A 144,179-nucleotide genomic window follows, 5' to 3' on the forward strand; every position below is an offset into this window, starting at 1 on the left:
TCTCATCCCCCATATAATGCCCCATGCAGGATGTCACCTCTCCCCCCCTTATAATGCCCCATGCAGGATGTCACCTCCCCCATATAATGCCTCATTCAGGATGTTACCTCTCCCCCATATAATGCCCTATGCAGGATGTCACCTCTCCCCCCCCATATAATGCCCCATCCAGGATGTCACCTCTCCCCCCGCCCTATATAATGCCCCATGCAGGATGTCACCTCTCTCCCTCATATAATGCCCCATGCAGGATGTAACTTCCCCCCATATAATGCCCCATGCAGGATGTCACCTCTCTCCCCGATATAATGCCCCATGCCGGATGTCACATCTCCCCCCATATAATGCCCCATGCAGGATGTCACCTCTCCCCCATATAATGCCCCATGCAGGATGTCACCTCTTCCCTCCATATAATGCCCCATGCAGGATGTCACCCCCCCATATAATGCCCCATGCAGGATGTCACTTGTTCCCCCCCACCATATAATGCCCCATGCAGGATGTCACTTGTTCCCGCCCATATAATGCCCCATGCCTCCATACATATTAAAAAAAAAAAAAAAAAAAATCAAATACTCACTTCTCACCTGCTGCCGCTGCACCGGACTCCTCAGTGTCACTGCCGTCTTTCCGCTCTGCGCTGTGACGGCTCAGGAGGGAGCGCGGTGTACAGACGTCACCGCGCCCTCTGACCTGAGACGTCACAGTGCAGCAGCCACGGAAGACACCGGAGCTCATGCGGAGGCACGGGGAGAGGTAAGTATTGTACCGGCTGGGGCCCTGAGCAAGTGGGGGGGACGGGCGCTGGCACCGCACCACTCACGGGTCCCATAGCGCGCAGGGGTGCCGGACAGCGACCCCCCACCCTGCTCTGGGCCCCGACACTTGCCCGGGTGCTGACGCTGGGCCTGTGTGCAATACATCGTTACAAAGGAACTGTACTTTCAACAAATATTGCATAAATCAATAGTACTAGTGATTATAAGAAACTTTGTAATGCATCTTATCAGAGAAATCTGCTTCCTTCCCCACTCAGTACTGGTAATGTCCTGTTTTATCTGAATTCTTCAAAAAAGTGTTTGTATATTTTTTTATCCGAAAAACGTCTGGATTCTCCCTATTTTTCACTTTATATTCATGGCCTCACCTTTGATGAATCTGCCCAAAGGGTCAGTAACTTTTTTTACACATGGGTAAAGACGAGTGAATATAGTAGAGTGGAATTAAATTCTTCTTGAATATTACAAAAATTTGCATAATAAGAGACATTCAATATGCAGAAAATAACTTATCTGCTAATTGATACATACTTTGTTGGCAGAGTTAGCGCGCGATGCGCTCTTGTTCCACAAGAGGAGACAGCATCGGTAGCCCCATGTCTCCAGTGACATTTACAGTGCAGGCCCATGTCTCCTGTGATGTCTATACTGCAACCCCAGCGTTTCCTCCTGTGATGTCTATACTGCAGCCCCAGCATTTCCTTTGATGTCTGTACTGCAACCCCAGCGTTTCCTCCTGTGATGTCTATTCTGCAGCCCCAGCGTTTCCTGTGATTTTTATGCCGCAGCCCCATGTCTCCTGTGATGTCTATGCCGCTACACCATGTCTCCTATGATGTCTATACAGCAGCCTTGTGTCTCCTGTGATGTCTGTACCTCAGCCTCCTGTCTACTGTGAGGACTGTACCTCAGCCTCCTGTGATGTCTGTACCTGACGTCTATATCTCGCAGCCCCATCTCTCCACTGACATCTATTCTGCAGCCCCATGTCTCTGGTGACGTCTATACCGCAGCACCATGTCTCCGTTGACGTTTACATTGCAGCTTCATATCTCCTGTGATGTATATTCTGCAGCCCAATGTCTCCTGTGATGTATATACTCCAGTCCAATTTTATCCTATGTGATGTATATACTCCAGCCCCAGTGTACCCTATGTAATTTATATTCTCCAGCCCCGGTGTCTCCTATATGATGTATATACAACAGGCTTGGTGTCTCCTATGTGATGTATACAACAGTCTTAGTGTCTACTGTGTGATGTATATACAGCAGTCTCAGTATCTCCTATGTGATGTAAACAGCTCTCTCTGTGTCTCCTATGTGATGTGTACATGGCAGTCTCGGTGTATCCTATGTGATGTATATTGCTGATCTCCAACTGCTTGAGTTCTAAAAATGTAACATGAGCAGTGATGAATTTCCCACTATGACGAGACCTACAGTGTAATATACATCGGTTTTCGGTATGACTTATTTCTGCGAGTTCTTTACAAAACTTATCACAAAGAGTCACCTGCGCCCAATGCTGAAGCAAATCTGGAAAACAATTACGAGAAGCAATATCATCTATACCACCTGACATCACAGCCGCACCATAGAGAAGCAGTTCCAGCCATCACATGAGGGGTGAGTTAATTAAATGTTTGACCAAATATAGCAGGGGACTTTGCAACTTGACAATTTTTTACAGTGTGATGGTCTAAATATCCGAATGGCCCTTGGCAGAAAAAAGGTTCTCTACACCTGATCCAGAGGCTGAAATTTTTGCCCATTCTTCTTTGCAAACTAGCTCTAGCTCATTGAAATTGGATGGAGAATGACTGTAAGCAGCAATTTTAAAGTCTTGCCACAGATTCTCAATGGGATTTAGGTTTGGACTATGACTGAGCCATTCACACGAATATGCTTTGATCTAAACCATTCCATTATACCTCTGGCATTATGTTTAGGGTTGTGTTCCTGCTGGAAGAAGAACTTATGCCCCAGTCTCAAGTGTTGCAGCCGGTAACAGGTTTTCCTCTAGAATTACCCTACATTTAGCTCCATCCATGAAAAAAAGCAACACCACCTCATGATGCTGCCACCACGTTTGACAATGGGGATGGTGTTTTCAGGGTGACGTGCAGTGTTAGTTTTCCGCCACTCATAGCATTTTGCATTTAGCCCAAAAAGTTCTACTCTGGCTTCATCTGACCAGAGCACTTTCTTCCACATGCTAGCTGTGTCCCCTACATGGCTTTTTGCAAACTGCAAATGAGACTTCTTATGGTTTGCTTTCAAAAATGGCTTTCTACTTGCCACTCTTCCATAAAAGCCAGATTTCCGGAGTTGTCCTGTGGACAGATTCTCCCACCTGAGCTGTGGATCTCTGCAGGTCCTCCAGAATGACCATGGACCTCTTGGCTGCTTCTCTAATTAGTGCTCTACTTGCTTGGCATGTCAGTTTAGGTGGCCAGCCATGTATTGGTAGGTTTGCAGTTGTGTCATACTGCAGACCTATGTAGCGTCGGCGTCCCTGCCCTCTGCTAGGCAGGGACGGTGTTCCCCTCACCTCTCCGCTCCGAGCCCGGCGTCCTCCTCCCGCTCTGCTGGCAGCGCGCGCTCCTTCCCGGCCACGGTGCTTAGGGCGCGCGCGCGCTCCCCCCCTCTTAAAGGGGCCGCGCGCGCCGTCCTAAGGAGTCCCCGGCCAATGGCCGGAGGACTTCACCATATATAAGGCACCTCCTCCAAAATGGAGGTGCCCGAGCAATGTTGTTGCACTGTTCACTACTCTGCTTCAGCCCTCAGGTCCCGTTTCCAGTTACCTGCCAGTTACCTGCCAGTTTCCTGCCAGATTGCTGTCTGATTCCTGCCTGTTATCCGCTTACCTGCTTGCTAGCCTGAGGTCCGACGGTCTGCCTTCCGACACCTGTCAGTCTGTCTATGGACCAGCTTGCCCGCTCACCTGGGAGCGCCCACCTGCTACCTGCCTGCTAGCCTACCAGGAGGTTCCGCCGTCACGTGCTCTGACCACCTGCCAGTCCAGAGACTCTTGCCCGCTCACCTGGGAGCGCTCATCTGCTACCTGCCTGCTAGCCTACCTGGAGGCTCCGCCGTCACGTGCTGTGACCACCTGCCAGTCCAGAGACTCTTGCCCGCTCACCTGGGAGCGCTCATCTGCTACCTGTCTGCTAGCCTACCTGGAGGCTCCGCCGTCACGTGCTGTGACCACCTGCCAGTCCAGAGACTCTTGCCCGCTCACCTGGGAGCGCTCATCTGCTACCTGCCTGTTAGCCTACCTGGAGGCTCCGCCGTCACATGCTGTGACCACCTGCTTATCCAGAGACTCTCGCCTGCTCACCTGGGAGCACACATCTGCCATCTGCCTGCTAGCCTACCTGGAGGCTCAGCCGTCACAGGTCGTACCTACCCTTTACCCAGAGACTGTCCCGGTCACTTGCCGTGATCTCCTGCCCGTTCACCCAGAGACTGTCCCGGTCACTTGCCGTGACCTCCTGCCCGTTCACCCAGAGACTGCCCCGGTTACTTGCTGTGACCTCCTGCCCGTTTACCCAGAGACTGTCCCGGTCACCTGCTGTGACTACCTGCCTGTCTTCCCTGGTCGCCACCCGCTTCCTTACAAGGACCGCCCCCTTGTATAAGTTGCTCAGAGGTTCCGCCTCCCAGACCCGTTACAACCTACAGTGGATTTAACAGTGCTCCGTGAGATGTTCAAAGCTTGGGATATTTTTTCATAACCTAACCCTGCTTCACTCTTCTCCACAACTTTATCCCTGACCTGTCTGACACGTTCCTTGGTTTTAATGATGCTGTTTGAACCTTAAAGTTTTCAAACAAACCTCTGAGGCCTTCACAGAACAGCTGTAGTTATACTGAGAATAAATTACAATCAGGTGGACTCAATTTACTAAATTATATAACTTCTGGAGGATACTGGTTACTCTGGATTTTATTTAGGGGCATCAGACTATAGGGGGCTGAATACAAATGCACGTCACAATTTTCAGATTTATATTTTTAAAATATTTAGAAAAACCTGTATAATTTTCTTTACACTTCGCAAATATCTGTTGCTTTGTGTTGGTGTATCACATAAAATGCCAATAAGTTTGTGGGTGTAACATGAAAAAATGTGGAAAAGTTCACGGGGTATGAGTACTTTTTAAAAGCACTGTATCATTGGTGCAACCTGTGCAGCCACACAGGGACCCACAACCACCTCCAAAGCAGCAAGCAGATTCTCGCATAGACAGAACTATTGTACTGCAAAGGGCCCATATACTGTTCTTGCACAGGGGCTCTTATCTGTCTGCACTGCCTTGGAAGTCCAGGGGAGGTAACCGACACATACATCCAAATAATGAAAGAATGGAAAATCATGCACTGAACGCTACATTGGCTGTGATGAGAGAAAGCAAGTTGAAAAGTTATAGAATTTTATACTTTTCTTTTTCCAAGGGGTAACGTTTCTCCTTGCGGAGAGTGACATGTTAAGCATGCCAAGGTGAGGAGACTTTTTAAGCCGCAATGCTCCTCTGGGAAATATGCTAATTGTCTCTTCAGAGAGGAAGAGAAATAGAACTCTAGTACCACCTATAAGAAGTAGCAATCCTAAAAGTCAATATAGACCCTTTAACGAGTCTTGTCACATGACTTAGGATAAAAGCCAGAACCGGAAACTCAATTTGCAGACACTGTGTTTCAGGGTACTGTCCCTCTTCGAAGAGAAACATTACCTCTTGGATACCTGTCTAACGCTTCTCACCCAGCCAAACCAGAACTCACACTTTGCACTGACGAGAGGCAGTACCCTGATACACAGTGTCTGCAAATGGAGTTTCTGGTTCTGGCTTTTATCCTAAGTCATATGACACGGCTCATTAAAGGGTCAATATTGACTTTTAGGATTGCTACTTCCTATAGGTGGCACTAGAGTTCTAGTTCTCTTCCTCTCTGAAGAGACAATTTACATATACTTTTCTTTGAGATTCTATTCTTTATTTTCTCGGATACATGGCTGTAGACATGTGACACATCATCCTTCCTATCTAACCTTCTTTTTAATATATCTTACTGTTTTAAAATCAGACAGTAGAATTATTATTATTATAGTTTCATAGTTATGGTATATAGGTTCAAAAAAGACACCGGTCCATCAAGTTCAACCTTTCTCCATCATCCAATTATAGTGCCTGCCATTACTACCTCTTGTAGTCAGGCATTCCACTGCCTCACTGCTCTAACTGTAAAGAACCCTTTCCTATTTATGTCAGAATTGGTTTTCCTCCATACATCATGAATATCCCCTGGTGCTTTGTAAAGAAAAAAAAAATATCATGTGCCCGTCTTTTGCACAGACCACACATATAAATGATATCCCTCCTGAGGCATCTTTCTTCTAAGCTAAACAAGTCCAACTTTTCCAACCTCTCATCATATGAGATGCTTTCCATCCCTTGTAATAATCTAGTTGCCCTCCTTTGAACTGACTCTAACTTCCAAATATCATTTTTAAAATGTGAAGCCCAAAACTGGATCCCATATTCTAGATGTGGTCTTATAGAGGGGTAAGACACTAAGACATGTGATGGACTTTGTAGCGTCGGCGTCCCTGCCTCCTGCTAGGCAGGGACGTCATTCCCCTCACCTCTCCGCTCCGTGCCCGGCGGCTTCCTCCCGCTCTGCTGGCGGCGCGCGCTGCTTCCCGGCCTCTGTGCTTAGGGCGCGCGCGCGCTCCCCCTCTCTTAAAGAGGCCGCGCGCGCCGTCCTAAGGAGTCCCCGGCCAATGGCCGGAGGACCTCACCATATATAAGGCACCTCCTCCAAAATGGAGGTGCCCGAGCAATGTTGTTGCAAAGCCTATCAACTCTGCTTCAGCCCTCAGGTCCCTTTACCAGATACCTGCCAGTTACCTGCCAGATTCCTGCTTGATACCTGCCTGATACCTGTCTATCTGCTTGCATTCCTGCGGTCCGACAGTCTGTCTACCAACACCTGCCTGTCCAGAGACTCTTGTCCGCTCACCTGGGAGCGCCCACCTGCTACCTGCCTGCTAGCCTACCTGGAGGCTTTGCCGTCACTTGCCGTGACCTCCTGCCCTTCTACCCAGAGACTGTTCCTGTCACTTGCCGTGACTACCTGCCTGCCTTCCCTGGGAGCCACCCGCTTCCTTACAAGGACTGCCCCTTTGTATAGTTGCTCTGAGGTTCCACCTCCCAGACCCGTTACAGTTTGCTCGGGCCATGGAACCCGGTGGCACCCAAGCTCCCTCGCTCTCGGACCTATGTCATGAACTTTCCCGTCAGAGGTCCCAACAGGAGTCCATCCTGAGTCACCTGCGTAGTGTAAACTCCCGCCTGGACACATTGACTACCTTATCGGGAGCTGCCTCCACTCGCACACTTACTACTCCGGCACCGCCGCTGCCCATCAATACCATGGCATCTCTTCCCGGTCCCCGCCTCTCCGCCCCGCCTTGTTTTGGCGGAGATCCCAGCCAGGCACGGGGTTTCATTAACCAGTACACTCTGCACTTCGAACTGTTGGCACACCAGTTTTCCACCGACCGAGCCAAAGTAGCCTTCATCATGTCCCATCTCACGGGGGAGGCGCTGGCTTGGCTAAATCCTTTATGGGAGAGAGGAGACCCCCTGGTGTCCAACCTGCCAGCCTTTCTCACGGCTTTCCGGAAAGTCTTCGACGAACCAGGACGGAAGACCTCATCCGCCTCATCTCTGCTACGCCTCCGCCAAGGAAGTCTCACCGTGGGCCAATATGCCATACGGTTCCGTACCCTTGCTTCGGAGCTTGCCTGGGATAACGACGCCCTGGTGTCCGTCTTCTGGGAGGGTCTGTCCGGCCATATTAAAGATGAACTCGCCGGTCGGGACATTCCTACCCCTCTCGACGACTTAATTACACTTGCCACCCGGATTGACATCCGGTTCCAGGAGCGCACCAAAGAGGCCACCCGTGAGAGGAGGTTTCCACGCCTTGCCCCTACCTTCCAGAGACCCGTCTCTTCCTCCGTTACTCCCCCGGCGCACTTACCCGAGCCTATGCAGGTCGACCAGACCAAGATGGTCAAGACCCGTCAAGAATTACGCCGTGCCGAGGGGAGCTGCTTCTACTGTGGCAGTAAGGAGCACCGGATCCATTCCTGTCCGGAGAGGTCGGGAAACGCCTGTGTCTAGGATCGCTCAGAGAGGTCGCCCTAGACAGAAATAAACCCTCTCCATCTCTAATGCTGTCGATCTCTATCATCTGCGGGGAGAACCGTTATTTTGAACTGGCTCAACTTGACTCTGGAGCTGCCGGAAATCTCATTTCTCAGTCCCTGGTAGAGAAATACCGCATTCCCACCAAACCTCTGGCTGTACCCTTATCTGTCGCCGCCGTGGATGGGGGCCTCTTACCTCATCCCATCCAACTCATCACCGAATCCATAACTATGCAGGTGGGAATGCTGCACTCTGAGAGCATCTACTTCCATGTTCTGCCTGGACTCTCTCACGCCCTCTTGCTAGGCCTACCTTGGCTCCAGAGACACGCACCCGTGCTTGATTGGCAGACCGGAGAAGTTCTTCGCTGGGGACAGGACTGCCATAAGACTTGTTTAGTTCCCATTCATCCTGCTCGTCCTTCTCCTACCCCAGCCAATCTACCCGGCCTACTGGGTCCCTATTGGTCTTTTGCGGACGTCTTTAATAAAAGAGAAGCAGAGACATTACCCCCTCATAGACTATACGACTGCCCAATTGACCTGATGCCCGGCGCTACTCCTCCCCATGGGCGTATTTACCCTTTGTCCGTTGCTGAGACCCGGTCCATGTCTGAATATATTGAGGAGAATCTGGCCCGGGGATTTATCCGGAAATCTACCTCCCCGGCGGGAGCAGGCTTCTTCTTCGTCAAAAAGAAGGACGGCTCACTCCGTCCCTGTATAGACTATAGAGGCCTTAACCAGTAGACACAGTGAAGAATAAATACCCCCTTCCGCTCATTCCTGAATTATTTGACCGTCTGAGGGGGGCTAGAATCTTCACCAAGCTGGACCTCCGTGGGGCGTATAATTTGGTCCGTATCCGTCAGGGGGATGAATGGAAGACGGCATTCAACACCCGGGACAGCCACTATGAATACCTTGTAATGCCCTTCGGTCTCTGTAACGCTCCCGCCGTCTTTGAAGAGTTGGTCAATGACATCTTCCGTGACCTTCTCTACTCCTGCGTGGTGGTGTACCTGGACGACATCTTGGTCTTCTCTCCGGATCTTCTCAATCACCGGAGGGACGTTCGTCAGGTCCTGCTCAGGCTCAGGCAGAACCACATCTAAGCTAAATATGAGAAGTGCCTCTTTGAGCAGACCTCGCTTCCGTTTCTGGGCTACATAATCTCTCAGACCGGCCTACAAATGGACCCTGAGAAACTGTCTGCCATCCAGAAGTGGCCTCGACCTGAGGGGTTGAAGGCTATTCAGCGGTTCCTGGGCTTCGCCAACTACTACCGCCTCTTCATTCTGCACTTCTCTTCCCGGACTGCCCCTATCTCGGCGCTCACCCGTAAGGGCGCTAATCCCAGAGAATGGCCGCCCGAAGCAGAGGAAGCCTTCCTTTCCTTAAAACAGGCTTTTTCCTCCGCCCCTGTGCTGCATCGTCCGGACGGCAACAAACAATTCTTCCTAGAAGTCGACGCTTCCTCCTCCGGAGCCGGAGCGGTACTCACCCAAAAATCGTCTTCCGGAAGAATGGTAACCTGCGGCTTCTTCTCCAAACTCTTCTCCTCTTCTGAGCGCAATTATTCTATAGGAGACCGAGAATTGTTGGCCATTAAGCTGGCACTGGAGGAGTGGCGTTACCTGCTCGAGGGGGCTCTTCACCCGGTAATAATTTACACGGACCACAAGAACTTGGCTTACCTCCAGAGTGCCCAGAGACTTAACCCGCGCCAAGCCCGGTGGTCCTTGTTCTTCGCCCGCTTTAATTTCATTCTTCATTTTCACCCGGCTGACAAAAACATCAAAGCTGATGCCTTATCACAATCCTTTTTGGTCTCTGATCTTGAGGAGGAGCCTAAACACATCATCGACCCTGCCAAAGTGATGCAGGTGGCCCCCGTGAATCTGGATCGTCTTCCACCCGGTAAGACGTTCGCAACTGTACCTGATCGTGAGAAGGTTCTACACTGGGGACACTCGTCCAAGCTAGCTGGCCACGCTGGTCAGAAAAAGACCCTCCAGCTTATTACCCGGCATTACTGGTGGCCTACCCTGCACAAGGACGTAATAGACTTTGTTTCAGCCTGTGTGTCCTGCGCCCGCAACCAGGTTCCGAGACATCTGCCAGCCGGCCGTCTCCTTCCTCTTCCTGTACCTGCTGCCCCGTGGCAGCATATAGCTATGGACTTTATAACGGACCTCCCTGTCTCTGCCGGTTGTACAGTCATATGGGTGGTCGCTGACCGCTTTTCCAAAATGGCTCACTTTATTCCCCTGCCGGGTCTCCCGTCTGCATCAGAGTTAGCCAAAGACTTTATCCATCATGTCTTCCGTCTTCATGGTCTTCCTCTCCACATCGTATCCGACCGAGGGGTTCAGTTCACCTCTCGTTTTTGGCGAGCCATGTGTAAACTGCTGGGGGTCACCTTGGACTTTTCTTCCGCTTATCACTCACAGTCCAATGGCCAAGTAGAACGGATCAACCAAATTTTAACCAGTTACCTCCGGCACTTTGTTAATGCTCACCATTCCGACTGGGTGGATCTTTTGCCGTGGGCCGAATTTTCTTACAATAATCACGAGAGCGAATCTTCCTCCAAATCCCCGTTTTTTGTAGTCTTCGGTCAGCATCCTCGGATCCCGTTTCCCGTCTCCACCTCGGTGGACAATCCGGCTGCGGAATCTCTCGTTAACGAATTTTCCTCCATTTGGGAAAGTACCAGATCCGCACTTCTTCAGTCATCCGAGCGGATGAAAAAACAGACTGACAAAAGACGTCTGGATCCACCACGATTCCGTCCTGGAGATAAGGTCTGGCTCTCGTCCAAATATGTCCGGCTCAAGATTCCTTCCTACAAGTTAAGGCCTCAGTTCATCGGCCCACTGGAAGTTATCAAACAAATCAACCCAGTGGCCTATAAATTGAAACTCCCGGCCAATTTGCGGATTCCTAACTCCTTCCATGTATCTCTACTCAAACCTGTGGTACTTAACTCTTTTTCCAAGTCTACAGGTACGCCTCCTGCTCCGGTTTCCACTGAAAACGAGTTTGAGGTAGAGAACATTTTGGCCACCAAAAGGGTAAGAGGAAAGTCCTTTTTTCTAGTGGATTGGAAGGGGTTTGGTCCTGAGGAGAGAACATGGGAGCCCCGGGAGAACATCCATGCCCCTCTCATCCTTGATAAATTTCTCTCTGGCCTAAAAAAGGGGGGGCCTAAAGGGGGGGGTACTGTAGCGTCGGCATCCCTGCCTCCTGCTAGGCAGGGACGTCGTTCCCCTCACCTCTCCGCTCCGTGCCCGGCGGCTTCCTCCCGCTCTGCTGGCGGCGCGCGCGGCCTAAGCACAGAGGCCGGGAAGCAGCGCGCGCCGCCAGCAGAGCCGTCCTAAGGAGTCCCCGGCAAATGGCCGGAGGACCTCACCATATATAAGGCACCTCCTCCAAAATGGAAGTGCCTGAGCAATGTTGTTGCAAAGCCTATCAACTCTGCTTCAGCCCTCAGGTCCCTTTACCAGATACCTGCCAGTTACCTGCCAGATTCCTGCTTGATACCTGTCTATCTGCTTGCATTCCTGCGGTCCGACAGTCTGTCTACCAACACCTGCCTGTCCAGAGACTCTTGCCCGCTCACCTGGGAGCGTCCACCTGCTACCTGCCTGCTAGCCTACCTGGAGGCTCTGCCGTCACTTGCCGTGACCACCTGCCTGTCCAGAGACTCTTGTCCGCTCACCTGGGAGCGCCCACCTGCTACCTGCCTGCTAGCCTACCTGGAGGCTCTGCCGTCACTTGCCGTGACCTCCTGCCCTTCTACCCAGAGACTGTTCCTGTCCCTTGCCGTGACTACCTGCCCGCCTTCCCTGGGAGCCACCCGCTTCCTTACAAGGACTGCCCCTTTGTATAGTTGCTCTGAGGTTCCACCTCCCAGACCCGTTACAGACTTCATCACCATGGGGTACAAATCTTGTTAATTTAACAGTCATTAGATGGATATACTCATACTCTTATGTTTTCTCTTATCCCTATGTCTTTATACATATATTACATGCCCTTATAAATTAAAAAAATATATACTATCATCAATATAGTGAAGATATTGTGTTATGTCACTCAAAAAGGAATTGCTATCTGGACAAAAATATATACTTATTTTCCCAGCACCCATAATTGGTCAATCTGATAATCAAAAAAGGGTTCACGATGTCAGTATTAATTATGTAGTGTAATTTATTTCTTTATGAGTACTCATGTTTTTATACACTGCGGGTATTAAAATAAGAGAATATTTAAACGCTGATCACGCCCTAGAGGAAGCCTGTACTATGGACGAAACCCTGGGTTGTGCTCAGGGGTGGATTAAGAGTAGCAAGGGCCCCGGGCAGTTTAGAAGGTGCGGGGCCCCCCCCCCACCTGATGTATCACGTGACATGTCACATGACCCCTGTGATAGATCATGTGATAGTTCACGTGAAATTAATTTGGCACAATATTAATTATAATAATTTTTTTAGGCTGTGTGCCCACTATGCGTTTTTTAAGCGTTTCCGCAGCGGCAATTCCGCTGCAGAAACGCTTAAAAACGCATGGTAGAAGGTCTGCCATGTTCCCCAATGATAATCCGCATGTGCTGTGCACATGCTGCGGAAATTTCCACTGCGGAATATCATTGCGGAAAAATCCACAGCACTACCAATTATTTTGCGGAAGTGCGGCGCTTTTGCCGCCATTGACTTGCATTGGAACACATGGAATCCGCATCACTGGATCTGTACATGCAGAATCCATGCGTTTCAATGTGCGGATGGTACCCGGGTTTGGAGAAGAGGAGACTCTCCTCCGGACCCGGGTACCATAGAACCTGTAAAAAAAGAATAAAATAAAAAATAAATATTATATTTACCTTCTGATGGCCCCCGGTGTCTTTATCCGATGCGTCCTGGCTTGCCGGCAGCTCGCGATAGTCTGAAAAGGACCTGCCGTGACGTCATTTAGTCATGTGACGGGTCACGCGACCGCTGATGTCGGCAGGCCATCAGAAGGTAATTATATATTTATTTTTTACCATTCTTTTACGGCTGCATGGATTTACACTGTGTTCCAAATTATTATGCAAATAATATTTTCTCAGATTTTCCCAAATTACCTATATGAATTGCAGTCATTGTAATTTTCCAGTCAAATAACTATTAGAGTACAATTGAAAGGTTTTTGTACAAACTGCCTATGATAACAGTATATTTTTTAAAAAATAAAAAGCTCAAACTGCACTCAAAATGCATGTTCCAAATTATTATGCACAGCAGAGTTTTCAACCTTTTCATTTTAATAAAGAACAAAAAAATGGTCATTTTTGAAATTATAAGTATTAGCAGGTTATTACAAACTGAAATCAAACAGTTTTCAACTCAAAACTTTATTCTAGGTGATGTTACATTTGCACATAGGACCCCTTGTTCGAAAGGAGCTTCTGAACTCTCTCGTCCATTGAATTTGTCAGGTTTTGGATGGTTTCTGCTTCAATTGTTTTGCATGAGGACAGAATACCCTCCCAGAGCTGTTGCTTAGATGTGAACTGCCTCCCGCCATCATAGACACTCCTTTTGATGATGCTCCAGAGGTTCTCAATGGGGTTGAGGTCAGGGGAGCATGGGTGCCACACCATAAGTTTGTCCCCTTTTATGCCCATAGCAGCCAGAGATGCAGATGTGTTATGTGCAACATGAGACGGGGCATTATCATGCATGAAAATGATCTTGCTGCGGAATGCACGGTTCTTCTTCTTTAACCATGGAAGGAAGTGCTGTTTGAGAAACTCAACATACATTATGGAGTTCATCTTTACCCCTTCAGGGATCCTAAAAGGGCCGACAATCTCTCTCCCCATGATTCCAGCCCAAAACATTACTCCACCTCCTCATTGTTAGCGCCATAGCCGTGTTTGCATGGGGTGTCCATCAACCAGCCATCCTCCACTCCATCCATCTGGACCATCGAGATCATTTCATGCATGATAATGCCCCTTCTCATGCTGCACATAACACATCTGCATCTCTGGCTGCTGTGGGCATAAAAGGGGACAAACTTATGGTGTGGCACCCATGCTCCCCTGACCTCAACCCCATTGAGAACCTCTGGAGCATCATCAAAAGGAGTGTCTATGATGGCGGGAGGCAGTTCACATCTAAGCAACAGATCTGGGAGGGTATTCTGTCCTCATGCAAAACAATTAAAGCAGAAACCATCCAAAACCTGACAAATTCAATGGACGAGAGAGTTCAGAAGCTCCTTTCGAACAAGGGGTCCTATGTGCAAATGTAACATCACCTAGAATAAAGTTTTGAGTTGAAAACTGTTTGATTTCAGTTTGTAATAACCTGCTAATGCTTATAATTTCAAAAATTACCATTTTTTTGTTCTTTATTAAAATGAAAAGGTTGAAAACTCTGCTGTGCATAATAATTTGGAACATGCATTTTGAGTGCAGTTTGAGCTTTTTATTTTTTAAAAAATATACTGTTATCATAGGCAGTTTGTACAAAAACCTTTCAATTGTACTCTAATAGTTATTTGACTGGAAAATTACAATGACTGCAATTCATATAGGTAATTTGGGAAAATCTGAGAAAATATTATTTGCATAATAATTTGGAACACAGTGTATATAGTGTGACCAAGTTGTCAAGCACTTTCCAAGTGATGCTAAAATAGCTTGGAAAGCGCTTGTCAACCCGCATGCGGAAATGCAAGTGAAGAACGCTTCACATCAGCAAGTCCCTGGCAGGAAAAACGCATGTACAATCCGCATGTACAATCCGCATGTACAATCCACATGCGTTTTTTTCTGCCAGGGAGATGCAGAAACGCTCAAAAAAAAGTATTTCTGCATCGTGGGCACATAGCCTTACATTAATTGTACACACAGCGGGAGGCCGCACGGCGCCATCTATACACAGCGGGAGGCCGCACGGCCCCACCTATACACAGCGGGAGGCCGCACGATGCCATCTATACACAGCGGGAGGCCGCACGTAGCCATCTATACACAGCGGAAGGCCGCACGGCGCCACCTATACACAGCGGGAGGCCGCACGGCGCCATCTATACACAGCGGGAGGCTGCACGGCGCCACCTATACACAGCGGGAGGCCGCACGGCGCCACCTATACACAGCGGGAGGCCGTGCGGTGCCACCTATACACAGCGGGAGGCCGCACGGCGCCATCTATACACAGCGGGAGGCTGCATGGCGCCATCTATACACAGCGGGAGGCCGCACGATGCCATCTATGCACAGCAGGAGGCCGCACGGCGCCATCTATACACAGCGGGAGGCTGCACGGTGCCACCTATACACAGCGGGAGGCCGCACGGCGCCATCTATACACAGCAGGAGGCCACACGACGCCATCTATACACAGCGGGAGGCTGCACGGCGCCATCTATACACAGCGGTAGGCCGCACGGCGCCCCCCCAGAGACAGCAGGAGGCCGCACAGCGCCATCTATACACAGCGGGAGGCCGCACGGCGCCCCCCCCCAGAAACAGCAGGAGGCCGCACGGTGCCATCTATACACAGCGGGAGGCCACACGGCGCCATCTATACACAGCAGGGGGCCGCACGGTGCCATCTATACACAGCGGGAGGCCGTACGATGCCATCTATACACAGCGGGAGGCTGCACGATGCCATCTAGACACAGCAGGGGGCCGCACGATGCCATCTATACACAGCGGGAGGCCGCACGGCGTCATCTATACACAGCGGGAGGCCGCACAGCGCCATCTATACACAGCGGGAAGCTGCACGGCGCCATCTATACACAGCGGGAGGCCGCACGGCGCCCCCCCCCCAGAGACAGCAGGAGGCCGCATGGCGCCATCTATACTCAGCGGGAGGCCGGACGCAGTCACGCACGCACACAAACATATACAGACATATACATACACGCATAAACACATTTGAAGCACAAAAATACATATAAACAGACATCACACAATGATATCTGTCTGCACACACACATATACACACACACACACAGACACACACTCACCATCCCCCGGCTCGGCTCCAGTGGTCCTGCTCTTTTCCGGTGCAGCACTGCAGGCCGGGTGCGCACTGCGTGACGTCACAGCTAGGAGACACGGCCGCGCACAGGGCCGTGTCTCCTAGCAGTGACGCGACAGGGAAGTTAACTGCTGCAGTGCTGGCCCAGCCGAAGAAGAAGCAGCGGCCGTGCACCGCTGCTGGGGGAGCGGTCCGGGCCCCCCCCCCCCGCCACTGTCTGCCGGTATGTGCCGCGGCGCCGCACATATAATGAGGACGATCTGGCCATGGGCCCCCCGGAGCCCCGGGCCCCCTGGAGGTTCGGGGACCCGGGCGGTAGCCCAGATCGTCCTCATTATAATCCGCCTATGGTTGTGCTTACTAAGGGGATTAGCGATTGATCTTGGAATTCAGCGTTTTTAATAAAAGCACTTTTTATAATTTGCTTGTGCTGATATCTGATTAATTACTCAACTTTTACTCCATAACCTGGAGGACCTGCTCTATTTATCACTGCTTTCTGGAGTAAATTACTCTTTATTAGTGGCTTGAGAACTTACACTTATATTTTATATGTATGTATATATATATATATATATATATATATATATATATATATATATACTAGCTATTGAGCCCGTTCTACGCCCGGGTGGCGAGAATTTTTATCGGTATATGTTTTCCCATGCTGGTATGTGCTGCCCCCATCCTGGTATTTGTGCTGCCCAATCCTGTTCCGCCATCCTGTTATGTGCTGCCCTCATCCCTGTTCTGGTATGCATGGCACGCCTCATCCCTATCCTGGTTTGCATGCCACCCCTCACCACCAATCCTGGTATGCATGGCACCCCTCACACCCAATCCTGGTATGCATGGTACCCCTCATCCCCAATCCTGGTATGCATGGCACCCCTCATCCCCAATCCTAGTATGCATGGCACCCCTCATCCTGGTATGCATGGTACCCCTCATCCCTATCCTTGTATGCATGGCACCCCATCCCTCATCCTGATATACATAGTACCCCTCATCCCTATCCTGGTATACATGGCCCCTCATCTGAATCCTGGTATGCATGGCCCCCCCAGATCCCTATCCTGGTATGCATGGTACCCCTCATCCCTCTCCTGGCATGCATGGTACCCCTCATCCCTATCCTGGTATGCATGGCACCCCTCATCCCGCTCCTGGTATGCATGGTAACTCTCATCCCTATCCTGGTATGCATGGCACCCCTCACCCCCAATCCTGGTATGCATGGCACCCCTCATCCCCAATCCTGGTATGCATGGCACCCCTCATCCCCAATCCCCTGGTATGCATGGCACCCCTCATCCCCAATCCTGGAATGCATGGCACCCCTCATCCCCAATCCTGGTATGGATGGCACCCCTCATCCCTAATCCTGGCATGCATGGTGCCCCTCATCCTGGTATGCATGGCACCCCTCATTCCCAATCCTGGTATGCATGGCACCCCTCATCCCCAATCCTGGAATGCATGGCCCCGTCGTCCCAAATTTGATATACATGGCACCCCTCATCCCAATCCTGGTATGTATGGCACCCCTCATCCCCCAATCCTAGTATGTATGGTACCCAATCCCTCATCCTGGTATGCATGGTACTCCTCATGCCCAATCCTGGTATTCATGGCACTCCTCATCCCTATCCTGGTATGTATGGTACCCCTCATCCTGGTATGCATGGTACCCTGCATCCCTCTCCTGGTATGTATGGCACCCCTCATCCTGGTATGCATGGCAGTCCACATCCCAATTCTGGTATGTATGCCCTCCTCATCCCTCAATCCCAGTATGCATGGTACCCCGCATTCCTATCCTGATATGCATGGTACCCCTCATCCCTATTCTGGAGTGCATGGCACCCCATCCCTCATCCTGGTATGCATGGTACCCCACATCCCTATTCTGGTATGTATGGTACCCTTCATCCTGGTATACATGGCACCCCTTATCCCAATTCTGGTATGTATGGCACCCCTCATCTTCCAATCCTGGTATGTATGGCCTCTTAATCCCTCAATCCTGATATGCATGGCTCCCTCATCCCCAATCCTGGTATGTATGGCCCCCTCATCCCTATCCTGGTATGCATTCCACTCCTCATCCCCCAATCCCGGTATGCATGGCACCACATATTCCTATTCTGGTATGCATGGCACCCCTCATCCCTATTCTGGTATGCATGGTACCCCTCTTCCTGGTATGCATGGCATCCCATCCATCATCCTGGTATGCATGGTACCCCACATTCCTATCCTGGTATGCATGTTACTCCTCATCCGCAATGCTGGTATGCATGGCACCCCTCACCCCCCAATCCTGGTATGCATGGCATCCCTAATCCCCAATCCTGGTATGCATGGTACCCTTCATCACCCAATCCTGGTATGCATGGTACCCCTCATCTCTATTCTGGTATGCATGGTACCACTCATCCTTGTATGCATGGTACCCCACATTCCTATACTGGTATGCATGGCACCCCATCCATCATCCTGGTATGCATGGTACCCCGCATTCCTATACTGGTATGCCTGGTACTCTTCATCCTCAATGCTGGTATGCATGGCACCCCTCACCCCCCAATCCTGGTATGCATGGCACCCCTCATCCCCCAATCCTGGTATGCCTGGTACCCCTCATCCCCCAATCCTGGTATGCATGGTACCCTTCATCCCCCAATCCTGGTATGCATGGTACCCCTCATCCCCCAATCCTGGTATGCATGGTACCCCTCATCCCCCAATCCTGGTATGCATGGTACCCCTCATCTCTATTCTGGTATGCATGGTGCCCCTCATCCTGGTATGCATGGTACCCCGCATTTCTATACTGGTATGTACGGCACCCCATCCATCATCCTGGTATGCATGGTACCCCGCATTCCTATACTGGTATGCCTGGTACTCCTCATCCCTAATGCTGGTATGCATGGCACCCCTCACCCCCCAATCCTGGTATGCATGGCACCCCTCATCCCCAATCCTAGTATGCATGGTACCCCTCATCCCCCAAACCTGGTATGCATGGTACCCCTCATCCCCCAATCCTGCTATGCATGGTACCCCTCATCCTCCAATCCTGGTATGCATGGTCCCCTCACCCCCAAATCCTGGTATGCATGGTCCCCTCACCCCCCAATCCTGGTATGCATGGTCCACTCACCCCCCGATACTGGTATGCATGGTCCCCTCACCCCCCAATCCTGGTATGCATGGTCCCCTCACCCCTCAATCCTGATATGCATGGTCCCCTCATCCCCCAATCCTGGTATGTATGGTACCCCTCATCCCCCAATCCTGGTATGTGTGGCCCCCTCATCTCCCAATCCTGGTATGTGTGGCCCCCTCATCTCCCAATCCTGGTATGTGTGGTCCCCTCATCCCCCAATCCTGGTATGTGTGGCACCCTCATCCCTTTCACGCTGCACACATACAAAAAAACCGAACACTTATACTCACCTTTCTTCCCTGTGCTCCAGCACTGCGGTGTCCTGTTCTGCCGGCGGCCAGGGGAGGAGTGTGGCACCGGAGTACGTGCGTGCCCATACTGCGCTGTCCGGCACCATTTTGCTGAAGACACACTGCAAATGTGTCTTCAGTAAAATGGTGCCGGATAGCGCTATGCGCATGCGCCGACTCCTTCACTCCTGCCCCGGCCTCCGGCGAGAAGAGAGGTGCCGTGGCAACGCTCCTCCAGGTCAGGCAAGTATGTGAGTATGGCGCCGGAGATCGCAGTATGCGTTCAGCATCTACGCATACAGCGATCTCCGGCGCCATACACTCCTCTTACCTGTATCGGCTCCATGCGTTCTTCTGTCTGGAGCCAGACTGCATGTCGTGCATACGCAGTCTATAGAGGCTTCAGACAGAGGGACACTTGCAGCGTTATATTATATATATATATATATATTATATATATATATATATATATATATGTGCATAAAAATGTAAGTTAGCTCACCGCCTTATGTGGACTCCTGGATGTAATCCTCACCATGGAGCGAATGAGTACGAAGTAGAGGTTGGAGCAAACCCAATCCAATGTGAAGATTTAAAAGACATTTCTCCAGCTATTCCTCCAATGGGAATTATAAGAAACGACTTTTATTCAAATTCCATGAAAATGTTTTCCATAGTCCACACAACACAAGCCTACAGCCTGCAATAGCATCTTGATGGCGTCCTCCCTACATCCTCCTCATGTGATTAAGAACTTACCCGTAGGTGAACTTATAAGAACTAAAATTAACAGTTCCAATCTTAGAATTTTCCAGGAGGAAAGTAGTAAAGTATGTACTTGCCTAGCTAACAGAGGTTATGCTAAATGGTGTCTGCATAGAGCCCAACAGATAGCTAATGATGGGGATAGATCTAAACTACTTGACAAAAACAGGATTAATGGCGACATATCCGATAAAAACATAGATAAAAGGGTCACCAACAAAAAGAAGATAACTTTCACTACAAAATATAGCCCCCAATTTACACAAGTAAAGAAGATCTTGTAGAAATACATTCCCATGCTTAATCAAGACAGTAATCTGATACAGATACTGGATGAACATGACATGCAGTATGTACCTAAAAGAGCTACCACATTGAGGGACCTATTGTCCCCCAGTATGTTTGTGGATAGGGTTAAAAATACAAAAATAACCTGGCTTAGCATCAGTGGGTTCCATAAGTGCGGAGCCGACGTATGCTACTACTGCATCTGTTATATATTTGATTCAATGTGATATTTGCAATGTGCAATACGTTGGATGCAGGATGGGCGCTTTGAAAAAACACATTAGGAAACACCTTTATAGAAAAGGTGTTTAAACCTGCCAGAGGTGGTGATATACAGAAATTGGTGTTAAAAAGAGAAAGTAAGTGGATTTTCTTGTTAGACACACGTATCCCACATGGTTTAAATAGTAGGTTAGATCTAATTACACAATACTAGTACGGGACCATAGTGTAATAAAGAACTAAGAAGAAGGGAACAGACAAGTTTTTGTTTTTTTCGGGGAGGGATTTTTTTTGTTTTTTTCCAACTACATAGCTTATGTTCCTATAAGTTTTAAATTGACCCCTATTCTAATTTACCCTAAAAAAAATTATTTGTTTATCTATATCCTGTTATTTCCTGTATAGGTACAGGTATGGCACATATCATATAATATATTGTGATCTGTTTCTATTGCTCAACTTGGCTTTTTCACTGTGTAATTTATAATCACCATTGTATACAGAAAAAAAATATTTTTTTCTTTTTATATTCACATATTCACATATTTATGTTTTTTAATTCATGTTCTATGTATACTCTGTCTATATGGAGCATCAAGGTAACTAGCAGTAATAATGTTGAGATTTTCTCGGTATGGGAAAGGCTGATACATACATACTAATTGGGGTCACACCCAGTTGGTTGTAGCCTCTCCTCCAAACAATTATATGCCTTATATATTCCTTGTCAGCACTTCTTGATGCGGCCTCTGAGGAACGGAGTCCCGGAATATGTGACGTCAATGGGGGCGTTCCCCTCTTCCGGGACGCCGCCTGAGACCGCGCCGCTGTCACCAATGTCCGGGGGCGCGCGGCGCTATGCGCCATCATTGGTTAGGGCCCACTCATTTCCTTTTGGCTCACATATATAAGAGGCCCTGTATCCACACACACCCCACCACTGCCCCCTGAGGAAGTACGGAGACACCTGTCGGGGCCTTCCCTGACGCTGTTGGTTATCCCCTCCCTATTACTAAGTATGCTCTATTCAGCTTAACCTATGTGATATTTGCATTACTGTGTGTTGGAGTGCATGACTTTTGATTTTTTACATTGAACTTACATAGGTCATATGACTAATGTCACTGTGATTGTTTCAACACACGTTACTGTTATTAATGAATTGTATTGGTTAAAGCTGTTTGACCTCATATGTTGTAGGTCTGGTTAAAATTGATACCAACTGTGTCTCTATCTACCCTCTGTTGCCTCACCTACCCATGTTATGTCTAATTTTATATGGAATTTATACAATGTGTGTCTTCTTGAATATATTTAATAAATTATGAAGTCTTTTAGTCATCACATTGTGTCTCAACTATGTTATATTCTGGGGTGGTTAAAACACGTATGGATCTTCTTTTTCTGCTTAACACACACACATATATATATATATATATATATATATATATATAATATATATATTATATATGTTAGAACCCTCCTGTTTGTTTTTGTTTCTATCTTGTGTTTTGCGGTCACGTGACCATCTTCCTATATACTCCAGCTCCGCCCTTCTGGCCTTGCTGGACTTCAGTGTTGTTTAGACTGTCTCTCTAGCCAGGTGCTTTTATGCCTATCTCTGTCAGTTCTTGGTCCTCTGGGTCTCTAGTACTTTTGTCAGCTTATCTTTTGCTCTGCAACAACTTCTGTTAGGAGGTGTCCCATTTTTTGTCCCAGTCCTTAGTTCTTTTAGGGACCCCTCCCTTTCTCTATAGGTCTCCGTTCAGACTAGCCGAGGACGAAGGCAGGTCTGTTCACAAGGAACAGGTCGCCCGCTACAACGTAGGGACTCAGCTTAGTCTTACTGTAGGGACAGCTCTCCCCTTCTTTCCCTAGTTTATGTTGCTGATCATAACAGTAAGTCCAGCCCAAACAAAAAAAAAAAAAACTTTAAGGAAAGAAATCCGGGGATCAGTATGATTTCTGTTCAAGATTTGGCTCAACGCTTGCAGGGATTGTCTCTGGAGGTGTCCGAGCTCCGGCAACACGTGAGTAGCTGTCCTGGAGCGCATTTTGTGGAACCGAAGGTAGGACTCCCTGATATTTTTGATGGTAAACAACAAGATTTTTTTTCCTTTAAAAATCCTTGTTTATTATATTTTCGTTTGAGACCAAAGTCCTCTGGGAATGAATCACAGCGCATTGGGATTATCATGGCACCTTTGCGCAAGGAACCACAGGGGAGGGCCTTTTCTCTCCAACCTAATGATCCGTGTTTTAGGTCAGTGGAGGATTTTTTTTCTGCTATGGGGCTATTGTATTACGATCCTGATCGAGTCTCATCTGCTGAGACAGAACTGAGACGTTTGAATCAGGGGTCAGGTGATGTTGAAAATTATTGTACACACTTCAGAAGGTGGTCCTCAGAAGTGAAATGGAATGATTCGGCATTAAAATGTTTTTTTTCTTGCTGGTCTAAGTGAAAGGGTTAAGGATCTGCTGATTGCATTTCCTGCACCTGAAACCTTGCAAGAAGCCATGCAATTAGCTATACGTGTGGACAGGAGACTACGTGCCAGGGTTTATGATGAAAAAATTCCTGCAATGGCAGCTCCTAGATCCCAGAGGGTCTGCTCGGACGGCGGAGAACCGATGGAGGTTGGGGCGATGTCACTCCGCTCTCAGGAAAGAGACTGCAGGTTTTCCAAGGGATTGTGTTTTTATTGTGGTAAATCTGGCCATTTGATTAAGAACTGTGAGCTTTGTTTAAGTAAAGAAAAAAAAAGGTCAGTTACGCCCATATTGCCTGTTTGAACTCTAAGGGAGTATTTCTTTCAGGGAGTACCTCATTGCAGGAAGATTTGGTTTACGTCCATGTCTGGACTTTCGTGAAATTAATAAGATTACCGTACGCAATTCCTACCCCTTGCCGTTAATTCCAGACTTGTTTAACCAGTTAGTGGGGGCCAAGTGGTTCTCTAAAATTGATCTCCGGGGGGCATACAATTTGTTACGAATGAAGGAGGGTGATGAATGGAAAACTGCTTTTAACACTCCGGTAGGTCATTTTGAGAATCTGGTGATGCCCTTCGGTCTTACCAATGCACCCGCGTTTTTTCAGAACCTTATTAATGACATCCTGAGACTTTTGATTGGCAAGAATGTGGTTGTGTATTTGGATGACATTCTGATTTATTCACCAGATCTGGAGTCCCATTGCCAGAGCGTTCGTGAGGTGTTGCAGTTATTGAGTGATAATTCACTTTTTGCTAAGCTGGAGAAATGTGAGTTCGCTGTGCAGAGAATTAGTTTTTTGGGCTACATTGTCTCCAGCGAGGGCTTTGAGATGGACCCGGTGAAGGTTCAGACTGTGCAGGAATGGCCTAGGCCTATTGGTTTGAAATCGATACAGAGATTTTTGGGTTTCGCCAATTATTACAGGAAATTCATTAAGAATTTTTCTATAATTGTTAAGCCACTGACCGATCTCACCAGGAAAGGTGCGAATACGGTCCAGTGGACTACTGAGGCCATTGAAGCTTTTGTGTATCTCAAGGAGAGGTTCAGTTCTGCCCCTATCCTTATGCAGCCTGATGAGACCAAGCCTTTTTTGGTCGAGGTCGATGCTTCATCAGTGGGGGTCGGTGCAGTTTTGTCTCAGGAGAACAAGGATGGAGTACATCCCTGTTCTTTTTTTTCGAAAAAATTTTCAGAAGCCGAACTGAATTACGATGTTGGTAATCGGGAATTGCTGGCTATTAAACTTGCGTTTGAACATTGGCGTCATTTCTTGGAAGGTGCTAAATTTCCTGTTCAGGTTTTCACAGATCATAAGAATTTTATCTATCTGGATGCTGCGAAACGCTTGAATGCCCGTCAAGCTAGGTGGGCACTTTTTTTTTCTCGGTTTAATTTTTCTGTTACCTATATCCCTGGTACTAAGAATGCTAAAGCCAATGCTTTTATCTCGCAGCTTTTCTCCCATGGTTGGTACCAAGGAGGAGGAGAGCATTTTACAGGAAGGAGTTGTGGTAGCAGCATTGGACTCCGTTTTGGAAGAAGGGATTCTGAAAGCCCAAGAAGATGTCCCATCTAACACTCCTCATGGGAGGTTGTTTGTGCCTAGAACCTCTAGGAGAGATTTCTTTGTGGAGTATCATGAGTCTCGGTTAGCAGGTCATCCAGGAATTTCGGAAACTAAGAGACTTATCAGTCGCAGTTTTTGGTGGCCTGGGTGGCAGAAGAAAGTCATCAAGTGGGTGCATCAATGTACTGTGTGAGCTAGGTCAAAGGCTTCCCATACCCCTGCTGCGGGGTTGCTTTGCCCTCTGGAGGTTCCTAGTGCGCCTTGGACGCATTTGGCAATGGATTTTATTACTGAACTTCCTGTGTCCGAGGGTTTCACTGTCATCTGGGTGGTCGTGGACCGTTTTAGTAAGATGTGTCATTTGGTTCCATTCATTAAGCTACCCTGCGCTAAGACACTCGCTAAGGCGTTTGTTAAGGAAATTGTCAGGCTCCATGGCGTTCCCACCGACATTGTTTCTGATAGGGGACCTCAGTTTGTGGCTCGCTTTTGGCGTGCTTTTTGTGACAGGCTGGGAGTCCATTTGTCATTTTCGTCTGGTTATCATCCTGAGTCTAATGGACAGACTGAAAGAAAGAACCAGGATGTTGAGCAGTTTTTGCGTTGTTTTGTGCCAGACAATCAAGAGGGGTGGTCTGAGTTTCTGCCACTCGCAGAATTTGCTCTTAACAACCATACATCCTCCTCTGCTGGGTGTTCTCCTTTTTTTTTGTTGTACTGGGAGACATCCGTCTTTTGGTTCGTTCTCCAAATTGGGGTCGGCGGTGCCGGAGGAGGAGAATTTTTCCGGTGATTTGGAGAGAGTTTGGACTAATGTACGTTGTAACCTTCAAGAGGCTAACAAAAAGTCCAAGAAGTATTTTAACAGGAAACGTAAAGAGGTTTTGTTTACTGTGGGTGACATGGTTTGGTTGTCCTCAAAGAATCTGCGGTTGAGGATTCCCTCTAAAAAATTGGGTCCGAAGTTTGTGGGGCCATTTAAGGAGCTTCAGGTGGTTAACCAGTCTGCTGTTAGGTTGGAGGTTCCCTCCTCCTGGAGGATTAATCCTGTGTTTCATGTTTCCTTGTTGAAAAAGGCTGATGTATCGGATAGGGAGGCCACTGTCACAGTTCCTCCTGTGGTGGAAGACTGCGAATATAAAATTTCTCGTATCCTGAATTCCAGAGAGCATAGAGGGATATTGCAGTATCTCATCGCTTGGAAAGGTTTCGGTCCCGAGGATAACTCCTGGGTTAAGGCGGATGATGTCTCTGCCCCTAGACTTGTCAGAGCTTTTCACAGGAGATTTCCGGATAGGCCTGGGCCTGGAGGATCCGGAGGATCCTCATAAAAGAGGGGGTACTGTTAGAACCCTCCTGTTAGTTTTTGTTTCTTTCTTGTGTTTTGCGGTCACGTGACCATCTTCCTATATATTCCAGCTCCGCCCTTCTGGCCTTGCTGGACTTCAGTGTTGTTTAGACTGTCTTTCTAGCCAGGTGCTTTTGTGCCTATCTATCTCTAGTTTGCTTGGTCCTCTGGGTCTCTAGTACTTTTGTCAGTTTATCTTTTGCTCTGCAACAACTTCTGTTAGGAGGTGTCCCATTTTTTGTCCCAGTCCTTAGTTCTTTTAGGGATCCCTCCTTTTCTCTATAGGTCTCCATTCAGACTAGCCGAGGACGAAGGCGGGTCTGTTCACAAGGAACAGGTCGCCCGCTACAACGTAGGGACTCAGATTAGTCTTACTGTAGGGACAGCTCTCCCCTTTTTTCCCTAGTTTATGTTGCTGATCATAACAATATATATATAAAAGATATAAACTGTATCCTGGTGTTCCAGTGCTGTGAATGTGAACTTCTTTATTTACCAAGTCAAAACTGACTATTTTTTTCTTTTATTTAATTCCCGCTGTTTCATTGAGTATTCCTTTTTTTAATCTGGCATACGGGTCCAGACAAATGAGCCTTTTTATTTTTTGCTAATTTTTATGCTCTTTACCAAGAGGGTGTGCCTAAAGAGGGTAATAATACAGAGCAACCTAAAGACATGCCCCAGAGGATCCTGTGAGCCACTTCCCCTTAGTAAAGACCATATAAATTAGCAGTAAATAAAGAGGTCCATATCTTTGGAACCGTATGGTACAAAAAAATAAACTACTCCGCAAGAATAAAATAAGAGCAGAAATAGGCTACTTTTGACCTGGTGACAGGTTCTCTTTAACATCACAATAAGGGTCTGAGGAGGGGGTGCTGTTAGGCTTTTGAATTTTTCTGGAATCTGCCCCTGCACCCTGGTAGCAAAATCCAATGTTTTGTACATTTAGGGTGTGTTTGACTCTTCCATGTAGATCCTCTTCAAAATAAAAAAATAAGTATCCAAAGAGTATTTCAACTAGATTTTGACGCAGAGCCTCCTCAATATCCACGTTACAAAAACCTCTGTGTGAACACACAGTCATGCTTCAACATTCGTACTATGCCACATTGTACTGTTATCAAATGCCTTCTTTTTCCATACATGACATGGCTCTCCATTCTGGCTCATAAAGGGGGTTCTGGTTGAGTGGTTGTCTATTGAATGGTTGTCTTCATGTGACATAGACATTGCATTACTTTGGCTTTATTGTTAAAATTAGACAAAGAAAGAATAATAACACTTTGTACCACCAGGGGGCGAGCAAAGACCAATCACAGAACAATTCACATTTTATTGCATGCATTTTTGCAGGTGTTGGAGATAAATTCATATGAACCATAAATGTTGTGAATTTTACCTGCAGGTTACAGAACCAGGCGTGAGGATGTCATTTTAACAAATCTCATCCACAAGTTGGGAAGCTTTTTTCTGCATGGAAATTGACCTATGGTGCTGATTTTGACAGGAGTCGGTCACCCTCAAAATTGAACCGTTTAGTCCCCTCCTATAAGTGACTGAGCCGCCTTAAAAATCATATTTCTAAGCTAGATTTTAGTGATTTAGTTTGATATAAAAAGAGTTTTACGAGATATGTAAATGAGGGGTCTTCTGTGCTCCCTAAGTTTGGTCAAGGGTTCAGTGCAACATTCTGCTCCTTCAATTACCATCTTCCACCCCACCCCCCTTACAGTGATTGACAGCCCTCACTTTAGAGTGCTGCCCAATCTACTAAATCCCCAGCCCTAAACACACTGACACTGGCTTACAAATACTGATGTAAAATACTGACCAAATACTGAACAAATGAACATGACCTATCAGACTGTAATAATGTAAAGACAGCTCTGGCACCTCTCTGCACTGCGGATGGGCACACGGAGCGGTGTAAGCCACATGAGCAATTTGCAGACGTGATTGTCCTTTTTTTCCATAAAAGGCTATGTTCCCACAATGAGTATTTGATGTTGCAGATTTTCTGCACCATTTCTGAGCTCATTAAAGTGGTTTTCCCACTAACAAAAGATAATTTTAATCAATAGATCTTGTAATAATAATAATTTCCACAATTGGATGTGTGTAAATAAAATGTTCCTGTGCTGAGATAATCTTATAAATGTGCCCCTGCTATGTACTGTGTAATGGCTGTGTCTGACCGTGCAGGAACATGGTCTGATCATACCACATCTCCCGGGAATTCTCGCCTTCCTTGCCGATGCCATTCCAGCGGTGTCGGCACTCGCGGTCCCGGGGCTATCATACGGTTTTGTGACACGTGACCCTGGCGCCCAATCAGCGCTGGCGTCACTGTCTTCACTTTCGAACAAATTGAACATGAAGAGGAAGTCCGGGCTGCGGCTGATCTCCAACTTCCTCTTCATGTTCAATTCAACAGGAGGTGAGGACAGTGACGCCAGCTCTGATTGGGCGCCGGGGTCAGCTGTCACAACAACTACACTGGAGCCCCGGTAGCGCCGACACCGCGGGAACGGGAGGTGAGTATAAGGTTTTTTATTGTATCGTGGGCCAAGCGTGGGGTATGAACAGGGGTTGTCCAAGTAGTGAACAACTTCTTTAACTACCCAAGCAAAGTGGATGTGATTTCATGAAAACTGCGCCCCCTGTGGTCTAAAGATGTGGTGAATTCTGCTGTTTTGGTGCATTTTTTTTTCCTCTGGAGGCCCCTAATTAGCCTAAAAAAAAACATGTAAAAAACTTCAGATACTTTTTTAAATGCAGAATCAAAGCTTTTCTGTCCTATAAAAACACATTAAAAACGTGGCTTCACATCTGCTCCAGAAACGCATCAAATAAGGAGGAAAAAAAGGCATAAAAAATATATCAAGAATCAGAGAAGCTTGTCACTGTGTAGTTTGGTGCGGACGCCTGCAGAAAACAAGAACATTGTTATGTTGCTGATCATAACAATATATATATAAAAGATATAAACTGTATCCTGGTGTTCCAGTGCTGTGAATGTGAACTTCTTTATTTACCAAGTCAAAACTGACTATTTTTTTCTTTTATTTAATTCCCGCTGTTTCATTGAGTATTCCTTTTTTTAATCTGGCATACGGGTCCAGACAAATGAGCCTTTTTATTTTTTGCTAATTTTTATGCTCTTTACCAAGAGGGTGTGCCTAAAGAGGGTAATAATACAGAGCAACCTAAAGACATGCCCCAGAGGATCCTGTGAGCCACTTCCCCTTAGTAAAGACCATATAAATTAGCAGTAAATAAAGAGGTCCATATCTTTGGAACCGTATGGTACAAAAAAATAAACTACTCCGCAAGAATAAAATAAGAGCAGAAATAGGCTACTTTTGACCTGGTGACAGGTTCTCTTTAACATCACAATAAGGGTCTGAGGAGGGGGTGCTGTTAGGCTTTTGAATTTTTCTGGAATCTGCCCCTGCACCCTGGTAGCAAAATCCAATGTTTTGTACATTTAGGGTGTGTTTGACTCTTCCATGTAGATCCTCTTCAAAATAAAAAAATAAGTATCCAAAGAGTATTTCAACTAGATTTTGACGCAGAGCCTCCTCAATATCCACGTTACAAAAACCTCTGTGTGAACACACAGTCATGCTTCAACATTCGTACTATGCCACATTGTACTGTTATCAAATGCCTTCTTTTTCCATACATGACATGGCTCTCCATTCTGGCTCATAAAGGGGGTTCTGGTTGAGTGGTTGTCTATTGAATGGTTGTCTTCATGTGACATAGACATTGCATTACTTTGGCTTTATTGTTAAAATTAGACAAAGAAAGAATAATAACACTTTGTACCACCAGGGGGCGAGCAAAGACCAATCACAGAACAATTCACATTTTATTGCATGCATTTTTGCAGGTGTTGGAGATAAATTCATATGAACCATAAATGTTGTGAATTTTACCTGCAGGTTACAGAACCAGGCGTGAGGATGTCATTTTAACAAATCTCATCCACAAGTTGGGAAGCTTTTTTCTGCATGGAAATTGACCTATGGTGCTGATTTTGACAGGAGTCGGTCACCCTCAAAATTGAACCGTTTAGTCCCCTCCTATAAGTGACTGAGCCGCCTTAAAAATCATATTTCTAAGCTAGATTTTAGTGATTTAGTTTGATATAAAAAGAGTTTTACGAGATATGTAAATGAGGGGTCTTCTGTGCTCCCTAAGTTTGGTCAAGGGTTCAGTGCAACATTCTGCTCCTTCAATTACCATCTTCCACCCCACCCCCCTTACAGTGATTGACAGCCCTCACTTTAGAGTGCTGCCCAATCTACTAAATCCCCAGCCCTAAACACACTGACACTGGCTTACAAATACTGATGTAAAATACTGACCAAATACTGAACAAATGAACATGACCTATCAGACTGTAATAATGTAAAGACAGCTCTGGCACCTCTCTGCACTGCGGATGGGCACACGGAGCGGTGTAAGCCACATGAGCAATTTGCAGACGTGATTGTCCTTTTTTTCCATAAAAGGCTATGTTCCCACAATGAGTATTTGATGTTGCAGATTTTCTGCACCATTTCTGAGCTCATTAAAGTGGTTTTCCCACTAACAAAAGATAATTTTAATCAATAGATCTTGTAATAATAGATATTAATCAATAGATCTTGTAATAATAATAATTTCCACAATTGGATGTGTGTAAATAAAATGTTCCTGTGCTGAGATAATCTTATAAATGTGCCCCTGCTATGTACTGTGTAATGGCTGTGTCTGACCGTGCAGGAACATGGTCTGATCATACCACATCTCCCGGGAATTCTCGCCTTCCTTGCCGATGCCATTCCAGCGGTGTCGGCACTCGCGGTCCCGGGGCTATCATACGGTTTTGTGACACGTGACCCTGGCGCCCAATCAGCGCTGGCGTCACTGTCTTCACTTTCGAACAAATTGAACATGAAGAGGAAGTCCGGGCTGCGGCTGATCTCCAACTTCCTCTTCATGTTCAATTCAACAGGAGGTGAGGACAGTGACGCCAGCTCTGATTGGGCGCCGGGGTCAGCTGTCACAACAACTACACTGGAGCCCCGGTAGCGCCGACACCGCGGGAACGGGAGGTGAGTATAAGGTTTTTTATTGTATCGTGGGCCAAGCGTGGGGTATGAACAGGGGTTGTCCAAGTAGTGAACAACTTCTTTAACTACCCAAGCAAAGTGGATGTGATTTCATGAAAACTGCGCCCCCTGTGGTCTAAAGATGTGGTGAATTCTGCTGTTTTGGTGCATTTTTTTTTCCTCTGGAGGCCCCTAATTAGCCTAAAAAAAAACATGTAAAAAACTTCAGATACTTTTTTAAATGCAGAATCAAAGCTTTTCTGTCCTATAAAAACACATTAAAAACGTGGCTTCACATCTGCTCCAGAAACGCATCAAATAAGGAGGAAAAAAAGGCATAAAAAATATATCAAGAATCAGAGAAGCTTGTCACTGTGTAGTTTGGTGCGGACGCCTGCAGAAAACAAGAACACAGTATTTCTGCAACTTATGAACATGGCCTGATAAACACCAGAAGCCGGATGTCATATAGTGAAGCTAAATAAAGATGAGCAAGTACTGGCGGCTCTGACTGTGAAAGAGGGAAGAAAAAAAACAGGTCCCAACTAGAGATGATCAGGACGCACAAATGATGTCGCTCCGGCCCTGGGTGATCAAAAGCCGCACCGGTACGAGATTCACGGCGTCCCGTCCAGCCACCAGGTGCCACTGATCTGGACGCTGGACTGCAGTCCCGTGAATCGATCCGCTCATCTCTAGTCCCATCTGTCCCGGATACAGAGGACAGTCCTTGATTTGGCTCTACGCCCTGCAGTTTGCTTAATTTCCCTCACTGCCAGCGCCCCTCTGACAACTCCTCCTGCTACGGGAGAAAGGAATGGTAAATGTGGGTTGATTTGGGTGAGGTCAGGCGCATAAGCCAAAATCTGTTCCAGTGCAGAATAAGGCTGCGTGCCCACTATGCGTTTTTCAAGCGTTTCTGCCGCGGAATTTCCGCAGCGAAAACGCTTAAAAAACACTTGGTAATACGTGCCCCATGGTCCCCAATGATAATCCGCATGTGCTGTGCATATGCTGCGGAAATTTCCACTGCGGATCATCATTGTGGAACAATCCGCAGCATGTCCATTAATTTTGCGGACACGCAGCATAATCGCCGCCATTGACTTGCATTGGACCGCGTGACTTCCGCATCACTGCATCTGCACAAGCGGATATCACACGGTTCAATGTGTGGATGGTACCCAGGGCTGGAGGAGAGGAGACTCTCCTCCAGACCCGGGTACCATAGTACCTGTAAAAAAAAGAGTAAAATAAAAAATAAAGATTATACTTACCTTCCGATGTCCCCCGGCCTCCTCAGCGATGCGTGCGATGTGTTGGGCGGTTCGCGGTGGTGTGAGGACCTGATGTCGGCGGTCGCGTGACCTGTCACATGACTCAATGACATCATCGCAGGTCCTTCACACCACCGCGAGAGACCGAGGAGACCGAACGGAGCTGAGAAGGAGACCGGGGGCCATCGGAAGGTGAGTATAATCTTTATTTTTTATCATTCTTCTTATTTTTTTTAAACTATTACTTGGTCACACTATATAAATCCATGCTGGTTGCATGGATTTATATAGTGTGACCAAGTTGTCAAGCACTTTCCAAGTGATGCTAAAATGCCTTGGAAAGTGCTTGATAACCCGCATGCAAAAATGCTTGACAAACGCTTCTACCTGGCTGGAAAAACGCATGTAAAATCTGCATGCGTTTTTCCTGCCAGGGAGAAGCGGAAAAAATATGCAGCATTTCTGCATCATGGGCACTTTAGGCTGTGTGCTCACGTAGCGTTTTTCAAGCGTTTATGCTGCGGAATTTCCGCAGCGTAAACGCTTGTTAAACGCTAGGTAATCCGCACCCCATGGTCCCCAAGGGGATTCCGCATGTTCTATGCACATGCTGCGGATTTTTCCGCAGCGTTTATGCTGCGGACAAAAATCCGCAGCATGTCATTTAATTTTGCGGAAGCGCGGCGGAACTCCCGCCATTGACTTGCATTGAGACGCATAGAAACCGCGACTGTACATTTTTACAAGCGGCTTCTATGCGTCTCTATGTGCGGATGGTACCCAATTCTGGAGGAGAGGAGACTCTCATCCAGACCTGGGTACCATTGTACCTGTAAAAAAAAGAATAAAATAACAAATAAAGTTTATATTCACCTGTCCGGCGGCTTCTCTCTGAATGCCGGCATCGCTTGAGGACCTGCGGTGACGTCACAGTCATGTGACCGCAGGCCCTTCACCGCTCTGTCTCGCGAGATGCCGGCATCCAGGAACCAGCGCTGCAGCACACACAGGGGCATCGGGGGTGAGTATAGCTTTATTTGTTTTCATTTTTACGGTTCACACTATATAAATCCATGCCGTTTGCATGGATTTATACAGTGTGACCTAGCTGTCAAGCACTTTCCAACTGATGCTATCGCCTGGAAAGCGCTTGTCAATCTGCATGCGGAAACGCATGTGAATCCGCATGTATTCCACAGGAAAAATGCATGCACAATCTGCATGCGTTTTTTTCTGCCAGGGAGATGCAGAAATTTTCTGCTTCATTTCTGCATCGTGGGCACATAGCCTAATTTGTCTCTCTTTCTGGTCTTCATCAGCTGTGAGGTATGCTGACTGCCTGAAAGTAGCCAAACAAGTCCTGCAGTATCATGGAGCACCAAACGGGCCCTATGATAATTATAATCAATGAGGCCCCGCCGTTCAGTGTGCACAGAACTGCTGCTAGTGTGAACACGGCCCCTGCAGCACCGGGCTCAGTGCACACTCAGCACATAGGCGCTCCCTGCAGTGACGTTCTGATTTCTTTAAGCTGCAGGACAGGACACCGTTCTAACAGGCCCCGCCCCCCGGTCACTATTGGATATTGTCACTCTATGGGCGTGTCTTACCGCCTAGCGTGGGTATGTGTTGTTATCATACGTCAAAACAGGGGAGGTCCTGCTAGAGCTGTCAATCATATGAAAAGCCGGAAGTGGGGCAAGACATGCTCAGCCATAATGTCAGAGCCGCCGGAAGTGGGGCATGAAAACCGGAAAAGAGGGTCTCTAAGCTAGTGGGTTGGTTGCTAGGTGCAGGCAGGAAGTCGGGAGGTGGGGGTGACGGAGAGATGGCAGCTGTTCTGGCTGGCTGGGGCAGGATGGCGAGTTCCGGGCGATGGCTCCCGGTTTGTCTCGTGGTCCTGGTGTTGTCCGCGGTGCTGCCCGCACACATTAAGAAGGAGATGGAGGAAAGGCCGGAGATGTACAACCACTACTACCACCACAAGGAGCTGGGCGAGCGGCTGCACTCCCTGGCACAGGAGTACCCGGAGCTGTGCCGGCTCTCCAGCCTCGGCGTGTCCGTGCAGGGCCGGGAGCTGTGGGTGATGCGGGTGACCGTGGACCCCGACACGGCGCCCCCGGACCGGCCGCAGTTCAAGTATGTGGGGAACATGCACGGGGATGAGACGGTGTCCCGCCAGGTGCTGGTGTACCTCCTGCAACTCCTCCTGGAGAGCTACGGCCGCGACCCGCGGGTCACACAGCTCGTCAACACCACCGACATCTACATCGTGCCCAGCCTCAACCCGGACGGCTTCGAGGCGGCCCAGGAGGGCGACTGCTCGGGGGAGAAGGGCGGCAGGGACAACGGCCGGCACCTGGACCTCAACCGCAACTTCCCGGACCAGTTCTCCAACAAGCAGCCGCCGGATCCGCAGCAGCTGCCCGAGGTGGTGGCCATGATGAGGTGGATCCAGGAGAACCGGTGAGGAGGGCGCCCACTGTGGGCTGTATGGTGGCGACATATCCCACCGCGCCGTACAGGGGTCATCACTCACCGACCCTGGAAAGGAGCCGCCATGGGGGTCCAAGGGCCCCACAGCCCAGATCCGCTGCTTCGGCCATTAGCCGGCCCGTTAGGGTCCTGCAATTGTTACTGCGACCCAATGTCATTGGGTGACATCTAGATGCCATAAACTGCAGTATCTAAGGGGTTAATCTGCTGGGATCAGTGCCAGTCGTAGCACTTACCGGCAGGGGTCCGCTGCATTGGGCTACGTTCCCATAATTAATATTAATTTTTGATGCTGGTATTGTCTTCCAGCTCCAGCAAATCAGATTGGACTTATAGAGATCTCACGCCCAATGGGTTTTTTAGTTTTTTTTTTTTTTCTCTCTTCCGTTTTGTTTCGAGTCTTGAAATCCGCATCATGTCATCTATTGCTGTATGTGCGGATTTTACCCATAGGCTTCAATGAAACGAGGAAAATCCTTTAGCCACGGCCCCACTATCAGTATTTGGTCAGTATTTTTTCTCAGGAGTGGGAGCCAAAACCAGGAGCGGGTGATAAATGCAGAATTGGTGACTTGTTTCTATTATACCTTTTCTGTGACTGATCCTCACCTGGTTTTGTCTCCCACTCCTGAGAAAAAATACTGACCAAATACTGATAGTGGGGTCGTGGCCTTAGGAGAAAAACATATATGCGTTTTTACTATGTTTCTTTAGTGGAAATGCATTAAATACGCATGAAATCCGTGCATTTATCAATAAAGTTTTCTCAAAAGCCAAAAATACCAAGGAGTATCCAAAACAATGAAGCTTTATTTAAAACCAATACCAAAAATAGGCAAAAAAAAGAAGAAAAAAGGCAAGTAACCAAATTTAACTTAGAATATCTGCAACGCATCAAATACTCATCGTGGGAACGTAGCCTTAAACAGCCGTAGCCTATTATGTATGAGGTGGGCTCAGCCTTTATAAATCTCCCGATATATCATCGGGTGATGTGGACAGATGCCAGACGAGGGGTTGGGTGTTCAGCATCGTGCCCCCCTCAGCTAAAGACTCCATAGCATATACATGGCCCGTCACCATCTGTGGCACTGCCGCTGTAATTTGTGTGTCTGAGATGTCTGTGCACTAGAAACAGTGTGATTGGAAGCAAACTAAAGGGGTCCTCTGACCTCATAAAGTGATGGTGTAGTGTGAGGCTGACCTCTTGGGACTCAGCTTGCGTAAAAAATTAAGGGAATCTTAAATTACGGCTAGTGACTGCTGTGGACGTGGTAATTTTTCATATCCCTACATAAAAAAAACCTATCAAATTGTAAAAAAAACAAAACAAACAGATTTAAAGGGATTGTCTCATCTTGTTAAATGGGTAAAATTACAAAGTGCTTCTAAAAACAAACCATTTTGCAATTTCTCTTATTACAAATCCTCTCCTTTCTCAAGAACGGAGGGATTTTTAATTCTATAGTTTCCTGCTTGTTGTCTTGGTTACCGGTCACCTTTGAAGTCTTATCGGAGGTGGCTGGTCTCGTGGGTGAGGAGACAGAGCCGCCTCTGCTTGTAGCATGGGAAGTCGGATAGTTTGCTCCTGCAGCACAATCATGCCGCTGGTTGGAGAAAGTTACCTGAAATATTACCATGGTTGAAAAAGACAACTGTCCATCAGATTCACTTGAGATTCCACCATTTTAGTAAGTTTCTGTGCTTTGCTTTTTCTTGTAGGGAACAAGAGTCGTCCATATGATTTACTACAACCTGTGGGCGTCAGCGTCGCTTAATAATTATAGTCTCCCATAACCACCCTGTAGGTTTTATGTGAACCAGGTCTTCTAATGCCAGAGCTACTCCAAACTGAAATGTTGGAGAATTTTTTTTTTTCAAGCACACGGCTTTAAAGGTGTTATCTGGGATTTTGTTCGCTTTGTTGCAGCGATGAGATGCTGTAAATCTAGGTAACCTCTGCAGCCAATCACTGGGCTCAGCGGTCTCCTACTGTACATGCTAGCATCATCTCTCAGGCCAGTGACTGACAACCAGTCTTGTATCCCTCTGGGTGTCAGCCCTTCACCCAGTCTTCTCATACTTGATAGACACACAAGCTGTCACACATTCTTGGGTATTGATGTCTGATCCTATATTTTACCCCCTTTTGTTTTTAGAGAAACCTGTGGTATAAATCAGTACGTAATAAAAGTATGCACACAGTAATGCAATAATCAGAGGAGGACTGCCTGGACCCCTTTAGGGGCTTTTTATATTTTTTAAGTTAACATGCATTGCTAAAAATTAGATTTTGAGTTTAACTATTTTGTGCCAGTTGGTTCTTACAGGCGTTTTGTTTCCCTTTTAAATTGCTGGTTGCAGAAAGAGATTAATTAAGAATCCGTCAGTGAGCTCCTCCTGACAGGGAGTTTGTAACTTTGTCTTTTTCTGAGCTCTCTGTGCTGATTTATGGCCATAGAGAGAGTTGGCGGTACGCAACTCCATCGGCCAGGAGAGTGGTCTCTGGCCATTGGGTGGGGGCTCGCAGATCTCTTACCTTCTGGGGTCCCTGGCACAGCTTTTGATTAGCCAGGCTATTGCGATGTCACCTGTGCATCATGTCATGCCAGACAAACAAAGGGAAGGTGACACAGTAGCTGTGCCACAAAAAAACGCACAAACCATATACTAAAAAAAATAAAAAGGACAATACATTTTCAAAGCTGCTATTATATACTTGTAGTAAGCATTTCAACAAGATAAGTACAAAAAAAATTGCCTTAAAAAGGTGTCGACCCAAGAAACATTGCAGCTGGTGCAAGATTGTACTCCCATTCCCTACTTATGATGTCTCCATGAAAGCCTGGGTGTATCTACAGCTGATGCTGCTCACTTCCCGGATTTGCTTTGGATCGTCCCACAGGACTCCCTGCTGATGATGCACAGAATAGCCTTCAGGGCTGACAAGTGTTTGCCTTGTATCCGTGAAATATTTTTTTGCACTTATATTATCTTGTTGGATTGCTTAACACAAGTAAATAATAGCTTTGAAAATTCATCTGACTTGTGTCCTTTTTATTTTATCTTGCATATGTGTTTTTTTTGAGTATCATGTCGTGCCAGCCCAGCTAATCAAAAGCCGTGCCGGGATCCCAGAATGTAAGAGGTTTGCCAGCCTCCCATCCATCAGCCAGAGACTACTGAGACGGCAGGGGGGCTGGAGTCCCACAAATCGATCCACCCAAAATCTAGACCTAGACCATATCAGAAGTTAGGCTGAACTATGTGGTGATGAGAGGAGCTCAGAAAAAGAGATGAGTTACCAGTTCTGTCAGAATGAGCTCACTGATGGATTATCTGGTAACTCATTATTCTGTTAGCAATGCACAAGGAAACCGATCTTGTAAAAGCCAAACTGAATTTTGGATTGAACCAAATCTGTAAACATTATTCTTAGCCCCAAATACATGCTATTAAGAAACAATGCTGACAGTGACTGTCTTATAATGGTGTTGTCTAATTTAGAAATCCCAGTTTTAGATGCACTGTTTGCAAATTATTAAAGGCAACTTTTTGAAAATCCCCTGCCCCCCACCACCACAACCCCCTGAAAAATCATGTACAGGTGCATCTCACAAAATTAGAATATCATCAAAAAGTTAATTCGGTTCTTCAGTACAACAAGTGAAACTCATATATTATATAGAGTCATTACAAACAGAGTGATCTATTTCAAGTGTTTATTTCTGTTAATGTTAGTGATTATGGCTTACAACCAATAACAACACAAAAGTCATTATCTCAGTGAATGCAAATAATTAACAAGAAGCACCTGCAATTGCTTCCTAAGTGTTTAAAAAGTAGGCTCCACAATCATGGGGAAGACTGCTGACTTGACAGATGTCCAGAAGGCAGTCATTGACATACTCCACAAGGTCCCAGAGTTCCAATTTTCATTTGGAAATCAAGGTCCCAGAGTCTGGAGGAAGAGTGGAGAGGCCACAATCCAAGCTGCTTGAGGTCTAGTGTGAAGTTTCCACAATCAGTGATGGTTTGGGGAGCCATGTCATCTGCTGGTGTAGGTCCACTGTGTTTTATCAAGACCAAAGTCAGCGCAGTCGTCTACCAGGAAATTTTAGAGCACTTCATGCTTCCCTCTGCCGACAAGCTTTTTGGAGATGGAAATTTCATTCTGCAGCAGGACGCGGCACCTGTCCACACTGCCAAAAGTACCAATACCTGGTTTACACACAACAATAACACTGTGCTTGATTGGCCAGCAAACTCGCCTGACCTTAACCCCATAGAGAATCTATTATAGAGAATCTATGGGGTATTGTCAAGTGGAAGATGAGGGACACCAGACCCAACAATGCAGATTAGCTGAAGGCTGCTATCAAAGCAACCTGGGCTTCCATAACACCTCAGCAGTGCCACAGGCTGATCGCCTCCATGCCACACTGCATTGATGCAGTAATTGATGCAAAAGGAGCCCCGACCAAGTATTGAGTGCATTTACTGACTGGGCTGTGGAGTCGGTAAGCCAAACCTTCGACTCCGACTCCTCTATTTCCATGACTCCACGACTCCGACTCCCTCATACACGGCTCATGTTTAAGTGATACATTTACGGTAGGACACATTTTTCTCAGCTTAAAGTCTAGACCCTTAGATGAGGAATAGGACAGACATTTATAGGACATTTCATAACTTTCCCTAATTCTTATGAAAAAATATTCCTTACAAACTGCATTGAACTACTGTACCCAATTTATTCTATATTTTCGGAGTTGTTCCATTTTATACCAACTCCAACTCCACCAAAATGGGCAACGACTCCGACTCCACAGCCCTGTATGCTGAACATACATTTCAGGTTGTCATTGTTTTAATGCTGGACAACATTTTGTAGAAAGAAATCTGTCTTCATGATCTTCATTTATTAAGCAGAGCCATAGTTTCCCCCATTTCCAGGACTGCTGTCAGTCAGTGCCCGAGTGTGGTTACAGCCGCTGCTCTCTACACACTGAGCGGTGATGGAAACCGTGCCTGCCGTACCCCTATTACTGACAGTCAGGCTGCTGGGGGGGAATAAAGTTAATTTCCTCCTGTCAGCGGCAGATCTGAATCTCATGTAACCTCTTATATCTGACTGTACATAAAGTGCGCTGCTACTTTGTCATAGAGCTGCAATATATTTTTCCTGCAGTGATCTACTAATATTACTTTAGCCCTTGGCACATACTATTCTTTTCCATTATATGAAAAAGCTGTAAAACCAGTTTTACCTAGTGCAAAAAAGTCATTTTCTCTCTTTAAAGTGAATGTATGTGTCATCAAAAAATGACCTTTAAATCGAGTTTTTTTTTCCAAAAGAACTTGTTGGTACAGCAGTCTCTATCTTAGCAAAGACAGAACAGTGATTATAATTACCCCCAGGTCATGTCTGTGTCATTGCTAGCACTTAGCGGTCAGAGGAGAAAAATGACATAATTAACCCCCTCTGTTCTAGTCGTCTGGGCGGTGGCAGCGCGGAGCGGTCACAGCTGTTCTTCAATCATGCCCACTGTTGGGTTGATTGGCATTTATCACTGCAGTCAGATAGCAGGATAGCTGTTTTTCCTTTGACAGGAGTGGGCGCAGCGACTAGTTCCACTTTGTGCACAGAGCATGCAAAGTAAGAGGATACCTGCTATTCTTCTATAGTGGGTATCTACTGAGCATGTGCGTGCTGTCATGAAAGAGCTATAGGACATATCCATAGACATCCAGGTAAGCAAAAGCCTCCAACATGCCGATATTCCTGGGGCGACATATGAGGAGTGAGGCAACTGATTGAATTTGACAATTTTTGAATTTTAAGCCACTGAAATATGATATTGTGGAATTGCCCTTTAATTTTTCAATATCAGGATGTGGATTTATACCACAAAATTCTGTTAGTTAAATTGTGTGGAAAGCCTGTTGCATAAATTTCACAAGAAATGAATCAGGGTTTGCGGTTTGTTTGGCCCAGTTTCACTAGAAGTGTACTTTCCAATGGGCTTACAGGATATATGAGGTGAAGATCTGTGCGAGTCCTTACAAAGCTGACTTATCAGCAAAGGCCGCTCACGTCATCTACTTATCATCGAACTGGCTAGAAGCCCACGTACACATTAAAGGGGAATCTGACAGCAGCATAATGTAGGGACAGAGACCCTGATGTCAGTGATTTGTCACTTAGCTTACTGGATGCAGCATTTATGATAGTCAGTTTTCTCTGCTGCAGAGCTCAGTCATTGAGAAACCACAGCTTTCTATGTACATTGCGCAGTGACAGCTGCTAATCAGGGCTGGGTGCGTGGTTGGACTAGGCAGCATGAGGCCAATTGTCCTCAAGTAATCATCTCTTGCTGATAAAATACTGATTGTATTGAAACAGCAAAACCCAACCTAGTAAGTGATACTTCACTGGAATCAGGGTCTCTGCTCCTACATCATGGTGCTTTCAGATTGCATAGCAAAAACCTGACAGATTCCCTTTAAAATTGGCAGAAATTGCCGATTTTTGCCTGGGCTGTGTGACCATCCGTTATGTATGGTCGTCTCCCGACTCTTCGTTGACAGTTTGAATGTAAGTGCCCAAACCTATTGTTTCCAGGGTAGAAAAGCCGTCACCAGAGGTGCGAGGCAGCGGGTTTCTCCTCGCTTCCCGTTGACAGTTTGGGCAAATGTTCGTGTATATGGGGAAGTCAGGAGACGTGCAGTAGGTGGTGACTGAAGAAGCAACTTTATGGGCTCCTTAATGATTGTCAAGATGTTGGAAAATTGGCACATATTTTGTTTCTTCCACGTGTGGAGTTATTTACTGCCCTGATAAGCTGTATTCTCCAACCGAGCATTATATTTGGTGATGTGTGGCTGGTTCAGGGGTATTTCAGACAACTTCCCTTTTCGTAATTATAATTGCATACTTCTAAAATAATAATGACTATTTTTTCTTTTCCCTTCAGGTTTGTACTTTCTGGTAACCTCCATGGCGGCTCTGTTGTGGCCAGTTATCCTTATGACGACTCCAGCAGTCACATAGAAACCGGATTCTATAGCAAGTCTTCAGATGACAAAGTATTCCAGTACCTGGCCAAGGCCTATGCATCCAACCACCCGATAATGAAGACGGGACACCCGAGGTGCAAGGGGGAAGAAGGGGAATATTTCCCAGACGGGATTACCAATGGAGCCCATTGGTACGATGTCCAAGGTAAATTACCAGATTTTATTACCAAATACAAAAGGGACATGGACCGGGCATTGTCTATAAGAGCTGACGTAGTGGGCACAGTCACACCCTGTAATGAGCTTGTTTTGTAATTGATTTTCATTCTGATGACGTCTTCCTATTAGCTGCAGAAGTGGATGTTCTGGAGGCATTATTATGTCGCTGTCCTTACTCATCGGAGACACTGCTTGCGTAGTTGCATGTGTTTGCACTTTGAGATGATGGTGAATATTGTGTGACTCACCATAGTCCACCAGGATATCCTGTAGAAGAGATCAGCTTACATAGATGACTGTCTTATCAATATGTGTAATGTTTGACAGTGACATCACCACGTCTCCTCAAAGGGTTATTCTGGGTTTAGAAAAGTTTAACCCCACCCCTTGTAAAGCTTAATATAACAAACTTTTGCTTTGCTCACCTTCCCCGGGTCCGGCACGAAGTCTCCACAGCTGTCCTGGTCTCTGTTTGTCTACAGCACTGACATGAGATCTGCAGCAGCTCTGTCAAAGTGGATATTCAGCTATGGACCAGGGAAGGGTGAGTAAAGTGCAGTTTGTTTTGTTTTTTTATATGAAACTTTGCTTTTTTCTACAACCAGAAAATCCATTTAAAATGCAAAATATAGCAAGAACAGCCTCCTACATATACTAACACAGTTGGTACTGAGTGGACATTGTAAGACTGTGCATGGTCCAGGCACATGGACAAACAGCAACGAAATGTAACACTGAATTCAGCTGATAAGTCCCTGAGCGACGTATTCATTACAGGGCAATTCTAGTGAGTGTTAGAAATCGAGTGATCATCAATCACAGGACTGATCGTCATCCTTCAGAAATAATCACTTGCCACAAGCAGTGATGGAAGTGAAGACTAGATAAAGTGCGTTAGGATACTGCTTCATTTTTCATGCAATACATTTTTTTTACTTGCTGAAAATCTGGATCAGCTTTTGGAGTTGTCTCCTGGTATAATTTGCTCATGAATCTATAAGCTGTGTGTCGGACCTCCACAACCCATAGAAAGGTTATCCGTATAATAGTGAGCATCCTAAAAATAATCTTTTTATTTATATAGCGCCAACATATTCCGCATCGCTTTACAATTCAGACAATTTACAGACCTCATCAGCACTGTCCCCATTGGGGCTCACAATCAACATTCCCTATCAGTATGTCTTTGGAGTGTGGGAGGAAACTAGAGAACCCGGAGGAAACGCACACAAACTCGGGGAGAACATACAAACTCCTTGCAGATGTTTTCCTTGTTGTGATTTGAACCCAGAACCCCAGCGCTGTAAGGCTGCAGTGCTAACCACTGATCCTAATCACTAATGCCATAAATACGGACATCATAATTACTGACGGACCTTCCAATGACCGCTGTGGCATTGCAGACAAAACATAGGCCCTGGTTCATTATGCAACTTTCACAAGAATTCTTATAGTTCCACAAAAAGTTTGTGACTTGCGCCATTTTTACACCTATCAAGGCAACTTTTTGAACAGTGGGCAGAGCTTAGAGGAGGTGAGGCCAGCTATAGATGGCGAATTTCTCATAATGTACAAATTCACAACAAATTACATCAGGAATGTCTCCAACCCCTGACTGAAGTGCGTTTCTTGTATCTGAACGATGCACCAAAATGATTCAGAGGCGCACACTTCTTAATGAACTTGGCTCATCTTACTCCTTCACACTCCTCCTCAAGACTGACATGCAGAATGCCAGTCTTAAAGAATTGGGGCCATCATTTTAAAAAGCCTCTGGCCTCTCTGTGCCCGGAGAACCAATAAACGCAGATAGAGGTTTTTTTTATAAATAACAACTCTTTATTTCATTCACAATTAAAAACAACACAGGAATAAAAAAGGCATAGAAATACAGCAGTAAAAGGCATCACGTGGCATGACCAAACACTCAGTTATATCTTTATTTATAAATAGGATAAATAGTAAGCAAATGCCAAAAACGGTGCCACAATGACAGTAGGCAACAAGTTCCCTTAAATTTAGTAGTGGAAAAATAACCTCTTCATTGCAACTTGTTGAATGCCTTTATCCTCCCATTATTTAGCATATAGATGGTGTCACGTGGGCAATAAATATTAAACATAATTTAACGCATCAAAATGCAATAGACTCATGCCCAGGAAACATCATCCCCTTACATAGGTTACCATAGATCCTCATAAATTCATTAGATTACTTTTAAAGTATAGTTACCAAACAGAGCGGTCATCCACGTGAGAATATCCCTCCTAACGCGCGTTTCGCACGAGCTTCTTCAGCTATAGATGGCGAATTTCTCATAATGTACAAATTCACAACAAATTACATCAGGAATGTCTCCAACCCCTGACTGAAGTGCGTTTCTTGTATCTGAACGATGCACCAAAATGATTCAGAGGCGCACACTTCTTAATGAACTTGGCTCATCTTACTCCTTCACACTCCTCCTCAAGACTGACATGCAGAATGCCAGTCTTAAAGAATTGGGGCCATCATTTTAAAAAGCCTCTGGCCTCTCTGTGCCCGGCTTGGTTTGACAGGTCTCTCCCTTAATGCAGATAGGGCGGCACAAGCACTGGCAGGTTCTCTTTTTCATTAGCATTACTTTCTCATATTGCTGTACCAAGCTTTCCTAGAACGGGAATGTAGATCTTCTAAAAATCACTCATTAGGGGATAACCTGAGAACTTAATTTTATATATTTTGGATTAAAATTTATTTTTGAGCATTAAAGGGTTGCCAAGTATTGTCATGAAAGACTGAAGCCACCCTAATACTGCAGACGTCGGCGTCCTTACAGTGTGTGCACCGGACAGCGTGATCGGACAGACCCTCTTATCTTCTGTTTATTTTTCTTATATTGCAAATGGCACGTTCCTCGTTTAGCTGGGGTTGTGACTCTTGGCATTTGTTCCTCAGTGTTTTGTGATCTTGTGAAGCTTGTAATCTGAAGCAGAAAGTCTTTTCTACATTAGTAAGTAAAAAAACAATGTCCTATTCATAAAGCCTGAGTCCCTGCCTCAGAGAAACCGTATACTTTATTATTTGCAGCTGAAACTGAAATTTGAGCTCCAAATTTAATTAAAAGTGAAGCTGCATATCAGATGTTTGGTGAGAGAACATCATGGATCTGCTGATCTGTTATATAAGGGATATGTGGGATAGAAACACTTCAGGTGCCCATACACCCTAGATAGCTGTTGGCTGAACAAGCAACCAGCATATGGTTATCTGCCATGACTCTTCCTCTACTCCTGAACTTTTGGCTTGACAAAGAGGCCCCCCTCTCCCTACTGCTCCCCATCTTGCTGATGCTTAAAGAAAATGTCACTGGGTTTTTGCTACTCATCTGAGAACAGAATGATTTAGGAGCAGAGACCCTGATTCCAGCAATGTGTCACTTACTGGGCTGCTTGCTGATTGACAAAATCACTTTTTTTTCTGTTGCAGATGTAGCAGTTCTCTGAATGCTGAGCTCTGTATAACCCCGCCCCCCACCACTGATTGGCCTATGCACAGCATACACAGCTGCCAATCAGTGATGGGGGCTGGGTTATACATTGCTCATGAATATGAAGGGCTACATGGTAGCAGGGTTACGAGTCCTCTAATTACAATCTACTGATAAAACTGTGATCATATCAAAACTACAGCAAGCAGCCCAGTAAGTGACACCTCTGTAATCCGTGATTCTGGCCCTGATGCACTAGTTGTTGTTTTTTTTAAAATCACATTTCAAGACCAGTGACGCCCATCGGACCCGACTGCCTCGTGATTTTCTTGTCTTGCAGACCAGATCAAGGGCTTATATACAACATATATAGGTGGTGGTCGTATCTCATATGGGACAAACCTGGTGACAGTTTCACTTTAATCCGTGCACTCTGTTACTCATATTACAGCTTTCTATTTGAGACATATTTCTGGTGGAGAAGGTATACAGAGGGGTACACCTCACCAAATGACTGACATTTAAAATAAAAAAAATGTGATGTATAATGTCATTACTGTGCCCCTCTAAGAGAGTGTTGGAGACTGACTTCCTAGATTGACTTTTTTTTACTTAGTTCATGCGGGCATACTGACGTGTACCTTGTACGTCAGGAACTTTCTTGGCACACATTGTGGTGCAATAAGTGTGAACTGTACTTTATCAAAGCTGAAATATAGTTATGGAACGGGTGCACTGCTTTTTTTTTTCTTTTCTTCGGTCTTCCCTTTTTAAAAGGTTGAACATGTTATAATAAAAAAAAAAATAAGCATTTCACCTGTAAAATTGTCAAGAACCGTATTGCAAAACCAATACTGTTTTTGCTCTGGAGCAAGGTTTTTTTTTAAATGCACAATATCTTTCCCTTTAAAGGTATGTGCACATGTTGAGTATTCGCAGCAGATTCTTCTTCTGTATCAAAAACCAGAGCGTTGGCTGGAAAAATGTTGTGTAAAATATACTCGTTTTTAGCGATGTTTTTTGGCCCCCCACCCCCACCTTCCATTCACTTGATTGAGTGAAAAAACACTGCAAAAACTGTGGAAGAATTGAACTGCCGCAGATTTGGAAGAAAAATAAAACTGTTTGATGGTTCAAGTCCACAAGGAAAAATACCGGTAAGTAGCTTGTCCATGAGTTTTCTGATATCTCATTTACTTTGCTTTTTTTGCCAGGGCGAAAACCCAGCATGTGAAAAAGCCCTAAATGTGCACCTACGACCCTTGATTTAATTTTTTTGTTTCCTTTCCAAGTAAATTGGGTATAGAAATAGATGGCAGTTTCCATCTCCTGCTTTTATGTTTTGCCTGAAATCCTATAGAAGTCAGAATAGTAGAGTAGAAAAAAAAAAAAAAGAGGGAGCAGATTGAGAATCAGTCAGCCGTACAATGGCCACCGCAACAAAAGCTTCACCTTGTTTGATGTGTGGAATGGAGATCAAGCGTCTCTTCATGGTGAAATGAATATGACCCAGTGAGCGAGAATCCAGACTTCTGTCATGAGCAGATACAATCCCAAACCAAGACAACCGCTGGGGTCTCGCATCCAGGACCCCAGGACTCCTTGTGCGGGCAATGTTACCTCCTTTAATTTTCAATATTTTTTTTATTATGTAAAAATATCTAATCATATAAACTGCTAGAACTGACTGCCAGCTGAGTGATCCCTATGTGATGAGCAGCCTTACTTTTTAGCCACTGTTCATATTATGCTGGTTTCCAATTCTCAGCCCATCAGAAGCCTGAATGATCATCACATAAGTGGCCTATTTAACCCCGCACTAAGAAGTATGAGACCCCCTTGCCTCGTGATTCTTTCTGTTGACCATAGCTGTATGGGGGATGATGCAATAATTACACGTCCGTCTTATCGGCATTTACTTTTATTTTTCACAGGGATAGGTGACTGCAGAATACTCTCATGCTTATTTCTCAGGGGGGCAAAGGATAAAACATGCTGATCTTTACTTCTTCAGCATTGATTGGCTACAAGGGCTCTGAAGCTGGTAAGATCCAGCAATCTGGCCAGCATCAGAGCAGTGTTTACAAACGCTATTGAACAAGAGCTTGTAAGCGCTGCTCTTCTTGCCTACACACTAGATTAACGTCGCCCGAACCCACTGATATTGGCCAGATCGGCGGACAGTCTAATGTGTATTGGGGTCTCTCAGCTTCAACTGTCGAGGAAGAAAAGGATTTGGCATGTCTGATTTCGGACTGGTTATTCTTTTATTCTCCGAGAGGTAAGCCGCCACTAGAGATGTCTGGCATCGCCCCTCTCATAGATAACACAGCAGTCGAGCGCTTCTGTGTGGGAGTTGGGAGAGAGCTGTTGGCTAAACCATAATTCGACTGATACCTGTGTGTTATGGGGGCTTAAGACTTTGGTTTCGCTACTGTGGGTTTCTTATCCTGCTATTGTCTACAAATATGTAGCATGCAAGATGTCATTTTACCTGGTAACTAACAATGTAAGAAGTGTTGTTTGACCATGATAAATGCATGAACTGCGGAGGATGATTACCGGGTGTACATAATGGGTGGATGTGTGTAAAGGTCGCCTTTTCTGTTTGTTGTGTGTGTATTGCTGTGTCTTATATTTGTTCTAGCATGAAAACTGTTTGCTTAGCTCATGAAAAGTAACGCTTGTCTCATTCCTGGCTATTCTGCCTTAGATCTGTGTCATTTGGATATTTGTCTTTAGATCAGATTTCCGTGTAGCAGAATATCTGCGCATACATTGCAGGGCCTAAATCCATCCATAGATATAAGATAGTGGTTCCACTGGCCGCTATCTTTCACAACTCTCACAATGGACAGCTCCTCACTTCTTCACCTAACCACCAATGAAGAGCTCTGTCTACCGCTAGGACTGTTGGAGTATTCAGCAGCTGCAGGCTTATGCTAGGGGGACTGGAAGCAAATGACGCTGTCTTAAAGGTAATCTGACTGCAGGTTTTTGCTATTTAATCTGACAGCAGCATGATGTAGGGGCAGAGAGCCTGATTTCAGTGATGTATCCCTGTTTTCGCTGCTATAGATAGATATAGATGTAGCAGTGCTCAGAATGCTGCACTCTGTATATTTCTGCCCACACCCACTTCTGGCAGCTTCCTATGTACACTGTTCATTGTCAGCAATGGTGATCGGAATGGGTTTACACAGATTAGCATGACTGATCTGCTTGTGAGACTTTGTTCTGTATTAATAATCTTCTGCTGATAAAACACTGATTGTGTACACACAGAAAAAAAATCCCAGCCCAGTAATTGGAAGAAATCTGGGACTCAGCATCCACATCATGCTGCTCTCGGCTTGATTCCCTTTAACTCTTACAACTTATTGATATGTGTAGTTTTTCTCTGTACTGTATGTCCTCAGGTTGTGTCTCACTTCTACTCTGTAATCTCCATGTTGTTGATGATTCAGATAATAGTTGCTGAGTGTCTCATGTAAAACGGTTCATTGTGAGACAATGTCGAGGGGCTGACAATTCTGCCAAAAATTGATATTTGCAATCGGGACAATCCTGACTCTTAGGGAAACAGTCTGATCCTATTCTTACATGAAACTCTCAATTGCACGGAGCATGTTGGACTGACCGGATCGTCCGTGTAATACATGGACCGTTTTCCAGCTCTTTGCCGCTGCTCCTATGTCAAGCTCTATGCAGTTTTGCCATATACACTGGATAAATCTGATGTGTACACTGACAGTATAGACCTGGGTGTATCCAGCTCTATGCCATGCCGCTTTATACATCGTCTATTGACTCCTATTGTACAAGATGTGTATACATTTTTAACAATTTTAGTATTGAATAGTGTGGAAGACTGCACGCTTCGATAGAGAAACCAAAATGGAATGCTAATGCATACCGTCCAGGTGTACAAGAGACACTGGTATGTGTCAAACACACAGACTTTCACGAACATTTTCAGCATAAATGTTAAGTGCATTTGCCAGAAAATATAGTGTAAACACAGCCCTATAGAGACTGAGCTGTAGGGGCTGGTTATGTCTGGTAAATTAGATATTAGTGACTGGCGGACTTGGAGTAGTTCTCTCCAGACTGGAAACATACAAATTTAGGCCAAGTTCACACCATGTTTTGGGCAACACACACGTGATGTATAGTGTACTGAAATCATAGATTGCCATTCACCAGTCCAGAGAAAACGCTCTAGCCTCCATTAGGATGGACTGTACTACCATATCCCCCAGGGCTGTGGAGTCGGTATAAAATGGACCGACTCCAACTCCTAAAATATATAATAAATTGGGTACAGTAGTTCAATGCAGTTTGTGGGGAATATTTTTTCATAAAGAGTTTGGGAAAGTTAAGAAATGTCCTATAAATGTCTGTACTATTCCTGATCTAAGGGTCTAGACTTTTAGCTGAGATGAATCTGTGCTACAGTAAATGCATCACTTAAACATGAGCCGTGTATGAGGGAGTCGGAGTCATGGAAATTGAAGGGTTGGAGGTTTGGCTTACCAACTCCACAGCCCTGGTATCCCCCCCCCCCCCCCCTTCTTTTTTTTTTTTTTAAGTGACTAATGTGTGCCACTGTATGACTATGCAATGACGTATATTGGGTAATATTCCAATATATAAACCGAAACCAATGAAAACAAAGTCTGAGAAGCAAAATTATGCCAAAATATTCTTGTTAAATGCAGATGGAAGTCACTTCACAAATAATGTGGTCTCATTGGATGTAATAACTGGTTTTATTGTGATTCACTATGTGCCTTTTAAAAGATTTGTCGAGGACTCTCATATTGGCTATTACCATGTCCTGCTGCCACCAGAAATACCCTGGCCCCATTCATCAAAGCTTTTATGCTAGAATTCTGGCATAAAAAGCTTTGCAAATTTGCAATATTTTGGCTCAACTTGAGGCTGCAGTAAAAATTTTGTGAGTTTTGGCAGTCACACGCCATTTTCATCCAGTTCTGACAAAGCGGGCAGAGTCGGGCCTTGGCATGGCGACTCATCAAATTCATGCCTAGCGGCAGTGTTCCTTACGCTAGAAATCTTACTCTAGTCCACGACTGGAGCCATGCCACATATCAGGTGCATCAGATTCATTATGGGTGTTCGCCTCTTATTGAATCCGGAGTGTCTGACTCCAGCACGCCCCCTCATCAAGACCTGGGTGAATTAGGGCTACAGCATGCAGAGTCATGGCCGCTCCGCACAGAACAGATGCTGCCCTGTGTACAGATCTATGGGGTTTTTCTGCCATATACCATGTACTTCCAGCTACCATGTGACCTGGTAACAGCTGATCAGTGATGGTGTTGGACCCCCCCAAGCCCAACCTGTTATAGGATGGGATCCTAAGTATGGGTCATCAATATCAAAGTACTGGACAACCCTTTTTAGTGATTTGAATGTGTTGTATTCAGAGGTAAATCTTAGAAATCAATGAATGTTGCAAATTAATATTGTACGTTGGTTTGCCTATGGTAGCATAGAGGATTACCCAATGTTTGGGCTCAGAAATTCATCAGAAGACAAAGTCCAAGAATACGGTAGAAAACAGCCTCAGTCATTGATTAACTTTAAGACTGAGGTTTCCGTACCAGTCTCCCAAGATTAAGATTATCCGTCTGTGTTTGTACACTGCTGTGCATTGTATGACCGGTGACATTACTGTACCCTGGCACAGGTATATTAATCTGGAGCCAATGATCAGGGCTTTTTGCTTCTACATAACAATGTCTGTAATAATTTGAAATGTTTTCCAAGATAAAAGGGGGAAAAAAATCCTTTTCCATTCATGAAAACTTTCAAATTGCCATTTCTATCCTCTACATGAAAGAATCTCGTAGGAATACTGCTGACGTCTGCTGTACTTACGGAGAGCTGTTGTAGCTGGCACTTAGCTATAGGGTTTGCAGTATGGGGCAGGGAGCCGTCTGCTCTTGATATTTTATTCCCAGCGTCCACTGCTGGTTTTCTCGTTGTTTAGTATACAGAATCTGTGGAAGACATGGGTTAGGGCCCCTTTGCAGAATAGGTGAAAATTGGCTAAACTCTGCCATTTTGAGTGGGCCTGCCATCCATCTGATATGTATGTAGTCATCACAGAGCTCCCCAGGCCAATGATGTCGGAGGGAAAGAAGTTTTGGGCAGCTGGAAATTGAATGCCCGATTCTTTAGTTTTCCATTGGGGTATTGGTTTTCTCTTTCTCCATTGAAAACACATGAATTCTTGGCTAGGCCAGGTTGACATTAGTTTCGGGGAGCTGTAGGAAACGATTGTCAGCTAAACATTCGTTAACAGATAAATATCTCCTGTATGTAGGGCTGTGGAGTCGGTATCAAATGGACCCACTCAGACTCTTAAGATATATAATAAATTGGGTACAGTAGTTCAATGACGGATGTGCTGTAAATGTTTTCATAAGAATTTGGGAAAGTTCTGAAATATCCTATAAATGTTTCTTCTGTTTCTGATCTAAGAATCTAGACTTTTAGTGGAGATGAATCTGTGCAGCACTTTATGTACATGCTGAGTAGTGAGGAGTCAGGGAAATGTCTGAGTCGGAGGTTTGGCTTAACGACTCCACAGCCCTGCCTGTATGGCCAGATTTACGGTGACGTCTGTAATGTTAGAGATGAATTTGGCAGATGCAATGGGGAAAATAAGTATTTGATACACTGCTGTTTTCCAACCTACAAAGAATAGAGGTCTGTAATTTTTGTCATAGGTACACTTCAACTGTGGGAGACAGAATCTAAAAAAAAAAACAAAAAAAACAGAAAATCACATTGTATGATAGTTACATAATTAATTAGCATTTTATTACATGAAATAAGTATTTGATACAATAGAAAAACAGAACTTTAATATTTGGTACAGAATCCTTTGCAATTATAGAGGTGAGACGTCTCCCCAACAAATGACAGACCTCTCCATTCTTTGTAGGTGGGAAGACTTGCAAAATCGGCCGTGTATCAAATACTTATTTTCCCCACTGTATCTACGGTACACCCCCCCATCTTCTCCTGTATAGATGATGTATCGTGGCACTGGCTTACCTAATACATAAAATCCTTGTTATGTCTTTATACAAAGGACAGCATATTTTTTCCCCAGTTGTAATAATAAAGTAAATAGTGAAAGCTATTACCTCGCCGCTGCCAATATTTGTTTTGGCCCTTTCTACTGCACAATGTTCCATCAGTTGCTCTGTCATAGTGGGGAGATGTGGCCTCACCTCATTTATGCCTCAAATTAAATGTTTGCAGTCACAGCTCTGCCCAAGCTAATGTTGGCAGAACATGTAAACTTTATTTAGGCTCAGAATAAGTTCTCTGTGCCGATAATCTAATAGTGATAAGATAGTGTTTTGTTTTTTCTTTTGTTTTCTCCCCCTTTTCCCCCACGTCACCATTGATTTCTGTGTGGTTTATGTCGTTCATTAATGCCAGATTTGCTGATGATATTATTTGACATGAATAGTTTGCCCACACACAGATGGACGTGTCCTGATATTACAACGTTTTGTTAGCCATCGGTCACAATTGTCCATTATGTGGAGGCTACAAAGGGAATCTGTGTAGAAGAACAGCATCTCTCTGGGGATCTGAGGAGCATTGTTATAGGAGATTGGAGCATGAAAATATATACCGTATATAGTGCGGAGGTCTATTATTAGTATTGGTAGAAATGTGCTGATATTAGGAAATGACCAGATTCATGGAGTAAGTGTCTTGACATTATGTAAGAGAGAGGGGAACTTTGGTGATCTTTTGGCTTTCTGATTGATACCTCTAATACATGAGACTACTCATCCCCTGATGGAATAAAAGGAACATAAATGAAACATCCGTATGCATATCTGATGGAACACGGACAGAACACGGACGGAACACAGACCAGAGCAAGTCCAGGTCTAGTTCATATGGATGTTTTTACAGACTGATGGCCTGCGTGTAAGAAATCGCAGCATGAACTACTTTGATCAGACTCTCCCATTATAAGTCAATGGTTGTGATCTGTTTTTCACAGGCACAAATTACTGTCTGTCATGTGTTTTCTTTTTTTTACGGATCCACTGCAATTATTAAAATAGGAAACTGTATTGGGCCTTTTAATATTTTCTAATTTAATGTAAAAAACAGACATATGGATGATAATACATATGCCATCAATCTGCTTTTTTTTTTCTGGAGGAAAAATTTACACTTTTGCATTAGAAAAGGGCCCATTGCTAAGTGGCAAGGCACTTGCGCACATAGGAAACCGTATACACTGGGATAGGCTCACAACCTATATTTTCCTGTTTACCCCCATTCACTGGACTGAGGACCACACTGTATTTTTGTGCCTAACAGCACAGGAAAGCTCTGCATGTTCCTTACAGACGGCCATCACAAAATGTCCCTTTGGTGAAGAGATGTGGTGACATCCACCCTGACACTGGCCACTGACTATAAATGCTGCTTGTGTTCTGTGCACCACAAGGCCATTCTGTGTTGCTGATCTCATCAGAGCAATCCTTTTTTTTTTTTTTTTTTTTTTTTTTTTTTTTTTTTTTTTTTTTTTACCCTTTTGTTGATTTGGGCATTTTACTCTGATAGATTTATTAATTTTTATTCTTAAGCAATTTTCACACGTTCCATTTTTTTATGCAAATTTTTACTTGCATTTTACAGTATCAGCAAAGTCTGAGATTTCAGAAGTCTCATGCACACAGCTTGTGTGGTTTTTTTTTTTGTTTTTTTTCAGTATTTTGTGCAAAACCTTGGGTTTTGCCAAATACAGCATGTCACTTCTTTCAGTGTTTTTTTTTTTTTCACCCATTGAAAGCAATGGGTAGTGGAAAAAACACCGAAAAAACGCAGGTATCCGGTTTTGGTGCCAAAACCCGAGGAAGTTGAATTAGGTTTTTTTTTTTTTGTCACTAAACTTTATCAGCATGAACATTGACAAAACCGCACCAAAAACGCTGCAAAAAATCAGGAAAAACTTCCTAACTTCACTACCAAGAGAAGGTTTTTGCTGCAGAAAAAAACACAGCAAGAGTGCAACGTGTGGACATAGCCTGATTTTGTATTCCTTAATACTGGCCTCCTTTACTTGCAGCGACACCTCTTTGGACTGGCCATGCACATTCGATAACTTTTGGCTATCAGTTCTCTCCTGACTCCCTGATACAAGTCCCTTATTCATAGTCGTGATCAGCCCCCGAGCCTTCATCAGCCTTCAGCAGGGAAAGCAGCTCATCTCCCAGAGAACAAAAAGGGTCAGGTGTATGAATTCACCCTGCTCTGTACAGAATGTGAAGTCACCATACACATTAGGTGGTCGGGGGACTTAAGGTTGATCAGCTACTAATTGTAAATTGGACCCGACTCCAAACCATTTGCCATGAAATAACAGATCATGTCGGACCAGGAAAAACCTTATCGGGCAATTGGCCAATTACGTTTAAGACTATGAAAATTGAGAGACGATGTTAAAAATAGCCAAAAATTGCTATGTTGTAGATCAGTATTTTTGAGAAGCCCCTTAGAGCACTTCACCTCAATCACATTTTGTCAGCTTTGTTTCATACCCATTGTGGTGAGGTAAGGAGGGAAAAATATTCAGGACGCTCTGTACATAATATACTTGTACACTCAGCAGGGTCATCTCATTTTGTAGTGTTTTCTGGGTATTGCTTTTTCTAAAGTTGCAAATTACATTGTGAACGCTGCTTACATTGGGATATAAATGCTGGCATCACAGAAGGTCTCATTCTGTCTCATCAAGCGTCTACATCTGGCTTCCAGCCCGGCCGCCTAGTGTTATCACATCCAAATCCATTTACCGCTTGACATATTTCTCACTGAACTGTGCGCACAATTATTAGGCAATTTGTATTTTTGATTTTTAATCTTATTATTGAACATCTACCGGGCTGTCGTCAATCCAAAAGGTTAATAAACCTGAATACTTAGACAAAACCTCACTTTTACTTTCCTTTCTTAAAATATCTATGTGCAGAATTATTGGGTGACTAAATGAGAAACATACATTTTCCCATCTCAATTGTTTGTTTTTATCTGTCACAGCCAGAATTTGGCCATGTGCACATGTTCAGTATTGGGTCAGTATTTTTCCTAAGTATATGTAAGTCAAAATCTGAAGAGGAACAATCAGAGGAAAAGTATAATAGAAACACGTCACCACTTCTGGATTTTTTACCCACTCCTGATTTTAGCTTACTGAGCAAATACTGAACGTGTGCATATGGCCTAATAACCAAACAACTCAAATTGTACAAAAATAAATTTCTGATATAAAAAAAAAATCAGTGACCAATATAGCTGTTCTTCTTTTCATTAAGTCATAACCCTTCCATCCATGGAGTTTCAATTTCTTAATCTGTTGACGATCAACTTTTTGGGCAACACCAACCACAGCCCCCAGACACTGATCAGAAAGGTGACTGTTCTCCTTCACCTTAAATCTCCAGTTTTAAGAAGGGCCCACAAGTTTTCAATAGGTATTAGGTTATCTGAGGAAGGGGCCATGTCCTCATTTTCAGATTTACTGTAAGTCTTTTATTGGCAGCCGAGCAGTGGAGACGTCGATGCTGCGATGGAGTATTGTCCTGCATAAAAATCATGGTTTTCTTGAAAGACGTAGACTTTTTCCTGTACCATTGCTTGAAGAAAGTGTCTTCTTAAATCTGGCAGTGGGTTTGGTAGTTTATTTTGAGTCAATCTTCAATCCAAAAGGTCCAACTAGCTCATCTTTAATAATCCCAGCCCATAGCAGTGCCCCCCTTCACCTTACTGGCGTGTGAGTGAAGTGTAGATCTGTTCTCGTTACTGGTCCATCAAGAGACCCTCTCATCTCATCAGTCTATAAAACATTTTGATACAGGAAAAATATATATCTTTATATAGTAGTAGTTTATGTAGTAGATAGAAAAATATTTAGATTTGAGAGTCCTCAGTGGTTATGTTTTAATGGCTAAAGGAGCTGGAGTAGTTTTGCCTTGAGAAATGGGCAAAAATCTCAGTGACAAGATGTGGAAAGCTCAGAGACTTATCCAAAGCGACTTGCAGCTGTAATTGCCGCAAAAGGAGGCTCTACAAAGTACCGACTTTAGGGGGGTGAATAGTTATGCACACTGAAATTTCAGTTTTGTTCTATTTGCTTGCTTCACACAAAAAAGAAACCCAAATACTCACAGTTGTAGGTATGTTCTTTACATGAACTGATGTCAACCCTCAGAAAAAAAGGTGAAATTCCAGGATGTGAGGTAGCAAAACACAAAAAATGGCAAGGGGTGAATACTTTTTGCAAGTCACTGTACATATAAAGTATAGAACAGTGGCCCTAAGATAAATAGTAAATACTATTGTGTTCTCTGCCCTCTGCAGGTGGGATGCAGGATTACAATTATGTATGGGGAAATTGCCTGGAAGTCACATTTGAACTGTCCTGCTGCAAGTACCCGCCAGCTTCTGATCTGGTTCAAGAATGGGACAATAACAGAGAATCTCTCCTCAAGTTCATGGAAATGGTAAGTTCACACTTTTACTTATTTTAATGTATTTTCCTTTACTCTACAAAATATATCTGTGTCTACGTCTTGATTTTGGTTACAGCCCATCTTCTTATTAGTGGTTATGAAATGCTAAGATTTTATTGTTTGCCTGACTTGTCTTTTAAAGACCCTGGATTTCTTTCTTCACAAATATGCTGCGATGACTTATTCATTGTAATCAATCCCCCCAACCTACCTTTCCAACTAAAAAAATATTTCCAATTTATTTACACTTGAAGATCTAACATGCATCTTTTAGAACCTCCTTGCAGAGTCATCAGCTGCAGGAGTCAGGAGCTGGCTGTCAGACACCGCCAGAACCCCCAGATAGTAATAAACCATCTCTGCCTTCTATCTCTGCATTAATGATTGCTGTATACATTGTTCTGAATGAGCGCTTTGTATACAATATAGGAAGCATTGACACCTGGTGATCGCCTGGTGCTGAGAGAGATGCACAGGAGTTGTTGGATTTTAGTGCAGTTAGGGTAAATTTGTCCTTTTACTGGGGCGAATATGCCAGCTGCAGGTACAGAAGACATTGGCAATAAAAAAAATGTATTTAAATATTAAAATATCCCCAAAGCTCTTATACATCATGGTGGTGGCACTGAGAAAAGAGGGGGGGGGGATATAAAATATATATATATATATATTTGTGTGTGTGTGTGTGTGTATATACACTGCTCAAAAAAATAAAGGGAACACTTAAACAGAATAGAACTCCAAGTAAATCAAACATCTGTGAAATCAAACTGTCCACTTAGGAAGCAACACTGATTGACAATCAATTTCACATGCTGTTGTGCAAATGGAAAGAAATTATTGGCAATTATCAAGACACCCTCAATAAAGGAGTAGTTCTGCAGGTGGGGACCACAGACCACATCTCAGTACCAATGCTTTCTGGCTGATGTTTTGGTCACTTTTGAATGTTGGTTGTGCTTTCACACTCGTGGTAGCATGAGACGGACTCTACAACCCACAGAAGTTGCTCAGGTAGTGCAGCTCATTCAGGATGGCACATCAATGCGAGCTGTGGCAAGAAGGTTTGCTGTGTCTGTCAGCGTATTGTCCAGAGGCTGGAGGTGCTACCAGGAGACAGGCCAGTACACCAGGAGACGTGGAGGGGGCCGTAGGAGGGCAACAACCCAACAGCAGGACCGTTACCTCTGCCTTTGTGCAAGGAGGAACAGGAGCAGCACTACCAGAGCCCTGCAAAGTGACCTCCAGCAGGCCACAAATGTGCATGTGTCTGCACAAACGGTTAGAAACCGACTCCATGATCATGGTATGAGGGCCCGATGTCAACAGATGGAGGTTGTGCTCACAGCCCAACACCGTGCAGGACTCTTGGCATTTGCCACAGAACACCAGAATTGGCAAAGTCGCCACTGGCACCCTGTGCTCTTCATAGATGAAAGCAAGTTCACACTGAGCACGTGACAGACGTGACCGAGTCTGGAGATGCGGTGGAGAGCGACCTGCTGCCTGCAACATCCTTCAGCATGACAGGTCTGGCAGTGGGTCAGTAATGGTGTGGAGTGGCATTTTCTTTGGAGGGCCGCACAGCCCTCCATGTGCTCGCCAGAGGTAGCCTAACTGCCATTAGGTACCGAGATGAGATCCTCAGACCCCTTGTGAGACCATATGCTGGTGCGGTTGGCCCTGGGTTCCTCCTAATGCTGGACAATGCCAGACCTCATGTGGCTGGAGTGTGTCAGCAGTTCCTGCAAGATGAAGGCATTGAAGCTATGGACTCGCCCACCCGTTCCCTAGACCTGAATCTGATTGAGCACATCTGGGACATCATGTCTCGCTCCATCCACCAACGTCACGTTGCACCACAGACTGTCCAGGAATTGGCGGATGCTTTAGTCCAGGTCTGGGAGGAGATCCCACAGGAGACCATCCGGAACCTCATCAGGAGCATGCCCAGGCGTTGTAGGGAGGTCATACAGGCACGTGGAGGCCACACACAATACTGAGACTCATTTTGACTTGTTTTAAGGACATTACATCAAAGTTGGATCAGCCTGTAGTGTGTTTTTCCACTTTAATTTTGGGGGTGACTCCAAATCCAGGCCTCCATTGGTTAATAAATTTGATTTCCATTGATGATTTTTGTGTGATTTTGTTGTCAGCATATAATATACTTCTCAATACGCCTTCCACGACAGCATTGGAGGATGTTGTCCACGCCCTATTGGGGGACAGGAACATAGAGAGTTTAAAAGCCCCTCCCCACCGTCCATACCCATTGTTTTCCTGTCCCCCTTGGGACATGGAGAGATTCTGCAATGCTGTTGTGCCGGCAGGGCAGCGCTGTGTTTATCATACTTGCTGGGCAGTGGTCAGTCGGGGTGCTCCCTCCTCCCTCCATGCTGCTCCCATTGGGACCATCCTGGCTTCCTGTGCCCCACAGAGGGTAAAGCCAGCTCAGGGGCATCGTTCATGCTGGAGGCCGTTCCAGCTCTCCGGCATCTCCTCTTTCCTGACAGCCTGGGGGCGCGCGCACGCACCGGAAGTGACGTCGCTGCGGGCCCTGCCGCTTCCGGCCTGTGCGTTCCTCGCTGAGACGTGTGGGGTGGAGCGCTCGGAGCCAACAGGCGGTTTGGGCGCACGCGCACCGGAGGTGACGTCACCGCGGGTCCTATCGCTTCCCTTCTGTGCGTTCCACGCTGGGACGCGGAATGTTTGACCACTTCCATACCGTCAAGGCCCATATCAACCTCGGATTGGCCCTTAAGTGACCGGAAAGGGGAGGGAACAGAGGTCTCTCGCTGGAAGGCATGTGTTTTTCTTGTTTTTTTTTTAAACCCGCCTGAAGACTCCAAAAGGTAAGGCTATTCCCACCATGGAAGGTGACAGATCCAGTATCCCTGCATCTGCTGAGCCCAGCACGCCCTCGGCTACAGTGAGTAGTACCTGGGTGGTCACTATGGGGTTATCTCGGCCTCTTTTTCTAGATGACACTAGATCTCCCCTCCTTCTAGTTACATGGGTTCCCTTCTCTCTTCTCTTCCCCTTTCTTAGGAAGACAAGGCCCCCGCTTCTAAGAAAGATAAAGACCAGCCCCGTAGATGTGCCATTTGTGCTAAAAAACTGTCCTCATCCTATAAGAGGTTGTGCCAGCCCTGTACAGATAAAATAAGAAAACCCCTCACTGATCGAGGGAGCTCAGATCACTTGTTAGACAGAAGGTCCAAGCTTCTTTTGCTGCCCTGCCTGTCTACTCCTCCTCCAGGTCCTCTCCCCCTAAGAAGAGAAAGATTCAAGAGTTAGATTCAGATGTGGTCTCTATGGACGCCAGTAGCTCAGCCTCTTATGATTTTGAGGAAATGGCATCCGTAGGGCCTGCCAAAAAAGTAGAAACTGGAAGATATTATTTTTCCTCGGACAACGTAGAGGAATTACTGGACGCAGTTAGAGGTACTATGGGGCTGGAGAAGGTTGAGGTTCCCAGTTCTGTTCAGGATGAGATTTTTAGGGGCCTTAGATCAATAAAGCCGACTGGTTTTCCAGTCCATGAAGTAATTAGAGATCTCATCCGACAGGAATGGTAAAACTTGGAAAATCGTCTCACAACCCCTTCGGAATTAAAACATAGATTTCTACTAGAGGGTGAAGGATTTGAGTGGGAAGTCCCTAAGGTGGACATCCAGGTGGCTAGGGTAGTGAGGAAAACCTCACTTCCCTTTGAGGACTCATCCCAATTGAAGGATCCATTGGACCGAAAAATGGAAAGCGTCCTTAAATCATGGGAAACCTCCTCTGCCTCTCTCAGTCAATATTTCCTCGACTTTTGTGTAGCCAGATCCCTCTTCAAATGGCTGACCCAATTAGAGGAACATCTGTCTCAGGGCACGTCCAGGGCAGACCTGCTAAACTCCATCCCTCTCCTTCAAAAAGCCACAGGTTTCTTAGCTGACGCCTCGGCTGAGTCAGTCCGGATCGCGGCCAGAGCAGCTGTCCTATCCAATAATGCTCGTCATGCACTATGGCTCAAAACATGGAGTGGGGATGTCACCTCTAAAGTTAAGCTCTGTTCCATTCCATTCCAAGGAAAATATGTATTTGGCCCAGCCCTGGATGAAATCCTGGAAAAGTCCTCGGAAAGAAAGAAAACCCTTCCCAAACAGAAACAGGCTAATAAACGTTCCTTTCAGCCTTCCCAGAGTCACCCCTCACAGTATAGAGGAAAGGGAAAATCTGGGCGCTGGAGCTATCCTAAGGGCGGCAAGGGCCGCAACATCCTTGTACCCCAGCAACAACACCAGCAGCAGGAGAAGCAATGACTTGGTCCGTGTGGGGGGCGTCTCTCGAATTTCTTTCCCCAGTGGCGGGCAATATCTTACTGCCAGTGGATCCTCAATACCATCGAGGAGGGTCTTCTATTGGAATTCGAGAGTCACCCCCCACAGATCCTAAGGGTCACGTCCCTTCCTTCTCGGGGGGCTCAGGAACTCCTATCGGTTGGTCTAAAAAACCTTCTGAATTCGGGAGTAGTGTCTCTGGTCCCCCCTTGGCCGGGAGGGGACGGGGTACTACTCAAAAATATTCCTAATACGGAAACCATCAGGGACCCCACGCATCATAATCAACCTGAAGTCCCTAAACCATCACATCAAATACAGACTATTCAAGATGGAGTCTATAAAATCAACTATTCCCCTAATAGGGAAAGACTTCGTCATGGCGACCATAGACTTAAAAGATGTATACTACCATGTGCCGATTCATCCATCCCACAGGAAGTTCCTGCAATTTGCAGTCCTCAGGGACAACATAACAGAACACTACCAGTACAATATACTGCCCTTCGGCATCTCTTCAGCACCCCGGGTGTTTACGAAGATTATGGCAGAAGTCATTGCACTCATCCAAAAACAGGGCGTATGCATAATTCCATACTTGAACGACATGTTGGTTGTCGCTCCTTCAGTGGTGACTCTCAATCTTCACGTCTCTATAATCTTAAAAGCCCTTCGCTCATTAGGTTGGGTTCCAAACCTAAAAAAGTCAGAACTCCTCCCTTCATCAAGGAGGAAATTCCTTGGTGTCTTGCTGGACTCCAACAAACAAATGTCCTTTCTACCATTGGAGCATCAAACAGCTCTCAGATCCAAAATCTCAAATTTCAGGCACCAGGAGAATCCGACGTTGAGAGCGACAATGTCTGTATTGGGGTCTATGACAGCCTGTATCCAGTCGGTGTTGTGGGCCCAGGCCCACTCAAGGCTCCTCCAGGATCATATCCTAAGATCCTGGAACAGACAAAGGGACTCGCTAAACAAACGGTCCAGGACCCCCGGTCGGATAAAAGCTTCTCTTTCTTGGTGGCTAAGCTCCCGAGATCTTCAGAGGGGGATTTCTTGGACCCAGGACCCTCTAATTACAGTGACTACCAATGCCAGTATACGAGGCTGGGGAGCTATGGTGGCCCAGATTCCCTTTCAAGGCAGATGGAGTCCCGAGATCAGTGTCAGATTCTCCAACTTCAGGGAGCTAAAGGCAGTAGAAAAAACGCTCAGAGCGGCAGTCAACCTAATCCAGGGTTCTCGCATCAAGATTCTCTCGGACAACGTGACTACAGTTGCCTTCCTTCGTCATCAAGGAGGTACGAAGGTACACAGCCTAAAACAGATTACAGGCCGAATATTTTTCTGGGCAGAACAACATCTCCTATCACTTTCAGCAATTCACCTGAAAGGCTCAAACAAGCAAGAACCATCCAGAAAGTCAGGTTAGAGAGGGTGGCAACAATTCTGGTGGCCCCTCTGTGGTCCAAAAGGCGTTGGTTCGGGGCCATCACAAAACTTTGCCTACAGGGTCCGGTGATACTTCCACAGGTCAACTACCTTCTCTCTCAAGGCCCCCTGTTCCATCCCAATCCTCAGTGGCTAAACCTGGCAGCCTGGTTACTGAAGCCGAGATCTTAAGATCCAAAGGTCTCTTGGAAGAAGTTATAAAAACTCTTCAACAGAGTAGGAAGCCTGTAACCAATGCTATATACGGAAAAATATGGAAAAAAATCCTAACATGGTACGCCCCCAATATTCCTGATACCTCACATCCCAACATTGCTCGGTTCCTTGAATTTCTACAGAGTGGATTGGAGTTGGGTCTCAAACCCAGCACTCTTAAGGTACAGATTTCAGCCCTAAGTTCTATATTCGACCAAGATTTGGCCTCTCATAGGTGGATCAAGAGATTCATAACTTTAGCACTCAGACTTCACCCAAGAATTCAGTCTCAGGTCCCATCCTAGGATCTAAATGTGGTGCTCAAGGGTTTAACCCTCTCTCCCTTTGAGCTTCTATCCTCTAGCACAATACAGACTCTCTCTCATAAGACTGCCTTCTTAGTGGCCATCACTTCAGCATGGAGAGCTGCCTTCTTAGTGGCCATCACTTCAGCACGGAGAGTAGGAGAACTACAGGCCCTTTCCATCAGAGAACCTTACATGAATGTGACCGAAGATAGAATTACGCTTCGCCTGGACCCTTCCTTTCTCCCAAAGGTAGTTACGGATTTCCATCGTTCCCAGGAAGTCATCCTTCCCTCCTTCTGCCAGAAACCTTCTAATTCAGAGGAAGCAGAGTTCCACCTCCTAGATGTCCGCAGAGTTGTCCTTTTATTATCTTCAAGAAACTGAGTCTTGGAGATTGGATGGGAACCTATTTATACAACACTCAGGGCAGAACAGAGGAAGGAAGGCAGGTAAATCCACTATAGCAAACTGGATCAAAAAGGCAATTGGGGAAGACTATAACAACCAACAGATGAATCCACTGATTGCCTTAAAGGCTCCACATCAGATCCACATCAACTTCATGGGCCGAAAGAGCGGGCGCTTCTACAGAGTAGATTTTCAGGGCAGCTACATGGTCTTCCCTTCATACGTTTTCCAAACATTATAGATTAGACTTATCATCCACTAGGGATTTAGCCTTTGGTAGAAAAGTTATACAAGCTATTGTCCCTCCCTAATAAAATATCGTTGGTATTCCTCCAATGCTGTCGTGGAAGGCGTATTGAGAAAATAGAATTAGTCCTTACCGGTAATTCGGTTTCTAGAAGCCTTCCACGACAGCACGAATTTCCCTCCCTATGGATTCCAAATAACTGTCAGGTAACCATTTTTCCAGGTGATCTTGGTAAACACTGGGGATTGACGGTGAGAGGGGCTTTTAAACTCTATGCTTCTAGAAACCGAATTACCGGTAAGGACTAATTCTACTTAACACACTGTCGTAAAAGGGCTTTGGGGAGACCTGCAGCTGGCATAGTCGCCCCAGTAACAGGACAAATTTACCCTAACTGCACTAAAATCTAACAACTCCGGCAACATCTCTCTCAGCACCAGGCGATCACCAGGTGTCAATGCTTCCTATATTGTATACAAAACGCTCATTCAGAACAATGTATACGGCAATCATTAATGATGAGATGGTTTATTACTATATGGGGATTCTGGCTGTGTCTGACAGCCAGCTCCTGACTCCTGCAGCTGATGACTCGGCGGGGAGGTTCTAAAAGATTTGTATGTATGTATGTGTGTATATGTATGTATGTGTGTATATGTATGTATAATGTGTGTGTACAGTACAGACCACAAGTTTGGACACACCTTGTCATTTAAAGATTTTTCTGTATTTTCATGACTTTGAAAATTGTACATTCACACTGAAGGCATCAAAACTATGAATTAACACATGTGGAATTATATACTTAACAAAAAAAGTGTGAAACAACTGAAAATATGTCTTATATTCTAGGTTCTTCAAAGTAGCCACCTTTTGCTTTGATGACTGCTTTGCACACTCTTGGCATTCTCTTGATGAGCTTCAAGAGGTAGTCACCGGAAATGGTTTTCACTTCACAGCTGTGCCCTGTCAGGTTTAATAAGTGGGATTTCTTGCCTTATAAATGGGGTTGGGACCATCAGTTGTGTTGTGCAGAAGTCAGGTGGATACACAGCTGATAGTCCTACTGAATAGACTGTTAGCTGCTTTTTTCTTGCCATAATACAAATTCTAAGTAAAGAAAAACGAGTGGCCATCATTACTTTAAGAAATGAAGGTCAGTCAGTCCGAAAAATTTGGGAAAACTTTGAAAGTGTCCCCAAGTGCAGTTGCAAAAACCATCAAGCGCTACAAAGAAACTGGCTCACATGAGGACCGCCCCAGTAAAGGAAGACCAAGAGTCACCTCTGCTTCTGAGGATAAGTTTATCCGAGTCACCAGCCTCAGAAATTGCAGGTTAACAGCAGCTCAGATTAGAGACCAGGTCAATGCCACACAGAGTTCTAGCAGCAGATACATCTCTTCAACAACTGTTAAGAGGAGACTTTGTGCAGCAGGCCTTCATGGTAAAATAGCTACTAGGAAACCACTGCTAAGGACTGGCAACAAGCAGAAGAGACTTGTTTGGGCTAAAGAACACAAGGAATGGACATTAGACCAGTGGAAATCTGTGCTTTGGTCTGATAACTCCAAATTTGAGATCTTTGGTTCCAATCACCGTGTCTTTGTGCGACGCAGAAAAGGTGAACGGATGGACTCTACATGCCTGGTTCCCACCGTGAAGCATGGAGGAGGAGGTGTGGGGGTGCTTTGCTGGTGACACTGTTGGGGATTTATTCAAAATTGAAGGCATACTGAACCAGCATGGCTACCACAGCATCTTGCAGCGGCATCCTATTCCATCTGGTTTGCATTTAGTTGGACCATCATTTATTTTTCCGCAGGACAATGACCCCAAACACACCTCCAGGCTGTGTAAGGGCTATTTGACCAAGAAGGAGAGTGATGGGGTGCTACGCCAGATGACCTGGTCTCCACAGTCCCCAGACCTGAACCCAATCGAGATGGTTTGGGGTGTGCTGGACCGCAGAGTGAAGGCAAAAGGGCCAACAAGTGCTAAGCATCTCTGGTAACTCCTTCAAGATTGTTGGGAGACCATTTCCGGTGACTACCTCTTGAAGCTCATCAAGAGAATGCCAAGAGTGTGCAAAGCAGTCATCAAAGCAAAAGGTGGCTACTTTGAAGAACCTAGAATATAAGACATATTTTCAGTTGTTTCACACTTTTTTTGTTAAGTACGAGGGTCAGTCAGTAAGTAATGCCTCCTATTTTTTTTCTCCTTTTAATTGGCAAGAAATTCAAATGCCATTACATAGGTTGAAAACCACAACATTAACGATTAATTTGTCACTTTTCAATATAATCTCCATCCATTTCCACAGTCTTGGTCCACCGTTTAACAAGGGCATGTATTCCAGCATGGTAAAAAACATTCTTGGGACCCACCGTGCACAAACTTTCCTGTATCCCAGTTGTCCAATAATTGTCATCACACTGCCTTTACTGAGGCAGATAATGCCGCACAGTTCATCTGCAGTCACCCGGCGGTCACCACGAATGATGTCATCGACTCGCTGAATGTTGCTTGGAGTCACTGCGGTTACTGGCCTGCCACTCCGCATTTTGTCAGCCAACGGTGATGGCCCTTCAGCTGTGTTACAGCGACGAACCCATCGTCTAACAGTACTGACATCCACTGTTGCATCACCGTACACATTTTTCAGTCTCTCATTAATTCGAATGGGCGTTTCACCTTCTGCATGCAAGAATTCAATCACAGAACGTTGTCTAATACGAACATCGATGTCAGACATTTTGCAAACGGATACAGTCCTGCCACCTGTTGGTGCAGGAAGTTGCAATTGCTGTGGATTGGAGAAGGTTTGAGGAATTGTGCCAAATTCAAATATTTAACATAACTACCTTAGTTAAGGAGAAAAAAAATAGGAGGCATTACTTATTGACTGACCCTCGTATATAATTCCACATATGTTAATTCATAGTTTTGATGCCTTCAGTGTGAATGTACAATTTTCAAAGTCATGAAAATACGGAAATTTCTTTAAATGAGAAGGTGTGTCCAAACTTTTGGTCTGTATGTATGTACGTGCATCTCACTAAATTAGAAGATCATCAAAAAGTTAATTTATTTCAGTTCTTCAATACAAAAAGTGAAACTCCTATATTATATGGAGTCATTATAAACAGAGTGATCTATTTCAAGTGTTTATTTCTGTTAATGATTATTGCTTACAGCCAATGAAAACACAAGTCATTATCTCAGTAAATTAGAATACTTTATAACGGCTTGAAAAATTGTTTTTAAAAGCCGAAATGTTGTCCTACTGAAATGTATGTTCAGTAAATGCCCTCAATACTTGGTCGGCGCTCCTTTTGCATCAATTACTGCATCAATGCGGCGTGGCATGGAGGCGATCAGCCTGTGGCACTGCTGAGGTGTTATGGAAGCCCAGGTTGCTTTGATAGCAGCCTTCAGCTAATCTGCATTGTTGGGTCTGGTGTTTCTCATCTTCCTCTTGACAATACCCCATAGAAATCTATGGGGTTAAGGACAGGCGAGTTTGCTGCCAATCAAGCACAGTGATACTGTTGTTTGTAAACCAGGTATTGGTACTTTTGGCAGTGTGGACAGGTGCCAAGTCCTGCTGGAGAATGACATTTCCATCTTCAAAAAGCTTGTCGGCAGAGGGAAGCATGAAGCGCTCTAAAATTTCCTGGTAGACGGCTGCGCTGACTTCTGGACAACTGTCAAGTCTGCAGTCTTCCCCATGATTGTGGAGCCTACTGAAACAGACTAAGGGATCTTTCTAAATGCTCAGGAAGCTTTTGCAGGTGTGTTTTGGTAATTATTTTAACTTACTGAGATAATGACTTTTGTGTTTTCATTGACTGTAAGCCATAATCATCAACATTAACAGAAATAAACACTTAAAATAGATCACTCTGTAATGATTCTATGAGTTTCACGTTTTGTATTGAAGTGAAATAAATTAACTTTTTGATGATTTTGTAAATTAGTGAGATGCACGTGTGTGTGTGTGTGTGTATATGTATGTATGTATATTTTTTTATATTTATCCAATTTTTTTTTATTTATTTTTTTTAAAGAGAGCCACTGTTGGTTTTATTGATTATTTCTTGCCACTCCCCCATTGAGAGAAAAAAAGTAAAACTATATGTAAAATGTATTTTAGTGGTATTAATTTACATTTTTCCGTTATCGGCAAGAAAAGTAAAAGATAAAAAAAAAAAAACAGATCTAAAAATTAGGCCCCATGTAACACACACAAATCAGGCAAACAATATTTCAATCCCTGAACAAGAAAACTTTTAGGGCTCTTAAAGCTTCATGTATAACCACCCAAAACCCCCAATAACCTGCTTATTTAAGTCCCGCTGCTTACTTGAGTATTTTTCTTTTCTGTTTTTATTTTTCAAGTCCGCCGTGTGGGTCCAGAGATATAGGCTTTTTTGTGTCAATCTTTTAATTATTTTTTTTTTTTTTAAATCAAGGGAGCTTGGCTTACATAATTCTCTGGGGGCGTGTTTTTAGTCTGCTCTGCATAGTTATCCTGTGAACACTGCCCTCTTGGTAAAGACCATAATAACCAAGTTAAAAAAAAAAAAAGGCCCATATCTCTGCAATTGTATGCTGGATTTATAGAAAAACTGAGAGCAGAATACTCTGGAGCAGCAGGAATAAAAGAGCTAATACTGCCCACTTATGTCCTTGTGACATCTCCTCTGTAAGCAGGTTAAGCTGCATAGTCCTTCTGACTGCAGAAATCTGCTTTACTTACATAATTGACTCATTCAGCACTTATTCTAATGTTACACAGAGGCCAATAGAGTGTGATATGATTTTCTCGGAGGTGGCGTGTAAAAAAAAAAAAAATAAAAAATAATAATAATAATAATTTCTCCACCTTGTGGATTCAGTCTGTCCATCCAAATGACTTAAATGGCCGAGTGAGATCCGAATATTGGAGGCAAATCATTCATGCTGTGATTTTTTTTTTTTTTTTTTTTTTTATTTATCCCCCCCTCCCCTTCACCCCTCGAACCACTCGGTCCTAGGAAAAAATCGGATGTGTGTACTACCTCATTAATTAACATGGGGACTTTAAAATGACAGAGAGCACTCATTTTTTTTTTTTTTTTTTTATAAAAAAGACTATTCTGATAGTGACATTCTAATAGTTGATTTCTATTTCGGCTATTATTATATATGATCTTCAATCTTTGCATATTGTGGTGAAAATATAATTTAAGATTTTCCCAGATGTTATGACTTTTTTCTATACTGTAGCAGGAATCACTAGAGTAATTAATTCTTATTTGCGATCATCTCTATTCACATGTCCTGTAGTTATTTCCATTTTTCATCTGTCTTTGCTCCATTATCAATGGATCAATGGATTCATTGTATCTTTCTTTATTTTTAATACTGGATCCATTACAAATGGATGGGAACAAAGCCTAAAGCCGTACATATTAGAATAACATCAGCAGAACTTGCGATATTGACCGGTAGTCTGTGTATGGTGGTCTTGGATCTCTCCCGACAGATGATGCGGGGGGCGAAAAGGATGCGGTCAAGCCTGATTCTTTTGTTCTCCAGGAGAAAAGCTTCTGACAGGTGACTGGATGCAGCTGTCTCATAGAGAGCATGTGAGCTCTTGGCCGTGTATGGGGGACTCCTTAGAGAGCACATGAGCTCTTGGCAGTGTATGGGGGACTCCTTAGAGAGCACATAAGCTCTTGGCCGTGTATGGGGGACTCCTTAGAGAGCACATAAGCTCTTGGCCGTGTATGGGGGACTCCTTAGAGAGCACATAAGCTCTTGGCCGTGTATGGGGGACTCCTTAGAGAGCACATGAGCTCTTGGCCGTGTATGGGGGACTCCTTAGAGAGCACATGAGCTCTTGGCCATGTATGGGGGACTCCTTAGAGAGCACATGAGCTCTTGGCCGTGTATGGGGGACTCCTTAGAAAGCACATAAGCTCTTGGCCGTGTATGGGGGACTCCTTAGAGAGCACATGAGCTCTTGGCCGTGTATGGGGGACTCCTTAGAGAGCACATGAGCTCTTGGCCGTGTATGAGGGACTCCTTAGACAGCACATGAGCTCTTGGCCGTGTATGGGGGACTTCTTAGAGAGCACATGAGCTCTTGGCCGTGTATGGGGGACTTCTTAGACAGCACTTGAGCTCTTGGCAGTGTATGGGGGACTTCTTAGACAGCACTTGAGCTCTTGGCAGTGTATGGGGGACTTCTTAGACAGCACATGAGCTCTTGGCCGTGTATGGGGGATTTCTTAGAGAGCACATGAGCTCTTGGCCGTGTATGGGGGACTTCTTAGAGAGCACATGAGCTCTTGGCCGTGTATGGGGGACTCCTTAGAGAGCACATGAGCTCTTGGCCGTGTATAGGGGACTCCTTAGAGAGCACATGAGCTCTTGGCCGTGTATAGGGGACTCCTTAGAGAGCACATGAGCTCTTGGCCATGTATGGGGGACTTCTTAGAGAGCACATGAGCTCTTGGCCGTGTATGGGGGACTCCTTAGAGAGCACATGAGCTCTTGGCCGTGTATAGGGGACTCCTTAGAGAGCACATGAGCTCTTGGGAGTGGGCTGTTGTCTGCAGAATTATTTAGCAGACAGTTATCTGTTGTTGTGGGGGCTTAACTGGTCTCATTGCTCGGTGTGGGTCCGATCACACTTCTCAAACTGTCTCTTCCAGGATTCCCATACATTTTCTGTGTACTCTTGCAGTTTGTTTTCTGTCCATCCACAATAGTCTTACTAGCCCCTGATGGATCTCTCCAAGCCGGTAAACAAGCATTTGATTTAGGTCACCACTTGGGGAAGTCGCCTTGTGTCATTCACCTCTTCCTGTAAGTGACTTCCAGCGCTTCCTTATTTTTTAGTCTTGCTGAATGTCTGTTGAAACACTGGTATGACTTTTTCTTTCTGACTCTTCCTGTTATGACTTGAGTGCTGGTGAAGCCTTGTCTGCCTCTTATGTTATAACTGGGATGGTCATAATTTGAGCACTTTCGAAAATACATGGTAATTTAGCATTAGACAGTCAACCTACACAGTAATGTTTTGGTTTATAAAAGGAAACTACTGACCCACTAGTGAAACTTATTGTTGTGGTTGAGCACTGGGAACCTTTGTATTTGTGATCCATGGGATCCCAGTGGTTCTGCCATCACCAATCTAATTATACATGGGTGATGCATATTTTGGACTGTAGTTTCCCTCAAAAGTAACAGTCTACCTGAAGATTTCAGTCTGTGGATTTAATGTAAGAATAAGTGACCCGATGTTCTTTATAGTCAACTCTCGTTGATTTCAAAATGTGTCCCTTTAAAGGGAATCTGTCGCCACTTTGGAGTTATCAGACCTCTACTATGGCCATACAGGGTATAGAAAAGTAAATCTACACATATCTGTATGGCCCATAGTAGAGGTCTGAATGCAGAGAAATGTAGTTTTATCTCCTTGGTTTTTCACAGGCTGGACGCCAAGCTATCCCCTGGACGCCAAGCTATCCCCGCCCATCTGCTTATTATTCCACCAAATCCCCGCCTATATACACGTTTATCATATTTCCCCCCCTCCCCTTGGGACGCCAAGCCTGTGAAAAACAAAGAAGATAACACTACATTTCTCTGCATTCAGACCTCTATGGGCCATACAGATATGTGTAGATTTACTTTTCTATACCCTGTATGCCCATAGTAGAGGCCTGATAACTCCAAAGTTGTGACAGATTCTCTTTTAAGGATGATATCAGTCATAATGACACTAGAGATTTCATACACCCTTGTATGATATAATGGCTAGATCCAGCAGGTAGTTACTCTACATGTACTCTTTAGTCAGATTCTCGATGCGTTTTCTCCAGGACCTACTCAATGGGTCTACACAAAACAGACAGCACATGAATACAAAACTGAATAAACCAGAATGTAAAACCCCTCTGGTTTTTCACTGATGAAACAGACAAGTTTTTCATTGTTCCTCCTAATACAGCCTTAAAAGTGGCCAGTGTTTGCACCTTTTTGTGTCCTGTTGCTCCTCCGTAATAGGTTGTTTTTTTTTTTTAAATCCACAATATAGTTCCAGGGATGTGAGACTTTTATTTAGTGCTAATTTTGATTTTCTTTGAAAGGGGCATGACTTGCAGGATAATTATGATCAGCCTTAAGACACGCCCCCCAGAAAATCCTGAAAGCCGAGCCCCCTTGGTAAAGAACATAAAAATTAGCACTGACTTAAACTGCTCATATTTCTGGAATTGTATTGCAGTTATAGAAAAAAACCAGAATATTTGGTGGAGTAGCTGGAATGAAATAAAAGCAAAAACTGACCACTTTTGACCTGGTGACAGGTGGTCTTTAATGAAAGAGAAACCCCTAAAGGTGATTTGATATTTGAATTACTTATAATTTTAAAATTGTTTTTGCTTGATCATTTTGGTGCCATACATTACATCTTCAGATTTGAGTAGCAGTTTACGGCGCATGTATGGATACACGTTATGTAAAAATAGCATTCACAATTCTTGAGGCAGTTACTAAAGGGAGATCGATCAAGTAAAATGCCGATATCCCTGATATCATGTTCTCAGCGGCACAGTTGTGGCGCAGAACAGCCTTTCATCCAGACTTGGCCATCTCCCTGTTATGTGCCTATGTGGAATTTCAAGGCAGTGGTGGAGAGGGTAGCGGAGCTGGTCAGTCTGGCCATGCCAACACCTAATTTGCATAATCCCTTAAACCTTTTCCTGAAATGTTAATTAGATTTTGGAACACGAGTTATGATTCTTCTTAAGGCCAGCTGTCCTACATGGAGATGTTCTTACTTCACTACATCATTTTGCACTTATAGACCCAACTTCAAGGGTTTGTCAGTGACTTCACAGTTAATAGCAAATAAAGTGTAGTAGTTGACAGCTACCACCAAGCTATTATTTCTGTCCCCTACGTCGCTTACATCCGGCTGGAGTAGATTTCAGCTGGTGCTTGGTGTTGGATCCCCACTGATCTAAAGTTGGTATCCCAAGGATAGGTCATCAATTGTCAAGTCCTCGATAGCCTCCTTAATAAAGTTACTATTTAAGTCAGCAGGTTATCTGAGTGAAGCATGGCCATTAGTTATACTGCATTGGCTTCCTATCCAGTGTCTGAACTGCATGATAACTTTGGTTGGGACACATGTCACACAGCCACACAGCCAAAGGTGGCACTCAAGTTGCCAGAAATGAACACCTGACTGATTTCTGCCACCTTGCATGTTGCGGTAGCTTGCATATTCCAATGTGACCACATTCATTACATTCTGATCCTTAGTCACGCTGCCTGTGTTCAGGCCAAAGACGACTTGTAGCCTCCAGCCTTTTAAGGTTTGTCTTTTCATCTTGTCTTCAGGAGCGCACTGCTCCCTTGTTAATTGATTGGCAGTTCGGACCAGCGGCATAGTTGAACTGCTAGCACAAACTGTGCTTTCTCCATTGCTGCAAGCAGGGGTACTGAAGCCAAGGCAGCTTCAGCTTCAGAGCAGCTTTCACAGGCTCTATAGCAAAGAACTTGAAAGCGCTTCGCTCCTTGGCCAAACTAGCCACCTGCTAGTAGACTGAAGAAGTAGCTAGTAACCTAAGCAATGAGCCGTAAACTATCACCTTTAAAAATCCCTCAGTTTTTGAAAACGGAGAGGATTTCTAATGATTAGTAAATTGCAAAGATGCTTGCAATTTTAGCCATTTATGAAGATGAGACACCCCCTTTTAAAGTTGTTGACTGAAGTAAGCTGTGTACTGTGTGTTATCACATAGCCAGCAGTGTATAGCTCTGAAGGCTGCAGAATTGTGAATACAGCTCCTGCTTATGGTACTAGCATTCAGGATCAGTATACTACACTGCTCAAAAAAATAAAGGGAACACTCAAATAACACATCCTAGATCTGAATGAATGAAATATTCTCATTGAATACTTTGTTCTGTACAAAGTTGAATGTGCTGACAACAAAATCACACAAAAATCATCAATGGAAATCAAATTTATTAACCAATGGAGGCCTGGATTTGGAGTCACCCCCAAAATTAAAGTGGAAAAACACACTACAGGCTGATCCAACTTTGATGTAATGTCCTTAAAACAAGTCAAAATGAGTCTCAGTATTGTGTGTGGCCTCCACGTGCCTGTATGACCTCCCTACAATGCCTGGGCATGCTCCTGATAAGGTTGCGGATGGTCTCCTGTGGGATCTCCTCCCAGACCTGGACTAAAGCATCCGCCAACTCCTGGACAGTCTGTGGTGCAACGTGACGTTGGTGGATGGAGCAAGACACGATGTCCCAGATGTGCTCAATCGGATTCAGGTCTAGGGAACGGGCGGCCAGTCCATGGCTTCAATGCCTTCATCTTGCAGGAACTGCTGACACACTCCAGCCACATGAGGTCTGGCATTGTCCTGCATTAGGAGGAACCCAGGGCCAACCGCACCAGCATATGGTCTCACAAGGGGTCTGGGGATCTCCTCTCGGTACCTAATGGCAGTCAGGCTACCTCTGGCGAGCACATGGAGGGCTTTGCGGCCCTCCAAAGAAATGCCACCCCACACCATTACTGACCCACTGCCAAACCGGTCATGCTGAAGGATGTTGCAGGCAGCAGATCGCTCTCCATGGCGTCTCCAGACTCTGTCACGTCTGTCACATGTGCTCAGTGTGAACCTGCTTTCATCTGTGAAGAGCACAGGGCGCCACTGGCGACTTTGCCAATCCTGGTGTTCTGTGGCAAATGCCAAGCATCCTGCACGGTGTTGGGCTGTGAGCACAACCCCCATCTGTGGACATCGGGCCCTCATACTACCCTCATGGAGTTAGGTTTCTAACTGTTTGTGCAGAGACATACACATTTGTGGACTGCTGGAGGTCATTTTGCAGGGCTCTGCCAGTGCTCCTCCTGTTCCTCCTTGCACAGAGGCGGAGGTAGCGGTCCTGCTGCTGGATTGCTGCCCTCCTACGGCCCCCTCCACGTCTCCTGGTGTACTGGCCTGTCTCCTGATAGCGCCTCTAGCCTCTGGACACTACGCTGACAGACAAAGCAAACCTTCTTGCCACAGCTCGCATTGATGTGCCATCCTGGATGAGCTGCACTACCTGAGCAACTTCTGTGGGTTGTAGAGTCCGTCTCATGCTACCACGAGTGTGAAAGCACAACCAATATTCAAAAGAGACCAAAACATCAGCCAGAAAGCATTGGTACTGAGATGTGGTCTGTGATCCCCACCTGCAGAACCACTCCTTTATTGAGGGTGTCTTGATAATTGCCAATAATTTCCATCTATTGTCTATTCCATTTGCACAACAGCATGTGAAATTGATTGTCAATCAGTGTTGCTTCCTAAGTGGACAGTTTGATTTCACAGAAGTTTGATTTACTTGGAGTTATATTCTGTTTAAGTGTTCCCTTTATTTTTTTGAGCAGTGTACTTGTAATGTGGTTACATACAAGGTTACTTACTTTTATTTAGAGTACAGTAATTCTGTCTATATGGTTCATTAAAATTGTATTACAAGGATCACAGCTTTGTTGGTGGTAATGGGATAGTTTTGACATCGTATGGAGTTATTTTTGTATATAAATATTGTGGGTCCAAATTTATTTTTTTTTAGGTTCACATTGGAGCTAAAGGATTTGTAAAAGACTCTGTTACTCAGAAGGGGATCGAGAATGCGACTGTATCTGTATCCGGTATTAACCACAACATTACCACTGGGGCGCTGGGAAACTTCCAGAGATTGCTAGCTCCGGGGACCTACAATATCACTGCCTCAGTCACTGGGTAAGAACACTTATGTACTTGGAGAGGAGGTCTAAGAGCAAAGGTATAAATGCAGACCGGATAATGGCACCAGAATTGCCAGCCTCATAGTTACATAGTTACATAGTTAGTAAAGCCGAATAAAGACTTGCGTCCATCAAGTTCGACCTGTTAGTTCTGTAATTGCTAAAGTTGATCCAGAGGAGGGCAAAAACCCCAAATGATTTAGCCAATCTTCACCTGAGGAAAAATTCCCTCCCGACTCTGAAACCAGCAGTCAGAATAAATCCCTGTATCAACCTACTATTTTATTCTATTTTTAAGTATATGCAGAAATCTGCCTGGCATCTAGAAATGCATCCAGTCCCCGCTTGAACTGGTGTAGTGAATCCGACATTACCGTCTCCTCACTCAGTGAATTCCATATTCTCACTGCTCTTACCGTAAAGAACCCCTTCCTATGCTGGTGCTGAAACCTTTTCTCTTCCAGTCTTAGTGAATGCCCTCTTGTTACCGTAATATCCCTCCTTTTGAACAAATCCCGGGCAAGGTCTCTATACTGTCCCCTAACATATTTGTACACATTTATTATGTCCCCCCTCAACCTTCTCTTTTCCAGGCTGAATAGTCCTAGTTTTGCCAACCTCTCTGGGTATTGCAGTCCCTCCATTCCCCTTATTAATTTTGTTGCCCTCCTTTGTACCTTTTCAAGCTCATTTATATCCTTTCTATATATTGGGGCCCATAACTGAGCACAGTATTCCAAGTGTGGTCTGACCAGTGCTGTGTACAGTGGAAGAACAATGTTCTCCTCCTTTGCAGCTATACCTCTTCTGATACATCCCATTACCCTGTTTGCCCTTACAGCAGCGGCCTGACTTTGGGCACTCCAATTTAGTTTGCTATCAATCAAGATGCCCAAGTCCTTCTCCATCTCTGAATTCCCCAATGGTTTCTCATTCAGTGAGTACTGGTGACTTCCATTTTTCCTTTCCATATGTATGACCTTACATTTCTCCTCGTTAAACCTCATTTGCCATTTAATGCTCCACCTACCCAGCTTATCCAAATCCCTCTGTAGGTCTGCACTGTCCTCTTTTGTATTAATTGTTTTACATAACTTTGTGTCATCTGCAAATATTGATATTTTACTATTTATCCCGTTGACTATGTCGTTAATAAAGATATTAAATAACATTGGGCCTAGTACAGACCCCTGTGGTACCCCACTAGTGACGCTTACCCAATCTGAGTATATTCCATTTATAACCACCCTCTGCCTTCTATCCTTTAGCCAGTTAGCTACCCACTTGCAGACATTTTCCCCCAGCCCCATCATTCTCATTTTGTATACCAACCTATTATGTGGCACGCTATCGAACGCTTTTGAGAAGTCGAGATACACGACATCCACTGGTTCCCCCTGATCTACTCGAGAGCTCACCTCCTCGTAGAAGTCAATCAGGTTTGTTTGGCAGGAGCGATTGATTCCTCATGAATCCGTGTTGGTTCGGGGTTAATAGATTATTAGCGTCAAGATGCTCCATGATTGCCTCATTAATAAAGCCTTCAAAAATTTTGCCCACAACGGACGTCAGACTCACCGGCCGATAGTTTCCGGCGTCACTTTTCGCTCCCTTTTTGAATATTGGCACTACATTCGCCTGTCGCCAATCAAGTGGTACAGACCCAGTCTCAACAGAGTCCTTAAATATAAGATATAACGGTCTGTCTATCACATGACTTAGTTCCCTTAGTACCCGTGGGTGTATGCCATCAGGTCCTGGTGATTTGTTTATTTTAATGTTACTGAGGCGTTTCTGTACCCCAGCTTGGGTTAGATTTGTCATACTTAGTGGAGGATTAAGCTTGTCACTTCTCATTTCTCCTGTTAGTTCTTTTTCCTTTGTGAAAGTTGACGAAAAAAATTTATTTAATAGATTAGCTTTATCCTCATCTTTCTCTATGATTTTGCCTTCATCACTTTTTATCGGTCCAATATTATCCGATTTAATCCTTTTACTATTTATATACGTAAAGAACAGTTTGGGATTTGATCTACTTTCCCTAGCAATACGTCTCTCTGTTTCCTCCTTCGCTATTTTTATTTGTTTTTTGCAGGTTCTCGTTTTTTCTTTGTAACACATTAGTGCCTCCTTGCTGTTTTCCTGTTTTAATCTCTTGAATGCCTCTTTTTTGCTATTTAACGCCCCTTTTACGTTCTTATTCAACCATATTGGTTTCCTCTTATTTCTGGCCCTTTTATTCCCATACGGTATATACCTCTCGCACTGAGTATTCAGAATTCTTTTGAAGGTTTCCCATTTACTATTCGTATTTCCTTGATTAAGAACTTTGTCCCAGTCTATAAGTTGAAGGTTTTCTTTCAGCTGATCAAACTTCGCCCTCCTAAAGTTTAATGTTTTAGTTGTTCCCTTATTGATAACCCTACTGAAGGGCATTTTGAAATTGATAATATTATGATCGCTATTACCTAGGTGCCCCCCTATCTGTACCTCAGTTATTCTATCAGGCCTATTAGTCAATATTAAGTCCAACACGGCCTTCCCTCTCGTTGGTTCCTGCACTAGTTGGGAGAGATAATTATCCTTGATATTTGTCAAGAACCTTTTTCCTTTCTGCGATCTACAGGTTTCTGTTTCCCAGTCAATATCCGGGTAGTTGAAGTCCCCCATTACAATCACCTCATTATGTTTTGCTACTTTGTCTATTTGTCCTAATAGCAGTTTCTCATTCTCCTCTGTTATATTGGGTGGCTTATAGCAGACCCCCAGTAATATTTTATTATTATTTTTTGCCCCCTCTATCTCTACCCACATGGACTCGACCCCCTCTTCTCCCTCTCCTATATCTTCCCTTAGTCTGAGCTTTAGACGTGACTTTACATATAAGCAGACTCCTCCGCCCTTCCCCTGTTTCCGGTCCCTTCTAAATAAACTATAATCTGTTAAATTTACCGCCCAGTCGTAGCTATCGTCTAGCCAAGTCTCTGTTATACCTACGATGTCATACCTCTCCTCCGATATAAGCGCCCGCAGCTCATCCGCCTTATTGGTCAGGCTTCTTGCGTTGGTCAGCATGCAAGATAAAACTTTGAGGTTATTTAGCATCCTATTCTTCTCTAACGATCTAACTGTACTATCCCCACCCCCCTCTCCACCCTCATTATATTCACTTCTCCCCTTCCCCCTTGCTTGCCTCACATCCCACCTATTTCCTTGGTTTCCCCCCCCCCCGTCTCTAGTTTAAAAACTCCTCCAACCTATTAGCCATCTTCTTCCCCAGCACTGCTGCACCCTCCCCATTGAGGTGCAGCCCGTCCCTACGGTAGAGCCTGTAGCCGACAGCGAAGTCGGCCCAGTTCTCCATGAACCCAAACCCTTCTGCCTTGCACCAACTCTTTAGCCACTTATTCACCTCCCTAACCTCCCGTTGGCGCTCCTGTGTGGCTCGCGGGATTGGTAGTATTTCTGAGAAAACTACCTTGGAGGTCCTTGCCCTAAGCTTCCTACCTAGATCCCTGAAATCATTTTTAAGGACCCTCCATCTACCACTCACTTTGTCATTGGTGCCAATGTGGACCATGACCGCTGGGTCTTCGCCAGCCCCACCCAGTAACCTGTCAACCCGATCCGCGATGTGCCGGACTCGAGCGCCAGGGAGGCAGCACACCGTTCGGCGATCCCGGTCTTTGTGACAGATTGCCCGGTCTGTCCCCCTAATAATAGAGTCACCCACTACCAGGACCTGTCTAGCCTGCCCTACACTTCCCCCCTCCCCCTCATTACTGGAGCATACACTCCCCCGGCGGTCAGAGGATCTGTCGTGCTCCAATAATGCCGGTTCTGAACCAGCCTTCCTATACTTCTTCCCTCTATCCCTTCTAACTGTTACCCAGCTCCCTGCCTGTTCAGCCTGCGCTTCCCCACTAAGCTCCACCCCCAGTGTTGACCCATTGAGTGTCTGCTCGGTGAGCAGCAAACTCCGTTCCATGTTGTCGATGCTCCTCAGTACCGCTATCTGAGCACTTAGATCCAGGATTTGGGCTTCCAAGTGCACGATATGCTCACATCTCTCGCAGCAGTATGGATCCCTGAGCGGTAGCTCAGGGAATGCATACATTGCGCAAGATGTACACTGCACGGCTCCGGCCAACATGGACGTCATTCTAAATATGGGGATACAGTCAGTATATATGTACAAGTACAAAACACAATTATTTATATATAGGTGTATGGACGGGGATCAATTAGGGATGTGCAAGTGTATCGATTAGATATCGGCGCGGGATCAGTTAAGTATGGACGGGGGATCAATTAAGTATCAATTAAGTATGGACGGGGGATCAGCTGAGTGGGTCAGGTGGATTAATTAAGTATGGACGGTGTGTCAATTAACTATGGACTGGGATCAATAAGTATGGACTGGGGAAATAATTAATTGTGGACTGGGGAATCAATTAATTATGGACAGGGGGTTTAATTAAATAGGATGGGGGTAAAGCAAATAAATAGGTATGGACGGTGGGTCAATTAACTAAGGACTGGGGATCAATAAGTATCAATAATATCAATAAATATGGACTGGGGAAATAATTAATTGTGGTCTGGGGAATCAATCAATTAATTATGGACAGGGGTTAATTAAATATGGTGGAGGATAAGGCAAATAGATAGGGACTGGGGATGAGTAAAAGTGGACAAGGGGAATCTATTAAATAGGACAAGGGGGATCAATCAATTATGGGCTGGGGGGGTCAATCATTTAAATGTGGTCAGGGGGATCACTTTAATATGGACGGGGGGTGGTCGGGGATCAATTAAATGAGGACGGGGGGGTCAATTTAATGTGGTCAGAGGGATCAGTTAAATATGGACGGGGGTGTTCAGGGGAATCAATTTAAATATGGACGGGGGTGATCAATTAAATATGGACGGGGGGGTAATCAATTAAATATGGACTAGGGAATACAATACAATTACAATACAGATACAAATACAATACAGTACAGTACACACTTGGGTTCAGTAGGGCCGCTTATCGCGGCCTCCTGCCCCTCACTCACCTCCTCTAGGGACGCTGCACGCTATCACAGCGCGCTTGTCCCTCCGGTCGCCTCTTACCGGTCCTCCTGATCACCTCCTGGTCACCACCACCTGGCACCCTCCGCTGGCCGGCACTGCACGCTGCCACAGCGCTCTCTTGCGCTCGTCCCTCCGGTCGCCTCCTACTGGTCCTCCCGGTCCGCTCGGTCACCTCCGCCTGGCTCTCCTTCCTTCCCAGGAGCTCTCTCCACACACAGCACAACTCTTGCAGCACACGGCAGGCTCCGCCTCCACCTCGACTAGAGGGTTGTTTTTATTCTGCTCCTTTCTGCAATTTCTATAAACCATTATTAATAATGCAATTCCACTGGTCAAAGCAGATCTTATATTGGCCTTCGCCACCACTTTCCAAGGGCTTCCCTATGCATAATCTTTTAATTGCATTTCTTTTTCCATGTACAAAAAAGGGTGACGCTCTTAAATGAGCCCCTTTTTTAATCTATATTTGTATGCAAATGTTACTGCTCTAGTCAACTTATGTCATACATATAATGAGGTCTGTGTCAGTGAAATGGCAACCAAAATGTGTGATTATTCACCATGTGCACAACTAGTAGGCAATTTGTATTTTTGATATTGTACTGTTTAACAACTACAGTGCTATCTGTCAGGTTAATAAACCTGAAACCTGAAGATTTCTGGAAATAAAAGTGAGGCTTTGTCTTTCTTTTTGAATCTTAATTGTTTATTTTTCTGCTAAAGTGAGAATAATAACCATACAGCTCAAAATGTACAAAAATACATTTCTAACGTTTGATATATTTTTTTAATGACCAATATAGCCACCCTTCCTTTCAGTAACAATCATAAGCTCCATCCATGGAGTCTACCAGTTTCTTAATCTGCTGACTATCAACTTTTTGGGCAGCACCCACCAGATACCATAAATCTCCCACAAGTTCTCAGTAGGTTTAGGTTATCTGAGAAAGGGGTCTTGTCATTATTATTTCATATCTAAGGCCTTTACTGGCAGCCAAGGAGTGTAGACTTCTATGCTGCGATGGAGCATTGTCCTTCATAAAAATTATGGTTTTCTTGAAAGTTATAGACTTTCTCCTGCACCACTGCTTCAAGAAAGTGTCTCTAAAAACTGGCAGTGGGTTTTGGAGTTTTGAATCCATCTTCAACCTGAAAAGGTCCAACTAGCTCATCTTTAATAATCCCAGCCCGTAGCTGTGCCCACCTCCACCTTGCTGGCGTCTGAGCGGAAGTGGAGGTCTGTGCCTGTTACTGATCCAGCCACATGTATCTGGTGCGTCAAGAGTCATTCTCATCTCCTCAGTCCATAAACCTGTATTTCTTGCCCCAGTCTTGACATTTCCACTTCTGTGTCTTTGTTCAGTGGTGGTCAGGTCTCAGCCCTCCTTACCTCGGCCATGTCCCTGAGCACCTTGTACTTCTGGGCCTCCAGGGAGGTTGCAGTTCTGGAATATGACGGCTCTGGAGGATAATGGCTTCCTGGTCGCTTCACTTTTGATTCTTCTCAGTCTTTGGCAGTTGTCCTGCATCTTTTTTTCCTCACATTTTTGTGACCCTGCTGGCTATTTGCGGCAAATTTTTTGATTGTTCTGTGATCACCCCAGTATCTTAGCAATTTCAGAGTGCTGCGTCCCTCTGTAAGGCTTGTAATAATTTTTGACTTTTCAGAGTCGGTTAAATCTCTCTTTTGGCCCATTTTGCCTGAGAAAAACAAGCTGCCTAATAATTCTGCACACCTTGATAAAGGGTCATTGTATCCTTTATGTACACACATACACCACCCGATCGCTTTACCCAATAAGATGTCCAGTTTATACAGCACAAAGTAGGGAAATCTGCATAAAAATGACAATGTGGTCAAAATTCTCACTGCCTAATTGTTCACACAGTGTAAAGCAGGGATGTCAAACTCAACCACACAGAGGGACAATATTAAAAACTTGGACAAAGTCGTGTGCCAGCCTTGATATATTTATTCAAAAAAATGTCTACAATTGAGAATGTTTTTCCTTTATAAAATATAACTATGAACTTTTTCATATGGACACAAAAGGGGTTGTCCCACGAACAAAGTACATTTTAATTAATAGGTTTTGGCATATTGGAATAATATGTTATGTAAAAGCAGTAAAAAGCATATGGCCCAGTGGTCTAATTTAAGGTAGTAATAAGGCTAAAAAAAACCTTGAACGAAACAGAGAGTAAAGTATGATGCCACCAAACACAGACACCCCCCACAGTGAATTCTTCCACATGTACGGTATGGTGACGACCCCATCACAGTATGATTTACCAACTGTAATCCCCACACAGTGTAATGGCCACACATAGTGCTTCATACAGTATAATGGCCCCACATAGTCATCCTTACAGTATATTGGCCCCCCATAATCCTCCATAGTCTTCCACACAGAATAACGGGCCCCACATAGCCCTCCACACAGAATAACGGGCCCCACATAGCCCTCCACACAGAATAACGGGCCCTGCATTGCTTTCCATACAGTTGCTGATACAATTGAAGGTGTGATGCCGGACAAGGGCCAAATATACTCCTCCTGCTGGGCAGATTTGACTCGCGGGCCAGAGTTTGACGTGTGGTGTAGAGACTGTATCACAGCAGAGAACATGTACTATGTGAAATGTTTCATGTTTTTACTGTGGGTTTTTCCCTTTGTGATGCAGCCAAAAAACGTGAGTTACATTGCTTTCAGATGTCAATTTTGCAATTTATGGCAATATGTCATCTTTTTTTTTTTTTTTTTTACCCCATATACCTTGTCCTGAAGGAATCTAATATGTAAAATCATGACCTATTGCTATGGTCACTTTGATGGTAGTATTTTACTAACATACTCACTATGTGACTTTTCATGATCTAAATCCGGATTTGTAGTAATGACTTCTCGTCCTTGCACTTAGATACCTGCCACAGACCATTATTCAGGTTGAAGTAAAGGAAGGACCGGCTACTGTTGTTGATTTTCAGCTCCATCCTACGGTATCGGTAGATAATATACCGGATATTACTAGTGCTCCACCACCTACTACTGAGCCTCCCGTGACTGCGAAAGCGGAGAATCTGCCCCCAGTTCACAAACCCATCCAGCCCCAGGACTTCCGCCATCACCACTACTCTGACATGGAGATATTCCTGAGGAAGTACAACAGTGAATACGCCAGCATCACACATCTCTACTCCATCGGCAAGTCAGTGGATTCCCGAGAGCTGTACGTGATGGCGATATCTGACAACCCACGTGTTCATGAGCCAGGTAACTTATGATGCACCGATGCATGTGAATGGAGTATCAGACTTTTTTTTCTTATCTGTAGCAATATCGCTATAATAATTGCTTGTATTGGGGTTATTCATAGAGCCTAGTAAGAGAAGACTTAAAATAATAAAGCAGCAAAAATAATGAAGCAACTGGTATAGGAACATCATGGAAGACCAATATCCCAGTATTTTTACAATCTCAGGCCATGTTCACGAGCGTATAAAAAATCATCCAGAAAAAAAACGCTGATTTTCATCTCATTTGACATGTCTTAAACAGCGATCAATGTCGGTCTTGTATTTCTTGTATGCCTAATCTTCATCTTATCGCAGGTGAACCAGAGTTTAAATACATTGGGAACATGCATGGTAATGAAGTGGTGGGAAGAGAGCTGCTTTTAAACCTGATTGAATATCTGTGCAAGAACTACGGCTCTGATCCTGAAGTCACACAACTGGTCAACACCACCAGAATACACATCATGCCCTCAATGAATCCGGATGGCTATGAAAATGCACTAGAAGGTAATTACAAAATAGTCTCCGCACTGTGCACATGATGGCCTCCATTCATCATTCCCTTTAACGCCTGTATTTTGTATCATTTTTTTATTTTTTCCATAATTTGCGATTTTTTTAAAAAGTCGCATGATTTGGCGCAACTCTATTCCAATCGCTCTCTGGTGTAGACTTGTGCATGGTTTTCAAAATTGCATCTTTTTTGCGACATTTTAAAAAAGATGTGACTATTTGCTCAAAAAGTCACAAAGTGGTTAATGACAGGAAGAGAGCATTTTTTTTTAATTAAACTTTGCACCAAGTTGATGAGCCACGTGTACTATTTTGATGAATTTGGTGCCAGAAAAAGAAAAGTAAATTAAAAGGGAACCTGTTATGTGAAAAAAATTGCTGTTAATCTGCAGGATGATAGCCTTCAGAACTTTCCTGGCGCCTACATTAGAACCCCGCTGCTGGGAGGAAATAAACTTTATTACCCTCGGCAGTGTTCGGCATACAGTCATAGGGATGACATCGGCGCGGGTTCAGTCACCGCTCTGTGTATAGTGAGTGGTGGCTGTAACCACGCTCCTGGAACTGACTGACAGCCAGCCCTAATACTGATCCTGCTGTCAGTCAGTGCCAGGGGCGCGCTTACAGCCGCCATTCTCCATGCACAGAGCAGTGACTGAAAGTTAATTTCCTCCCAGATCGGGGCTCTAAGTGCCGACAATAAGCAGGTTCAGAATGCTGTTAACCTGCAGATTAACCCCATATCTGCTGATTAATGGTGCTTTTTCACATGACAGGTGAAAAGAAAAGCAAACGATGAATCTGGGCCTATATGTTAAAATCCCATTTATGTCGACATGCAGTTACTTTTATACAGTTCTAACGTAGAACTTGTCCCTTCCAAGCTCCGATACCTTTGCTGCAGGCTCTTACTTCCAGATTAGCGGTTATCTTGCCTCTCCCACTGTAGAAATGGTGCAATACAGTCTAAGTGAGTGCAAAAGCTGCTGGGATCACATGACTTTATTAGTTTTACCTCTCACTTTTTCACTCTCTATTCCTCGGCAAGGTGAAAGTGAAAAAGCTACCTAATATAGCCTGCAAGTGATTGAGATGATGAACAACATAGCACACAGTTTATAAACTGATGTGCATTTCCGCAGAGGTTTTTAAAGGGAACCGGTCACGTCCTATCTGCTACCTACACTGCCCCTATAGCGTTGTTAGTAATGCAATGTGCATCACTAACAAGCTTTTTTTCATTAAAATTGGTGTTATAATGATTTTATGACCTTTTAATATACTTAGATCCTACCTGCTCGTTCAGTCATAGGGGTGTGATTCTCACATTCAATCATGGGCGGGCGCCACAATCAGTCACTGCTGGCGCCGCCCATGTATTTGAATATTGCTCCTGGCAAGCGCTACTACTGTGGGGCGCATGCGCATTTGTACATGTCCTGCCTCTGGTCCCGCGCCTGCACATTGAGGCTGTGTAGTTCACAGCTTCTCTGTGCATGCGCTCTGACACTCTGTTCCCCGCGCCTGTGCAGTGAAGTGGCGCAGTGAAGTGGGCAGGCACAGGACCAGCGGCAGGACATGTACAACTGCGCATGCGCCCCACAGTAATAGCGCTTGTCGGGAGCAATATTCAAATACATGGGCGGTGCCAGCAGTGACTGAATCTGAGAATCACACCCCTATGACTCAACAAGCAGGTAGGATCTAAGTATATTAAAGGTTCTAAAGTCATTATAGCTGCACCAATTTTAATGAAAAAACCTTGTTAGTGATGCTCATTGCATCACTAATAATGCTATGGAGCAGTGTAGGTAGTATATAGGACATGACAGGTTCCCTTTAAGTGGTCAATGGAGGTATTTTTTAGTATCACATTTTTTCCGATCCTGAAAATCCCTGTCACCTGGCTACATTGTGAAATGTAGTGACTGATTTGATTTAACTCTTACACATCAGTTAATGCAGATACGTATAGTGGTACTGTCTACAGAATGCTAAAAAGTAAACCGGCATAATACCCAACACTTTATTACAGCTTTTAATTTTTCTTTCCTTGTGAAACCATATATTCCCATTCCTTTTTATGCTAACAGATAAGTTTCCCTTCTGTGTAATTTCCAGCAGTGGATTTTGCGGTGAGCTGCCTCATGACTAGCATTCCCAGGTTACCATAAATGACTTCTCGTCTATGTGCAGGAGACCGTGACGGGATCATTGGCAGAAACAACACCAACAATTATGATCTTAATCGGAATTTCCCTGACCAATTCTTCCAAATCACAGACCCTCCGCAACTTGAGACTCTGGCTGTAATGAGCTGGCTGAAGATTTACCCATTTGTCCTGTCTGCTAATCTCCATGGAGGTACGTTATTCATTACACTTCTTTATTGTGTCCTCTGTCTTATGCAAGAGTTACAGAGACGTCCTCCATTGAAGAACAAAACGTGGAATTTCTTGTATTAAAGTTCTTTTCAATTTGCACCTGCACCCTCCTCTCCTCTTTTCTATTTGCACATTGTATCCTATTACCATCTATGCAAGTGATCAGTAGATAATTAGGTCATAAATCCATTATTTGTACCGTATATTCTGCATACTCTTCCGCAGGATTTTCCCTGGTTATGGTTGCAGGTGTATCCTGGACCTTTAAGTGGGTCGTCCAGGATCAGAATAGTCACGGGCTATTGATGGTTGCTCAGTTCTTGGCACACTCTGTCAATCAACAATTTAAAGGGGCCGTAGAATTCCGCGGTCACAGCAGCCTCTTTTGCTCTGATTACCTGCAAGTTATCTACATAGTAGCGACTGTATCGAGTATTGCAGTGTTGTCCAATTAATGTAAATGGGACAACTACCGTATTTTTCTGACTATAAGATGCACTTTTTTCCTCCAAAATTTTGGAGGAAAGTAAGGGGTGCATTTTATAGTCCAATATACATAAATATTGTGGCTGTGCGTGAGGGGGGATGTGGGGGAAGCGACAGCAGCTGAGTAGCCGGGCACAGGAGGCAGCAGCCGCCTGGTGCAGCCTACACTGTGCCCGCTACTAAAGAAAATGAATATTCACTGCTCCCCATGCCCATGGGCGTGATGAGCAGTACATATTCATTTTCCTTAATAGCTGGCACACTGTGCCTGCAGCACAGCTCTTGGTATATATGGCACCCTTCATCTCTGTATTATGTATGCCCCCCCCCCCTCATCCAGGTATGTATGCCCCCCCTCATTCAGGTATGTATGGCACCCCCCCTCATTCAGGTATGTATGGCACCCCCCCTCATCCAGGTATGTATGCCCCCCCCCCCCCCCCCCCACACCTCATCCAGGTATGTATGCCCCCCCATCTCATCCAGGTATAATAATAATAATCTTTTTATTTATAAAGCGCCAACGTATTCCGCAGCGCTTTACAATTCAGACAATTTGTATGCACCCCCTTATCCCCGTGTCACTCTGCACAGAAAAAAAAATAAACACTTCCTTTCTCCTCCAGCGCTGTGTCCCGCTCTGTGCCGGAATAGTCACTGCTCCCCACGCCGGGACTGTGTGCGTGGGGAGCAGTGACCATTCATTCTTCCTAATAGCATGCACACTGTAGCAGCAGCACGACTGTGTGAGGGCGATGGTCACACAGTGATATCCCGGTCAGCAACAGAGCAGGACGCAGTGCTGGAGGCGAGTATGATTGTTTTATTTTTTTTTCTGTGCAGCGTGACGAGGATCAGGGGGTGTCAAGCATACCAGGATGAGGGTGGTCATACATACAGGAATGAGGGTGGCCATACATACAAGGAAGAGGGATGAGGGGGGCCATACTTACCAGGAAAGAGGCAGGAGGGGGGCCCATACATACCGGGAAAGAGCCAGGAGGGGGGCCCATACATACCGGGAAAGAGGCATGAGGGGGGCCCATACATACCGGGATAGAGGCATGAGGGTGGCCCATACATACCGGGATAGAGGCATGAGGGCCACGTATTACAGGAAGGAGGGGGCCATATATAACAGGATGGGGGATATTAACAGAATTGAGGGACATTACCCCTATAACAGTGTCAGCAGCAGACACCCTCCCCCTTAACAGGGCATCATGACCACATTTTTTGCTTACATTTTTTTTCTATTTTCCTCCTCTAAAACCTAGTTGCGTCTTATGGTTCGAAAAATACAGTACTACTGTGCAGGTAAAGAGCAGAAGATGCTGATCTGCGAGGGGTGGCGAGAGTCATCCCCAACCCCTCTCAGATTGGGCGCTGATGTTAAGGATAAGCCCTTTAAAAAGGACTTTTGACTCTCGAGCTCTGTTTTAGGAAATACTTGTGAACTAAAGACCCCTTTTAGATAAGTTGATAATTCCTCAAACATGCATTGGTATGAGCACTTGCTCTGATGATCATCCCGTCTAAGCAGGCCGGCAAAACACTTGTTCAGTGATTGGATTTTTATGCTGGCATGAAAATCCTAGTTATTTGCAGGACGTCGCCCCATGTAAACACAGCATGTGCTGCTGATAACCCATGTATAGGGATAAAGTGATTGTTCTAGCGACCGTTCTTTGCCTGTCGATCTGTGTAAACAGACATACGACTGGAATATGGTTGATCCATGCTCATTACTGGCCGTGAATAATCTGAAGCCTCTGATCTTAGGACGCTGCACTGTGCCCTCATTTTGTTATTTTGTTGTCTGTTATTTTTCCTTTAAATTTATCAGACAACTGGTTGTCACTCGGGCGTTTCACTGATGAGCAGAATTGTTTCTCCCAGTTGTCAATTTATTCACATGTTTCCAGGAGGAATAACAGAGGAATGTAAGTATTTATTAAAATGGACACATCAAGAGTGTAAGGAAAAGATGGTTTTATGACTATTTTCAATTGACAAGAATGTGCTGATCTCTTCTCCTCATTATCTGTGCGTACCTGGTCTGCCAAGTCATATACTCCTGGCAATGGGAGATTAAGGTTGCAGCGGGAAGCGTTAGGTTTTCAGACATAAAGGTATTTTTATATCCCATCTGTAGTGTCAAAGCCCCAACACTTGTATAGGATGACTAAAGTACTCTGAAATTGCTGTATATGCACTTCTTTCATATAAAAATGTAGGTTAATTTTAAAAAGTTTTTCCCCATAAAATCAAGTTATGCCCTGTCCACATAGGGGATGACTTACTGGTTGCTGCAGGACCGACCGCTGGGACTACCAGCAAACCCAAAATTGGGGCTATGCAGCCCTGCCAGGAATGGTGCACATGTTTGGTCTCTACTCCGTCAATTTTCTATTGGACTACAGAGTACAGCGCTATTTCCAGCAGTCCTATATGCAATGAATGAACTGGAGGCCATTTGACTTCGCCGGTCCATTCCTGATAGGGCTGTAGATCCCCCATTCTCTGTGTCAGGAGTCAGACTCCCATGGATCAGCATGTGAAATGGATGGGGGATAGCTTCATTTTTTTTATTTATTTTATTTTTGGGGGGGGAATTACCCTTTAAGCTAATGTTTGAACTTATATTTTGCAATTGTCACTTCTTTTGGTGACATCAACGTTCCTGAGTCATCTTCTCTGTTTTGTAGTTAATGGATCATTATGTATATTTTCCTTAGTTCTAGGATTTAAACATAATCTGCTGCCATCATGTATGTTGGTGTGTAGCCGGTGCCCTTACTCTTACTTAGTAGGACCCCCGGAGGTCCCCTCCACAATCAGGGGCTTTCAGTTGGTGTGTACTGTGTACCCAGTGCTTCCCTTTCATGGATCATCTCCTGGTTGACTTCATCTGAAAGGACCCGCTGCCTATTTGCGTTCAGTCATGCTTCGCTTCTTTTTGGTCACATTGGAGGAAACTTTTGCCATTTAGCTCTGGTCCCAGTTCAGTGGACACTAACTAGGTCAGCGTTATTAAAGTAATAATTTAGGTAAAACATGCACTGCCACGCCTTGTTCAGGACCAGAGGGGGCGCTGCATAATGCAGGGATACAAAAATCACCTAGGAGAGAACCTTCGTCACGCACTGACCTGTCGGCCATGAGTCTGTGATGACTTTCCTCACTGTACATCTGTGTATTCTGTTTTTATTTTTTGTTACGTTGATTTTCTAACAGACCTGACTTGTGTCTGCAGGTTCCCTCGTGGTTAATTATCCCTATGATGATGATGAAAAGGGCATATCGATGTACAGTAAATCCCCAGATGACTCCGTCTTCCAGCAGCTGGCTCTCTCCTATTCCAAGGTGAGGCTTACAGCAAGGAAGCTCCGTGTTCTCCCCTGCCAGCCATAGGCACAGTGTCCTGGGAGCGACTGTCTGCCTATACCTGCCTGTAATCAATAGGTTTCCGACATGATAAAATATCGCTAACAAAAGTTCTAGATATTGGTCTGATTGGAGCCAAAGAATCCTAGTTGTTGTACAGCCAGACGACTATTCCCTGTATTATACCACCACCATGTGGCCAAAAACGAGAGTACATGTAAATATTTACTACCCAGTATTTTTTTTATTATTATTATTACTACTGGTAATTCACGTCTAGGGACAAATTAATATTTTGTTATATTTTTCCTTTAATTTTTTTCTAATTGATTTCATTAACTTTTTGTTACCTGTACATTCAACTTTGATGTGGCGAGTGGTCATGAGGCACATTTGAGGAGCTCAAAAACAGATGAAGTGTTTAAAAACTCTCCCATTGAACTGTCAGAATGAGCTCACTGACTTATTCTTAGTTAACCTATTCTGCAGCCATAATTAGACGGTGTAACATAGGAGTTATGGAAGATAACATTTTTAATGAAACACAATTACAAAAAATGTTTTTTTTTTGCCAAAAATACATGCATTTAATCAAGAGAAAAAAGGGTTTCCCAAGGAAGACAACCCCCAAATTTGCATATCGACTATTTTCCTTCAGTGTCCTGAATCCATTTTTCACCAATGAATGTCAGCTTTACAGCAGATTATTACAGGCTGCAATATTGTGTGCGCGCGTTGGGTAGCATCAGAAAAAGGTGTATGTGAAGGTACTTTTTTTTTAAAGTACTTTTTGTGTTTTTCATAGGAAAATAGTAAGATGTTCACTGGCAGTCCATGTAAGGAGATCTATCCCAATGAGAATTTCCCTCAAGGAATCACCAATGGGGCAAACTGGTATAATGTCCCAGGTAAGAGACCATTAGTTGGTTGTTGTTGTAGTTATGCTGCTTATGGTGGTTGTTGGTTGGTAGTGTTGCTGGTGGTTATGGTCGTGGTTATGCTGGTTGTGAGCTTTGATTGGTTGTGCTTATGCTGCTTCAGATGGTGGTGTTGGTTGTGGTGATGGTGTTGATTGTTTTGGGGGATTGGCTATGGTGACTTTGATGGTTGTGATTGTTGTGCTGTTTTTGGTTGTAGTGGTGGTGTCGCTGGTGTTGGTTGTGGTGGTGGTGTCTGTTTGGTTTGTATGAAGGATTGAGATGATGAGTATATGTATGTTAAAGCTAAAGGAAAAGTCTTTGTAAAGGGGGATCCTGAATCCCTCCGTATTGCCCCCCAGGATAAGTGTGGCGCTTACAGTATTTTGGGGAATAAATTCTTCCACGTATTGGTTTCTAACGCCCCTGTAACATAAATGGTTGTGTTGCCTATGGCGGGTTGACCTTCTCCTGTGTATGTTGTAGGTGGGATGCAGGACTGGAACTATCTGAATACTAACTGCTTTGAGGTGACGATTGAGTTGGGATGTGTGAAATATCCCTTGGCCCCAGAACTGCCCGATTACTGGGAAAGTAACCGCAGGTCGCTGCTGGAGTTCATACAGCAGGTGGGTCCATACTAACTGCTTTTTCTTTCTCCATATATTATGTGTGAAGCTTTAACCTTGACTCCATGTTTAGGTGCACAAGGGCATCAAAGGATTTGTGCTCGATGCCACAGATGGAAGAGGCATTTTCAATGCAACCATCAGTGTAGCGGATATTAACCACCCGGTGACCTCTGACAAGGCTGGGGATTACTGGAGGTTGCTGGTCCCAGGATCGTATAAAGTCACGGCCTCTGCGAGAGGGTACTTATCTCCACAGTTATCTGTGTTACTTATTTTATCTACCAAAATAGAGATATTATTGCCCAAAAATTGAAATGATTTGATCTGCACTGATGGATTTCATCACAATCTGATTAAAAATGAGTCGCCCATAGGATAAGACGCCATCACGGCAGTGCAGGGTAGTGGATGTATAACCATGATTCTTGTTAGCACTTTAACCCTTCATTTAATCTCGATAATTTTATTTGATATGAAGAAACTATATGGTCACACAATCATCTGTCTGTTTTTTCTCTTTAGATATGTTCCTGTTACAAAAATGCTCAATGTGACAGAAGATGACGCGTTGGTGACGAATTTTACACTTATTCGTTCCGGCGCAGATTTACACAAAGAAGATAAAGGAAAAGTATCTGTGATAGAGCCAGAAAAGCTGGACCCCACCACACAGGAGTTTGAGACCCTCATTAAGGATCTTTCAGCAGAGAATGGTCTGGAGCACCTGCTGCTGTCCACCTCTAGTGACATCGACCTGTACCGCTATCGGCCTTATCATGACCTCTCCGAGTCCCTGCGCGGGCTGAACCTCAACTATCCAAACATTACTAAGCTCACCAGGTATTACTCATTGCTGATATTATCTAGGGAAATATCTGGACACTAAACATGATTTAAATTAAAGCTTCTTTTCCTTTCACACAAAATTTATAGAAAACTATGGTCTTCCATGCTCCGCTTCAAATGAAAAGCGGTTTTGGTGCACATATACGTCCAATGTGTCCAAAAACTGTCAATATTCTCATGCTCTCTAGCTGTCACAATCCTTTTGCTCTAGAGTGGGTGATTATGCTTTATCAGCACTATCTGCACTAGAACGCCCTGTCAATTAATTTCCTTGCATGCAGTATGCCGTCCTTTGGCCAATGGACTGATCTGAACCGAAAGCCAGTCTCTCTAATGAACATATGCAGTTCAGACAGACAAGCGAGCAGGAGAATTGACACAATTACCCCGTTCCCCTTTATTTAGTATAATCTGGCAGGCAGTGGACAGCAAGTCATACAGAAGGAAGACGTCTAGTGATTAACACTTTAAATTAATGTTTAGAGGGTTAAAAAGTAATTTTTAGGTAAAATGATTTGCAAATTGCCAATTTATCAGTCAATTAGATTATAGGCCCCCATACACATTAGACTAAATTAGGCAGGATCGCCTCAAAGTCTGTGTATGATGGCCTTCCCAGCCCTCACCCCAGATGTTAGAGGTGAGAGACAGCCTGTTGGATCTCTGGCCCGCGACCCTTTTGTTCTTCAGGAGATAAGTTGCCACCAGAGGAGACTGGCAGCAGCTCTCAGCCCGCCGAGCCAAGCGGGGAAGTGTGGGGAAGCCTGGAGATAGGTGTTGAGATACATCAATATCTATCTAGCTATCTCTAAATGTGATTCTAAAAATAAGAAATCTCATTGTAGTGTACAGAAGTGGTGGACAATGTTCACTCAGAAACCCATCCTTGAAAGCAAAGGATATGCAATAGGAAATAATAGTGGGGAGCGGCATAACTGGGTCTCACTAACCATGCCGGCGGGCGGCAGCCTTTCTGTATAGGATGCCATTACGTTCCATCACACTTCAGGTCTGGTATTGACCTGTTTGATGAATTACTAAGACCATCTTTACCCTTTGCTGTGTGTCTTTGTCTTATTCCAGCATTGATCCAGCTCTCTGCTTATTCTTAGGTTGGGTCAGAGTGTTGAATATCGCTACATATGGTCCTTGGAAATATCAAATAAACCAAACGTTTCCGAACCTGACGAGCCAAAGATCAGATTCGTTGCCGGTGTTCACGGAAATGCCCCAGTCGGCACAGAGTTGCTTGTGACTTTTGCGGAATTTCTTTGCTTGAATTATAAAAAGAACGGCGCAATTACAAAGGTGAGACTGGTGTTATTATGGGATCTGTGGATTAGGCCTCTGCAAAGTGTTTCATGGGAAACATATTATGTCTGGTGCCTGTCTGTAAATCATGGCTCTGGTTATGTTATTTTATGAAAAATGTCATTAAAGTTTGTAACATTTCTGCTTTAATTTTATCGGTTAATTTGCTATAGTTATGGTCTTTGCAGATCCACCAGACAGGATCTCCAAAATGCAAGTGCTGTCCTTTCATAAATTAGAAAAACCAAGAAGGGGTAGTCAAATTTGAGAAGTCAGTAGGGTCCTGTCTGTGATGAACTTTTATAGAAATACAAAGTCTAATGGCTAAATAAGAAAATGTGAGTAGTGTGAATTTTTGAGGCCATTAGCTTGTCTGAATATTGATTTCATGGCGAAAAAGCAGACCGGACACATTGACACTTCAGTTTGACATATCTGTTTGCAATATGTGCCAGGAAAGCTCCCAACATATACTTCAAATATATCCATAGGCTCCCACTTATCTCCAAAGGTGTGTCCTATTAGTCTCTGCCTCTGCCTTGTTGGTATTTGGCCTGAATAGTGTAGTCTTCACCTTACTATATAAAGTATTTTTTGGACTATAAGATGCACTTTTTAAAAAGGAAAAAATCTTGCTAAAAAGTGTTTGCGTCTTATAGTCCGGAGGCAGCTGCCTGTGATCGAGGAGAATGCAGACAGTGTCCTTCTGCTCTCACTTCGCCTGCCCCACACTGATCTGTCTGATCCATGCAGGGCATGAGGGAAAGCTTCCAGGACCTTGCAGGTTCTTGGAAGGAACTTCAGCTTGTGGTAATGTATAGTGTGTGTGTGTGTGTGTGTGTGTATGTATGTGTTGATGTGGCTGAGCCGTGTATGTTTTGATATAGCTGTATATGTTGTAGCTGGGCCATGTGTGTTTTTATGATGTAGCTGAGCTGTATGTGTGTGTTGCAGAGTGTATGTAATGTGCATGCTATATGTGTATAATACACATTTCCAGAGAAACACTAACAATAAATCTATTGCCTCCCTATTCTACCCTACTGTATTAAAATTAGCAGAATTGACACCACCACTTCTTTACACCACCAGGGAAATTTTAATTAGTAGGAAATATGTTTTCTTTTACTTTCTGCTGCCAGAAATTTGGGTGCATATTCTATTCCAAAAAATATGGTGCATATTTATTTGTTTTTTATATTTTTTTTTTTTTAAACCTCGGATCCCATGTGTGAACAAAGTCATTGTTTGGCCAAATGTCAGTGGCATCCTTTGGAAGTATACGCTGGGAAGTCTTCCTGATATACATTTCTGACGCACACAAGCAAAACATGTGTACGGGTCTGTGCACATGTTGCATTTTTGTTGTGTTTTTTCCATTCCATTTTTAAGTGTTTCCTGATGCCAGAAAAGTGCATGAGATTCCTGAAGTCTCATGCACACATTGCTTATTTTTTCCTTGCATGTTTAGATCTGCAGTATGTCAATTCTTTCAGCGTCTGTTCTGCAGATTTCTCCCATACTAATGAGTGGGGAAAAGTCTGCAACTACAAACGCACGTAAAATAAGTGACAAAAACCTACATATTTTGTGCAGAGTTTTTCCTGACGAGATAACAAATGGTGTAGAAATTTCTGCTGCAAACGCGTAATGTGTGCACACCTCCTTAAAGACCCTTATTTGGGCGAATAAGATGAAACGACTTATTGACAGTCAATAAAGTTGATCGGTCATCAGATTTCAAAATGCAAACCTTTATACTTTATTGAATAGATCTTAGAGCTGGTGAGGCCGCTGTACAAATTTTGAAAATTCATGTCAGAAATGGCTCTCCAGTGTACCTCCTCCCTGCTGCTTCTCAGTTCTCTCACTTCTCTGTACAAGATGCAGCTGTCAGGCTGGATTGGGCAGTGATTGAAAGCACTTGGACTCATAAGCTCTCACTTTATAGCTGGAGCTGTACATTGATCATTTTTATATCAGGATAAAATGGTCATTTGTGACATGGATTTTCAAAGTAAGTACACCTGACTTATCAGTACTGAGATCTATTTATTAATAATAAATCCAGTTTATATTGTGAAATCTGGTGAGCAGACCACTTTACTATTTAACGTCTATGTAAGGATGTAACTGAATTTCACAGTATAGCTGTTATCAGTCCAACACTAAGGCAGAAGTCCCCAAACTTCTCTAGATTTCAAGCCACTTTTCAATGTCATACAATTAACATGACAATTAGCTGTAAACAGAATAAAAGTAAAGTGTTAAATCGGTATACCCTTTTGAGATATTAATAAGCCATAAACTGCAACTGTGCTTGTTTTTACAAGCACTTTCTGACAATACCCACTTATGACGAAGGGAGTTGCCCTTTTAAAAGCGTTTTCTATCACTTTCTTATAAAGAAACGTTTGGGCCCCAGTGTCCTCCCCCTTGATCTTATTATTTATACATACAGTAGGCAGATCTGTGGTGGTCTAACCGCTGAAACCCCCAAGAACTGGGCTATAAATGTCTCCTGTCAGTATGGAGTTGTACCTCTTCGCTTTATTCTTTGTGACTTCAGTAGTTGTTTTCGGACTATATGTTCCCATTAGAAACCTTATGGCCGCAGCATTAGAAGCCGCACCAGTGGAATTGTTACACAGATTCTATTTATACTTGTTTTGTCTTTATATTTTTAGCTCATTGACCGAACGAGAATAGTTATTGTGCCATTGGTGAACCCAGACGGGCGAGAGAGGGCAACGGAGAAGGATTGCACCTCGAAGATAGGTCAAGCCAATGCCAACGGCAAGGATCTGGACACGGACTTTATCAGTAAGGAACGCTCCATTCTTCCTGATGAAGCATTTTCATTTGTCTGGGTTATTTTTAGTGTGACTAGTCAGGTATTTTTGGAAATCCGCCTGACTGCTGACTCTGCTGTAAAACTCCCCAGTATTCCTGAATATGAGCAATGAAAGACTTCACAAGGTCGTGCCTTGGGAATTTGTTCTCTTCCTATAGTGGGACCAGTATAAAAGTGATCAAAAGCCGCACAAAACCTGCACCAAGCTTGCAATTTTAGTAGAGTACATTGACATGTCCACAATAATATTCTGACTCCGATACTCCATTTACCGGTGCCTTCCTTATCAGATGCGATGTCAGTGCAGCTCCTTAGACTTTGTGTTGCTTGGTGATCTGATGAGTCCATCCGAAATCCTGCAGATCTAAGCACAAGATGCCATGTACCAGTCAGATGTATAGAATCACGGCCTTCTAGAGAACAGAACCTCACCAGTTCTTCAGATCAGTGTGGAATTTTAGGAAATTTCACACCTCACTAGGGGGAAGGGGTGCACATTCACAGTCACTTCATTTTTTTTAGGAGTGTAAATTACTTGTTACTATTTTTTTAAACAAATATAATTGTGATTTTGGCACCACTCTTGTATTTCAAACGAATAAGTCAACCTTTTTTTCCCCTTTCCTAGGTAACTCTTCCGGCCCTGTTGGAGAGATGGAAAAGGAAACCAATGTGGTCATTGACAGTTTAATCCTGAAGCAGGATTTCACCCTTTCTGTGGTGTTAGATGGGGGCTCCCTGCTGGTCACATACCCATATGATAACCCGGTGCACACAGGTGAGGTGGGGGGAGGGAACGTGTCTTGTATGTACCATCTCCATTATATTTGCAGTTATCTTAATTACTTAATTTCTTTTACAATTAGCTTGAATTACATTTAATGGCATCATCAATACTCATGGTAGTAATAAGAATTCATCCAATAAGTTATTCTTTGTATAATAACTTATACATTTTTTTTCTAATATACTTTACCACTTTTTCATGGTTGTCATGATCTTGGCTAAAAATCTTAATTACTGTGAATAGAAATCTGCCCTCGTCACCTGATACACATTGAATGTTCTGACTGAATAACAGCAAGCAGTGATCTTGACAACAATGAGGTTTTGAGTCCTAAAGTATATTAGAAAATTGAATTAATTACATTTTTTTTTTCCCCAACAGTGGAAAATAAAGATACTTTGAAACATTTAGCCTCTGTCTATGCAAATAATCACCCAACAATTCATCTGGGACACCCAGGATGCCCTAACAAGTCTGGTTAGTATAGATGCAGATTAGTCATAGTTTGCTTGTGTTACCTTATTTTGGAGATGCACATTTTTGTACATGTATTTTCCTCTAGATGAGAATATTCCTGGAGGAGTGATCAGTGGTGCTGAATGGAGAGGACATCAAGGCAGCATGAAGGTAATCCTCACTGACATGGCTTTAACTGTCCATCAATTTAGGTTGGTTATACCACCATAGTTTCATAGTTATAAGATTGAAGGTAGACTTAAAGGGGTATTTCTATCTCCCAAGATCCTATCCCAATATGTAGTAGGTGTAATAATAATAATAGCAAATACCTCCATTTATAAATGTAGTGTAGTTTTTCTGATTCGCTATCTTTCCTCATATGCAGGCATTGCAGGACCTTAGGTATCCATGGTTACGACCACTAGCAACTCTCTATCTGTCACTATATCCGTGGTCGTAACCATGGATACCTAAGGTCCTGCAATGTTTGCACATGAGAAAACAGACATAGCGAATCAGAAAAACTATACTACATTTCTAATTGGAGGTATTTGATAATATTATTACTATTACACTTACTACATATTGGGATAGGATCTTGGAGATTGGAATACCCCTTTAAGTCCATAGAGTTCAACCTACAGCCTAACCTGTTGCTCCGATTTAAATATTTATCCAATTAAATATTAAGTTCCTTGTATTAATCTTAAAAAATTGTTTGAATTTTATATTGTTAAAAAATGTTCCCTTGCAGTTATGACATTTACAGTTTGGGGGTCAACGTTTATAACAATATTCACATCCACCTAAAGCAGGGGTCTCAAACTCGGCTGGGTATATGGGCCGCACATGGAAAAAATTTGAATTTGGGGGGCCGCATTCTTTGTTCAATGTGACATTTTTAGTGATACCAATTTTTTTTGTCTACACCTTTTGAACATTTTTGCCGTGTTTATTTTTTTATGGCTTGGGTCGTTATGGATGTGGCGATAATAAACGTGCACTTTTTTGTGTTTACTTTAGTTTACATATAAAACAGCATTTTTAGTGCCCAATATTTTTTCATGCTTTATTTTATTTTTTTTACAATTTTATTTCCCCCAATTGGCCACATACAGTAATATTGTCTTACAATTAGCATCATATAGTAATAATGGAAAACATCTTGTAGCAATGTGCCCCATCCAGGTCCCCATCCTGTGGCTATGTGCCCCATCCAGGTCCCCATCCTGTAGCAACGTTCCCCATCCTGGCGCCCATCTTGTACTAATGTGCCCCATCCAGGTCCCCATCTTGTGGCTATGTGCCCCATCCAGGTCCCCATCTTGTGGCTATGTGCCCCATCCAGGTCCCCATCTTGTGGCTATGTGCCCCATCCAGGTCCCCATCTTGTGGCTATGTGCCCCATCCAGGTCCCCATCTTGTGGCTATGTGCCCCATCCAGGTCCCCATCTTGTGGCTATGTGCCCCATCCAGGTCCCCATCTTGTGGCTATGTGCCCCATCCAGGTCCCCATCTTGTGGCTATGTGCCCCATCCAGGTCCCCATCTTGTGGCTATGTGCCCCATCCAGGTCCCCATCTTGTGGCTATGTGCCCCATCCAGGTCCCCATCTTGTGGCTATGTGCCCCATCCAGGTCCCCATCTTGTGGCTATGTGCCCCATCCAGGTCCCCATCTTGTGGCTATGTGCCCCATCCAGGTCCCCTCTTGTGGCTATGTGCCCCATCCAGGTCCCCATCTTGTGGCTATGTGCCCCATCCAGGTCCCCTCTTGTGGCTATGTGCCCCATCCAGGTCCCCATCCTGTGGCTATGTGCCCCATCCAGGTCCCCTCTTGTGGCTATGTGCCCCATCCAGGTCCCCATCCTGTGGCTATGTGCCCCATCCCGGTCCCCATGTTGTGGCTCTGTGCCCCCTGTGTTGTTCTTCACACACATAAAATAGAAAAAAAAAAAGATGATTCTCACCTGTCCTCCGTTCCCTCGGCGGCCTTCCTGCAGATGTGGCCCGCAGGCACCAGAGTCCGACCCCTTGACGATCCCGACCTGGTCCAGGAGGAGCCGCCGACAGCAGCGCTGCATTGCCACACAGAGACTGTCTCCCAGCACTGCATTTCCAATGCCAGCCGCCGGCCAATCAGAGGCCAGCAGCTGACATCTGCATATGGCAATGACGTCATACTCGCTGCGCCGACACGCAGATATCAGCCGCTGGCCTCTGATTGGCCAGCGGCTGGCATTGGAAATGCAGTGCTGGGAAACAGTCTCTGTGTGGCAATTCAGCGCTGCTGTCGGCGGCTCCTCCTGGACCAGGTCGGGATCGTCAAGGGGTCTGTGCCTGCGGGCCGCATAAAGCAGCCTCAGGGGCCGCATGCGGCCCGCGGGCCGTGTGTTTGAGACCCCTGACCTAAAGGGATACTGTCTGCTTTTTTTTTTTTCCTGCACTATCTGAGATCCGCATTATGTAGGGGCAGAGACCTTGATTCCAGCGATGTCACTTACAGGGCTGCTTGTTGTAGTTTTGCTAAAATCCCTGTTTCATCTGCTGAAGATCTACCAGCTCTGATTGCTGAGCTCTGTATAACCCTGCGCACACCACTGATTGGCAGCTTTCTGGACAGTGTACACAAGGCTGCCAATCAGTGATGGGGGCGGGGTTATACAGAGCTCATGAATTTGGCAGCAGGGTTACTAGCCCTCTAGTGATTTATCTCCTGCTGATAAAACAGTGATTTTATCAAAACTGCAGCCCACGAAGTGACACATCGCTGGAATCCGGTTTTCTGCCCCTACATCATGCTACTGTCATATTAGGTGGCCAAAACTGAGTGCTGGTGCACTCACTCCTGTGCTGGTGCACTCACTCCTGTGCTGGTGCACTCACTCCTGTGCTGGTGCACTCACTCCTGTGCTGGTGCACTCACTCCTGTGCTGGTGCACTCACTCCTGTGCTGGTGCACTCACTCCTGTGCTGGTGCACTCACTCCTGTGCTGGTGCACTCACTCCTGTGCTGGTGCTCTCACTCCTGTGCTGGTGCTCTCACTCCTGTGCTGGTGCTCTCACTCCTGTGCTGGTGCACTCACTCCTGTGCTGGTGCTCTCACTCCTGTGCTGGTGCTCTCACTCCTGTGCTGGTGCTCTCACTCCTGTGCTGGTGCTCTCACTCCGGTGCAGTTAGGTCTCCTGCTGCTGTATGCACTGCAGAACGGCCTGCTTCTCAGGGTAGGAGCAGATTTTCTGTGGTAGCATGGCAGTATAGCCAAGAGTGTGGCTAAAAGAAATCACCAGTATACTTCATAGGATGGATGTCGTCCACAAATGACATCAAAAATACTATTCCAGAAATACGCCGCCAGGCAAAAATGATGGTATACAAATATGTGTAGAAAATTGGCTACAATATACCCAATCACTATTCCTCCCTGAGGAAGGCGACGAAATGCGCGTTGGAGCGGGCTGTCGTCCTGTACATTCATCAGCTGTCCATTAGCTCACCAGGTAACGAACATCATGGCTCTATACGTGGTACTTATAGTATAGATTCCATTTCTTTGTTATTTTAGCTTATTTATACCAATTTTTACAATATAGGATTACCTTGCAATTATATAAATAGTGATTGGGTATATTGTAGCAAATTTTCTACACATATTTGTATACCATCATTTTTGCCTGGCGGCGTATTTCTGGAATAGTATTTTTGATGTCATTTGTGGACGACATCCATCCTATGAAGTATACTGGTGTTTTCTTTTAGCCACACTCTTGTAGTGTTGGAATTTTATTTCAATAAAAGTTATATTTTATGATCTTGCTAACTCAGTCTCGTTTTTTTGGATTAAGCCATTTCCAATATACAAGTTGTTGTTATATCATATCTGTGGAGTTATATGTGATCACCATTATTGTCTGTATGGGATACCATTGTGGGACTTGTGAAAGTTAGTATATTGTCAACTGCCTGGAAACTGAGCCCTTCTCTATCAGCAACAAGGGGAAGGGAAATAAAAGATACTGGCATTTTTTTTATGCTACAAATACAGCAAATTACTTTAAAACCAAAAATAATTCTTGGAATAACCCAAGCAGGTAAAAACAGTCTGTAATAGTAAAGTGTTAAAAGGGAGCGTTGTTGAGGCGCACCTGTAATGTTTGCAGATGAGCAGCTGTGGATATCTTTAAAAGCTGTATAAAGAAATCCGGGCAGTGGAGATTCCCTTCTGTAGAATTCTAAAATATACAGGTTTACCTTCTAATTTGTACTAATGATGAGGACAGGACACCACTCAGGTATGTTAAGTCAAGACGTGAAAGCATAATTCCAGCGTTTTGTTTCTTTATTGCCGCGTTGGAGTGGTGCTAATAATGTAAGTTCCTTGCCCCTAGTATTATGCTCACCAGCTGCCGTCTTCATCTTTTATTGGCGCCCCTTTGGTCGGTCTCCAGCAGTTTGTAACCTGCCGGATCACTCCAGTGTTTTTTGGGTGATCTGGGAGTCACAACTCAATGTAAGTCTATGAGAACCAGAACGACGCTCTCAAGGACTTACAATGAGAGCTTGTGACTGTTACCTCTGACTTCCGGTCAGTCAGAAGTTTCGGTCATAAGATTTCGGCAGTGAACCGGAGTGGTTCTGGGAAGAGCTGAAGACAGCGACTGGTAGATATAAGACTAGGTGCAGGAAACTTGGATTAGTAGCACCTCTCCAGGGCTGAAATAAAAAAAAATGCTAGATTGGTGCCTTAATGTAACAAAGCATTGCATTGTGATTAAAATCACAAAATGATCCAGACATCTGTTTTACCTGGTTTTTGGTTGCAGGATTTCAGTGTCACCCATGGTCATTGCCCAGAGATCACCGTGTATACAAGTTGCTGTCTCTTTCCTGGTGCTGGGCAGCTGAAGTCCCTGTGGATGGACAACAAAAGAGCACTTCTTGCCATGCTGGTAGAGGTAAGTTTGGGCTGCGAGATTAATTTGTAGGACTGTTTACTTCCACTGTTTCCATGTCCCTAATAATGTTGACGTTGATATTTCATTGATATGTTTCATGTTGGTCACATGTCGCACTTCAAAATGGTTTCCATTCTCTAATTTTTTTCATAAATCAAGAACTTTATATATTCTATTAGAAAAAGCCGCTTGTTTCTCCTCCTGGACTGATCATTCATTCTCAAAATTCTCAATTCACAGGTAAAATCTGTCTTCAGTGAATGTAGACTTTCCCATTACTGGGATAGGAGATGGCAGTTGGTGCTCATAAAGTTTTATGGAGAACTATGTAACTATCATTTCACTAGCACTTGCAGCAGAACGTCTGTGTCTTCCTCTAGCTCCTCCCCTCACCATAGAATTTTGAAAGCACCAACTGTCATCTCCTACCTCCATAATGTGAAATTCTGTCTTCACGGAGCACAGATTTTACTCATGAAATGAGAGTGAAAAATCAATGCAGGAAGAGAAAGAAGCAGATTTGTCTCATGATATATATTACAACCTTGCTTTATATCTATAGAGTATGTGTGTATTACAATGTCGCTGTGTATTGTTGATTTATGGAAATTAAAATGCAGTTACTGGTTAAGAATGGAAGTCTAAAGTGTAAAAAAAAATGGATAATGGTAAAAGAAAAATTAAATACTATTCAGAGCTTCAGGTACAACTATGCACATCACAGGGTTAAAAACAAGGTAACAAGAGCCAGCGGTAACCTAAATGGAAATTGAACGTGTAATAGAAGGCGGATTTAAAGGATTCCATCAATAAGTGATAGGAACTGAATCCAGCCGGCTCCGCTCATCTCTAACAGAGCAGCTTCTCTGCAGGCAGTGTGCGCTCCCCAAGTGTATAGCACGGCTTCTCCTCCGTTTTTGTCATGGGTGTAGTAGCGCTCTCTCACAGATAAGGTACAGGTGATTCGGTAGTGGCATACATGTTATTAGCGGAACCTACTGACAACTGTTTGTGTCCTTCCAGGTACATAAAGGCGTTCATGGCATCGTAAAGGATGAAAAAGGAAAACCTGTGCCGAAAGCTACAATTATTTTCAATGAAGGGGTGAAAGTGTACACTAAGGAGGGCGGATACTTCCATGTTCTGCTCGCACCGGGTTTCCATAACATTAACGCCATTGCTGAGGGATTCCAGCAGCAGCACACACAGGTATTACTTTCTCTAATGTGGCTTGTGTCGGAGGTGGACTGAAAGCTGGGAAAACGTTTTCTATCCTTTCTCCCTAAAAAGTCTGTAGTTAGTTTACTACCTTTTTGAATCTTTATCAGGTTTAAGTAGCTGAGGACGTCCATTTTAACCCCTGCCCAACATAGGACGTAAAAGTACGTCACACCTCCCTATCAGAATACAATAAGAAATCAAAATGTTTTATATACCACAGATCGGAGACAGATCACTCAAAAAAACACGCCCTCATATCCACAAATGGAAAAATAGAAACGTTACAGGTCTTAATTGTACTGACCTGGAAAATCATGTTGCCTGGTCATTTTCACCACATAACGTACACCATAAAAACATTAGCGGCATTTAGGGATTTTCTTTTCCCACCATTTTACCGCTCATTGAATTTTTCTCCCATTCTCCAGTACAATAATTGGTGAAATAAATGACATTTAAATTACAACTTATCCAACCGAAAACAAGCCGACATGTAACTTTGTCTATGGAAACATAGTCACGGGTCTTAAGAGAAAAGCGCAGAAATGAAAATTGGCCACAGTGGGAAGATTAAAGGAGTTTTTAGCTGGCCATTTAAGTCGAAGCCAGATGTTGATCCAGAAAGAAGGAAGACGTACAAGCTCTTCCTTAATATTTCTGATTCATTTCTAATCTACGCTTTGCCTCAAAAAATTGACTGATTCCAGCTTATCCAGTTTTATTGACTAGCCGCTTCTCTAATTAGGAATCATGACATTGAGCTTTCTCTTCCAAATCCCTGTGGAAAATATTTAAGCAGTCGGCTGTGTTGCCATGATATGACTGCAACATGTGAACATATCCCAAAGGAGAACATTCAAACATTACACACAAAGCCAGAAGATGCACCAGTACAAACTCCCAAAAATCCAGTTTTTGTTGAGATTTTACCCCAATTGTGATGATTTCTAATTATAAAAATTCTCAATCGAAATGTTTGTTTCCAAAACTGAAATAAACTCTTTGATCACACAATTTTTCTGGTAATATTACTGCCATACGGTTACTCCTATAAGTAGTGTGTGGGTTTGTCCAGCGCAGACATAATTCCAGTGTAGCTGATACTATTGTCAGGTGAGTGACTTGGGCATAGTGTAGATTTAAGTTGAAGTTATTTTTTTTTGTAATTGCTGCCTTACTTACTCCCGTCTATATTTATAGACCTTATTCACACTGCGTAGTTTGTTTTCATGACTTGCCCTACTTTTATTTTTAGGTTCATGTTAGGCACGATGCAGCCAGCCTTGTAGAAATAATTTTTGTCATGGATAATCGTATATTTGGACTGCCCAGGGAGTTGGTTGTGACTATTGCAGGTATGACTTGTTTTTAATTATTAATTAAATGATATTAATTCTTGTTGAGTTTGCACATAAAGGCCCTTCTCACATAAGGGAGATCTGTTCTCCCTACCTATATGGGTGGGGTAGAGTGACAAGACGGTAGCCTTTTCTTACTGTAAAAAATATCCAAGCCCATTTATGTTTCGCTAAAGTCTCAATCAGTGGCTATGTACATATTAAAGGTGACTTTAAAAGGAGAAAAAGTCCTGAAATTATTCTTTGTGTGATTTTTTTTTTTCTTGTTAAAAAAAGAAAGAGAAAACTTGGCATTTTAACAAGGGTGTGTAAACTTTTTAGATCCAGGAAAAAATGCTGCAAATTAAAAATGCTTTCAAAAATAGTGTTAAACGTGAATGAACAAATCAATACTTGGTATAACCTTTTTTGACTTCAAAACATTCTCAAAGCACTCAGCAGGGGGTTGGAGGACTATTGGCAGAGCTTCTGTGCATGTAGGCTTGCTACACCTATCTACTGTTCGGAGAAGTCTGACCATCCCTGTATCATGGAAACCAAGCCGGGCAACTCAACCATGCACTAAAGCCTAGAACTAGGATGCAGATAAATGGCAGCAGGTGCTCTGGACTGATGAGTCAAAATGTGAAATACTTTGCTGTTTGCCGAGGGCTGGAGAGAGGTACAATAATGAGTGTCTGCAGCAGTGAAGCATGGTCTTGGGGGTCCTTGAACGTTTGAGGCTGAATTTCTGCAAGTGGAGTTGGGTATTTGGTCACGATTAATGGTGTCCTCAATGCCGAGGAATAACGGGCAAATACTTATCCATCATGCAATACGATCAGGGAGGTGTCTGATTTGGCTCCAAATGTATTCTCCAGCAGGAGAACAACCCCCAACCATCCAGCCACCTTTATTAAGAACCATCTTCAGCATAAAGAATCACTATGAGTCTTGGAAGTAATGATATGGTTCCTCAAAGCTCTGATCTCAACATCCTTGAGACTGTCTGGGATCACATGAAAAGACAGAAGGATTTGCCCAAGCAACATCCACAAAGACCTGTGGTTAGTTCTCCAAGATGTTTGGAACAAACTCCCTGTCGAGTTCCTTCAAAAACTGTGAGCAAGTGTATCAAGAAGAACTGATGCTGTTTTGAAGGCAAAGAGCGGTCCCACCAGATATTGATTTGATTTAATTTCTTTTTTTTTTTATTCACTTTGCATTTTGTTAATTGATAAAAAATACACTACTAACATTTCTATATTTGAAATCATTCTTGCCTTGTGTTTTGGGGAGTCAAGGTCCCTCTTACCATGCTAAGAGGCAGCATGCATATAGTAGCCAAAAACAGAGGCAGAACTCCACCTCGGGGGGGGAGGGGAAGGTGGGAAGAGGACAGGAAGCACTGCAATAAAAACATTGCATGTATCATATATTATAATAAGGTTTACATTGCAGTTAACAAGTAAATTAACGATTATGAGAATAAAGATCTTAATTGTTTGTCATGATGGAAAGCTCGGTAGAATTGACGTCCGGAGCATGTGCACGATGTGACCATAGTAACTAGATGCTCCAGTAGTGAGATCTTATTGCTCCCAGTCTGGCGCATGCGTGATGTAAGAAGATGTGACCAGAGTTACTAGCAGCTACATCACCTCCGGCACTTGTGTATCTTGAGCGTTAACCATAGTTACTAGACGCCGGCAGAACGGGTCTCTGTAGAGAGCTGTAAGGGCGGGTGACTGTGTCACCTTTGTTTCTTGCTGATGAACATATTCCCTTTATGTGATGTGCAGGGGGCCAAGAACAAATGTCTACTTTTTAAGGACAAGTTCATACGGGATGGAATTGCCGGGGATTTTATGTATTGTTGCTGATCAACTCCAACATGGATTGCTGCCACAGGCATTTGGATAAGACTTAATCCACTTGAGATCCACATACTGCACACTTATTTTTTTTATTTTTTTCGTGGAAATCGACCTGTGAGCAGATTGTAAAGTCTGCAGAATATCCATTTTTGTTGGCTTTTCACAGCAAAAGTTAGAAATGCGGATTGTGCTGCGGGTTCACCATGGATCTGCATTGAAATCTGTAGTGAATTTGTAGCAGGAATAGCCGTTGCATGTATCTTTACCCCAATAGTGTCTTGTTGCTATTGTTCTGTCGGCTTTCTGATGACCTATTTGTAAATGTTCTTGAGCTTAATGTTAATCTAGATTCTTCTTGATTTCTTTTTAGGAGCCACAATGACGGCCCTACTGCTGACAGCCTGCATCATCTGGTGCGTCTGCTCCATCAAGTCCAATAGGCACAAAGATGGATTCCATCGGTTGAGGCAAAACAACGATGACTATGAGGACGAAATCCGCCTGATGTCTGCGGGATCTAAGAAATCCCTCCTAAGTAATGAGTTCCAGGATGAAACCGACACCGAGGAGGAGACACTATATACCAGCAAGCATTAAATAGACGTTACAGCCAGGACGAGCTGCTCCAGGCAGAATACCAAGATCTCTCCACAATTGGGAACAATTCCTATTTGGCTGCAGCATCGTCCTGCGATTTTGTATCTGCACATTTGCCATTGACCTTTTTTCTTGAACTACTTTTTGTGTTAAGTGCTCTTTCATTTTTACAATTTTCTTGCGTGTTTGTGTATGTCTGGGTCCCACTGTCTGCTAGGAAAATAACGTGACAACCAAGGATCACAACTACAGTGGATTGCTCCTGAAGCCTTACCAGCTGCATAGTCACCACACAGCGGCCCCCTAGGGGGTTAAGGAGCTATTGCAATATATGGCGAGGTGCCTCACTGAGCCTCCGTACTACTTTCTATTCTATAATGTCTCTACATAAGAACAATGTGACTTTTGGGTGAACGTGTCGTCAGCTTGTTGTATCTGGTAACTGATTGAGATTTTGTATTGAACAGATTTTATTTCTGCCATTTTTTGGGGGAAAAAAATGAATGTTTTTGCCTGAGAGCAGTTTTATAATAGTCATGGATGGTTTAGGTCCTCAAGGTTTTTGGTAATGAGGTTCTGGAGCAAAGAGTTTGTAATTTAATGTTCTTTTTTAGACACTACAATAATGGAGGCGACGTTGTAGGTACAGTGACTGCCCCCCTGTCATCGAGCTGCTGACCGGTCAGCAAGTCTTCAGTCTCTTATCTTTGGCCATTTCTGCTACGTGGCAATAAGCACATTTCCATGATCATTCTTGCTAATCCATCACTCAGCAGTAGGAACGCACATTTTGGAAAATCTTTTGCATTCTCTAAATTTCACACTAAATAATGCACTAATATTCCATTTTTTGGATTTCTAATTATTCTGCTAATATAAACAAGGAAGTTTTGGTTCGATCTCATCAATTGGTACTTAATAGATAAATGTGACAAAAGCACATTGGCGAGGTCTGTGATTTCTGGCACCTTCACTGATTTTTAGAAGATTGCTTACACCCCTTTGGCACTGCTCTGAATTTTTTTTTTTTTCTGCTACAGCATTAAAAGCAAAGGACCATATAAATTTGGGCAAGTCCAGAGATGCCAGAATATCCTCAGTGATTCCACAGCAGAATCTGTGGAATTAACTTGTATTTTACCACTTTCCATTGTAGGGGTTAAACCCGCAGTGAAAATCCTCTGCATTTCCACAGCAGAGTATAAAATCCTGTGGGCTTGGACATTTGCAGCATGGTGTTTTTTCCACTATACGTGGGTGGTGTTTTCCTCCCACGTTTATTGTACTGTAATTTGTTGCAGTGAGTAATTCACCACATTTGGACTTGGCCCAAAAAGGAATTTACTAGCATCGTTGTCAGTATCGGTAGCCGTGGCCAAGTTTTTGGGGCTTTTTTTTTAAGAGTTCTTTCATTTTTTAAGTCAATGGTGGACCTTGATCAGGCTTAAAGCAGATCTGTCTTCATGTTGCACAATGCAGACTGCATATATTATTAAATAGGTCTTGTAGACCTGATGAGGCTGGTGTACTTAGTTTATAAGTACATGTAAATCATTTACTTGCAAAAGTTAAAGGGCTTTATCTTGGACTTTGGTTTTTTTGACTACTGGGATAAGAACTTACCAGCTAACTACTAGCCTGTTTTACCCTGCGACTTCTGTTCTGGCTCAAAGTGGTCAGGGACAGCTCTTGCCGGTGATTCCCCTGCTTCTGCTGACGTTGCGTCGTCGGAGCAGCGCCTTCTCTTCCGCTCTGCTCTGTCAACATCTTGCTGATTCACAACTGTATCCACCTGTTACAGTGGAGAGCCGGCTGACCATGGCGTGACGCCCTGTCGACAGAGCAGAGCAAAAGAGAAAGATCTGCTCTGTTCATGTGAAATCAAATGAAGCCTGAGAATCGCCGCCTGTACTGGGACACATCGGTGCATGGTTAGAACAGGCAGGTAGTCAGCAACTAGTCGTAGCCAGAATAAAACAAAAGTCCCGGATAGCCCTTTTTTAAGATGTGCATTTTATGAGTCTATCTGTAGCTTAAATAATTTTATTGTTGAGCAGTAAAACTTTCTACAAGGATTATAAAGTGTTGCTGAAATGGATTTTAAAAGGAAGTTCACCAGCCTCATCAGGTCTAGGAAATTTCTTTAATAACATGTTCAGTCTGTATTGTGTGTGAATTCTTGTGATAGATGCGCTATAACCAATGTGTTCTTCTCGCATGTCGGATCTTTTTGACCTGATTTCTTGTTAAGAATGATCCTTCTTGCCGTTCTTGCCTTGCCTGTATAATCTAGTGACCTCATTGTAAGGCCGAGTTCCCACTTAGAGTAAGTGCTGCACTTTTTTCCATTATGTTATTTTATGCAGAAAATCCGTTGAAGTTAAACAGTTGATTTTGTGAAAATGGAGTGGATGTGATGTGTGAAAAAAGAGCAATGAGGGCAAGTGAAGCATCCCAGTGTTTCGTACTAAAAACGTGCATAAGATGCTGCATCTGATCTGTGCCCTAAAACACAAAAAAACAACGGGAAAAAGCCGTAATCAGAGCAATTGCTATTGAGTATTTTAGGTCAGCGTTTTCACACGTGGGAACTTGACCTTACAGTTTAGGGTTTTTTTGTGTCGTATACTAATATTTAGGAATAATACTTTAAACCATTATTTAATACTTTTACAGATCGCTGCCAAATCCACTGCCTTAAGTTGTATTTTTTTTCTAAATTCATCCTTGGATTAGTCTTGTCCCTCATGCAGTAGTTTGCCCTGCACTATCTCCAAAATTGCATTTGGATATTGAGATTTTTACACAGGTGACAATGACACATGTAGCGGCTCTATCTCCCTGTAGGGCATTAATTTAGTAGTGAGAGCAGTAACTTACTAATTCATTCAAGGGGGACAATTGAGTTGAAATGATATAGGGATCATGTTGTATGTGTAATGAGATCGTATAGGTGATGATTGTGATCTCGGATCACCACTGACTCCCTCTCCCTCAACATAATGGCGCTACAGAGTACTCGGACCCCTTTGGTACCACCTGTAGACTTCTCCTGAAAACCTGATGCAGTATTCTAAGCTGACTGTCATTGACTTACATGATCCTGTTATTGGGTGGGTGCTAGGCTTTCAGAAACCCCTTTGCCTGTGCTCAGGAGCCCTTTCTAGAAATCAGTCAGTTGTGGTCTGAGATCAGACTTAACACATGATTTTTTTCTTCTCCATTTTCCCTTTATTAGGAATATATTACCGGCCTCTGGCCTCCGTGTAATATATGCTGCCATCACCACATCCATTCTGTATATGTTCCCCGTCCATAACAGGGCCATGCAGTATTATGTGCTTATCCCAATGAGGCACTCTGGACCTTGCTTTGCTTTTCCTCCCATGCTGTATAGATATGGAGTAACTCCTGAAGTGCCTTGTTGCAACATTTGCTAGTTACGCTATTGTGCGTGACAATGCTGCAACGCTTTACCATGGGAAAAGGGGTTCCCTTGATTTCATTAATGGAAACCCCCGTAATTTGCTTTAAGAAACCATCGTCGTGTTGTATATTGATCTCGGATACTGTCATTGAACCGGTACATCATTATGTATTGCACTCGTGCCTGTTAATAGCCCATTCTACGTGGACATGCTCATATTCACTTGATTTATTTTTTTTTATCTGGTCATACTTTTATGGAAATAAATCCAGGATACATATTTGTGTGCAGGAGCCACGCCGCTAATTTACCACCTTCTCCATTTTTTTTTGTTCCTGCCTTTAAAACCGCGTTATAACTGAAGCCTTTGATGTGATGATTTGCAGAAGTCATGTTTATTTATTGCAAGTTATGTAACTAAATATTTGAGAAGAAACCAAAAAAAACCAACCCCCATGTCTGCGTTATTCTTTCGTTGTATTGTTCTAACAGTGTGATCGCGTATCGCCCCGTTCAGCAATCTGCGCACTGCTTTACAGAGACCAATTGCTTGAAAACCATCTTACACCACCCTGATTTCTAGTATGTCTCTTTTTGAAGTCTACCTTTAAAGAGTACCCACAGGAGGGCGCTACCCGAGCGTTGTACGGGCTTGTAGACTTTCTATTGAGCCTATACAGTGGTCTGTGTGCACACTCCTGCTTTTTGAGCATGTATCACTTACTGGGCTACTTGCTACAATTACGATAAAATCTGTTTTCTCTGCTGCAGATATAGCAGTTCTCTGAATGCTGAGCTCTGTATAACTCCGCCCACACCCCTGATTGACAGCTACACATACACTGTGCATAGGCAGGATGCTGCCAATAAGTGGTGGGGTCGTGATTATATAGATCTCATGAACATGGAGGACTATGACAGCAAGTTTACGAATTCTCTAGTGATAATCTCCTGCTGATAAAACTAATTGTATTAAAACTACAGGAAGCAGCTCAAAAAGTGACACATCGCTGGAGTCGGCGTCTCGTTCTCTATATTATGCTGCTCTCAAATTGTAGTTGTGCTGCCACAACGCAACCACATATAGTAAGTGTGATACTAAAACCCAACATTCAGCAAATATCTAATCTTGGTAGATTTCCACATGACCACATTCACTTTCATTAGATGAAACTGGTGAGTGATATAGGTGGGTTTGGATTTCCAGGGAATTCCTTGACTTCCTATGTGCCCTCCATGTGGCTACATGTACCACAGTGTTCACAGGAAGTTCTGGCTGCAAAATACTGTCCTCGGCCACTACACAGACGTGTCTTGGACTTTGCTAGTCAGGTAACCAGATGTCTACTGGTACGTTCATATGTTGCGGATTTATACCGGACATTTCTGCACCTGTCACATTCATCTCAATGGGGCTTGCAGAAATCTGTGCTTTCTGTAGAATTTACTTTGGATGTATAGAACTGATTTTTCAATTCAGAAACCTATGTAACATACCTGCTGAATGTGAATATACCTTAAGGATATGTTCACAGATTGAACGTATGCTGAGGGGGCACAGCTATGTTAAACTACAACCCCAGCAATACCTGACAGCCAAAGATGATATCAGGAATAGTTGAAGAAGTGGAGGGATGAAGTATGCTGCTCCTGCCAGGTGATCCCCAAACATAACATGCAAGAATTGACCGCGTTACTTCAGTTCCGTCCACTTTGGTTATGGAGGTGATTGGTGCCAGCGATGTGACGTCTACTGATACCTGTTGATCGCACGCAAGTGTCCAGGCTGTGATCTGTAGATGTGACCTTGCCAGTCCTGCTCACCTCCCAAAATGGAAGTGGAGGAAGCAGCAATAACCCTTTAAAGAACAGAATAGAGAAGCACTATTTTAGATTACACAAAATACTGCTGCCATTACAGCTCCACGATGAATAGTTAGCCGCCATCTGTTTTTGTTTTTTAGTGCAGCTACTTCAAAACAGAAACTTCACCATTAACAGCCATATTTTATACACAAAAACAAATGGCAAAAAACTACAAGTTTTGAGTAACAAAATCTATAGCATGTGAGTTACCCTAAAGGTGTGGCGGAAAAACAAAACACATTTTACTATTCAAGATGAGCGAACCCATACCAGACACCAGGAGTCCAGTGCTGAACTCTAAACACGGACTTCTTCTGGAAGTTCGTTTTACAGAAGAGAGCTATATTCCTGCTCCAAAATTCAGATCCCCATTGATTTCTATGGGCTTCGGATTCTGGTACCAGAATCGAACTTTGGACTAAAGTTCGGTCCAACCTGCCGAACCCCAACTTCCACGTGTCCGCTAATCCCTATTTTTTATTGAAACAACAACCAATGTCAAGTCACAACAGGTTTTTTTTTGTTTGTTTTTTTATTAAGAATGGATTCAAGAGAAGCCGTGTCCGTCTCTTCATTAGCCTGCGCTCACAAATCTGTTTGTTTTTACATCAATCAAACATGAACCAATTTTCTCTTTTCAGGATTTACTTTTCTTTGCGTTCCTTTTTTTTTTTTTTTTTTTTTTAAAGGGACCCTGTCAGGTACCTCATGCCTGCCAATCCATCAGCATTCAGCTATTTGTGATTATCCCCCCCAACCATCCCTGTATAACATAATTCGATTAAATAAATGCTTTGAAAAAGCATTTATAACCTCCACTTTCCCTATGCTAATGAGAGATTTGACTATTCAGCCCTCTTTCCATGTTATCACGCCTCTGTGGCGACATCATCGTCACTCATGCAAATTTGCACAGGCGTGCTGCTCCTTCCAGCAGTGTCACTGCGTCTCTGAAGCCAGGTGTACACTAACAGGCTTCAGAGGCGCATGTTGCACATGTCTTGAAGTTCCGGAGATTCCTTCCGGTCATACGCAGTGCACTCCTCAGAAGCCGGGACGTGTACACCCAGCGTCAAAGATGCAATGACTGTGCTGTAATGAACGGCCCGCCTGTGCATATTTGCATGAGTAACGATGATGCCGCCACAGGGGCGTGATAACACTGAAAGAGGGCTGAATAGTCTGGGGCAACTAATGCCCCATCGATTAGTCAAAGACCTGACTAGCATAGGGAAAGAGTAGTTTATAAATGCTTTTTTAAAGCATTTATTTAAAGGGGTGTTCCCATCTCCAAGATCCTATCCCAATATGTAGTAGGAGTAATAATAATATTAGCAAATACTTCCAATTAGAAATGTAATATCGTTTTTCTGATTTGCTATGTCTCTTTCCTCATGTGCAGGCATTGCAGGACCTTAGAATGCTAGTTGTCCTAACCATGGATACCTTTCAGTGGTCGTAACCATGGATACCTAAGGTCCTGCAATGCCTGTACATGAGGAAAGAGACATAGCAAATCAGAAAAACTATACTACATTTCTAATTGGAGGTATTTGCTAATATTATTATTATTACACCTACAACAAATTGGGATAGGATCGTGGAGATGGGAATACCCCTTTAACTGAAGTATGTTTTATACAGGGCTGTTTAGGGAGGGGGTATAATTACACATAGTTGAATGCTGATGCATTGTAAGGCACAGGGTCCTGACAGGTTCTCCTTAATTGACTCTGCCATTATTCAATTTAAAAAAAACAAAGGAAACTGATTGAAAACTGACGTAAAGAAGATGTCTTCTGTTGTTCATCCATTTTTAACAGATACCCATAGAATCTAATGCCCGATCCTGAAACTATTCAAAGTAAAACATGCTCGGAGTATCACAGATCGATTTTTAAAATGGGTGTGTATGGATCAATGAAACGGACCGTGTAGGGATTTGTACAACGAAGATGTGATGGCAGCCTAACGGGTTTATGATCTATTCATGGCAATAGTTTTAAAAATGGCAAAAAATCTGAACATAGAAACACACCCTGCTTTGGAGCCTCCATTATGCTGTGCTACAGAATCAATTGTTCTTAACTAGTAGCATCCTGTACTAATATATATATATTTTTATTTAAAAATAAAAAAAAAACCTGACATAAGTCAATGGGGCCAGTGTGAGGCCGATGGTGCTATGTGACAGATCCATCCATGTCATAAATTCCTGGTACAAAACCGAATAACGGAATTATTTTATTTATATAGTGCCATTAATACCACCGCGCTTTACAGACATTATCATCATTGTCCCCATTGCCGCTCACAATGTAAATTCACTATAATTTAATGTCTTTGGGTTTCCTCTGAATACTCCAGTTTCCTCCCACACACCAACCAAACTCTGGGAGAACATACAAACTCTTTGTAGATATTTCTAACTAATATGATCCCAGCATTCTACAACCCAAGATAGAATACAGATCAGAAGGTGAAAGCTAGACATGATTCCATTTTATTTGGAAAAAAAAAATCACTAATTTAGAAATCAATGGCAGCAACACATCTCAAAAAAAGTTGGGACAGGATTAACAAAAGGCTGGAAAAGTAAGTCATGAAAAACAGCTGGCGGGTACATCCTCAATTAAGGCACCTGACTGTGCATGAAAGGGGCATGTTAGGCGATGTCCCCACTATCAGTATTGGGTCAGTATTTTTTCTCAGGAGTGGGAGCCAAAACCAGGAGTGGGTGATAAATGTAGAATTGGTGACTTGTTTCTATTATACCTTTTCTCTGATTGTTCCTCATCTGGTTTTTGCTCCCACTCCTGAGAAAAAATACTGACCGAATACTGACCAAATACTGATAGTGGGGCCGTGGCCTTAGAGAGGCGAAGTCTCTCAAGCAAAGATGGGAATTGGAAGACAATTTTTAGCATGGTGAACCTATTTCAGAAAAATGTTCCTCAACTTAAAATTGTACAAACGTTGAATATCCCACTATCTAATGTCATCAAAAGAGTCATCAATCCTGGAGAAATCCCTGAGCACAAAGGACAGTGCTGTTGGTTGTGATCTATGGGCGAAACTGCATTAAATACTGGAATGATTCGGTTGTGCAAATTATAGATTGGGCTGAGGAATACTGCCAAAAATCATTGTAAACACATTTTCCGTGCAAGTCACAAATGCAAAAGAGAAGCCATATATTCCCATAATCCAAAAACACTGCTGTCTTCTCTGGGCCAAAGCTCATTTGAAATGGACTGAGGCAAAATGGAAAAGTACTGTGATCTAATTATCTATTGTTTATATTCTAGGCACCATATATTATATGTATACTTTGTCATGTAAAGAAATCATACAAAGAAGAGCCATTTCAGAACTTTTTGCATCTTTAACCCCTTCACCCCCAAGCCTATTTTCACTTTCATGACCAAGCCAAATTTTACAATTCTGACCAGTGTCACTTTATGAGGTAATAACTCTGGAACCCTTCAATGGATCCCACTGATTCTGAGGCTGTGTGCACACGATGCGTTTTTTTAAGCGTTTCCCCAGGGGCAAAAACGCTGCAGAAACGCTTAAAAAACGCTTGGTAGAAGGTCTGCCATGTTCCCCAATGATAATCCCCTTGTGCTGTGCACATGCTGCGGAAATGTCCGCTACGGATTATCATTGTGAAAAAAAACGCAGCACTACCAATTATTTTGCGGAAGCGCTGCGTTTTCGCCGCCATTGACTTGCATTGGAACGCATGGATTCCACTTCACTGGATCTGTACATGCGGAATCCATGCGTTTCAATGTGCGGATGGTACCTGGGTGTGGAGGAGAGGAGACTCTCCTCTGGACCCGGGTACCATAGAACCTGTTAAAAAAAGAATAAAATAAAAAAATAAATGTTATATTTACCTTCTGATGGCCCGCGGTGTGCTTGTCCTCGCTTGCCGGCAGATCGCGGTGGACTAAAGGAGCTGCGCTGACGTCATAGTCATGTGACGGCAGGTCCTTCAGTGTAGTGTACCGCGAGCCGCCGGCAAGCCAGGACGGAGCGAATAAAGACTGCGGAGGCCATCAGAAGGTAAGTATAGATTATTTTTTTATTTTTTACCATTCTTTACGGTCACACTATATAAATCCATGCCAGTTGCATGGATTTATATAGTGTGACCAAGTTGTCAAGCACTTTCCAAGTGATGCTAAAATCGCTTGGAAAGCGCTTGACAACCCGCATGCGGAAATGCATGTGAAGAACGCTTCATATCCGCATGTCCCTGGCAGGAAAAACGCATGTACAATCTGCATGTACAATCCGCATGTGTTTTTTCTGCCAGGGAGATGCAGAAACGCTCAGGAAAAATCCTGAGCATTTCTGCATCGTGGGCACATAGCCTAAGACTGTTTTTTCGTGACATATTATACTTCATGATAATGGTAAACTTGTTCGATATGACTTGTGTTTATTTGTTCTAAAATATCGGAAATTTGGCAAATTTAGCAATTGTCAAACTTCTAATTTTTAAGCCTTTAAACCAGAGAGATATGTGATGCAAAATAGTTAATAACATTTCCCACATGTCTACTTTACATCAGCACAATTTTGGAAACATCATTTTTTTGTTAGGGAGCTATAAGGGTTAAAAGTTGATCAGCGATTTCTAATTTTTACAACAAAATTTACAAAACCATTTTTTTAGGGACCACATCACATTTGAAGTGACTTTGAGGGGCCTTTATGACAGAAAATACCCTAAAGTGACACCATTCTAAAAGCTGCACCCCTCAAGGTGCTCAAAACCACATTCAAGAAGTTTATTAATTAACCCTTCAGGTGCTTCACAGGAATTAATTAGATGTGAAAGGAAAAAATTAACATTTAACTTTTTTTCCACAAAAATGTTACTTTAGACCCCATTTTTTTATTTTCACAAGGTTAACAGGAGAAAATGGACCCAAAATTTGTTGTGCAATTTTCCTAAGCACTCCAATACCCCATATGTGGAGGAAAACTATTGTTTGGGTGCACGGCAGGGTTCAATTTGACTTTTTGAACGCGAAATGTGCTGGAATAATTACGGATGCCATGTCACCTTTGGAGAGCCCCTGATAAGCCCATACAGTGGAAACCCCTCCTAAGTGACCCCATTTTGGAAACTAGACCTCTCAAGGAATGTATCTAGATGTGTGGTGAGCACCTTGAACCCCCAGGTACTACACAGAATTTTATAACGTAGAGCTGCGAAAATAAAAAATACATTTTTTTCCACACAAAAATGTTCTTTTGGCCCCAAATTTTTTATTTTCACAAGGGTAACAGGAGAAAATGCACCTTACAATTTGTTGTGCAATTTCTGCTTAGTACACCGATATCCCATATGTGCTAAAAAAAACTACTTTTGAGGCACATTGCAAAGCTCAGGGGAGAAGCGCCATATTGGAGTTCAAATTTTGCTGGAATGGTTTCCCACACTCTCACAGGACTATAGGAAAAAATGGACCTCTCAATTTTTTTGTGCAATTTTTCCCAAGTGCGCCAATACCCTACATGTAATCAGGAACTACTTTTGAGGCACACTGCAAAACTCAGAAGGGAAGAATGGAAGGAGTGCCATAATTTACTGCAGATTTAACTGAAGTGGATTGCGGGTGCCATGACCCAGTGGGAGAGACCCTGAGGTTCCAGAGCAGTAGAACCCCCCATAAGTGACCCCATTTTACAAACTACACCTCTCAATGAAATCATCTAAGGCTGCGAGCCCACTATGTGTTTTTCAAGCATTTTTGATGTGGAAATTCCGCAGCGTAAACGCTTGCAAAACGCTTGGTAATCCGTGCCACATGATCCCCAATGAAAATCTGCATGTTCTGTGCCCATGCTGCGGAATTTTCCGCAGCGAATTTTCCTTGCGGAAAAATACGCAGCATGTCCATTATTCGTGCGCATGGAAAAACGCTGCAAAAACGCTGCAAAAACGAGTGTAAAATCCGCAAGCGTTTTTGCTGCCAAGAACATGCAGAAACGCTGTGGAAATTTTCTGCTTCAGTTCTGCACATGGGCACATAGCCTAAGGGTGCAGTGATCATATTGACACCACAGGTGTGTCACAGAATTTTATACCATTGGGTAGTGCAGAAAAAATAATTAAATTTTTACCACAAAAAATTGTTTTAGCACCAGATTTTACATTTTCACAAAGGGAAATGGGTAAAAATGGCACCAAAATTTGTTACACAATTTCTGCTGAACGTGGAAATACCCCATATGTGGCTATGCAGTACTGCTTAGTGACACAGAGAAACTCGAGAGGGACGGAGCACTATTTGCCTCCTTGAGAGCTGAGTTTGCTAGAATAGTTTGCAGTCTCCATTTATAGAACCAATACACTGTGTGCAGAATTATTAGGCAAGTTGTATTTTAGAGGATTATTTTTATTATTGATGAACAACTATGTTCTCAATCAACCCAAAAGACTCATAAATATCCAAGCTTAATATTTTTGGAAGTTGGAGTGTTTTTTTTTTTAAATTTGGCTATCTTAGGAGGATATCTGTTTGTGCAGGTAACTATTACTGTGCCGAATTATTAGGCAACTTAATAAAAACCAAATATAATCCCATCTCACTTGTTTATTTTCACCAGGTAAACCAATATCAGTGCACAAAATTTAGAAATAAACATTTCTGACATGCAAAAACCAAAACCAAAAAAATTAGTGATCAATATAGCCACCTTTCTTTATGATGACACTCAACAGCCTTCCATCCATAGATTCTGTCAGTTGCTTGATCTGTTTTCGCAGCAGCCACCACAGCCTCCCAGACACTGTTCCGAGAGGTGTACTGTTTTCCCTCCCTGTAGATCTCACATTTTATGATGGACCACAGGTTCTCTATGTGGTTCAGATCAGGTGAACAAGGGGGCCATGTCATTATTTTTTCTTCTTTTAGACCTTTACTGGCCAGCCACGCTGTGGAGTAGTTGGATGAATGTGATGGAGCATTGTCCTGCATGAAAATCATGTTTTTATTGAACGATACCGACTTCTTCCTGTACCACTGCTTGAAGAAGTTGTCTTCCAGAAACTGGCAGTAGGTCTGGGAGTTGAGCTTCACTCCATCCTCAACCCGAAAAGGTCCCACAAGTTCATCTTTGATGATACCAGCCCATACCAGTACCCCACCTACACCTTGCTGTGGTGGAGCTCTCTGCCCTTTACTGATCCAGCCTCTGGCCCATCCATCTGGCCCATCAAGAGTCACTCTCATTTCATCAGTCCATAAAACCTTTGAAAGATCAGTCTTAAGATATTTCTTGGCCCATTCTTGACATTTTATCTTATGTTTCTTGTTCAAAAGTGGTTGTTTTTCAGCCTTCCTTACCTTGGCCATGTCCCTGAGTATCGCACACCTTGTGCTTTATGATACTCCAGTAAAGTTGCAGCTCTGAAATATGGCAAAACTGGTGGCGAATGGCATCTTGGCAGCTTCGCGCTTGATTTTCCTCAATTCATGGGCAGTTATTTTGCGCCTTTTTAGGCCAACACGCTTCTTGCGACCCTGTTGGCTATTTGCCATGAAACGCTTGATTGTTCGGTGATCACGCTTCAAAAGTTTGGAAATTTCAAGACTGCTGCATCCCTCTGCAAGACATCTCACAATTTTGGACTTTTCAGAGCCTGTCAAATCTCTCTTCTGACCCATTTTGCCAAAGGAAAGGTAGTTGCCTAATAATTAAGCACACCTCATATAGGGTATTGATGTCATTAGTCAACACCCCTCCTCATTACAGAGATGCACATCACCAGATTTACTTAATTGGTAGTTGGCTCTCAAGCCTATGCAACTTGGAGTAGGACAACATGTATAAAAAATATCATGTGATCAAAATACTCATTTGCCTAATAATTCGGCACACAGTGTAAATGCCAGAAGAGCAGGATTCTCCCTCAAGTGACCCCGTTTTGGAAATTATACGCTTTTGGGAATTTATCTACACGTGTAGTGATGATTTTGACTCCATAGGTGTTTTCTAGTGATGAGCGAGCACTAAAATGCTCAGGTACTCATTGCTCGGGTCGAGCAAATTGGAATACTCGGGAGCTCGACCTGAGCAACGAGCCCAATGTAAGTCTATGGGAAACTTGAGCATTTTTCAGGCGGCTCCCCCCGGCGGTCTGCAGAGGGCCTAAAATTGCCCAAATCGATAGGAACAGTGCTCAGATGACATGGGAACAGCATGGGGAAGACCCCTGGAAGCATCTCTGACTCCCAGGTCACGGCTGTCAGCAACGTGGTCAGAGTATTACGCCACTTTTACGGACTTACAATAAAACATTCAAAAACAAAACCAAAATGGATTTTCCTGGGAAATATGTTAAGGAACATCCTTTCCAGGGTAATGACTTATATATAAGGCAAAATAAATAACCAAAACCAAAAATACTCCTCCACACCTTGGGCTATGTTCACACGTAGCGTTTTTGATGCGTTTTTGCACTTTTGCATTGCTTTCAACCAAGACAAATGCATTTACCAGGAAATGTCATTTTAACATTTTACAACCTTATCTGGCCATGTGGTGTGTGACACATCATCAGACACATGCATACAGTGCTGAAAAGACATGGGAACAGCATGGGGAAGACCTCTGGAAGCATCTCTGACTCCTAGATCACTGCCTAAAAGTGTGCCCATCATAAGTGATCCTTGGCGCATGCGAAGATGCCTCCCGCCATGCACCTGTCATTGCAGACTTGCAACAATCACCGTCCACGTCCTTGTCCCACTGCAGCGTTCAGTTGTCCCTACCCCATTCCTTGGAATGCAAGCGCAAGTATGCAGCCAGCCACCCACCCACAGGCCGCAACACTAAACTGTCAGATTTCTGGGCAGCTCTTTGCACTTGAAATATGGCCTTTTAAGCTTGTGGAGGGGGAAGCTTTTCACAACCTCATGCTGGCGGCGGCCGGGTGTCCATACTCGGTCCCCAGCCGCCACTATATTTCCCGTTATCGCCTCCGCCTTCCAGAAGCAGGGGTCCCACAACATTACCAGTGCCCTCCCCAGTGAACTTACTGAGAAGGAAAGCCTAACCACAAACACGTGGACAGGTGAATGTGGCCAGGGACGGTACGGAGCCAGTCCACAACTTTTTTTGCTAAGAGTTGTATTTAGCTCGATGAAAGGACTGGCATAGAGGAAAACCGTATGTACCCTGCGTGTCATTTCTCCCAGGAAGTCCTGAAATTGAGCTTGTTGCAGAAGCAATGGCAACCCGTCCAACATCAACTCGCCCTTGTCGGTGGTGCTTTGACACACACACACATCTTTCTTTGGCATTTAATTTCTTGAATACAGAGTTGGACAATGGCCTGATCTGTAATGCGTTTTGAGAAATAACATGCATAAGCATGGCCGATCCACATTAAAAAAGCAGCCATAGAGTGTCCGGGAACCTTCCCCCACACTTTTCTTAGCCAGGGCTGCTTTTCGGCAGGGTTGGACGGGCTCACCAGAGAACTGGAGACTCCATTGGCGGGCTCTGGCTTCTCCTTCAGGAGAGTTCATAGTGCCGAGGTAAGGCCATGATGATGATAGAGGCCACCATCTGCTTAGTTTTCAGTTACTTGGAATGCAAGTGCAAGTATGCAGCCAGCCATCCACCCACCCACAGGCCGCAACACTAAACTGACAGATTTCTGGGCTGCTCTTTGCACTTGAAATATGGCCTTTTAAGCTCATGGAGGCGGAAGCTTTTCACAACCTCATGCCGGCGGCAGCCGGGTGTCCATACTCGGTCCCCAGAAGCCACTATATTTCCCGGTATCGCCTCCGCCTTCCACAAGCACGGTCCCACAACATTACCCGTGCCCTCCCCAGTGCACCTACTGGGAAGGACCGCCTAACCACAAACACGTGGACAGGTGAATGTGGCCAGGGACGGTACGGAGCCAGTCCACAACTTTTTTTGCTGAGAGTTGTATTTAGCTGGGTGAAAGGACTGGCATAGAGGGAAACCGTATGTACCCTGCGTGTCATTTCTCCCAGGAAGTCCTCTAAAGCTGCTTGCACTTGAAATGTGGCCTGAACATTACTGCTGGTACTTTTCTGTGGGAATTTGCTTGTCTCCTACCAGCCTGGAATATTTCCAGCAAACTATGGTATGACACCATGGTATTAGCACTGCCCCCAGTACCAGTAGCGAAGCCATCCCCAATTTCCTTCTCAGGAATTTTATTTAGTAGACTGAGTGGCTGCCCAAATACATATTCTCACAAAGGAGCTGAAGATAGAGTGGCAGTAGGTGCAAGTTTCTCCAGCCTGTTAGATATTAGAGGGTGAACGGCAACACATTGGGTCAGTGGTTAGCACTGAAGCCTTGCAGCGCTGGGATCCTGGGTTGGACGGTCCCACCAGAGAATCCTCTGGTGTGCCTTGGCTTCTACTTCAGGAGAGTTCATGATAGCGCTAACTTTGCAGCTGCTATGGGGCTCTTGAGCGGGTGAGAAAATTAGCCCTCAGAATCAAATCCTCTGGTGGGCACAATGTTTTTCAAGCTGAAACAGCTTCTCAGTGGGAGTTGTATTTTCCCACAGCCATATTCTTTAGCTTGGTGAAAGGACTGGCATAGAGGGAAACCGTATCTACCCCGGCTGTCATTTCTCCGTCACCAGGTTCCGCCCATTGTCACACACGACCATGCCTGGCTGTATGTTCAGCGGTGAGAGCCACAGATCAGGCTGCTGTGTTACAGCTTTCAGCAACTCTACAGCGCTGGGCGGTTTGTCAATTAAGCATTAAGCATGTTATCTTCAGCACAGCCTGTTGCCGCTTGGCCAAGGCAGTGCTGCAGTGCTGTCAGCTTGAGACTGATGTGATAATTTCGGAGATAGAGGAGGAGGTGCATGAGCTGAACAATGTGATTACATTGAGGTTAAATTGGTGACGCTGTTTTTTATACTAAAGAAAGATCCTATTGTTTTGATTTTTTTACGTTATTTTTTAAGACAAATGCATTCACCGGGAAATGTCATTTTAACATTTTACAACCTTATCTGGCAATGTGGTGTGTGACACATCATCAGACACATCCTTTTTTATTTATGATGGAGGGACTCTGAAAGTCATAAAGCCTATTTTTACAGGGACATCAGACGGCCCTTACTATTCTTAAAAGGCCAGCAGTCGGTCGTAGCTATTGTTAGAGAGCCATCAGCCGGCTATGCTTTGTTGTTCCCATTATTGACAGGTGGGTCTCCTATACTGTTATTGCGTATCCAGTGACTGCAAGGGCTGCCAAAAATTTGGACGCAACACAATACCGCTTTGAAGAGACATAAAGGAGGGTCTCAGTAAAAAAAATGTTCCCATTATAAAGGAGCGGGTCTCCTATAGTGGTAATGCCCATGCTGTGACTGCAAGGGCTGCCAAAATTTGGGAAAAACCCCACTAAGAATTTAAAGACACATAGAGGAGGGCCACAGTAACAAGGTACGACATGTTTCCATTAGAAAGGAGAGGGTCTGCTATACTGTTATAGGGTATGCAGTGAGTCCAACAGCTGACCAATTTTAGGAAAAACCCCACTAAGAATTTAAAGACATACAGAGCAGGGCCACAGTAACAAGTACGACATGTTCCCATTAGAAAGGAGAGGGTCGGCTATACAGTTATAGGGTATGCAGTGAGTCCAACAGCTGACCAATTTTAGGAAAACCCCCACTAAGAATTTAAAGACATACAGAGCAGGGCCACAGTAACAAGTACAACATGTTCCCATTAGAAAGGAGAGGGTCTGCTATACAGTTATAGGGTATGCAGTGAGTCCAACGGCTGACCAATTTTAGGAAAACCCCCACTAAGAATTTAAAGACACATGGAGCAGGGCCACAGTAACGACAAATTCCCATTAGAAAGGAGAGAGTCTCCCATAGTGTTGGCCTATGCAGTGAATGCAAGGGCTGCCAAAAATTTGGAGGCACTTCAATGCCCCTTGGAAGAGACATGGAGGAGGGCCTCTTAAAAAAATGTTCCCATTAGAAAGGAGCGGGCCTCCTATACTTGTAATGCCCATGCACTAAGTGTATGGGCTAACAAACATTTACCCCTAGGGGGTATACATGAACATACTGTATAAAAAAAAATTTTCACGGGCATCATAAACACCCTTTAAAAAAATGATGTGGGTGTTGCATCACAGACCACGGTCACCCTGGTGATATGGTGGTGGAGAATGAGGAGAAGGAGGAGGACAAGAGCAAATAGACAAAATCAGGAATCGTATATCCATGTGTGGGTGTGAAAAGGTGCATGGGAATACACCTCCCAAGAAAAGACACTGGATTTGAGTTTATGTTACGCTGCTATCATTCGGTGGTGTTGAGAAGTCTGGCCCAATCCAGCCCTTGTTCATTTTTATAAGAGTCAGCCTGTCAGCATTTTCAGTTGACAAGCGTATGCGCTTATCAGTTATAATTCCACCAGCGGCACTAAAAACCCGCTCTGATAAAACGCTGGCGGCAGGGCAGGCCAGGACCTCCAAGGCATAGAGAGCCAGTTCATGCCACGTATCCAGCTTGGATACCCAATAATTATAAGGCACAGAGAAATCACGGAGGACATTGGTACGGTCGGCAAGGTACTCCCTCAGCATCTTCCAAAACTTTGCACTCCTTGTGAGAGTACCCCGCGCCTCAGGACCTGTGCGATGGGAGGGTCTGAGAAAACTCTCCCAGAACTTTGACAGTGTTCCCCTGCCTCGGCTGGATTGAAGTTGTGTCTCTCTCGCCTGTACTCCTTGGTTGTCCAACAAAGTGTGCCCTCTGCCGCCAGCGTTTTCAGATGGGAATTTTTTTAATAGTTCCCCAACAAGGGCCTTCTGGTACTGGCCCATTTTTGTAGACCTGTCCGCCTCAGGAATAAGAGATATAAAGTTCTCCTTGTAGCGTGGGTCTAGAAGTGTCACTAACCAGTAATGACTGTCACCCAAAATTTTGAGAACGCGAGGGTCATGGGAAAGGCAGTGTAACATAAACTCAGCCATGCGTGCCAGACTACTAACAGGCAAGACTTCCATGTCCTCACCAAGAGGATGACTGACCATGCTCTCCTCGTCCTCCTCCTCTCTGTCCTCTGGCCATCCATGCTGAACAGACGGTACGACAGCTGTGCAGGTAGTACCGTCTATAGTGCATGAAACTAGCTCCTGTCCTTCCTCCTCCTCTTCCTCTTCCTCATTGTCACCCAATCCACGTTGGGATGAGATGAGGCTTGGCTTTGTGTAATCACCCTGTATGGATCCTTGCTCCATCTCATCATGCTCCGCCTGCAAAGCATCCTCTTTGATTGTGAGCAGAGAGCGTTTCAGAAGACAGAGAAGCGGGATGGTGACGCTAATTATGGCGTCATCGCCGCTCACCATCTTGGTGGAGTCCTCAAAGTTTTGGAGGATGGTACATATGTCTGACATCCATGTCAACTCCTAAGGTCTTATGTGTGGAGTCTGAACTGAATATCGACGGCCTTGTTGATGCTGGTACTCAACAACTGCCCTCTTCTGCTCACAAATCCTTCCTAACATCTGCAGTGTAGAGTTCCAACGTGTGGGGACATCACACACCAGTCTGTGAGCCGGAAGCTGCAAACGCTGCTGAAACACTGCAAGGGCGGCGGAAGCTGTAGCTGACTTTCTAAAATGGGCACACAGGGGGCGTACTTTAACAAGCAGATCCGGCAGCTCCGGGTAGGATTTGAGAAACCGCTGAACCACGAGGTTAAGCACATGGGCCAGGCATGGTATGTGTGTGAGCTCGCCTCGCCTCAGAGCCGCCACCAGGTTCCGGCCATTGTCACACACGACCATGCCCGGCTGTAGGTTCAGTGGTGTGAGCCACAGATCTGCCTGCTCTTTCAGAGCTGTCCACAACTCTTCAGCATTGTGCGGTTTTTCACCTAAGCATATTAGCTTCAGCACAGCCTGTTGCCGCTTGGCCGAGGCAGTGCTGCAGTACTTCCAGCTTGTGACTGATGTGGTCATTTCGGAGATGAAGGCTGAAGAGGAGGAGGAGGCTGAGGAGGATGAGGTGCAGGAGCTGTAGACCGTGGGGGCAACCCTGATTGACCTAGGGCCCGCAATCCTTGGCGTCGGGAGGACGTGTTCCATCCCAAGGTCCGACTGGGTCCCGGCTTCCACTATGTTAACCCAGTGTGCCGTCAGCGAGATGTACCATCCCTGCCCACAAGCACTTGTCCACGTGTCCGTGGTTAGGTGGACTTTACCGGTAACTACGTTGTTGAGAGCACGGCTAATGTTTTGGGACACGTGCTTGTGTAATGCGGGGACGGCACACCGGGAGAAATAGTGGCGGCTGGGGACCGAGTATCGAGGGACGGCCGCCGCCATCAGGTTGCGGAATGCTTCCGTCTCCATGAGCCTAAAAGGCAACATTTCGAGCGCAAGCAGTCGTGAAATGTGAGAATTTAGTAGCGTGGCCTGTGGGGCGTTGGCTGCATATTTGCGCTTGCGTTCCAAGGACTGGGGTATGGACAACTGAACGCTGCGCTGGGACAAGGACATGGACGTGCATCCTGATGCTGCTATTGAGAGTGTGCAACGACAGGTGCAGGGCAGGAGCCTTCGCATGCACCATGGACAAGGGATTGGCTTGCATGCACAACAGCGGAAGAAGCAATGGTGCCACAGGCAGACACTGTTCCTGGACCCTGGGGTTCGGCCCACAAAGTCGGGTGCTTTGCTGCCATGTGCCTGATCATGCTGGTGGTGGTCAGGCTGGTCATTTTGCCACCCCTGCTGATGCTGGCCTGGCAGGTGGTGCAAATGGCCTTTTTGGGTTTATCGGCAGAGTCTTTAAAAAACAACCAGACTTGGGAAGACCTAACAGTTGTACTGGCAACTTCCTTCGTGTTGGTGTTACGGGGAGCGGTTGCCTGCCTTCTGTCTGCGGACACCACATTGCTTCTTACTGCCTGTTGGGGTGGTCTGCCTCCCTCCCCCTGTGTGCTGCTGTCCTTGCTCTGTATGTCCTCCTGCCAGGTTGGGTCAGTTACTTTATCATCCACCACCTTGTCTTCCACTTCCGCACCCTGGTCCTCCTCCTGACTTTCTGGCAATTGTGTCTCATCATCGTCCACCTCTTGTGACACTTTCCCACCGTGGCCTTCGTGTGACCATGGCTGCTCAAATATTTGGGCATCGCTACACGTGATCTCCTCTTGCCCCGCTTCAAGTGGACCGGGCGAGAGGCCCGAATCTATAAATGGAAAAGTGAACAGCTCTTCAGAGTGTCCAAGTGTGGGATCAGTTGTCTCTGGGTACTCGGCATGGTGGGAGGAAGGAGGATCAGGGTGAGGAATATGCGGTCCAGACTCATGGCTACTGAGACTTGACCGTGTGGAAGACAGGGTGGTGGTGGTGGTGGCTAAGTGACTGGAAGCATTATCCGCTATCCAACAACAACCTTTTGACACTGCTCTGGGTTCAATAGTGGTGTGCTGCGGTCCCCTAGAAATTGGGACAGGAAGGTCTGGCGAGAAGATGTGGGTGTTTGTTGTGGCACAATTTCGGCTTGCCCACGGCCTTGTCCTCGGCCTCTGCATCACGTCCAGTTCCCCGTCCCTTGCCACGTGCCTTGCCCATTTTAAATGGAGGACAGTATCTTCCACGCTCACTGCAAATGACTGAGTTTGGAGCGAACTTATATGTGATCCGTGTGATAGAGAAAACACAGTTTTAAATACCTGGCCTGTAGGTAAGTAGTTTGAACAGCAAACTGGTGTGAATTGCTTCACTGACACACTAAAGGAAATTTTTAATGGAGGTCAGAAATGGCAGTATTTTCTGACAACGTATATGTGATCCGTTTGACGGAGAAAACACAGTTTTAAATAATTTCTGGATTTCTAGCGCTGTAATATGGAAAGGACCTGGCTGTATTCTGCAGTGCCAACAAGCAAATGGCGCAGAAAAAATGGTGTTCTCTGCATTGCTTTTTAAGCAAATAATGAGAATTAAGATCCAAAGAAAAGTATTCCTGGCCCCTGAGACCTGGGACTTTGTATAGAAATATCTAACAGCAGCAGAAGGCAGAATTGGAATGGAGCCTCTTGTGCTATATGCACTGCAGTCTGCTATATACACTGACTGCCTATATACCCTGCCTGCCTGATATCTCTGCAGATGGATTAGTCCTCAGAAGGACTGTTTGTTAAGATGTTTATGTGTAATGTATGGTTTTTCTCCCTACACTACCTAATTCACAAGCAAATCTGTCCCTGACGCAGCAGCACCTCTCCCAAAACAAACAAATGGCGCAGAAAAACGATATTCTCTGGATTGCTTTTTAAGCAAATAATGAGGATTAAGATCCAAAGAAAAGTATTCCTTTGGGAAACGCGTTGAGAAATACGGACAATATGCTGTGAAGCATGAGAAACATGCCCCAGCTCGCATGCCCCAGCCGGGGATCTATATAGTATTATGTTTGTGTGATTTGGAGTGATATAGTTTACCTATATTTTGTCCAATTGTGGACATAGGTTATACACCCTGAATTTATTTAGGGGGTTGTTTTGGGTGGCTGGGGGGCTGATTGATCATTGGGTGTATTTCAGGCAAAAAGGACCAAACCCCTGGTTATAAACCATGTACGGCTGCTGACTGAATACATGGTATTTTCTCATTCAGATCTCTTGCTATCCTGTCTTATTGTTTATTTTATTTTAGTGGTGACTGATTACTAAGCAGGTAGATATAAGCCTGTACCTAGAGACAATGCTGGTTGGCTTTTTTTGATTGTAGAATTCTTCTGTTTGGGCCTTTTGGCTTACTTCAGATGTTCATATCTGCCTAGCACTATGTCACTTTAAGTGTTGTATATACACTTGTGGCCAAAATTCAGGCAAAACCCTCAAGATTTATGAATTTTTAGCATTTTGCCAATACAAATCCAAATTTCATGAATGTTTTTGATTTCACAGTAAAGTTTTTAAGTAGAAATAACAAAATATTATATAGAAACAATATTAGCAGGAAATTTGTTCATTTGTCAACAAATGGGACACTATTGTCACTCAGATGACTGTGGGAGAAAAGCCATTTATTTGTCCTATTTTCATATCTAACACTAAAATGTTATTACTCAGTTGGATAGCCCTCGGCCTTGATGACTGCCTGGCATCTACTTGGCATGCTATCTACCAGTTTGTGTAAATCAGATGGTGTGATGATATGAAACCATGATCTGATGATGGCTGCAATGAGTTCCTGCTTGTGTGAAGCCCGCTGTTTTGACACTGCTCTTTTGAGCTGAGCCCAGAGATTCTCAATAGGATTGAGATCTGGGCTTTTTCCTGGCCAATTCAATAGCTGGACATTTTTGTCCTTGAACCAAGAGAGACATTTTTTAGCTGTATGGCATGGGGCTCCATCTTGCTGAAAAATAAACGGTGTCCCTTCACCAAATACATCACATGCCGAAGGAATGAGTTTAGACTGAAGGACTTCCTTGATGTACTTTTCAGCATTAACTGTTCCATCAATTACCTGCAGCCGACCACCTGCATCTCTGGACACGCAGCCCCCTACCATAAGACTCAGAGGAGGCTTCATGGTGGGCACTGTACTCTCTGGCAAGCAATCCTCTTCAGGTCGTTGTCGAACGTAGCGGACACCGTCACTGCCAAAGATGGATATGCGTGTCTCATCGCTCCATAAAACATTTCTCCATTGTTCAATGGTCCACTTACAATGTTCTTTGGCCACTGCAGATGTTTCTTACGCTGTGAGGCATTCAAAAATGGCTTTTTACCTGGTATTCTGGCTCTTAACCCCGAGTTTACCAATCGACATCGAACCGTCCGATCGAACACTGTCACTCCAGTGTTGACAAGCTCCTTGTTGATGTCAACAGCAGTTGATTTCTGTTATTTAGGGCGATTCTAACAATTCTTCTATCAGTCTGAGGAGTTGTAGCCTTCTTCCTTCCTCTACCTGGTTTATTCTTTATCAAACCAGTCTCTTGAAACCGCTTACACACTTTGAGAACGCTGGCCGGTGAGATCCCTTTTCTCTTGAAACCGCTTACACACTTTGAGAACGCTGGCCGGTGAGATCCCTTTTCTCTTGAAACCGCTTACACACTTTGAGAACGCTGGCCGGTGAGATCCCTTTTCTCTTGAAACCGCTTACACACTTTGAGAACGCTGGCCGGTGAGATCCCTTTTCCAATTCGTGCTGCAATTTCCCAGTAACTGTACCCTTCTTCTCTTAAAGTAACAGCTTTGGCTCTCTTCTTAGGTGACCACTCCTGTCTAATACTGTTGGCACAATATCGGTCTTAAATCACAATTGAGACATTATTTTAGCTCTACTTAGTAAAGGTTATATTTTATGCGGTTTTTTTCTGTTAGATGTCTTATTATCCCCAGTAGTGATGTTATTTTTTGTGATCTGATCAGATGAAACCCCCTAGGGATTCATTCACTATATTGAGGCAGCAGAGTTACTCTGGCTCCGTCTGACCTCTGTTCAGCGGTGTCCTTCTTTTCAGAGGTGCACAAAACTGACACCACCTGATCATAGGCCAGACAGCGTCCACGGTGCCTCCATCTGCCTCATTACAGGGAATCTTCCGCCGGGGGTTCCGTCTGAATCACGTATTTCAGAGATTTACACGGAAACCCCGGTGTAAGCGCTCAGCGCAGAGCGCCGAATGAGTGTGAGCTGAGCCATACTGCGATCTTTGGGAGGCAGAATGAACAAATCAACAGCAGATGAAGAATTGGTATTATTCATTTTTTTACGCCATTTCTCATGCAGTATAAGTGATAAGTGACTATTCTTCGGGTCGGTGTGATTACATCAATAGCAGATTTATATTGGGTTTTTATGTTTGGCTTCTGTCACACACTAAAAGACATTTTATTTTGCAAAAACAAGTTTCTCAAAAATATTTGAATATTTTGAGAGCTATAATTTTTCCATATTTCTGCCGACAAAGTCATGTGATGGCTTTTTTTTTGCGGGACGAGTTTATGTTCTTATTGGTACCATTTTTGGGCACATAGCATATTTTGATCGCTTTCTATTCCGATTTTTGGGAGGCAGAATGAACAAAAAACAGCAATTGATTAATTGTTTTATTGGGAGGTTTTTTATGCCGTTCCGCATTTGGTGTAATTGATAAGGCAGCTTTATTCTTCGGGTCAGTACGATTACAGCGATACTACATTTACATCCTTTTTTATGTTTTGGCGCTTTTACACATTAAAAACTTTTAAAGAAAAAAATAATTATTTTTGCATCGCTTTATTCTGAGAGCTATAACTTTTTTATTTTTCCGCTGATGAAGCAGTATGGTAGTTTTTTTTTTGCGGGACAAGATGATGTTTTCAGCGGTACCATTTTTATTTACATTCGACTTTTGATCGCGTTTTATTCCACTTTTTGTTAGGCAGTATGATGAAAAAGCATCACAGCGATACCAACATGTACTTTTTCTGTTTATATTTTTTTCATAAAAATATTTATGTTTTTTTTTAATATTCTTACATTTTTTTTTACTTTTTTACTTAGTCCCACTTAGGGACATTCACTTTCACAGCTCTGATCGCAGTTATAAAGCATTGCTATACTTTATAACTGTCAGTGCTGCACTGACACAAGTTAGTTAGATCATGCACTGCGCATGATCTAACTTGCTAGCTCTGGTGACCCGGATATCGTCATGACGACGTAGGGTTACCATGGCAATGATCGGGCCCCATCGATGACGTTGCGGGAGTGCCGATCAGAGGGCATCAATATCAATCGCAGCCTTTAGAGGGTTAAACTGCACCGCTCCTAGCAGTGAGTTCTGGGTGTCAGCTGTCATGTCAGCTGAACTCTCGGCGGCAATCATGCGCACGCAGCTCCAGTGCACGCAAAATCACCTGGACGTATCCATACGTCCAAGGTCGGGAAGTACTTCTCAACCTGGATGCATGGATACGTCTAAGATAGTGAAGGGGTTAAGGTTAGCTACAATCTGTACAATTCATTTGAAAAACAAACTGAAATCTTTTGGGGTGGAAAAAGAAAAATAAAGAACTAAAATATTGTGGTTGCATAAATATGCACACCCTTAAATGAATATTTTGTTGAAGCATCGTTTGAATTTATGACAACATTCAGACTTTTTGTGAAGGTTTCTTTACCCACTCTTCCTTTCAGTAGCGCTCCAAATCTGTCCGATTGCGAGGGTATCTCCAGTGTACAGCGCTGTCTTCAGGTCAACCCAGAGATTTTTAATTGGATTCAGGTCTGGGCTCTGGCTGGGCCATTTCTAAACTTTGATCTTCTAATGGTGCAGGAATTATTTTGCTGATTTGGAGTTATGCTTAGGGTTGTGCTGAAAGGTGAAATTCCTCTTCATGTTCAGCTTTTTAGTAGAGGTCTGAAGGTTTTGATGTAAAATTGAATGATATTTGGAACTGTTCATAAATCCCTCCTTGAGTAAAGCCCCAGTTCTAGCTTCTGAAAAACAGACCCAAAGCATACTGCTTCCTCCATCGTGCTTCACTGTGGGTATGGTGTTCTTTTGGTGATGTGCTTTGTTGGTTTACCTTTTGGAATTCTAATCAAAAAGTCCAATGTTGGTCTCATCAGACCAAAAAAGTTTTCCTACATGCTTTTTGGCAGATTATATGTAGGTTTAGGTAAAACATAGCCAGCCGTAGATACCCCTACCCAACAGGACAGACATATGAAGGATAAAGAAGATTGTTGTCACATACTGTACACAACCAGTACAACTAATAGTTGCTAGAAATAGCTGCAGCTTCTTTATTGTAGCTGTAGGCCTCTTGGCAGCCTCCCGGACCAATTTTCTTCTTGTCTTTTCATCAGTTTTCAAGGACGTCCAGTTCTAGGTAATGTCACTATTGTACCATATTTAAGTCACTTCTTGATGACAGTCTTCATAGTGTTCCATAATATATCTAATGCTTTGGAAAAAAATTTGCACTCTTCTACTGGCTGACAATTTTCAACAGTGAGATCCCTTTCCTTTGTTGCAAGTTGATTGCGGACCATGACTTTTGCTGTAAAATGCAGCTAAGAAAATGTCAGGAAAATCCTACTAGAACAGCTAAACTTTACATGGGGTTAATCAGAATCACTGTAAATCATGGCAAACACATCCCCAGTTATAAGAAGGTGTTCACACTTATGCAGCCACATTATTTTAGTTTTGTTATTTTTATTTTACTCCTCAAAATGATTTCAGTTTGTTTCTCAATGGATTTGTACAGATTATGGGTGACATTAAAGGTGGAAAAAGTTCTGAAATTATTCTACTTGGTATGATTTTTTTTACATGAAAAAAATCTAGCATTTTTACAGGGGTGTGTAGACTTTTTATATCCATGTAAAGCTTTTAGAACAACTTATGCTCCCATCCAGACTTTTTATTTCAGGGATGGCCTTGCATATTTTAGAAAGACAATGCTAAGCCACATACTGCACGATGAAGAGTTTGGGTGATGAACTGGTCTCCTGCAGTCCAGACATTTCACCAATAGAAAACATTTGATGCATTATGAAAGAAAATCTGGCAAAAACTTTGGACTATTGAGCAGCTAGAATCCCACTTCATACAAGAATGGGTAACATTGGGCAGCAAGGTGGCTCAGTGGTTTAGCACTGTTGCTTTGCAGTGCTGGGGTCTTGGGTTCAAATATCCCCCAAGGACAAAGTTTGCAAGTAGTTTGTATGTTCTCCCTGTGTTTGTGTGGGTTTCCTCTGGTTTTCTCCCACACTCCAAAGACATACTGATAGGGAATGTAGATTGTGAGCCCCAATGGGGACAGTGATGATGTAAAGTGCTGCATAATATGATGATGCTATATAAGCAAAGCATAATAAATAATATTCTTTTCCCAAAACTCCAGCAATTGGTCTCCTCAATTCCCATAATATTTACAGACTGTTGTAAAAAGAAGACATTGACCTGTCCCAACTTTTTTGAGATGTGTTGCTGCCATCAATTTCTCAAAGAGTTTTTTCAAATGAAAGCATGCAAAAATATCTAACTTTCACCTGATCTGTGTACTATGTATAAAATATGGCTATAGAAGATTTCCAAATCATTGCATTTGTGTTTTCTTTTCATTTTACACAGCGTCCTAACTTTTTTTTAGAATTGGGGTTGTACAAGCAATGTAATGTAAGCAAATGTTTTCCCCCTTGGTATGTTATCCATTAGAATTGTGATCTTTTATGCCGGTCCTCTACTGTGACGGTGGCAGTTTCCATTTGTGTGGTCAATATCACAGTTCGAGATCAATGTACTTCTGTGCTGAATGTGCTAATGCATTAATGAGATTATTGACCATATAAATCAAGTCTTGCCTTACCTGTACTCTATATCTGCTCTCTTATCTATTACTAATTGGAACAAATCACCCAGACTTCTCTTTACCATGCGGGAGAACTATAACCTGATGGGAAGTTAACAAATATGAATTGTGTGGACAACTGCTGTTAATGTTAACAAATTGTCTGTGGGTAATCGATCCATACTTCTTGGAAAAGAAGGGAGCACTATACTGTGCTATACATCATACACAGTAAGGTGACAATGCGTTCTATAGAAAAAATAAAAATCAGTTTTATTCAAAGTCTCACCCCCTATAATTGTTACACATAATGATCTGCAATATCCTTTGGGTTGTGTTTTAAAGGTGGCGTAATGTCCTTAATGTCAGCCCTTGAACACTTAATAGTCATTAATTTAGGATTTGTGTAGTTTTAATATAGAGCAGCAATAAGGGCCCCACAGCTCCTTGAAACTCTCTCCAATTTTCTTATTTGTAATTTGTAAAGAATATTTAATATTATTAATATTAGTTTATATTTCCTGTTTGCGTGCGTCCTCCTGCAACAGAAACTGGAGAAATTACTACTGAGTTCACATTCATGAGCTAATTATTACAAAAGTGTTTGATAAATTGTGGCATCAACAGGTCCAAATATAAAGTTGTTCGAGAGATTTTCGGCTGCCTGGAATCAACTGGATAAAACCAAGTTTTCGGCTGGAATGGAAGATGAGATAGTTTCACTGAGCTAGGTCCCCTTAACTCTAGTTGAATTTTGCACCAACCAGCTTGCACAATGCCATCCAAGAGATGATTGCAAGGAATTGTTAATGCTGGCACACCTGTTCCTTGGTTCGCCAGCAAACCCAGACGTACACATTAACACTCCTGGCGCCTACCATTGGGCCCGATGGATGGCCAAAGTGATATACGCTCTGAAGATCTTCATGTTTTGTCACCAATTCCTTTTAACTTTGACAGAGTTAAAAAATTTCAGACAATTTTGCACTTTTCCTGTCTGCCTATACTTGAAGGTTTGGTACCTCTGTCAGATCCCAGCTACATCGCCGCGAAATTACATTACTGCAAGAACTTGTAGCATACAAAGGAATCAACGTGTCTGGTGCTGAGGCAGCAATAAAAACTTTCAACAGACACCTGTGGTATCTCAGTGAGATTATGGGGGGTCTGAGTTTTTATGACAGTGAGGTTCCAACTGCAGAAAAGTTTGAGATGGTTCTGGCTCTGCAGAAGGAAGACAACGATGTCTGCTCAACTCGCGTTCAGCTTGCCGTAGACCTTGTGTTACACAAGAAGCTTCTTTACTTCATGTCGTCCAACACAAAAAACTGTTTGCTGCACTGGAAATAAACCAAGATTTTCTTCATCAAGTTCCTTGTCTTTGGCAGTAATGCAAGTTACATCGAAGCATCCTCAAAAGTCGCCGGATTGAAAATCGTGAATGATGCCGCCGAACGCTCTATTCCACTCATGAGTGCATTCAATTCGTCACTGAGCACTCAAGAAGACCAGAAACAGTTTATACTCCAGTGTGTGGAGAAGCATCGCCATGAATATCCTGAATGAAATAAAGCGTGTTTCGTTAAAAAAAAAGTGAAACTACTGTAAAATTGTACATTTACTTTGCTGCAAGACATTTATTAGAAATAATTATTAGTTTTGTGATGATTGAGCCATCAGTAAATAATGCTGCAATGTAGAGAAATTATTTGTATGCTACAATCACACCAAAAGGAATTATTCCCAGCGGTAAGACCTAAAAATTTGCACAAAAAAATGTTGACTATCACCCTAATACACAAACTATACAAAGATGATATTGAGATTGGCTCAGTTATATTAAATAGTTCTTAAAATACACACGTGGTCAAAATTGTTGGTACCCCTAGTTTAATGAAATAAAAACCCATAATGGTCACAAAATAACTTGAATCTGACAAAAGTAATAATAAATTAAAAATTAAAAATCTTTGAAAATTAACAAATGAAAGTCAGACATTGCTTTTCAACCCTGCTTCCACAGAATTAAAAAAAAAAATTAAACTCATGAAAATCGGCCTGGACAGAAATGATGGTTCTTCTTAACTTAATATTTTGTTGAACAACCTTTTAAGGCAATCACTGCAATTAAACGATTTCTGTAACTGTCAATGAGACTTCTGCACCTCTCGACAGGTATTTTGGCCCACTCCTCGTAGGATTTAGGTCAGGGCTCAAAGAAGGCCACTTCAGAATAGTCCAATGTTTTCGTCTTAGCCATTCTTGGGTGTTTTTAGCTGTGTGTTTTGGGTCATTATGACCTGCGACTGAGCAAAGGATCTGAATACTTATGACCATGTGATATTTCAGTTTTTCTTTTTTAATAAATTAGCAAAAATTTCTACATTTCTGTTTTTTTTTTCAGTCAAAATGGGGTGCAGAGTGTACTTTAATGAGAATGCAAAATTAACTTTTTAGAGTTTACCAAATGGCTGCAATGAAACAAAGAGTGAAAAATTTAAAGGGGTCTGAATACTTTCCGTACCCACTGTATATATATATATATATATATATATATATATATATATATATATATATATATATATATATATATATATATATATATACAGTACTGTGCAACAGTTTTAGGCAGGTGTAAGAGTGAGCTGTGTGGACACTGCTGCTTTATCAGCCTCTAGCCACCAGAGGTCCCCGTTGCCTCTAAAAGAAAGGAACTTTTTGGTGAACTTGTTCGTGTGAGTCAGCAAAAAGAGGAGCTAGAGAAGAGAGAGGAGAGAGATGGTGGAGCTGCACTCCAAGAGCTTGGTGTGTGCAGCATGCAGAGATCGTGATAGAGCTTTGCCTGAAGGAGAAGCTTTTCCTGTGACTCTGGCCAGTGAGAAGGAGCTACCTTGAAGGGACAACTGTTATTGGATGCAGAGCTGGATTCCTCGCCTGGGTATTTTAGAGATGTGAAAGACCCTCTGCTAGACTTACAGGCTGAAACTGCGCTCCTGTGACAAGTGCAGGACCCTCTCCTCAGACTCCAGCTTCATCAGAGAGTAGTTACCAGCCAGTAAGATCTGACCTCAGATATCACCCCAGGATCCTGTTGGTACATGCAAATAGCAGGAATAGTTTGGTGCCAAACACCTGTTCTCAAAGACATTGGTTGTAGGCAGGTCTTGGGCAAACCTTAGAGACTCCCCCCTGTGGTGAGATGGTGTATAGTTAGTATAACTGTATTGTAAACATAGAGATAGGTTAAGTTTGTTAACTCTTGCGCTACACCACTGTTCGGGCCGACTTGTACACCCATCCGTTTACATCATTCCTCTGGGTAACGCTCGGTTACTGCTCAAGGGTCCTAGCTATATTCAGCTAGGTGTGTGTGAGATTTATTTTTGTTCCTTATTTGCATTGCTGGGTCAACCCAGTTCCAGTCTTTATTAAAAAGGAGTTACCTCAACAAATTGACTCTAGTATCCTTTGTCCTCGGTCCGCTGTGCTCTGTGAGAGACCCCCTCGGTACGCGGCTTACAATTTGGCGTAGTCGGCAGGACACAGCGTTGCCTTGGACAAGGACTTGGAGGGAGACGACATCGTAGCAGCGGTGGCCCCGGCCGAGGCACCGAATCCACCTCCTGTTGTTTTAGCTTCGGCAGGGATACTTCTCGGCTGGCGCACTATAACAGCATGTGCCGAAGTATGATGGTAAAAATATGTTGTTGCAAGATTGGACAGAAAGGGTGCGGAGTGTGATTAAAATGTGCAATTTGATCCCAGGGTTGCGAGCAGAGATAGCATTGAATGCACTAGAGGGTGACGCCAGGCGGACAGTAATGGTCAGGCCCGAGTCTGAACGAGACACCTTAGATAAGATACTTGCACTGCTAGAGGGAACCCACAGGTATAGCGGTGTCACAGTGATGCATCTGCGAATTTCTTTTTTTAATCGGCTGCAGCGTGAGGGCGAGACTCTAATGCAATACTCCAATGCTTTGCAAGAAACGCTGAATGAAATTCAACGACGGGACCCTGAAGCCATGGGAGCTTTCCGGGAAGTGGACCGGCTGTTGCGGGATCAGTTCGTTTCTGGGTTAGCCAATAAATTCTTACGGGACAAGTTACGGGAGATGACCCGGACGACAGCCGATATGACCTTCTACCAGATCTACCTCGCCGCAATAAAAAGAGAACAGTCCACGCCCGTGACCGAGAAAGTCGTAAATAGCACGCAGGTAACGCAAGGTCGGACAGCATCCGAAGACTCGGATACCTTGAAGGATGTGGTGCAGGCTCTGCACACAGAATTGAAGGATCTTCGACTAGAGGTGTCCCAGATGAGGGCGAGATCTGTGTGACCCCAAGGGACGACCCCACCTTCCCGAGCTCCTCCGTCGGTCCTGGCATGGCCGCGGAGGCGGAACCAAAGGAGCGCTCCTGTTGCTTGAAGATGCAGTGGGCCCCTCTGTTGGAGATGTCAACAATATGGTCATCTTGCCAGAGACTGCGATGCCGGGACCGTCTCAGATGTGGTGGCTCTAGCGTTAAACTACCAACCGTTGCAGTAGCTGGGGGTCCTGCAGCGGCCCCCAATCAACCAAACCCTTCATGTGAAGAATGTGACTTGTATTCCTGCAGTCCTGTGTTAGGCTGATTTTGAAGGACAGAAAGTAAGGTGTCTGGTGGACAACAGGTCTGAATGCACCATCATGCCCCTTGAGGTCTTTGAGAATCGTTTCGGTCATATGATGGAGCCTGAAGATGGCAGCATTATTCGACTTACAGCATCCAACAATGGACAATTGCTTGTGAAGGGAATTGTGTGGATGAGAGCGATGCTATGCGGCCAAGACAACGGTACAAAAGGAGTGGTCTTGGTCGATCATTCCCCTAGGAATGGACGTAACCTTGGGGATGAACGTATTACGAGATCTGGATCACCGTCTGTTTGCTAAGAAAGGACGGCGATACTGGCAACGCGCTACAGCTCACCGGCCAACCCAGAGAGTCCTTCAGCGGATGGTGAGAAGTTGTGGATTTCAGAGAAGTGCCCCGTCTGGCTGACCGGTAGGTCTCATCAGGGTTCCCTTCCATTGGTGATCGCACCAAACAGAGAACAACTTCTGATGTTGCCTGTAGGAACCTCACGTAGGCTGAAAGGTCTGGAAGTACTGATTGTTGAGTCGTCCCAGGTGAAGCCTTTGGTGGCCAATGCACTAGCGATGGTGAGAGATGGCTGCGTGCCTGTCTGTTTCATTAACGTGCTAGACAGCGAAGTTACTATACCCAGGGGTACATTACTGGCAGAAGTCTATGTGCCTGACGGAGAGATACTCCGACGAACAGGGTTTGAACTTCGGCCTGATAGGAGGTCCGCCTGGACTTATGCTGTTGAGTTGACCAGGAAGGAAGACCCGACTGCTGAGTGGAACGGCCGAATCATGATGGATAGGATGGGAGTGGATAGGAGGACCCTGACTCTTGCTCAACAGAGGCTCATGGAAGAGACCCTATGGGAAATCCAGGAGGCCTTCTCCCGCCATGGCGAAGATTTTGGGTGTTCCTCTACCATCGAGCATGAGATTCCAACAGGGGACACGCCCCCAATTCGGGAACGTTATCGGCAGATCCCTCCAAAGATGTATCAAGAAGTAAAGAACATGGTAGCCAACATGCTGGACAATGAGGTCAAACGAGAGAGCCAAAGTCCATGGGCAGCGCCTGTGGTCTTAGTACGTAAAAAGGATGGGTCCCTTCGATTCTGTGTCGACTATAGAAAATTGAATGCTCACACTGTACGGGATGCCTACACTCTTCCCCGGATTGAAGAATCGCTATCAGCGCTGGGTCGAGCTAAGTACTTCTCGACCCTCGACTTGGCCAGCGGATACTGGCAAGTTCCGGTAGTTGAGAAAGACAAGGCGAAGACGGCGTTCATCCTACCCATGGGACTGTATGAATTTAACAGAATGCCATTTCGTCTCTCCAATGCACGGGGAACCTTTCAGCAACTAATGGAACATTGCTTGGGCGACCTCAACTTTGAGTCAGTGTTGGTCTACATGGACGACGTGGTGGTGTTTGGGACATCGTTTGAAGATCATCCTCAGAAGCCTCGGCAGGTCCTTCAGCGACTTCATGACCATGGGTTGAAGATAAAGCCTCAAAAATGTCAGTTGTTTTGAGACCGTATCGAATACCTGGGTCATGTGGTGACTCCCGAAGGAGTGCGACCAGCTGTCAGTAAGGTTGAGGCTGTCCAGAAGTGGCCTCAACTGAGGACGTTGCGAGAGGTGAGAGCCTTTTTGGGACTAGAGGGATGCTACCAACGGTTCGTCCCCAAGTTCGCGCATATGGTTGGGCCCTTGAATGAACTCCTGAGAGGCACAGCGCGAGAACCCAAGAATCGCCCCATTCAGTGGAGCTCTCGACAACAGAAGACCTTTGAGGAGGTGAAAGCCGCTCTAACCAGCGCACCGATCTTGGCCTACGCCCGATTTGATGCTCCTTTACTGCTCTACACCGATGGGAGCCTGCATGGTTTGGGAGCAGTGTTGTCACAGATACAAGATGGCTGGGAGAGAGTGATCGCATATGGAAGCCGTTCCCTAAGAGACACAGAGCGTAACCCCGCGAATTATAGTTCTTTCAGGCTAGAACTGCTGGCTTGGTTTGGGCGATGACAGAACAATTTGCGGAGTACTTGACGGGGGCTGAAGTGATGGTCATGACGGATAATAATCCACTGGCCCACCTGGAGAATGCCAAACTGGGGGCACTGGAGCAGAGGTGGATGGCACGGCTGACTAAGTTCAACTACCACATCAACTAACGGTCAGGAAGGGAAAATGGAAACGCTGACGCACTATCTCGAGTTCCGATGGAGCCAGCTGCGGGGAATATTGATGATGAACTGGAGGACATCGAGACGCCTGACCTGGGCCGATTGCCCCCCTTCCGTAACGTTGTCAGGACTGCGAATATTTTTAATTACATTTTGGCCATTTTTGCCCTCTTTCAAGATGGTGTCTTTTGTCTCATGTGCCCCTTGTCTTCCTGCTTTATAACTCCACCCCAGCCTCTAATCAGTGCTAGAGTATTCTGCCTGTGACCTGTTCCTGGTGGTTTCCTAGCTTACTGCTCTGCCCTGCAGACTTGTGTGGATCTTCTGTTACCTGCTCTCAGAGATTCTGCTGCATTCAGTTGTTACCTGTAGTCCTCCTTCTCCTGGCTGCTTCTGCTGCTACCTCTGAGCCTCAGTCTTCACCTGCATTCTGCTAACAACATCCTCTAGTGTGAACTGTCCTTTACAGATTGCTTTGCTGATTGCATTTAGAGCACGGGACTGTGCAGCATTATCTGGGACTTTCTACCCAGGCCTCCCTGGATTATCTAATATATATTGTTTGGACTTCCTTGTATCTA

At 44.2% G+C, this 144,179-nt stretch overlaps 1 protein-coding gene across 1 annotated transcript; it reads left to right on the forward strand.

Moving 5' to 3' along the window:
* The first annotated feature begins 34,315 nt into the window (after nucleotides 1-34,315).
* CPD (carboxypeptidase D) lies at nucleotides 34,316-112,971 on the forward strand. Its single transcript, XM_073667975.1, has 21 exons — nucleotides 34,316-35,065; nucleotides 42,073-42,320; nucleotides 57,237-57,379; nucleotides 75,983-76,152; nucleotides 84,159-84,511; nucleotides 84,850-85,041; nucleotides 87,244-87,411; nucleotides 91,174-91,283; nucleotides 92,110-92,212; nucleotides 92,708-92,850; nucleotides 92,924-93,093; nucleotides 93,376-93,693; nucleotides 94,812-95,007; nucleotides 97,698-97,833; nucleotides 98,493-98,642; nucleotides 99,033-99,128; nucleotides 99,214-99,278; nucleotides 103,931-104,062; nucleotides 105,086-105,271; nucleotides 106,539-106,638; nucleotides 108,868-112,971. Exons 1-21 carry the CDS (start codon nucleotides 34,428-34,430, stop codon nucleotides 109,092-109,094), a joined length of 4,044 nt encoding a protein of 1,347 aa, XP_073524076.1. The 5' UTR covers nucleotides 34,316-34,427; the 3' UTR covers nucleotides 109,095-112,971.
* The last annotated feature ends 31,208 nt before the right edge of the window (nucleotides 112,972-144,179 follow it).

The sequence above is a fragment of the Phyllobates terribilis genome, unplaced genomic scaffold (assembly GCF_046119375.1).
Source record: "Phyllobates terribilis strain yellow unplaced genomic scaffold, ASM4611937v1 Scaffold_2__4_contigs__length_985480577, whole genome shotgun sequence".
Classification (NCBI taxonomy): domain Eukaryota; kingdom Metazoa; phylum Chordata; class Amphibia; order Anura; family Dendrobatidae; genus Phyllobates; species Phyllobates terribilis.

Coding starts and splice junctions, on each gene's coding strand:
- CPD (XM_073667975.1), top strand. CDS start 34,428: ATGGCAGCTGTTCTGGCTGGCTGGGGCAGGATGGCGAGTTCCGGGCGA. Junction 84,512..84,849: donor CCCACGTGTTCATGAGCCAG/GTAACTTATGAT, acceptor ATCTTATCGCAG/GTGAACCAGAGTTTAAATAC. Junction 97,834..98,492: donor TCTGGACACGGACTTTATCA/GTAAGGAACGCT, acceptor CCCCTTTCCTAG/GTAACTCTTCCGGCCCTGTT.